Source organism: Aethalodelphis obliquidens, unplaced genomic scaffold, assembly GCF_003676395.1.
Source record: "Aethalodelphis obliquidens isolate GAN/ISIS:26980383/991018 unplaced genomic scaffold, ASM367639v1 scaffold11, whole genome shotgun sequence".
NCBI classification, from domain to species: Eukaryota; Metazoa; Chordata; class Mammalia; order Artiodactyla; family Delphinidae; genus Aethalodelphis; species Aethalodelphis obliquidens.
In genome coordinates this window covers 45,291,524-45,425,895 of record NW_020837955.1, presented here as the reverse complement: position 1 = coordinate 45,425,895, position 134,372 = coordinate 45,291,524, and the positions used below count along the sequence as shown (strand labels likewise).

Sequence of the window (134,372 nt, the reverse complement as noted above, 5' to 3'; positions counted from 1 at the left end):
CTCCAGCAGCCACCGCCAGCTTTGCACGAAGCCCCGGCTCTGCTGGATGCAGTCTGCCACGTTCTCCAGCGCGTTCCTGCCCGGTGTGAAGTCCCGCTCGTGCAGGCAGACCCTCAGCCCCGCATGGTCCGCCTCCAAGGGACTGAAGAGCCCGTGGGTCCACGTGGCGTCCACGCCGCTGTAACTCACAAACAGGTGGGACTTCTCGCTTGGCCTCAGTGGGGGTATGGCCAGGGCCACGCCTTCCTCCCTGGGACTGGAACCCACAGGCGCTGCCCTGAATCTGCCTCTGGTCCCTGTGGAGAAAACTGCCCTTAGGCTGAAAGAGACGAAGACAGACAGGCTGACTGTGCAGATGGACTACGGCCAACCATCTATAGAGGTGGAGCCGCAGTCACGACCAGCCGCTACCAGCCCCGGAAGCCGCAAACCACCCAAACCCACCAGGACGCGGCCAACGACTGTCACTCTTCCCCCTTCCAACTCGGGACCCACCAGAGAGAGTCACAACGCTCCCCTAACTAACCTCCAGGACCCAGCCTCCCGGGGGGCAGCCTGAGCCCCCTTCCCACTAGGAAGCCTCCTACTGCCCGGCCTGCCAAACCCCAGTGACCTGGACCCCACTCCAGTGCGCCCTGGGCAACCAGCCTCTGCTGTGCCCACCCGGGGGTCTCCGGCGATGTCCACAGGACATCTAGCTCCAAAAGGGTTGGGGCTTACAGTGGCCACACCTTCTAGTCACCTGTGGCTCATGTGTCAGTGGTCATGGGAGGTTGAATGTCTGTGTCCCCCCCAGACTTCTTGTGTTGAGATCCTAACCCCCAAGGTGATGGTCTAAGGAGGCGGGGCCTTTGGGAAGTGACGAGGTCACCAGGTGGAACCCCCATGATGGGGTCAGTGTCCTTATAAAAAAGACCCCAGAGAGCTCCCCCAGCCCACGTGAGGACCCAGTGTCCAGGAGCCAGCAAGCGGGCCTCAGGGAACCACACCACGTAGCCCCTGGTCTGCGGGGCCTCCAGCCTCTGGAGCGGTGGGACGTGACCGTGTGTTGTGTAAGCACCTCCTGCGGTGTGGTGCGGTGCAGCTGAGTGGACCGGGCCGGGTCCCACCCCACAGCATGCCCAGGAAGGGCAGCCACGCTGTGCAGGGCACTAGACCTCCTCTGCTCTGCACACACCCTCCCATCGAGATGCCGCTGCTCCAATTCAGTGAGCGGAGGGCTGAGCTTGAACTGCCTTTACTTGGGTCTGTCTGCTTGTCTCTAAGAGCGCCACCTCCCCAAGGCTCAATCGTGGGAGCTTTCTCACGTGCCCACGGCCAGCCATGGTGACCCCAGCAAGCGGCCCTCCCGCTGGAGCCCTGCAAACCCGCAGGCGCGAGGTGGGTTGTGACCTCCCTGCAGCCGGGGGCCCCCAGCTGAGACCCCTCCCCACTTGGGTGGGCAGGGTGGGGTCACGAGGGCTAGGCCAGCCCTGCAAGGCCTGTGCGGTCTAGCCAGCAGCTCCGGGAAACTGTCTCCCCACTCTCCCCTTCCACAGGGACCCCTGACACCGCCTGCCCTGCGGCAGGAAGACACCACACCTTCCTGGCTAGCAAGCCCTTGTGCCGCAGCCGTCCCCTCCTGGAGGTGGCAGCTGAGCGTCAGGGCAGGAGGCTCTGAGGGACACGGTGGGAGAGCCTGGCGCTCAGGGTCGTGTCCCCCGCCCGCCCCCCGGATCCTCTCACCTGCACTTCCAAGCGGGGAAGGGCGCTCCTTCCATAGCGTCCAGGCGTCCAGGAGGCGGAGGCCACCGCTGTGCTGTCCTGGGCACCAGCGGTCTGAATATTGCACTCACGCTGCCCACTTCCTCACCCCAGTCCTCCGAGGAGGCCTGGGGGCAGTCAGGGATGCTCCCCCAGACAGAAGGAAGTCTTCAGCCAACACTTTCTGAAGGCATCTCTGCTAAAACTAACAAACAGCGAGAAAATGAAAGAAGGAAGCAGGTTGAGGAAGGAGGGGTTGAGGCGCTGGGAAAAGGCACGGGCTGGACCCCGGACGGCAGGGAGGCAGGATGGCCAGGGTGCTCTCGAAATCCGTCTGATGGTGGTGCCAGGTGACCAGGGCGCCCTGGCGGAGCCCCGTGCTTTCCCGGGGCTGGGTCAGCCCCTCCGGCTGGAAGCAGCGACATGAAGGGCTGGAGTGACCGGTTTCAGGGGGACAGGCCTGGAGGGGTTCAGGGCTGGGAGTGCACCCTCGGTGCCCTGGGGCTGACTGCTCCTCCAAGGGAAGATCCCAGCTGCTGGGTGACCCCCCACAAACAGCCACACTCTCCTCCAGTAACTTCCCCGGCCCCTGGGGCCCAGGGGAGGGGGCAGCCGCACCTTCCTGCGGCTTCCGGAAGCCCACCTGGCCCCTTAGCAGTTCTGCTAAGTAACCCGGGGAGTGGCCATTGCTGTCTCTTGGGGCCCTGCCCCTTGATGATTCCCTCCCACCTGGGGAAGGTGGCCCTCAAAGGCTCCCATCAGGCCCATGTGATCACTTAAAAAATAGCTATTCAACCTCATACCGGACGAAGAAACACGTTAAATCAGTGTGGTACTCACTCTTTTATTCCCATAAAACCGCCAAACCCAGAACTGATGACGTAGCCCAGTGCCGGTCAGCTGCGGTGGCCAGACTTGTCCCCTCTGGTTTGGAACAGAACCGGTACTGTGATCCCGGAGGCCTGGAAAGAGGGCTCTGCCCTTTGAGGGCCAAATCCCGCAGGTGCTGTAACTGCGGCTGACTCGACTCTGTGCCTGGACTATGGGATCTCAAGGGACCTACGTTTCCAGCGTCGCCACCTTTCGAAGGATGAAAACGACTTTCACTACTCGTCCCTTCCTGGGGGTCCTGCTCCGTCCGCCGACTCAGGTGGACTCTTCCAGAGCAAGGGGGACAGGCCACCTGAGGCACCTGCACCCAAGGCGGGGAGGGGTCAGTTTCCTCGTCAGCTGGCTAGCAGGCCAGAAGGAGAGGGCAGGGGCGGGGACTCAGCCGATCCGTTACCTGTGCAGAGGGTGGGGTCCCCGGGGCAGAACTCCCAGGCGCCCGGGGCGGGGGCAGTGTCATTGGCCGGGGCAGTCCTCCAGGAAAGGTTGTGTGGGAGCCCCCTGACACCCCAACACCCACAGCTTTGGGGGCACCCAAGCCCCGGGGTCTGCGTGGGTCAATCCGCCAACCAGAGCCCTCCTGGCTGCACAGCCCCACCAGGCTCTGGGTTGAAGCACGAGGGAACCCCAGCTTCCTCCAGCCCCCCACCCCCGTATACCTCCCCACCTCCCCAAACCTCCCACATCTCTGTCTGGCTTTCACACTCACCAGGTCCACGGGGGTGGGGGTAGGGGTGAAGGATAGAGTGAGGGTTGGGGAGTGGGGACGGGGTGAGCAGAGCGGGGCCGGAAGCTGACCGCCGCCCCCCCCCTTGTCTTAACTCTGCTTGGCAGGTCACTGACCTCCGACTTCCAGTTTGGGGCTGGGTGGAGAGCATGGTCAGAGTACGGTGTAACCTGAAAAGAAACATCCACGCGACAGTTAAGGCCTGTAACAGCGAGGTCGCCCTGTGGCGGCCCCAGGGTTTGGGAGCTTGGGAGCCAGGCCGCTTGTCCCTGGCGCCCTCGTCCACCTGGGACTGGCTCTGGAATCCGGGGGGCTCGCCTGGAGCTCACAGCAGCGTCCTAAGCCCAGTGCCCTCAGCCCACTCACAGCGCCCCCAGCCCGACAGGCCCCCCGCGGCCACCCAGGAAGTGTCCGGTGGTCCTCAGGAGCTTCCTGGTGGGACTCTGTGCTCCCTCAGCGCCCGCTTTGCCTCCGGCCTTTGGTGGGTTCCCTCAGGGGCCCAGGAGGGGCAACACCTCTGGGCCCCATGATGCAGGGGGTAGGGCTGGAGCTCCCAGGGTCCCCAGGCTCTCCCCAGCTCAGGTGCCCCCACCTCCGTGGCTCATTTTTAACTGTGTTCGTTGAAAACCTGCCTCTCAATAGCTTCAGTGCCACGAATACAAATTTTGTTTTCTTTTAAAAACAGCTGCATGTGGGTCTCAGGGCCCATGTCCCACTGGAGACACGTCCAACTGCTAATGGCCTTGGAGAGAAGACCCCCTCCCCAACAGTGCAGCGGAAGGTTCCAGGGAGGGAGGAAACCCACAGGCCTGGGAGGTGCCTGGGTGGAAGTAAGGCAAAATTCATCGTGTACTCACAGCCGAAACTGGCACCAGGCTCGGTCACAGGAGAAAAGGCCTCCAGGACCCAGAGCTGCCCGCTGGGCTTACTGGCTGGCTGGACTTAGTCCTGGGCGGCCGCCTCGGGCTCTTCTTCCCTGAGAAGAGCAGAAGGCGCTTCAGAGGAAGAGAAAGGAAGTGGCCCAGGGGGCCCATCTGCTCTGAATGAAGGCGAGGGTCCAGGGCTGGGTGGGGGCTGGTGGGACACGGCGGGTGGGGGGGGACATGCGCCCGCCCTGTCCAAGTCAGCACCACCGCCCCCCCCCCACCGACAGCTGCACCTGCCTGCCGCCCCGCTCTCACCCAGAGGGAGGGCACCCCACTCTCTGCCCCTCCCCGCCTCTGGGGCCCCGCCTCTGGCGCTTTCTTGCTGCAGGGCATTAGCAAGCACTGCTCCGCTGGCTGGAAGGCCTCCTTCCAGGCGGCACAGGGGCAGGCCGTTCAGGACCTCTTGCCCTCCCAGCCAGGCCTGGCTCTGGGCCTCCCAAGAGGACTCCCAGGGCCACCAGCTTTGTGCGCCCTGACCCCTGTGCCATCCCTTTGGGGCCACCGCCTCTCCCAGCCGGGCAGGTAGTCAGGCCCAGTGCCCAGCTGTGGACTGCTTCTCAGCAAGGCCCAGGGCTGCAGGTGAGACAAGCTGGGACCTGGGACCGTTTGCAGCAGTGCTGCAGCAGTGCTTGCACCTGGACACACACCTCCTGGAGCAAGAAAATACAAAAAAACTGTGTGGGACTAAAAAGAACTGCGTGCATGGCAGTTGGGACAAATTCTGGACAAAAGATACAGAGAAACCAAAAAACCCAACTGCCACTTTTGAAGAGCCTGGAGCAAAAGCAGGGGCCCTGGAGCAAAAGCTGAGTACTGCACATGCCTCCTGCACACACCATCACGTAGGGGTGGGCAAACCACCTAAGCCACACCTCCGGCCCCACCCCTGGACACGCCCCTACCCTCACCCCATATAAGGAGCCAACTAGCCCCCTCTCTTCCCCGCCCCCGCCAGGGAGCCAGCAAGCAAGGGAACCTGTTGTTGGTTCTCACTGCCCGCTGCTGCAGCAGGGGCCCCAGTACAGCCTTGCCTGAATTTCTTTTTTTTTTTAATTATTTCTATTTCTTTTAATTGATTTATTTTATTTATTTGTTTTTGGGTGCATTGAGTCTTCGTGGACACGGCAGGCATCTCTGTGTCCAGGCTGCCAGGCAGCAGACGTATTTGGGAAGAGAGGGAGGGAGGGAGGGAGAACCGAGCTCCACCCATGTCACTCCACACATGACGGGCCCCTCTGCCACGGGTCAGCTGTGTCCACACCTGGACCACGCCACCCCCAGGTGCAGTTCCAGGCTCAGGGATCGCCCCCGGCCAGGGCCTGCCCCACGACCCCAGAAGGGGTTCTGGGCTTCAAAGGCCTCGAGGTGGGACGGCAGGCTTTCTCTAGTTGTGGCGAGCGGGGGTTACTTTTCGTTGCGGTGCGTGGGCTTCTCATTGCTGTGGCTTCTCTTGTCGCAGAGCACGGGCTCTGGGTGTGTGGGCTTCAGTAGCTGTGGCACGTGGGCTCAGTAGTTGTGGCTCGCAGGCTGTAGAGCGCAGGCTCAGTAGTTGTGGCGCACGGGCTTAGTTGCTCTGCGGCATGTGGGATTTTCCCAGACCAGGGCTCAAACCTGTGTCCCCTGAATTGGCAGGCAGATTCTTAACCACTGCGCCACCAGGGAAGCCCCGGCAGGCAGATTCTTAACCATTGTTCCAGAATTAGATCATTGTAACGGCTGCATAACTTTGTGAATACAATGAAAACCACTAAAGTGTACACTTTAAAATGGAAGACTTTGTGGTATGTGTATTACATCTCCATTTAAAAAACCAAGACGGCATATGGGCAAGATAGAGTTAAAGGAAGCTCACTGGTAACCAGAGCACTCAGAACACAGGAACGGGGCCTGCAAGCTCTGGACTCCCTTGGACGGCCCCAGCGGCAGTTCCACGTGACCACGGCTGTGACAAAAAGATGCTGACCATGCAGGGAGGAACTGCTTCCTGCCGGAGCCCAGTGCGCTGGTGCCTGTGGGGCTTGGCGTGTTTCCTTAGAGCAGAGCCCAGAGGGCTCCCGCCTCAACTGGGCTGGGTTCGTTTTCTGCTGTTACCCCAAGCCCTTGATGTGGAAAAACAGGGAGTGAGCTGACACCCCCATCCCCACTCCTGCTCTATCCTGTCCTCGTGCCCTGCTTGACCACACCCCCTGAGGCTGGTCTTTGCTCTCCTGGGACGCGGGAGGGCTGCCCGCCTCTTCCCTCGCATCAAGGCTGGACTGGATGACCTCGGCCCACTGCTGTCTGAGCCTCTGAACAGTGTCTGGACAGCCACGGGTGCTGCCTGGGGGGAGTGGGGCCTGCTGGCCTACGGGGTCCCCAGATCTGCTGTCCCCGAGCTCCCTTGGCCCCTTACCCTCCAAGCCCCTCAGTCCTAGCGCTCCGGCCACACCAAGCCTCCGTCCCCTCTGCCAGTCACGCCTTCCCTCTTTGCTTCCAGACCTCAGGTGGCACCTCTGAGTCAGGCCCCCACGGACTCGCACCCCTCCCCAGCAGCCCCCAGCACAGGCGCTGCGTCTGGACTCACTGGTCCCGCCTGGCAGGGCTCCATGAGGTGGACACGGCGGGCATCTCTGTGTCCGGGCTGCCAGGCAGCAGACATATTGGGGAAGGAAGGGAGGGAGGGAGGGAGAACCGAGCTCCACCCATGTCACTCCACACATGACGGGCCCCTCTGCCACGGGTTGGCTGTGTCCACACCTGGACCACGCCCAGCCCCAGGTACAGCTCCAGGCTCAGGGACCGCCCCTGGCCAGGGCCTGCCCCATGACCCCAGAAGGGGTTCTGGGCTTCAAAGTCCTTGAGGTAGGATGGCAGGAGAGCCCTGGGCCCTGCGAAGCCCACGCCAGGCGAGGGCAGGTGGAGAGGGGCCCCTGACCAGGGTCGGAGATGGTGCTGGGGGCCCGGCTTCCTGCTGAGCCGTGCCTGGAGCACAGGCCGGGCCCCTCCCAGACCCCAGAGGCAGGGAAGGCCCCCAACTGCGCACAGCAGGCTGCAGGGGGGCACGCGCCCCCACAGGAGGAGCCCTACTCCCACGTTCCAGACCCTGAGAGCCCTCGCTGCGGGCAGGCGGGCAGCCAGGGACTCACTTCTTCTCTGTTTTCAAGGCCACAGCAGGACGCTGGCCTAACCCCTCACCCATCTAGCATTTCCTATTGGGCAGCCAGTGGCCACTTCTCATGGTGTCAGCTTTCTACCAAGGCAGTGTGCTGAGGTCCTTTGGCACCTCGGGCGGGTGACCGGGCAGGAACACCACAGGTCAAGGTGGAGTCTGAATGCGATTTTAGAAAAGCCAAAGACAAAGGGCTAAGGACCCGGTAGCCCTGTCTGGACCGAGCTGCTGGGGGCCGCAGCTCCTCTTGGGCAGAGCAGTTACACGGAGGTGTCCACTGCAGACAGACTGTGAGGCCCAGTGTCCACTGCCCTGTGGTGGACCTGCCCTTCCCCAACGCCACCCACAGGGGACACATCCACTTTCTACGCAGCTGAACTCAGCCTGAGGCAGCACCACCTTCCCCGGGACAGAACCCCTCAGGGACAGCGCCCCCCCAGGGACAGCCCTCCCCAGGGACAGCACTCTCCAGGGACAGCCCCCGCCAGGGACAGCACTCCCCAGGGACAGCACCCCCTCAGGGACAGCACCCCCAGGGACAGCACCCCCAGGGACAGCCTCCTCAACTCCTCAACCACCCTGCAGAGTTCCACCACACCAGGCCACTGCCTGGCACCCCAGCCTATGTCTGGTCTGACCCCCACCATGTACCTCACTGTAAAGGTTGGGGCAACTCTGAAGCCTGGGGAAGCTGGGCCCTATCCCCACTCTGACTCAGCTGGCCGGCCATGTCCCCACAGGTCAGTGTCCCCAGAAGGGGGTGAGACCCCCGACTCCTGACCTGCAGCAAGACTGAGACCCCCCAGCTGCGTGCCCGCCGTCCTGGCAAGAAAGGGACTAAGCGCGGTGGCCCCTGGACAGCCCAGAGCCGGAGGACCTGCCCCTGGCAGCAGGGTGTGTGGCCTTCCGACGGGGGCAGGATTTGCAGGGGCGCGTCTGTGCACAGACAGGGCTGACCCCAAGCCTGGGGTGGACTCCGAGAGTCCAGCCACGCTGTGCTGTAGGCACTCAGCATTGTAAGCCTCGCGGCCTTTGTAACATTATTAATGTAACAGGCTATTGCCACAGATATTTTAAATAGATGTGCAGTAAATTGACTCTCACTTGAGCGAACGTGGACATTACAGGGTTGTCCACGTGGGCCGGTTGAGCCTGCGTCTACGGGGACATCTGGTAGCACTGGAGTGACCACCAGGCGTTGGGTGATGCCCCCACCCCCAGGCAGGCTCTGCTAGACAGGCATCACTGTACCTTCAGCCCCTCCCAGCAGGCTCTGGAGACTGGGAGGCTCCCCTAAAACAGCATGTCCAGTCTCTGAGCAGGGAAGGTCTCAGGGCCTGGGCAAGGCACCACAGAGCCCCCAGACCAGCCCTTCCAGGGGCCACTGCCAGCAGAGCCCCCAGTGGGGGAGCGACCTGACCCAGGACCCCAGGAGCCCCTGAGCCCTCCCCGTCTGAGGTCAGGAGGCCTCAGTGATGGTTTGCTGCACTCCAGACCCTGGGCCTGGTGGGAGCAGGCCAGGCCTGGTCACAAAGCCCCCCCCACCCCACTGCTGCCCGGCCCTAACCTGGGGGAGGGGAGACTCCATGGAAGGAAGGGCCTCATGGGGTGGGTCCAGCGGCCGTCAGCATCAGGAGCATATGGTGAGAAGCAGCCGGGGTGGCCAGGCAGCTGCCACGTGGCCCCCGAGGGAGGACAGAAGAGGGGTGGCGGGGTTGGCCCCCCACCGTACCCATGAGCACCCACGGAGACAGCTGTCAACCGCCCACCAGCCCAGTGACCACCACAGCGGGCTGGGAGGGGCACGGGGTGTGAAGGGGCTCGGAGCAGGCCACCCCAAAATATGCCAAGGTGGCATATTGACTATTTTGAATTAAAGTTACTTGAGAAACAGTCAGTACGCAAAGGACATTCTGACTCTCCTTTGTCTCCCTGAAAGCAGGAAACAAACTCCCACGAGAAGCATCCCCACAGGCAGGGGGATGGAGGGCATCCTCTGGGCCGGAGACAGGGAACTCAAGGCCAAGTTGCTGCATAATCAAACTTGTTACTTCTTCATTCATTTGCCACCCCAAGCAAAAATCCCTTTGTTGTGTCAAATCTTCACAAAGAATTGATTCTTTGTCTAAAAAGATATATAAACAGTCTGTTTTGATCACAGACTTAGGTCCACATGGAGCCTCCCACGTACAAAATCAGATTTGTTTGTTTTTCTCCTGTTTATCTGCCTTATGCCTATTTGATTATTAGACCAGCCAGAAGAACCGAGAAGGGTAGAGGAACGTTTCTCTCCCCCAACAGGAGGCAGTGCCCGGGCAGCCACCACCTCCAAGAGAGGCTGGGGCGGGGGTGTCCCTGGGGACGGGCACCTGCATCCTCTACCCCGTGGCTTCCCAGGGGTCTGGACGGAGAGCCCGCACCCCAAGCCCAGCCTGCTCTGGGCGCCCTCGGCCTACAACAAATTCAACAAATTCGTTCACCAACAGATGTTCACGGAGCACTTTCCAGATCCATGTACAGGACTCCCGCTGAGCACAGGAATGTCCCCTGTGGTAGGGCGGTGGGGAAAAGGAGAGGCATCATACCACTAGTGGTCTTACGGGCTGGGAAGGACGGGTGTGGCCACCAGGGCTGGTGGTCCAGGGAGGCCTCGCTGGGAAGGAGACATGGGGCAGGCCGTGCCCATGACAGGGCCCAGGAGGTATTGTGAGGGCTGTAGGGGACAGGAGAGCCCCTGCTTCTGGGTGTGGGCCTGGCATGTGAGGCAGGGGTGGTCCTGCTTCCCAGGGGTGCTGCCACGGAGGTGGGGGAGCCGGGAACCTGAGAACCACCGTCCCAGCTGAGGGGGGCAAGCACCCGTGGGGGGCAAGGGGGACGGTCGGCACTCGGTCTGGCCACGGCTGTCCCGCGCCTTCATCTGGTCAGCCTGAGGTTCAGCCACGGAGGCCTGTGGCCAGATAACGTCTCTGCATTCATGGTCCCAGATTTAGCAGAAGCCCCTCCTGGTGCGGTGCCTGGGACCCCTCACAAGGTAGAGGCTGCCACGCGACCCAAGGGCCACATCCTGAGAGGCACCTCCTGGGAGTCCTGTATGGGGGCCATCAGGCTGAGAGCTCCTACCCTGCACTGCAGGGTCCTCGGGCTCTGGGAGCTGCAGGTGTGCGGGGGGCTCTATGTGTATCTGTGCGTGTGTGTCTCTGTGTGCAAGAGGCTGTGTGGTGTGTGGAGGGGAAGCCATGCCCAAGAGGCCTCCCAGTGACCTGAAACGGTGTCCTGTGACGCTCGGCTGAAGGAGAGGGAGAGGAAGTAGCAAGGCCCGGGGCAGACGGGAGGTGGGAGATGGCGCTCCTGCAGGAGGGGACCGAGGCTTGTGTGTGGGCACCATGGCAGGCGCCAGGCCCGGGGAGAGGGCTCCACCCTGCAGGGCACCTCAGAAGCCCCCCGCCCCCTGCCCAGCTCTGGGAGGAAGGAGCAGGGGTAGCTTGGCCCGGGGCTCAGAGGCTGCAGGGAGGAGAGCAGGAAAGTGGGCAGGGGCGAGGCAGGCAGGGATTCTGGCTGGCCTGGGGGCACTCTCATTCTCTGGGCTGATAACAGGTGGCCATCCCCTGGGCCGGGAGCAGAGGTGATCCCTGCGGAATTCTGGTGGGCTATAGGCCTGGGGCCCGGACCCCACCCAGTACTGCGTGCACAGCTGGTCCCGGGTGCCGCCCCGCGCAGGGCCACACAGCCTGGATGTGCTCCTGGGCAAGGGACCTGGCCAGCAAGGACAGCATCCCCTGTGCCTGTCTGTGGTCGCCCTGCCCAGGGGAAGGGGAGCAAGGTGGCAGGTGAGGATGGGGCCTCACTAGGCTGAGGCCTGAGTCTGACCCTACCATCCTCTTCTCGCAGCCACACCTGTTAAGTCCTGCCCCACACCTGGGAGCCTCCAGGGACAGCCAGACCAGGCCTGCAGCCATCTCTGCCGGCGGGCAGTTCCCACCCCTCCCCTACCTTGAGCCACCAGCCGGCTCCTGTGACAAGCAGGACCCTTGCTCCCTGAGGCCTCAGGGCAGCGGGACGCCTCAGGGTCACCTCCCATCTTGACCCATCTCCTCCCTGCAGGGAAGCCAAACTTCCAGAGTACGAACAAATACATTTATCTTTACATGCAACCTTCGCAGGTGTCGGGTGTAGGAGAATCCAGGGAACCCTCTAAAACACCTTTGCAATATCCTGTGTATCTAAAACTACCCCCCAAATAAACGGTTTATAGAAACATCACACTTTGCAGTTTACCAACAAACCAGTGCCATGTTTTGTCTGATACGGGAAGCTCAGGGGATGCACTTCAGACAAGTGGCCGCTGGGCTTCACCTGCCTTCTGAACCGCCCACTCAGGCCTCGACCCGGGCCCGGAGGTGTCTAGTCCCGGGACAGCGGCGCCCGACCTCCAAGAGCCCCCGGGGAACTAACTCCCAACCCCACACCCCAAGGCCTGAAAACCCCGTATGCAGTCTGGGGCTGGGGGGAGGCGGGGCGCGACCTGGGGGCGTGGCCTGGGGCTGGGGGCGTGGCCTACGCTGGGGTCAGGGCCCCAAAGGGGTCTTCTCCAGAGTCACTTCCTGCTTCCCAAGGGCCAAGGACGACTCGGTCCCTCCCAGGGCTGCATTCCAGGGCCCGGCCACACCCGGCAGAAGCCCCACTGGTGTTTGTTCAGTGAACGGATGAGTGAATAAATGCAGTGATATTACACCACACGTTCTGCGCCCCAGGATGAAGAGCTGATCTGTTCCAGGCGGAGCACAGACTTCCCAGGAACGCGCACAAACAACAGGCGCCCCCCTCCAAGTCCCCACCCCCCATGTCTGCTGGCCAGGCCCTCACCCCTGAGGGCAGAGCTGGGGCTGGGGGGAACAGGGGCTGAACCCCAAGGACACCGCCTCCCAGCTCGAGCTCCCAGGGGCAGGACCGATGGGGTCCTTCGCACCCACCCGCTCCAGGTAGGCCCAGCACAGTCTCTGAGGCCTGAGGTCCCATGCAGGACGATTGGGGTGGGGGGCTTGGCGGCACTGTGCCCAAAATTCTCCGAATTTTCTCTCCTTCCCCGTCTCATTCTTTCAAAAAACACTAAAAGCAAAACAACCAGGAGGACCAGAGTCCTGGGAGAGTCCCTGGTCACCTTGGGGCCCCAGGACGGCTGGCCACGCAAGGTCCGGCAGAAGCAAGCTGGGCCCCGCCCCCACGCGCTGGCCCCGAGAGGCGGGGCAGGGTTCCCCCACCCCACCCCCGAGAGCGTAGGCCCCGCCCCCGCGGCCCCGGCCCCGCCCCCACGCGCCGGCTGCCCCGCTGGTTTTAATAAAGTTGAAAAGGAAAGGATGAAAAGAAGCTGAAACCTAGCGGCCGGACCGCAGCTCCGCGCGCGGGGTGGGAGCGCTCAGGGCGCCGCGACGCCGGCGGGGGCTTCAAAGGAGCAATTACCCCGGGCTGGCGGCGGGAGGCCGGGTAGGGGGAGGCGGGGAGGATGGAGCCCCGAGAGGCTGGGCGGCGAGATGGGGAGGGGGCACAGAGCGTGGAGGGGAGGCCAGCGGGAAAACGGGGCGTCTGGGAAGGGGGCGGGGAAGGGGGAGAGCGCCGGAGGACTGGGGGCTCGGCGCCCTCCACCCGGGACTGCCCGGCCTCCCCACGGAAGCGCACGGGCGGGGCGCGCTGAGTGGCGCGGCCTTTGTGCGGGCGCTGCGAGCGCGACCCGCCCCGAGCCCGCTCCGCGGTGACGTCTCAAAGAGCCTTTGACGGGAGCCCCTGGCAGGAGGGCTCACCTGCAGAGACGCTCTATAGCGCCTTTGAAAGCGCAGCAGCTGCCGGGGGCTGTCGGCCGGGCACCTAGGGGGACAAAGAATGGCGGACCGGGCCCTTTGAATGGGAGGCCACTGGGAAACAGCAGGCATGTGCCAAGCCCGCAGACTGGGAAACAAAGTGCTCTTCATCGGTGACTCCGTGTTGATGGGGACCCTTACTCAGCCTCGGCACCCTCATGTGCATGACAAAGGGGCCGCGGGGCCGACTGTCCCTGAGGGCGGCGCGCACTCGAGTGTGGCTGGTCCGACCCGGCCCCTCCGGCGCTTCTCCGGCCCCGACTCCTGGGCGCTTCTGCCGGGAAGCCAGGGGTCGTGGTTCCAGCCCTCCCTTGGGAAACCTGCCACCGACCAGTCCCCTGCCCGGTGCCTGCCCTGGGCTCACCACCCCGGTGTTTGCCGAAGCCAGAACTGCCTGTTCCGGAGTCAGGAAGGAGAATTTGAGGCGGGGGTGCCCTCGTGGCCACAGCATCCCTGAGTCAGGGAGCCTGGTTTTCCTTGGCCACTGCAGGAACCAGGGACGAGCAGCCAACCCCAGAGGCCAAAGGGAAGAATTCCCGCTGGTCTGCAACCTGGGGATCCGAGAGGGGCCCCGGGTCACTGCCTCCTCCTCCGGCAAGCTGACAGACTCAGGCGCAGGACCTTCGAGGACCTCCTCCGTCTGACGACAGCTCAGCGCTGGGTCCCTCCAGCCCCCATCTGGTGGAGGAGAAGCAGGACTGCTGTGGGGGGCCCTCTGGGGAGAGGCAGGGCGGTGAAAATGCTCCTCGCCACAGCGCCCTCACTGGGGATACCGGAGAGCGCCTCGGGCAGGAGCACAATCTCCACACCCAGGGACCTGGGAGCCAGCCTCGGCGGGCTGCCTGAGCCTGGCTCTGCCCCTCCTGGTCTGGTGGGCGCTCTTCAGGGTCCTGCGGACGTGGTGGTGCAGAAGGCGTGGCTGCCTGCCTACTGGGGCTCAGCCCACCTCACCGCCAAGAACCTGGGAAGCATTATCCTTCCTTGGGTCATGGGTGCGCACAGGCTGCCCAGCCCTGACCTGGCAGGGTGAGGAGGGCATGCTCGTCTTGGGTGACTGAGGGTCGCATGGCAGCGAGGGCCTGGGCCCTACGAGCCTTCAGGCCTGGGACATCCCGCAGCTTTGCCTCAGCCCCTTCTGAGCCCCGGCTGAGGGTCCTGCTGCTGCTCCAGACCCCCAGCAAGTCTCCCCACCCCTCAGAGCACAGGGAGCCCTCAGCCCTGCATGGCTCCCCGGCGACCTGGGCTCCTTGTTGCCGGCTCTGGGCTGGGCGAGCGCCTCCAGGATTTCACACGTGCCCCAGAGAAGGTCCAGTGCAGGGCTGAGGGGTGACAGCTTAATAGGCGCACACAGGATGGGAACCGCGCTCAGGCTTCGCAACCAAGGGAGTAAAGTACCATCCAGGTGCTAGTTCCGGTTAAGGCCCCGTCCTCGGCTGGCCCGACACACAGGCCCCGCGACAGCCAGGCACAAGTTGCGTGCAGGTCACACGTGTGAGTCGGGGTCTGAGACCAGGATGGCGGCCTGGGGCCTGGGGCCTGCGCCATCCCAGGGAAGGTGCTGCCCTTCATGCCAGCCTGGCAGTAGTGAGCTTCCCCCGCAGTGAGCCTGTCATCTGTCCCATCTGGAGTCTGGGAGCACCACGGTGTGCCCGACCCTCATTCCCCCCGACTGAAGCCCAGGGCCTAGACAGCCGCAGTCCTCCAGAGCCCGGCAGTCAGACCCACTGCCCAAGGGGTCACTCAGCTGCTCAGTCTTACATGAGCTTTCAGACCAGGATTAAATTAGATACTCGATTGTTATTTACCCTCTATAGGCTGTTTTCAAACATAACAAGCCTCGGGCCATGAATCGTCCGCAAATGCGCACAGTTCACACTGCCAGCCCTCTCTGATCAAGAGGAGGAATTCCACTGGCTCCCGTCAGGCCCTCATTGCCTGCCCACCCACCCTGCTGGAGGAATCTGTTAGGCGGGAATAGAGAGCTGCTGTAGCCCCTCTGATCTGAGCCTCTGAAGCTTCATGCCTGCCCCTGCCCCCTACCACCAAACTGGGTTTGAGAACCAAACCCAGAGTCCCCACCACAGGTTTGACGACCCAGGGTCCTCGTTCCCTCTCCCGCAGTGCAGGCTCTCGGCCTCGCCTCTTTCCCCACGGCGCTCCTGGCCTTAGAGTCTCCTCTCAGATCTCACTCTGGGTTTCCTTGACCAGGCCACCTAATCGTCCCTCTCCTGTGTCATGTGGCATCGTGGCTGTAGGGCTGTAGGAGGACGCATTAAGAGTGCCCTGTGTGACCTCCCGGCCCTTCGCTGCCCCTTATTCCCTCCGTCTCCCTGGAGAGGTCCAGGCGCTGCCCAGTGGCCACTGAGGGTGGACAGGGCCCAAGTGGTCTGAGGCCCCCCTTCCCCTTGAGCGGGCACAGCTGGGGCAGTGGGGGGCATGCTGGGGGGATGCCCTTTCTGGGGCTGGCCCCTTTGGTCCTCACCACAAGTTGGCCTCCAACTTGGCCATTTTCAGGAATGGAGGCCATCAGCTCAGAGAAGACTTCCCAAGGCATGTACTTCCCGAGCCAGGGTCCACGTTCAGTGCGAACAAAAACGCCAGAGCACCCTTAAAGGTCCCCAGTAGCTCCCATCCAAGGTGCTGGGGAGGCCCCGGCTCTGGTTTACTTTGGCCCTGGACCTGGACCGGGCTAGTTGCCTCTGCCTTCTGTGCGTGGCCTCGCCCAGGCCGAGGGGAGGCCACAGAGAGGCAGGCGAGGCCGGCACCTCCGCCTTTCAGCTTCTCACCTGTGCACGCAGGTCCTGGACCCAGAACCCAAGGGGAGGGTCTCAGGGCCGGAGGGGGCCACTCCCCCGGCCTGTCCCCAGGACCAGGATCTGCCGAGGCCACTGTGTGTGGCCTTCCTTCTGCCCGCAGGGATCTGAAGCAGGATTAGGTGGGATTACAACCCCAGAAGCCTCCCGCGGAGGCTCAGAGGATGAGCGGCCCACCCGTCCTGGTTGGGAGTGGTCCCTGCTGCACGGGGGTTGGGGAGGGCGGAGGGCATTTTGTCAGGACCCCCACTTCAGTGGACAGCCAGGGGCACCCTCCCACCTCAAGGCCCCGGGCATCTGGAGCGGGCCCCATCAGCCCTGAGGGCCCAGGACAGGACGGCCCCCCTTCCCTCCCCTGAGCAGCAGAACTCAGTAGCCCCTGCTTCTTCCGAAGGACCTGCTGCCCTCTGTTGCTGGTGACCTGCCCTTCCCCAGTGCCTCTGTGCCTGGCTGACCAGAGGGGCTGTAAGGGCAGTGGGTAGGGGCTTTGATGACCATGACTGAGGGAATTCTTTGTAAGTCTGCTTCAGCATATGTGGGGGAGACCGAACAGGAAACTGAGGCCCAGAGAGGTTAAGACACCAGGTCAGTGGCACAGCCCTTCAGCAGAGCCAAGACTAGAACCGGGCATGCGACTCCCAGCGCCCCTTCACCTCCCCGACCCCCCTTCCCACCCCCTGCAAGGCCCACCTGTAACTGGCACTCAGTACACGCCCCTTGTCCTCTGCCATGGGTCAGCTCCGAGTGCCAGGAGCGTGGGGTGACCGGTGACGACGCAGCACGGGGCCTGCAGGGTGGAGCTTAGGGTGGGTAGGGGTCTGAGATGTGGGCACGGTCTCCAACTCACGCCCACAGGCCTTGGCAGCTAGAACATTCCACCTAGCCCAAGTGCAAGGGGCTCGGCGGGCAGGTGGGTGGGTGGGCAGCTCTGAGCAGGGCCCCCAGGCCCCGCCCCCAACTCCAGGCTTCTTGCCGCATGTGACAACACTGCTATCGCTCATTACTGGGGACAAAGGAGAACTTCCCTTGCTGTGGAGGGAGAAGGAAACAGAAACCCTCTGAGGAAAGGAAACGTGCCCAGGTTAGGGCTGCTCTTGTCTCGGAACCACCTGGTTTCGGAAGCCCACGTACGAGCAGGAGGCGTCTCAGTCCCGGGCTGAGGGGTTTCTTTTCTCCCCATTTTGAGGGGTTGCACTCTGGTCCGCGTGTCTCACTACACAGGCCCACCCTACTGACACCGGCGCCCCTCAACACCCCTCACTGTCCTGAGACAGCCCCTCCCCCCGGGATTTGCAGGCCTTCCTCAAACCACTTCCAGCTTCTCTGGGCTTCTGGAAACCACGGAATCAGGGTCTCGGCTCTGAATTCCAGGCCCAAGTAGAAAATGACCCACAGGTCCTCGACCCGCGTGAAGATCCGAGTCGACTGCTCTTGGTGGCCCGTCTGTGGCGTGGCGCAGCATCCGGTCGCCCTGCAGCAGAGGAAGGGGTACCCCTGAGCACAGCCCGCCACCCACCAGGGCTCAGCCCGGCCCCCTGAGGCCTGCAGCCCCACCCGCATCATGAGGATAGACTGCGTTCCAGAACATGGTCTTTCAAGGCGTCCACAGAAGCTGGCCTTCCACAACTTCATAAAGATCTAAGGCCGAACACTGGGTCAGCCTGAAAGACGGGAGAAAACGTCACAAAACGTCGGGCGCTCTCGGCAGAGGCTCAGAAATCGGTTACACGTTCGTGACCCTGCATCTCAGAGATGATTCAGATCTTCCCTGCAGTCCCCCCCCCCGACATGCCCGCTGTGCCTGGACGTTCAGCCGTGAACGCAGAGCTGGCCAAGAGACAAGCAAGGTCGAGAGTGATCACGGGGGGCCTCTCGGGCAGGGCTGGCCCTGCTGACCTCCTCTGGAAGGAGTGGGGGTGGGGTGGTGTCCGGAGCCCAGTCCCAAGCCCCCAGCATCGTCCTCCTGGCGTGGCGCCCGCTGTGGGGAGGGGTCTGGTACTCAGTCCAAAAGCAGGGGAGGGCTCTGGAAATTGGGGGAGGCAGGAGAAAGGCGTCTGCTGTTTTGTTTTTCAAGCCTTCTCATTCCTGGGGTCCCCAGCTGTATTCAGAGCCCCTCTGAGGCCTGGGCTGCTTGGGGTCTTCTCGGGAGGAGGCCCAGACCCGGCCCGTGGCCTCTGCCGGGATGCAGGGATGCACTGGGCCCTCCTGACAAAGGAAATCAGTTCTGGGTTGTCCCAGCAGCTAAGTTGACTCCGCCGCCCCTGAAGCGATTTTCACAGCCGGGGAGGTGCAACTGTGTTTTCCAGCTCATTAACCCGCGGTGGCTATGGCACAAAGCACGCCGGCTGCACAGAGCAGAGCGCGGCAGCCGGAGGATTCCACAGGTCCCTGCCGCCTGGAGACTGGAGACCAAGCCGCCCGTTGTCCCCCAAATGCCCCACCTGTTCACTCAGGCCCTTTGAACACTCTTCCGCCTGGGGAGAGCCCAGCCTGGCTGGACGGTGCCAGGCCGTGATTAAAGGGGCCTGGCCAGGCGTTCAGGGCCGGGCAGGGAGAAGGCCTTTGGGAGGGGAGCACGTGGCCCAGCTGAACAGGACCCTCTCTAACTTCCCGGGGGTGGGGCTGGGCCCAGGAGGATCCCTCTGTCTCTCCCTAGGATGGGGTTCGGGTTGGCGGCCTTCCCCACCCATGCTACGAGCTGGCACCCCTCACCAGCACTTCTGTCCACAGTGCCCACGGCTCGTGAGAGGCCCCTTCCACAGTGGGATGGCTCATGGGGGGAAGAGCAAAAGGCTGCCTAGGGTGGGCCTGGGCAGCCCCCCACCCACCCGCATCACTCCATCCCCACCCAGACCCGGGACCACCTGTCACCCAGGAGAGCAGGGTACGGAGGGGAGGGGCCCCGAGCCAGTTCTTCCTGCAGCACCAAGAAAAGTAGTGAGGCCTTGAACCGGCAGGGCTCGCCGTTTGCTTCCCTCCCCTTCCCAGGGGTGGAGGCTGCCTTGGGGGTTCCAGGCTGTCACCATCCCTCGGCCCAGGTGCCACATGAACTTTTCCGTGGACTTCCCAGAGTCCTCGCAGTAGGCGGGCAGGTGACACAGAGACGACATGGGCCCCAGGGTGCCCGTCCCTCCATGCTTCCCGAGTAGGGCCCTGACCCCAGCCACACCCCAGCCCCAGAACCTGCCCTCTCGTCCCAGCGCCCACCTTCCCCTTACTCCCTGCACTCGAGCCACACAGGGCCTCCAGCTGCTCAGGGGCCTTTGCCTTTCCACCAGCCCCTCCTCGGTCAGAGGGTCCTGACAAAGGGTTCTCCCCCCAGAGACTCTGGGTGGGCCGTTTAACTCCCAGGAGAAGCAGTTGCAGACCCACTGCGGTTTCACTGCTCTGAACCCTGGGGCCCCTCCCCCATGAGTCCCATGGCCTCTCAGGCCCCATGGGTCCTGGAGCCCCTCCTCTGAGTGCTGTGGCCCTGGCCTCTGCCCCCAATGTCTCTCTCTGTTCCAGCTTCCCCTTCCCTCCTCCCAAGTCAAGGCCTGTACAAGGCTGCCCACGATGCTTGACCCCCCAGGATGGACCCTCCGCCTGCGCACAGGTGGGAGGGAGCATGTGCCTGGCTGGCCTCTGAGTGGTGCAGGTGAGAGCCAGATGCGGTCCCACCCAAGGAACTCAGCGCACGCACCCCAGGGTGGAGTTTCCCGGGACCTCCAGTGACTCTGCGAAGCGGAGATGTTTGTAATAAATCCTTGTGCCAAAAACATGACACACCAATCAAAACAAACATAAAATTACATCAAGGTCCGTTATAGCCAAATTGCTCAAAACCAATGATAAAGGCAATATCTTCTTTCAGAGAGAGAAGACATCTTGTGTGCACAGGAGCAAAGATGAGGACGATAGCAGAGCTCTCGTTGGGAACAGTGCACATGAGAAGACAGTGGAGCAATGTCTTCAAATACTAAAACCTGCTAACTTATAGTTGCACTATAAGAAATATTTTTAAAAGTCCTTACACAGTAGGAAAGTGATACCAGATGGAAATATGAATGTACCAAAAAAATGAAGAGCACCAATAACAGTAACTACATGGAGGAATACAAAAGGCTTTTTCTTATTATTTAAATCTCCTTAAAAGGTAACGGACCATTTAATCAGAATGTAGTGTGAGGCTTATAACACGTAGTGGTAAAACGTATGACAACCATAGCACAAGAGTCAGAAGGGAGAAATGGAGATACCAGACACTACTGTAAAGTTCTTATACTGTACACAAAGCAGGATGATATCACTAGAGGTACGTTGCGGTAAACTGAAGATGTATACTGTCAACCCTAGAGTAGCAAAAAATAATAATAATAATAATAAAAGTTATAGCTAGGGCTTCCCTGGTGGCACAGTGGTTGAGAGTCCACCCGCCGATGCAGGGGACACGGGTTCGTGCCCCGGTCCGGGAAGATACCACATGCCGCGGAGCGGCTAGGCCCGTGAACCATGGCTGCTGAGCCTGTGCATCCGGAGCCTGTGCTCCACAACGGGAGAGGCCATAACAGTGAGAGGCCCGTGTACCGCAAAAAAAAAAAAAGTTATAGCTAATAAGCCAACAAAGGAGATATGCCGGAATACTTTTTAAAATATTCAATTGATCAAAAAAAGAAACAGAACAAAGAACAGATGGGAAGTTATAAAATAATTAGTAAGATAATAGATTTAAACCTAACCTACCAGGACTTCCCTGGTGGTGCAGTGGTTAAGAATAAGCCTGACAATGCAGGGGACATGCGTTCAATCCTTGGTCTGGGAAGATCCCACATGCCGTGGACCAACTAACCCTGCGTGCCACAGCTACTGAGCCTGCGCTCTAGAGCCCGCGAGCCACAACTACTGAGCCTATGTGCTGCAGCTACTGAAGCCCATGTGCCTAGAACCCATGCTCCGCAACAGGAGAAGCTACCGTGATGAGAAGCCCACGCACCACAACAAAGAGTATCCCGTGCTCGCCACAACTAGAGAAAAGCCCGCATGCAGCAATGAAGACCCAAAACAGCCCCCCCACAAAAATGTAATTAAGCTATAAAAAAAATTAAAAATAAACCTAACCTATCAATAAGTACACCAAATGTAATTGGTCTAAATATCAAATTAAGAGTCAGAGGCTGTCAATGTGGATAAAAGAGCCAGACCCACATGCACAGAGCCTACACAAAGCACTCTTTAAAGATAAATACACAACTATGTTGAAAGTAAAAGCATGGAAAAGTGAAAAACATGCTAACACTAGTCAAAAAAAACCTGGAGTCTCCACGCTAACATTAGACAAAGTTGACTTTAGAGCCAAGAAATTACAGAAATGAAGATCATTTCAAATTGATAAAAGCATCAATTTGTCAAAGGCATGTAACAATCTTAAACATTTGTGGACCTAACAAGACAGCTTCAAAATAGGTGAAAACTGATAGAATCCCAAAGAGAAATAGACAAACTCACAATTACCATTGAAGTTTTCAATATCCCTTTCTCTATAATTGACCAAACAAGTAGGCAGAAAATGAGCCTATAACCCTACAGTACCAAACAATAAGTACAGTCGGTAGGTGCTTATCAACCAATTGACTCAATTGATATTTACTGACCACCCCACCCAGCAACAGAAGAATTCATATTCTTTTCAGGGACAACAGAAAATATTGACCAAGATAGACCATATTTGGGGCTGTAACACAAGTCTCAATAAATATAAAAGGACACATGTCAAAGTGTGTTCTACCAAACGAATATAAAATGAAAACCAATACAGAAACATCCCTAAAAAATCCTGAAATACTTGGAAACTCAGTAACACGCTGAGTGACCCTGGGTCAAAGAAGAAATCAAAAGGGAATTATTATTTTGAACTAAGATTGAAAACATATCAAAATTGCAGGATGCACCAAAGCAGTACTTAGAGGAAAATTCATAGCACTGAGGGCTATATTAGAAAAGAAGAAAGGTTTAAAAAAATCAATGACAGCTTCTACATTAAGAAACCTGAAAAAGTAGACCAAAGACAACCCAAACTAAGTAGAAGAAAGGAAACAATGAAGATCACAGTAGAAATCAATGAAATAGAAACCAGGAAACAATAAAGGCAATGAATCTGAGAGCTGGTTGCTAGATATCAGGGGCATTGGTAAGCCTCAGGCTGCCCAAAGAGCTGGCACCAGGGGACTCTTGTGGGCTTCTTAGTTCACTTCCGAGCCATGGTCCTACCCTGTCCAGCCTGCCCTAGAGCACAGGCCAGAAGCCCTGGGTCTAATTACTGTCCCGTCTGGGGCCTTGGAGCCGAGGGGCGTCAAGTTTGGAGTGGCTGCTTGGTTCCTCCTGTTTCTAAAACCATCCTACACTCATTCCCGTCTTCTCCTGCATGGTGTCGTTTCTCCCCCCATCCCCCGCCTGTTTTTCAAGCATCTCCAAAGAAAAGTTGTTAACCCTCAAAATAAAACAAATATTTACAACTCAATAATTCCAAAATAGCATCATCTCTGCGGAGCTTCATGGATTCTTCCAGCCGTCCTACACTCGGGCCCGCACCTGGGGCTGCACGGTGAGCCCTTCCTTAGGGCCCCACTGTTTCTGCACACGGTGGCTTCACTGGCCCACTGCTGTCCTGTGCCCACCGAGGCCCCCAGCTCTGCCTGTTCTCTGCAGTCAGATGCCCAACGGCCAGTTCCCCCAGGAGAGAGCGACACCCCCACCGCACACAGGCAGTCTGACTCTCAGCTCTGCCAGCAGAGGCAACTTGAGCACATCCCACCTGGGGGCTTGGAGATGGGCTGGGCAGGCAGAGCGAGGGAGGCAGCAAGGAGGCTTTAGGATGCGCCGGGGGGCCTGGGCTCTGGGAGAGCTGGTGCCAGAGCAAAGGTCCCAGGTGCCATGGAGCCCTGGCTCCCTGCTGCCTCTGACCCATGGAGAGCGCTAGGCCCACCACCCTAGGCAGAGCACGGACTTGAGAGTCACTCAGGGCTGGGTCCACCCTGCCCGACCCCCACTGCCAAGTCGTCTGTCTCTCTGAGCTATTTCCTCTCCCACCAAAGCTGGGGTGATAAGAGGTGCCTCAGAGGGGAGACCAGCTCCCTACTGTTGCCGTAACAACTGACTGTACACAGCCCAGATTTACTGCTGCACAGTTCTGGGGCCAGAGGCCCAAGTGGGTCTCCCTGGGCCAAATCAAGTGTCAGCGGCCTGGGCTGGTCCTGCTGGAGGCTCTGGGGGACCCCAGGCCTTAGAGGCCGCCCACTAAAGCCAGCTATGGCTAGCTCATTCCTTCCCACGCTGCCATGTCTCTGGGCCCTCGAGGACCCTGGTGATTAGATTGGGTCTACCTGGATGCGCCAGGATGGTCCATCCCAAGGGCAGTTGATGAACAATCTCAATCCTGCCTTTGCCACGTACACATTGCCAGGTCCCAGGGACTAGGCTGCAGACATCCTGTGGGGGGTGGGTCATTCTGTACCGGACAAAACTATATGCACCTATTGCTCTGGACAGAGAGGTCACTTAGTAAAGAAGGGCTTCTCCTCTGATTTCCCCCATCAGGAGGTTTGGCAAAGTTTCAAAGCCCTGGATGTAAAGAGTAAATGTGAAAGTAAATTGGCAGAGAAGATAGAGGTGAACAGGAGAAAAGAAGTGATGTGGGGAGGGACTTCCCTGCCTGTCCAGTATTTAAGACTCCACGCTTCCACTGCAGGGGGCACGGGTTCAATCCCTTGTCCGGGAAATAAGATCCCACATGCTGGGAGGTGCGGCCAAAAAAAACACGTGGGGAGACACTATGAAGTGATGGGGTCGCAGGATGAGTCCCAGGGCCTTCTTTCCTCAGCTCCCACTTTCATCTGAGCCTTCCCCATCTCATGGGCCTCATCTGACTGGGAGCAGTTCCTCTCCTGAGCGACGCCAAAGCATCCACCTGGGGAGGTAGACCTCACGTCCCACCTGGAGCACCTCACGTCCCACCTGGGGCACCTCACGTCCCACCTGGGGGACCTCACGTCCCACCTGGAGCACCTCACATCCCACCTGGGGGACCTCACATCCCACCTGGGGGACCTCACGTCCCACCTGGAGCACCTCACGTCCCACCTGGGGGACCTCACGTCCCACCTGGAGCACCTCACGTCCCACCTGGGGGACCTCACGTCCCACCTGGGGGACCTCACGTCCCACCTGCCTCTCTTTTAGGACAGCCACTAGCTGCTGGAGCTCATGTCACCTAGTCCCCCTCTGGCCAGAGTCATGGGTAAAGTACCACTTGTGTTTGGAGCAATTTTCCAATAAGTTGAGAAGGAAAAATTCAAAGGCTCCAACACAGATGCCTTTGAGGAGGGGAGTGGCCCCAGCCTTTCAGGATGAATAGGAGGCTCTCTGGGGCCTCAGCAATGACAGCAATGACATAGAGGATGAGGCATAAAGCGATGGTTTCTAACATGGTTCCCCTGGAGATTACACTGTCTGGGAAGTGCGGCCCTTTGGAAGGGGCCCTGAGGAGTGGGTGGCCCCGCCCTGGAGCAAGACCCAGGAGATGGGCCCGTCATGGTCCCTGGTGTGCAAACTGTGCTACCACCCTGTAGACGGCATCCAGGACGGGATGCCCACCATCCCTATACAAAAGGGGACCATCGCTTTCTTCAGTCACTAACGTATCACCTTCAATCCTGCGGCACCGTCTGGCGTGAGCTCTACGTGACCTCTCCTCCGCAGCATCAAACCCTCCCCTCCACCAGGTTTTAAGAGGAGGGAGAGCACTTGTTTGAGTCCTGCCCAGCACCAAACTTGCCCGGATAAATCCCACAAAACAAAATCCATTCTCAAGAATCACCTCGCTACACTGACTCCACTGAGGAGGCCCCTCAGGGCTTCCAATCCCCCCGTGTCTGTACTCGTCACTCATTTCTGGAAGCTAAGGATGTGTTCATTCCCCATGAATTCAGCACCAAAAGGAGGCAGAGAAACACAGGAAATAAAAGTGTCTGGGCCTTCGCTTGACCTCCTGTCCCCACACAGCTCAGAGCAAACTGCAGGGACAATGCCACTCGAACTGGGGGGACAGTGTCTGCCCCAGGGTGGATTGAGTGGGGCATTCTTTGGGGCTTTGCCGTCATTTCAGGGGCTCACCTGGGATGGGAAGGGTGCTCCTGTCCACACAGCATGCCTGGCTGGCCTGCTCCTGGGCCGCTGGGAAGCCGGGTCCCTGCAGGTGTCTTCATCCCTCCTGGTGGCCAGAGACGGTGCCCAGGCTCCCCTACACACGGGGTCCAGGGTTCTGCACCCAAAGCCCCCACGTTGACAGAAGTGGGATCCCTTACTTCTCACCGCCACCATCCCCTGCCCCATCTCCCATCCCAGGTCCCAGTGGGGCTGGAGATGACACTGTGCTGGAGGCCTGGTTGTGCTCAGTGTTGGGGTCTGGGTTTTGATATCCAAGCCCAGGGGCTCTCCCCCAGCCCCACATCCTCCCTCCCTCCTTCCTCTATGCCCCTGCTGGAGCCAGTGCCAGTCAGGGGCCTGGTCAGCACTGGCCCAGCCTTGCTGGGAACTAGAGACACCACTGGGAACTAGAGACACCAGTCCAACACCCTCAGGGAGCCGGTCCTGAAGGTCGGCCCCTGCGCCTGGCCCCATGGCCCCATCCCACCCCCAGGCTAGCCAGGCCGCAGCCAGGCCCCCACGTCATCCACCCAGAGGCCACCTCCGGAGTGTCCTGAGTGGACATGGGGCAGGCGGAGGCAGCTGGCTGTCATCCTCATTAAAATTCTTTTTCAAACGCTCCTGTGAGTGGCCTGCTAAAGATAAGCTATCAGGAGAGAGGCCTTCAAAGAAATTGCTCTAATGGTACAATTATCTTCAATCAACTCAGAACATCTTTATTACATTAGAAAGGGGCAATCCATCTTGGAATGCAGAAAGAACTGATCTAGCCACAGATGCAGGCCTGGCCTGGAGGAGTCTGAGGGCCCCTTTCAGTCATGCTTCTAAGTTTGCATGGAGAGAAACTTTCTAATTGAATTTTTCTAGCTGAACTGGATAAAGTGTCACCCAAAGCTAGATTTCATTAAACAACTTTGAGGGTTTCCCTGGTGGCGCAGTGGTTGAGAGTCCGCCTGCCGATGTAGGGGACGTGGGTTCGTGTCCCGGTCCAAGAAGATCCCACATGCCGCGGAGCGGCTGGGCCCGTGAGCCATGGCCGCTGAGCCTGCGCGTCCGGAGCCTGTGCTCCGCAACGGGAGAGGCCACAGCAGTGAGAGGCCTGAGTACCGCAAAAAAAAAAAAAAAAACCACTTTGGTTTTTCAAAAATAAACATGTACGGATTTAGGTTGCTGTTTCCGTGTTCTGGGATATTAATCGGACATAAAGGTGTTACCTGCAAAATAATCTCATGATTTATTCTAAAACACAGTCGGGGTTTCTTTCGTTCCGCGAGAGGCTGCAGAGCGGTGCCTCGTCTGCAGCACCCCAGAAGGTTTTTAAACCAAAGATTGGTTCAGTTTTGGAAAAATAATCCGAGTGAAGCGTAAATCTCTGTCGGGCCTTGGCTCCACCTTCTACGAGCCGTGTCGGGGATCCCTCTCCGCCTGATCCGCGGGGGCCCCGTTGACAGCCCGGCCCCGTCTGGCCGGGTCAGTCGGAAGCCCGCGCCGCGGGGCTTTTCCCAGGTCCCAGGTCCCGCGACTCCGGACGATTCGGCCAAGCAAGTGAGGAGCGGGAGAGGCTGACGGTGAATCCAACACCCAGCGACTGACCTCGCGCCCCAGCGGCCCGAGGCGCCCTGCCTGTGCCCCAAGCCCTGCGTCGCAGGCGGGTGAGAGGTCGGCCCCTCGGCCTTCTCCGCGGCTCCGGGCCCTGCCCGGGGACCTTCGACGTGCCCCGCCGGCCGTTCCTGGAGCCAGGCCGTGGGACGCCACGGAGAGCGTTCGGCAGCTACGGGTGCCTAAAAAGCCATTCAGGGTCAGGGCACCTGAGGCCCGACTACAAGGCGACAGAAGCAGGGTCCTCGGTGCGGGCGCAGGTTCAGTCAAAAGCAGCCCCCAGGGTTCGGAGGGAACGCCTGGGCCACAGCAGGCACGCGCCGAAGGCTCAGGCTCCGGACTGGGCGCAGCGGGAAGAGCAGCCGGCGAGCGACAGAGGGACAACACTACGGGAGGCGCCGGCGTCGCCTCTCTGACGGCGCCGAGCTCTCCGCGTCTCAGGATCCGCGCGCGGTCCCGACCTGTGCCCGGACCGCGGCTCAACCAGGTCGCGCCCACTGTGGGCTCCTGCGCGTGGGGAGGCTGGGGCCAGCGCCTCGTGCTCCCCGGGTGTACCAGCCACCTCCCAGCCGGGCCGCAGCGCTCCGGGAGAGGACAGCCGGGCTCAGGAAAGTCCACAGGGGAGCGCCAGGCAGGCCGGGGCTGGGGCGCTAGAGTCCCAGTCGGCCGTCCCGCCCTCCCGGGTCAGCGAAACCAATGGACGCCTGGGCCCACGCGGCAGCGACAGCGGCGATTGGACAGCTGGGCATGAAAGGGGCGCCGCCTTTTTATAGGGCTCTGAGGGCGGGGGCGCAGTGGAGCCCCCGGCAGTGTCGCGGCGCGCTGGCCCCACGTCGCGCCTGCTGAGCCCCGCCAGCCCCGCGCCCGCCGGCCAGCGCATGGCCCCGGCGTCGCTCGGCATGAACCCTGTTGGGCTCAGGACGTGCAGCAGGGACCGTGCGGGGTCCGGCCCGTTGCCCTTCAGCGTCAAGTCGCTGCTGCAGGCAGAGCACTGGCTGGGCGCGGAGCCCGCGGAGCCCCGGGAGGAGAGGCCGCGGGGCGCCGCGGAACCCCGGGCCTGGGTCCCGGCGGCCGCCCCCTTGTCCTCCCCACGTAAGTGCCCTGTCGCACGGTTCTGGGCTGCGAGAGGAGCCCGCCCGGCCCGGGCTCGGAGGACTAGGGCGGGAAGGACGCTGTCTCTCGTAACTTTGGAAAGTAACCAGCCACTAACGCGCCGGCCCGGGCGCAGAGAAAGAAACCAGCCCACGCGAGCCCACCCGACCCCTCCCGCGCGCGCGCGAACCCCACGGCGGCTCCCCGGCCCCACGCCAAACAGGCTTCTGCTCTACCCTGGGGCGGAGCCCGCAACCCAAGACCCGGGGCTTCTTGTCTCGGAGTCTCTTTGGCCGAGCACCCCTTTTGCTGCCGTCACTCCCCGCGATGGTTGACTTCTGCTTGGCCTCTGCGCTTCCCGCCCAAGTTTTTCGCTTTTCCAAGTGGGCAGAGTTCCCCTCCTCCCGAGGGACGCAAGGCCACCGATCTGGGGAGCAGAACCCGAGTCCACAACGGCCCCCCTCTCCGCGCGCCGTCTCCCCGGTGCCTCGCTTCTATTACCCCGGAGGTTTGGGGGTATCTTGTCTCAACTGAGGTCCGCGGTCTCGGCCGGGACACGCATCCGGAACCGTCCTTGGCGCGCACTGCTGGCGTTTGAGCGTCCGCTTTGTGCTCTTTCCCCCTAGGCGCCCCCAGCCCTCCACCCTGCACCCTCAGGAAACACAAGAACAACCGCAAGCCGCGGACGCCCTTCACCACCGCGCAGCTGCTGGCGCTGGAGGGCAAGTTCCGCCAGAAGCAGTACCTGTCCATCGCGGAGCGCGCCGAGTTCTCCAGCAGCCTGAGCCTCTCCGAGACGCAGGTCAAGATCTGGTTTCAGAACCGCCGGGCCAAGGCCAAGCGACTGCAGGAGGCCGAGCTGGAGAAGCTGAAGCTGGCGGCCAAGCCGCTGCTGCCCTCGTTCGCCCTGCCCTTCCCGCTGGGCGTCCACCTTCACGGCTCCCCGGCCGTGTACGGCAGCGCGGCGGGCTCCCTGCCGCAGGTGCCGGGACTCCTCGCCGCGCCCGTGGCCGCCTACGGCATGTATTACCTGTCCTAGGGCTGCAAGGCCGTGGGCCCTGGGGGCCCGCTGGGGAGGAAGGGCACGCGCGCAGGGGGTGTAGGGGGCGGGGTGTTGTCTTCCCAGGTCCGGAGACGGGTCCCCGCGGGCGAGCGGCGCCCCGGCCGGTTCCTTGCTCCTGGTGCGCAGCGGGCGTCTCGGGGTTCTCTTCTTGTCTCGTTTTTCAGGTTTTTGTTTTTGTTGTTGTTAATACTGTGTTAAACTGGATGCCGCAAGACTATCTGTGGGCATCTTACGGTTATTTTAAAAAAATGTTTTTATAAAGTTATGTTAGTGCAAACTTTCCTGAAAGACAGTGAACATAGTTTTATATTGTCCTCGAAATGGACAAAATAGGACTTTCCAATGTATACAAAGCAGCCAATAAAGTATTCTGAGGTTTCCTCTGTGGACCTGTCTCGGTAACCGCGGCGGCTCGGAAGAACTTAGTAGATTGTTTCTGGCTGCAGCGGCAGGAAACTGATTCGGAACAAAGAAACGACAGGAACAGTTTGGTGCCGGAATTGCTAAAGAGAAACTTACCAACTACTTTCGCTAACTAGGTTTCTCAGCGTTGTGTGCGAGTGGAGACTTTCACGCTTATTTTAGGGAATTTTTCCCGCGTTCATTTATGTATTTATGTATTTTACTAGAGAACGTCCGGGAGCCTGAGGCGAAGTGCTGTCTCTGTGGGATCATGTGCGTGAGGGTGCGTGCGGTGAGTGTGCGCGGGGCATCCACGCGTGGGCCCGGCGGCCTCGGAACCTCGGACTCGTGGAGCGCGGACCGCACCGCGGGCTGGCGCGGTCGCTTGGCTTCCGCGGGGACGGAGCTGGAGCGGGACAGCGGTCGGCGTTGTCCGGCGGAAAGAGAAGGAATGGCCGCGCGCCCGCAGCGGGACCGGCGGTGCCAGCGGCCAGCTGCGTCCTGCCGACTCGCCAGGGTGGCCGGTGGCCGGGGACCTGCTGCGCATCCTTCTGCTGCCTCTTGACAACGTGCTGACATAACTTAGGAACCGGGCGCCCAGGCGCCAAGCAAGAGGACGGTCCGACCCTCTCCCCTGTCCGAACGTCTGCCCTGCTGCCCCCAATGCTCCGACTCAGGGCTGGGGCCGTGGCGGGCGATCTTGGGGTTAGCTCACCTCCCCTCCCTCACCCGCCGGGCCGGAGGGGGCACCTGGGCAGCAGACCGCCTCTGCCGCGTGGGCATAGGGACACGCAGTGACCACGCGAGAGGCCAATTCCAGGCCCGTCTCTCCCTGTAATGACTGCAGGGCTGGGGTCCTGCCGCCTGCGAAGGCGAAGCACTGACTTTTACTGGGCAGGCAGCGGAGGTGCCGCTCCCCGGGAAGCAAGGATAATACTGCATTAATTTACATGTCGTAGCCATCATTCTCCCTCGGTTTCCTGGAAAAATGCAAACTCAGGATGAATTTGAAAGAGAAACTAAAGCAGTTCTTGAAGTGCAGCTGCTAAGAATGAAGGCCTGGTGATGGGAAGGGGGAGGAGGCCAGATGCGTCCAGTCCCTCCTGGGGTGTGGGCCAGCGAGTCCTGAACCTGTGCTGCTTAAGCTCAGAACCCAGCTCCAGTCACGATTTGCGAGGGGCCAGACCCGTCCGTGGTCTGGAAAGTGCCAGAGAAGGCAGGTGGGGGCCGCTGCACCAAGGGAGCTGGACGAGGGGCCCAGGGGCCCTGAGAGCGACCACCCGCCTTCTGTGTGCCCAGGCACCTGCAGGACCACATCTGCGGCTTTTTAAGGCCCGTCAATACTTTGATCCTCTTCTCCACACCCCAGAGCGCTGGGCAGCCCGGGGCTGGCAGAGGGATCGGCTGCATCAATTTGCTACGGGTCTGCATGACCGGTTCTGACCAAGACACCTCCCCAGGGAGCCTCTCCTCTCAGGACCCCACGGAGCAGCTCGACCATCCTTTGTCTGACTCAGGGCTTGGCACCCAGACCACTGGAGGGTGAGCAAGGCTCTGTGGAGGCCCAGAGCCCACCAGCTGGGTGCCCTTGCTGGGAAAGGCTGAAGCAAACTTATCAAGACCAAGACTTTCCCATTGTTCTAGACCAGGCTCCCGCCCAGGGGAGAGCACTGTGGACTTCTACTGCCTGTCCACCGTCTCATGGACAACTCGGGCCCCTGAATGCCCTGGGCCAGGTCCTGGGGCCAGGGGACACTGCCGGCCGTCTCCTCAGCCACTGTGTCTCCAAGGCCTTAAGGCTGCCCAGCTGGCCGGAGCCAACGCGGGAGGACTCACCCATCAGGACCCTGCACGGAGGGGTCCGAGCTCCAGAGTCCGGCTTCCCCCCCAGCCCCGCTGGTTCCCAGTCACCTGCCTCATGCCCGGCTGCTGGATTTGGAGACAGCAGCCCTGCCCTTGGGAGACCACCTGGACAGGGGGACAGGAGAGCAGTTCAGGGCAGAGCACGCCTCTCTGGAGGTGCAGGGGCCACCTGATCTGGGGACAAGGAGTGGGCCAAGTTATGCAAAGGTGTGGACTGCGGTGACCCCAGTAGTGCCAGAGTGGGGAAGATGGGACTAGGGAGGACGCTAAACAGTGACCCACCCAGCATGCCTGGGTCTCAGGGTCTCAGGAAGACTGCCCTGAGGCTCCCACGTCAGGGTCGCCTCTGGTTCCTGGGTGGGGACCAGGGTCCCTTCCTGGCATCCAGTCAGCTCTATGGTCCCTGCTGGCCCCCGAGCCAACCTGGCCTACTCTGTGCCAGGCATGGACCCCAGGCCGCAGGTCTTGCGCCTGTGGACCACTCAGAGGGTTGGGCCAGGTCAGTTCTGCTTCAGCACTTCTGGGGGAGGGACTCCCGCAATCTGACCATAGGTCTTGAACGATCTTAAAGAAGCAGTGCCGGGAGGGTAGAGGCCCTCTCATGGGACTCCTATAAGTAAACACTGGGTACTTCTTAAGCTGGGTTGTGGGGCTGTGGTATCTACTGTCCTTGCCAGGACGTGTGATTTTATTTTTTATTTTTATAAATGTATGTATTTATTTATTTATTATTTTTGGCTGCATTGGGTCCTCGTTGCTGCGCGTGGCTTTCTCTAGTTGTGGCGAGCAGGGGCTACTCTTCGTTGCAGTGTGCAGGCTTCTTATTGCGGTGGCTTCTCTTGTTGTGGAGCACGGGCTCTAGGCGCACAGGCTTCAGTAGTTGTGGCTCGCGGGCTCAGTAGTTGTGGCTTGCGGGCTCTAGAGCACAGGCTCTGTAGTTGTGGCGCACGGGCTTAGTTGCTCCGTGGCATGTGGGATCTTCCCGGACCAGGGCTCGAACCCGTGTCCCCTGCATTGGCAGGCGGATTCTTAACCACTGCGCCACCAGGGAAGCCCAGACGTGTGATTTTACATTTGCTTTTGTGCGTTTAAAACATTTCATAACAAGAAAACACTACTTAGGCAGTACTTCCTCCCAACAGACTGTAAAGACCTTGCCATGATTGGCATGTTAAGAAAAATGCCATTTCTGCATCGCCAGAGATGCCATGCCTCATGGACACAGCCAGGGGCAGGCAAAGGGCAGGGTTCTCTGCTGGCCTCGCTGGTCCCAAATCTGTGCACGCCCTCAGGAAGTATTTCTGAATCACTGTGCTTCACCGTGTTTCCCTGGTGTGATAACGCATAATGCTATCCAGATGGCCTAAAGCTCTGCTACTTTCATTTGACTTTTAAAAAAGTGTTCCCTCATTAGCTAAACATACACAGTTCTTGCTATTTCTGATATTCCATACATTATGCTGCGTTTCCACTGATTAGACCATTAAGAAAAATACCCATATAGCAAATTAACCAACATGGCCATGATGATAAGATGCTAAATTTCAGGGGCAGTAAAATGTGGGCAGGAAATGTCTCAGCATGTTAAGAAGCACGTGTTTTTAAAAACCACACCAAACAGCTGCATTGTCCTGTACGCATCCAAGGGGTGTTACCGTTCTTCCAGGTTGACTTTGAAAATCTGCAGAACGAGGAACCATGTACTCACCCCTACCCTCGGCGAGCCCGTTTCCACAACTTGGGGTGGTGAATGCTGCACTCAGAGGCCCAGAGGCAGCGCCCCTGGACCCTGCAGGAGGCTGGGGAGGCCTCAGGGGCCAGAGAGGATTGCGTTCCTACCCGTGTAAGCAATTGTTTGGGTTTTCTGTTAAATGGAACTGAAACAAAGCACAGTGGTACCCATCTCTTACCTCTTTCTCCTGTCTTACTGGGCCGGCTAGAGCCTGCAGTGTGAGTGTGGCTAGAAGTTTCCAGAAGGGGCATTTTGTCTTATTCTTGCTTTTTAAAGGAAATACTTTTAACATTTCACCATAAGCATGATATGTGCAGGGGGGGTTTCAAAATACCTTTTCCAGGTGACCTACATTTCCTTCTGCAACTAGTTAATAGGACGTTTTATCATCAGTGAGTGCTGTACTTTATCAAATGCTTTTGCTGCATATATTGAGATGATCAGTTGATTCCCCCATTCAATCTGTTAATGTGGTAAATTATAGTGGAAAGTTCGATTTCTCCATATTCTTTCCAACACTTGCTATTATCTGGTATTTTGATTCCAGCCAGCCTAGTGGGTGTGAAGTCTCAGGCTTTAATCTGTGTTTCCCCGATGGCTAGAGATACTGACTGTCTTCTCCTGTGCTCATTGGCTATTTATGTATCTTCTTCAGAGAAACATCTATTTAAGTCCTTTGCCCATTTTTTAGCTGGGTTGTCGTTTGTGTTGAGTTGTAGGAGTTCTTTGTACATTCAGGATATTAAATCCTCGTCAGACACAGGATTTGCAAATATCTTCTTCCGTTACGCGGGTTGTCTTTCCACTTTCTTGATTGTGTCATTTGAAGCACAGACTATTTTAATTTTGATGAAATACAATTTATCTGTTTTCAATTTTGTCGCTCATGCTTTTGGTGTCATACCTAAGAACCCTTTGCCAAATCCAAGATCATTAAGATTCACTCTGTGCTTTTTTCCGAAGTGTTTTATAGTTTCGTCTCGTCCATTTAGGTCTTTGATGCATTTTGAGATAATTTTTGAATATTTTGTGAGGTAAGGGTCCAACTTGATTCTTTCCCGCGTGGTTATCCAGTTATCCCACACCATCTGTTGAAAGACTACTCTTTCCCCATTGGATGGTCTTCGTGTGCTGTCAAATATCACTCGACCATAGGGGTATGGGTTTCTTTCTGGGCCCTCAGTTCTATTCCATTGGTCAATATATCTGTCCTCCTGCCAGTACCACAGTGTCTTGACTACTGTTGCTTTGTAGTAAGTTTTGAAACCTTCTTTTGTTCTTCTTTCAAGAATGTTTTGGCTCTTCTGGGTTCCTTGCAGTTCCATATTAGAATTAGGTTGTCAGTTTCCACAAAGACGTCCACCGGGATTCTGACAGAGATTTTGCATCGAATCTGTAGATTAGGGACTGTTTCGGGAAATATTGACATTTTAACAATGTTAAGTCTTCCAGTCACGAGCGTGAGATGTTTTTCCAATTATTTAGATCCTCTTTAATTTCTTTGAACAATGTTCTGTAGCTTTCAGGGTATAAGTTTTGCATTTTTTTGGTTAAATTTATTCCTAAGCATTTTATTCTTTTTGATACTATTGCAATTGGAATTGTTTTCTTAAGTGCATTTTTGGATTGTTCATTGCAAGGGTATAGAGAGATAATTGATTTTGTACACTGATCTTTTATCCTGCCACCCTGCTGAGTTCTTTTATCCGTTCTCATCATTTTTCAGTGAGCTCCTTAGGATTGTCTACATACAACATCATGTCATCTGTGAATAGAACTAGTTTTACTTCTTCCTTTACAATCTGGATGCTCTTCCTTCCTTTCTTTCTTTCTTTCCTTTCTTTTTCTTTTTTGCCTAATTGCTCTGGCCAGAACCTCCAGTACAATGTTGGATAGAAGTGACCAGACAGGTATCCTTGCCTTGTTCCTGAAAGCATCCAGTCTTTCACCATTGAGTATGATGTGAGCTGTGGGGTTACCGTAGATGCCATTATCAGATTAAAGAAGTTCCCTTTTATCCTTAGTTGGATTTTGTCAAATGACTTTTCTGCATCAATTGAGATGATCATGTGGTTTTTGTTTTTGTTTTTTTTGTGTGTGTGTGGTACGCGGGCCTCTCACTGCCGTGGCCTCTCCCGCCACGGAGCACAGGCTCCGGACACATAGGCTCAGTGGCCACGGCTAACGGACGCAGCCGCTCCGCGGCACGTGGGATCCTCCCGGACCGGGGCACGAACCCGTGCCCCCCGCATCGGCAGGCAGACCCCCAACCACTGTGCCACCAGGGAAGCCCTGTTTTTTATTCTATTGATATGATGTATTACACTAAATGTTTTTCTGATGTTAAACCAACCTAGCATTCCTGGGATAAATCCCACTTAGTCATGGTGTATAATTCTTTTCTTTTTTTAATATTTATTTATTTATTTGGTTTCACCGGGTCTTAGTTGCAGCAGGTGGGCTCCTCTTAGTTGCGGCTCACAGGCTCCTTAGTTTCGGCAAGTGGGCTCCTTAGTTGTGGCATGTGAACTCTTAGTTGCGGCATGTGGGATCTAGTTCCCTGACCAGGGATCGAGCCTGGGCTCCCGCATTGGGAGCATGGAGTCTTAACCACTGCACCACCAGGGAAATCCCATGGTGTATAATTCTTTTTATATGTTGCTGGATTTGGTTTGTTAAAGTTTGTTGAGGATTTTTGCATCATAGTCACAAGAGATATTGGACTATGCCCTCCTTGTGATGTCTTTGGTTCTGGTAACATACTAATCCTGGACTATAAAAGGAGTTGGAAAGTGTTCCCTCCTCTTCTGTTTTTAGGAAGTTTTTGAAAAATTTGTATTAATTCTTCTTTAACTATTTGGTAGAACTCGTGAACCTATCTGGTCCTAAACTTTTCTTTAGGGGTAGTTTTGTGTGTGTGTGTGTGTGTGTGTGTGTGTGTGTGTGTGTGTGTGTGTGTGTTTTAACTAATTTAATGTTTTCAGCTGTTATAGGTCTATTCAGATTGTCTGTTTCTTCTCGAGTCAGTTTTATGCCTCTGTGTCTTTCTAGAAATGTGCCCATTTCATCTAAGTTGTCTAATTTGTTGGGATACAATTGTTTCATAATATTGCTTCATAGTCTTTTGTATATCTGTATGGTACGTGGTGCTGCCTCCACTTTCATTCTGATTACTGGATGTAGGATTCTTGACAATTTTTTTTTTTTGGCTGCGCCTCAAGGCACGTGGGACCTTAGTTCCCCCACCAGGGGTGACCCATGCTCCCTGCATTGGAAGTGTGGAGTCTTAACCACAGAACTGCCAGGGAAGTCCCCTTGACAGTTTTTTAATAGCATAAGAGCACTTTGAATATGTTATCTCACTTCTTTCTGGCGTTTGTTATTTCTGATGAGAAGTCAGCTGCTACTTTTATTGTCTCTGGACTCCCTTTGCATTTATCCTACTTGGAATTCATTGAGATTCCTGGATGTATAGGTTATTTGTTTTTCAATAAATTTGGGAAGCTTTCAGCCATTATTTCTTCAAGTTTTTTTGCTCTTTTCTCTGTCTTCTCCCCCTGGTACTCCCATCACATGCATGTTGGTGTTCTTAATGGTATCTCAAGTTTCACTGAGGCTCTCTTCATTATTTTTTCTCGGTGTTTTTTGGCTTACATAATCTCAATCAATCTTCAAGCTCATTATTCTTTCTTCTGCTAGTTCAGCTCTACTGTTAGGTCCCTCTAGTGAGTTTTTAGAATTTTTCAGTGTTTGTACTTTTCAACTCCAGAATTTCCATTTTGTTCTCTTTAAAAAAATAATTTCTATCTCTTTATCGATAGTCTCTATTAGATGAGACATTGTCATCGACCCTTCTTTTCATTCTTTAATCATAGTTTCCTTTAGTCCTGTGAACATGTTTATAACATGCTTATAATGGCTACCTTGGAGTCTTTTCTGATAGATCTGACATCCTGTAATGCTCACAGGCAGTCTCTGTTGCTTTGCTTTTGCAGATATAAGGGTTATACATTCCTGTTTCTTTGCATGCCTCATAATTTTTTGTTGGAGATTGGACATTATAGATAGTATGTTGTAGCAACTCTGGGTACTGGTCCCTCTCCTCTGGGGCTTATTATTATTTGCTTGTGCATTGTTTTTGTGACCGGCTGGGTTATTTGGTTATTTCCGTGAAGAGTATCTGCTGCCCCACGCCCACACCGAGTGTTAAGCCTCTGATGTCCTGAGGGAGATGCGCCTCTGGGTACATGCACAGTCACCTGGGACCACACCCAGCTGTTAAACTCCAGTAATTGCCTGATGATTGCTCTACAGTTTTCAACAAGCCCCTGGGCATAAATTCCTCTACAAAGTAATCCAGTCAAGGTCTCTGACACAGTCTTTTCCAAGTCAGGCCTTTCCTGTTTGTTTCCACCCCAGTTTTCTTATCACTTGTTTCCCTCCTGTGAACCAGCTTCCAACTTAGCCTGTACTCGACACTCCTCCGGAGTGCCCCCCACCACCTCACTGTTCCTGAGAACTTGGGCTTCAACTTCTCCACAGTCTGTTGCAAACAGAGTCAGCTCCTTTGGGAAGAAATTAGGAGAGATCTGTTTTCCCGACTTGCTCATCACCCCCCCCATCCCCCCAATCTCTGAGCCATGGCTCTGGAACTGGGGTGAGGACAAGGGCAGACTTCTCTCTGTGTGACGCCCTGCTCCAGGAGCTCCACGGGAGGGGCACTAGCCTGGTGTCCTCTCAGCCGCCTCTCCTGGTGAGAACCACTGCCCCACAGCCAGGGAAGGTGCCCAGGGCCTCAGCACCCTCAGTGGTGCCAAGGTAGAGCCTCCACTCCAAGAGCTGGGCTGGGCAGGAGGGAGGCCCTGCTCTCAACCGGCCTCACCCACACTTGCCTCAGCAGCAGGCACTGGGCAGGTACAAACACCTAGGCCTGCAGCTCAGGGAAGGAAGCCCTTCCACGCGGAGCCGGGGGACAGGAAGCCTTCTGTTCTCAACTGCAGCCTCTGGCGCAGGGTCCCTGCGTCCCCGAGCTGAGTGGGGAGGAGGGAGTGGTCTTGGGTCAGATACCCCACTCTCCTTTCTTACCAAATTTTCCTAGATTTTCTTGGATAGATGCTTCTCTATTTGCTGCTTGCCTGCAGGACCATTCCCAGAGGTTGTAGGTATTGTTGTCTTTTTGTTTTTGCTGTTATAGTTCTCACCAGTTTCACTGGGAATGGGTTGTGGAGCGCCTCACACTGCCTTCATGTAAGTTACCCCGCAGGTAGTCTTGGTTTGGTTTTTTCAGTTTATTTGAACCTGGATCTCACTAAGGTCCACACACTGCCGTTGACTGCTGTGTGTCTTAGGGATTTGGTGTCTGGGTCTTGCTCCCTGCATCCTGGGTGTGGTTCACGTGTTCTGTGTCTGGAAGCTTGACCAAGGCCCTGGTGCCTCTGTGCCCGCCTCACATCTCTCAGGCTACCTGAGAAATGAGCAACAACTCCTCCCAAGATGCCTGGGCCTGCCGACAGCATCTCCCACCGGCCGCTCCGAGGCTCCCCGCCCTGCGGCTTCTCTGACCACACTGACCCTTCACACCACAGACTTGGACGCGTGAGGGAGTGAGTTCATGCCCATGGGGACGCCGGTGGACAAATCCTCTGCTCTCGGGTCTCCAGTGGGACGGAGCCTCAATTGCCCACAGTGGGAACCACTCCAATAATGCCCCCCTAGGGTGGGCTTTCCCTCTTCCCTTGTTTCACCCTCCCAGCCCCCCACTCCTGTCCCTTAGGATCATCTCTCAAAATAAACCACCTCCATGCAACCCCTTACCTCAGGCTCTGCCTTGATGTTTTGGCAAGACTATGTAATAGGTTGTGTGGTGAACGTCTATCAGGAAACAGCCAGTGTCTGGTTCACCCTTTTTGTCATGTCTGCAGACGCTGACATCAACACCTCGTTACCCAGAGGTGTAGTCCTTTCAGGAAAGGTAGGAGAAGTCCTTGACTTCCCCTTGATTTACCAGTTTTCAGAAGATGTCAATTCCTGACATCCTCCCAACGGTAGTCAATGAGGTTTTATTTTTAAAGAATGCCATGAGCTCATGGATGTCCATGTATTTCATGCGCTTCATTCATTGTAGTCCTTGTTCTCGGCGCCACTCAAGCGGTCCTGTTCGTGGCCAGCAGGACCTTCCTGAGGTGGCTCGTGACTCCCAGCTTGGCATCCTCAGTAACTTCCTTGATTTCAAAAACTAGTCCAGGCTTTCAGTAAAGTTATTGATTTAATAAATATGGTATGTACATTATGGGTTTATAGCAATACTTCTAATTCAAATTCAGGACTATGGGGTTTTAATTAACTTCAGTGATCCTAAACCTGTATCTTCTTTTCCCCAAGCCAAAAATTTTCAGTTCTCAACACTACTCAGATCATTTGGTACTTGGGACATTTGAGCTGTTCTCAGTAATTGGCTATTAAAAATTTCACTGAATAGTGAAACACCTTTAGGGTATTTTGAATTTTTGCCAATGTGAGTTCAGGATATATCCCCAGAAGTAGGACTGCTAGGTCAAAGGGTAACTGCAGAAGTGATCTTGTTAGGCATTGGTAAACTCCACTTCGTAGGTGGCTGCAGCGTTCAGCACCCCACTTACAACGTGTGAGAGCGTAAGCTACGTGTCCCCCACCCCCTGCAACAGGCTGTGCCGTCAAACCTTTGGGCTTTTGTCAACTGCACATGTAAGAAAGGGTCTGTGCATTTTTTTTTTTTTTTTTTTTTTGCGGTACGCGGGCCTCTCACTGTTGTGGCCTCTCCTGTTGCGGAGCACAGGCTCCGGATGCGCAGGCTCAGCGGCCATGGCTCACGGGCCCAGCCGCTCCGCGGCATGTGGGATCTTCCCGGACCGGGACACGAACCTGTGTCCCCTACATCGGCAGACGGACTCTCAACCACTGCGCCACCAGGGAAGCCGGGTCTGTGTATATTTATTTCTACTTCTCTTGCTATAAGGGCAATGAGGGGTCTGTTTCTGTTACTCAGATGTTCTGCTTTGGCTAAGGTTGTGTCAAGGCAACACAGAAAAGGCATTTGCGGAAAAGTGAACTGGGGGTGAAAACTCATACCTAATAATTTTTTATTTTTATAAATTTATTTTATTTACTTATTTTTGGCTGCATTGGGTCTTCATTGTTGTACGTGGGTTTCCTCTAGTTGCAGCGAGTGGGGGCTACTGTGTGTTGTGGTGCGGTGGCTTCTCTTGTTGCGGAGCACGGGCTCTAGGCATGTGGGCTTCAGTAGTTGTGGCACACAGGCTCAGTAGCTGTGGCTCCCGGGCTCTAGAGCGCAGGCTCAGTAGTTGTGGCGCATGGGCTTAGCTGCACCGTGGCATGTGGGATCTTCCCAGGCCAGGGCTTGAACCCGTGTCCCCTGCATTGGCAGGCAAATTCTTAACCACTGTGCCACCAGGGAAGCCCATTTTTTTATTTTAAATTTTATTTTATTTTTTGGCTGTGTCGGGTCTTAGCTGCGGCATTTGGGGTCTTCACTGAGGCACGTGGGACCTTTCCGTTGAGGTGCAGAGGCTCTTCGTTGTGATGCGCAGGCTTTTCTCTGGTTGTAGTGTGGGGGTTTTTTTTCCTCTCTACTTAAGGCACATGGGCTCCAGGGCGTGTGGGCTCCGTAGTTTGTGGTGCACAAGCTCAGTAGTTGTGGCATGTGGGCTTAGTTGCCCCACAGCATGTGGGATCTTAGTTCCCCGACCAGGAATTGAACCCACATCCCCTGCACTGGAAGGCGGATTCTTTACCACTGGACCACTAGGGAAGTCCCTCTTTTTTTCCTAATAATTTATTTTAAAGTTAAAGTGGTCCTAGATCATAGCTCCCCAGTCACATGACAGAAGCAAATACTAATTTTTTCAGGAAGAACCCAGACATGTTAGAGAAACTCCAGAGGTAAAATTCCAAGAAATACAAACTCACAGCCAAAAATCACAGAATTCATCAGGAAACAAGGCACCATGAGTGAGTCAACAGAAAAAATTGACAGAAAAATCAGACCCACAGAGTCTTCAAACATTGATATTAGCAATCAGAGAACGTACAATAAGTTTAACATGTTAAAAAAGAAAAGAATGAGTTGAAAACGTGATAAACAAAAGTTATAAAGTCCAGCAAATTAGAAAAACAACATAGAACTTAAAGAATTGAAAATTGTAACTATGGAAATTAAACACTGAATGAGTTCAACAGCACATTTGATACAGCTGATCAGAAAATTAGTGAACTGAAAAGTGGATCTTAAGAAATTATCCAGAATGTATCAAAGACAGATAAGGAACGGGAAATACGGAAGGGCTGTTAGAAGACGGAGGGCGTCTGACGTACATTTGGTTGGGGTTTTAGAAGGAGAAGGAACAGAGATTGGAGTAAAGACAATATTTGAAAAGATAAAATCCAGATTCAAAACATTCAACAATGAGCAGGTAGGGTGATGAGTACCTTCCCCTGACATCTTAGTGGAACCACAACAGACAAAGAGGAGACAAGTAATCTTCCAAAGAACAACTTCAAACTGACACCCACCAGCCCCGACCCGTGTCTGCAGAGCTGTGCGCAGGGCTTGGCGGGGGCGGTCGCAGGCCGGCAACCGCTGCTGCCACCAGACTGGAGCCCAGAGTGGGAGCAGCCGGGCGAGATGGGCCGAGCGGGGCCTCGGGCGGGCACGGCAGCACCGGGCACCGCAGGGGGACAGCTGGCTGGTGCGTCCCCACTCCCCAGGTCCAGCCCGGGGGGCCCTGATGTCATCAAATCGGAGCTAAGCCAGCTGCCGGCCTAGGTCTGCGCTCCGCCCTCCCCGGCCCGGGTCCCTCCCAGCTCCCCAGCCCCACCCGAGGCTTCTGCTCACCTTGCCAAGCGCGGGAGCGAGGACCACAGGCATCTCCCTTGAAGCCCTGATGAGCTGCGCAAGCCAGTCACCCCCTCTGAGAAGCGGCCGCTGGAAACAAAGTCCTCACCAGTAACTGCTGCTATCTCCCTCCCCCCAACACAGAACGTCGACCAGAGACCGTTAATGATAACCATTTACTCCACGTGTTTCACAAGGACGTTGGGGGACGGGGGCTGCTCCCCACACCCCAGTCACCGCACGAGAGGGCCCTTCCCGGAATCCGCGGCTCCCCCACCGCTTCCCACATAGCCACCGGCCTCGTTCAGTCGGTCACAGGCCCGCGACATGGAGGGTGGCACGGGCCAGGGTCCTGGGGCCCCCGTGGCGGGGAGGAAAAGCCCGGCAACACCGCCACAGGGCCGCAGAGGAACCGCCGTTACTGGTGCTTATTTCTCTTCTTGGTCCGTTTAAATCCTCGTGAGGCACCTTGACCAAAACAGATGGTAGATGGTATCCTGAAATGAAAGACACCTTCACGCTAAACTGCTATGCTTTTGCTCACAAACAACCCAATTCATGCTGGCAGTCTCGTGGGCTCGCGGGGGTCTGATTCTTGCTCTGGACACTCCCTCTTCCCCCGCGAACCGTGCAGGGTGTCCGCTGGCTCTCACCCGGACTCTCCCCTCCCCGGCTGCAGCAGGCCAGCTGCTCCAAACCTGCTTCCGGTGGGAGACGCTCCCCGCCACTGACTACCTGCCGCCGACCACCTACTGCCAACCACCCACCCCGGAGAATGTGTCCGGGCTCCAGCTCAGGCTCCCTGTGACCCGCCCTCCAGGTGGCACCTGGGACTCACTCTCAGGCCAAATTCTGGGCAACTGTGCGAGGGCAGCTGAAGGACACGAGTTCATCTCCCTGTCGGTTTGAATTTATGGGCGATTTCTTCCATTTCTCCAACATTTACCCCCAAATTAGATTTGAAATCAACTTTATCCCCTATAAAAGCACAGTTAACACTAGAAACACAGCCTCGTAGCTTGTAACTCGAGCAATCACACCCTGGGTCTCTCCACCCCAGCTTAGGCCGTGGTCAAAGGGGCCAGTGCTTTGCAGTCCTGTGCTGCTGGGGCCCCAGGTCGTCCGAGGGCAGCAGGATGGTTGGCTTTCACCTCCCGCTGAAGTCAACGCTCCAACCCAGGGGCGGTTTCTCTCAGCGGGAACTGGGCCGGCCCAGAGTCAAACCCAGAATTCTCCAGGAGAAGCACAGATTCAGAACCTGCTTCAGAAAGGTGCCCGGGTACTGACCTGTGGCTGTAGGCCCGCCTCTCTCCCGCGGGTGCTGGTGGGGGCTCCACGTGTTCAGAGCAGACTTCCATGGCGTCGCCTTCCGACGGCACCCCGTCATCCCCCAGGGCTTCTGCCAACACCTGCTCAGCGGCACCGGGCATGACTGGGCTGGGGAAGACAGGTGGTGAGGACGCTCCCGGGTGTCAGTGCCTGCAGCCCCCGCTTCCCCCAGGACTGAATTCGCAAAGCTATTTTATGACTGTTTTATCAGAGAGTAATTTTCAGGCTGCCAGAATGTGGAGAAGTGAATGTTCATATGACGTAAGCCATATTCTATGAATTTAGGTATGATGGTCACACTCCGTCTTTTAAAAATAGTATTTTTATGGTGTCACACGGTAAATGACTACCAACGGTACCAAACGTCTTTCCATTACAATTACTGAGAAATTTACTAAAAGCAACCATACAATACTGAGCGTCTCCTTCTTAACACCAGTGTCTCAATCCAGCATCGTAGGGTTTTTCTCCTTCAAACGATTCCTTGGAAAGGAAGGAGCTACCTTATACTCAAGGCCTTATAAAAATCTCCCATATTGAAGTCAGTTCTCCCGATTATTCTACTGTCAACAGTAAAGTTCTCTCTGGGGACAACAATTTAGTCTGAAACGACTTCAATCAATGCAACTTTTAGATGGTGATGAAGCTTCACCTGAGGAAATCGGTTAATGAAAAGGCAAAGTAACGTAACACGCACTTACGGGCTACTCCCAGAGGTACTTCCCACAGTGCGTTCTGAACAGTAACATGTAACATGTGGCTGTGCCGTCAAGTTTGTAAACACATACTGACGGGAAAAGGGAAAAACCGACGGCCCCACGTGAGGTGAGGGGCTCACGGCCTGGGACAAATTCCCCAAGGCCCACATGAGGATGGAAGGGAGGTGATGAGCGGGGTGGAGATGAAACGTGAATGTAGAGGGGCGTGGTGGTGTTCCTGCACGCCCGGCAGACCCCAAGATGGTACCCCAGCCACTCCCAGCACAGGCCCGGGGAAGGCAGGCTCTCCCCTTCCCGTCCTCCCTGCAGCCGGCGGGGCCACACACAGAACCACCCCATCTGCTTAACCCCTCTCGGTTAAGGACTCCCGATTTGTCAGGGCTTCTGTAACCTGCAGCTAAATGTAACGTTGGCGGCAGGGATACTGAACGAGGGCATCTGCACCCTCAAAGTCTATGCACGCAAAGGCTTTCTAGGCTCGGGAGGCGGCTCCGCGGCGCACCGCCACGCACCCTCTGCTTTTCCTTGGTTTATCGAAGCGGAAGTCCGCAGGGTAGAGATGACGCATCACCAGGTGCTCCTTCCGGTCTCTGCTGGTTCTGAACTTCTCTGTGCAGCCCTCCACCAGGCACTGATACTGAAATGGAAACAGCATCACCCCACCCTGACCCCAGGGCTGCCCATCTCACCGCGCTCTGACCCCAGGCTCTGGCACCACGAGGCACACGGCTCAGGGACGAGCCCCTGTGATGCCTGCCCTTGGCCTCAGCGGGCGAGCCGTCACCCACCATGTCCTGCCGCTCGGCCAGAATCTGGAAGAGGGAGTCGTGCCACTCCAGGATGTGGGTGTCCAGCAGGTGTCCAGAAGGGAAGGCCCGCTTGCAGAAGGAGCAGACGTTTCTGTGCAGAGTGTGGTAGTGGTGCTCGTAATCCTCCAGGGCGTCGAACACCTGGCAGCAGCCGGCCACCTGACACGTGAACTCAGGTACCCTGGCAGAGGAACGCCTGGTGGGGATGCCATTCCACAGCGGACAGAACGTCGGGCTCCCTGTCACCACTCCCCTTTAAGTGGACTGATAAAGCTTCGGATTTTCTCTTGCAAGCCCAAATCCTACTTTCACAACAATTACATTTTTACAGACAAGCTAGGCGGTGGTGAGGCCAGACACGCAGGCTTCCGTGGTGGTACAGGCAGAGTAGCGGGGCGGGCACCAGGGGCGGGGCGGGCAGAGGGAGGGGCCCGGAGAGGGCAAGAAGGGCCCCTTACTGGGCCACAGCACTAACCTGGGCCTCTCGGGCGCCCCGCCCACCTGCGTGAGCACATCCTGGAGGTAGAGGTGCCGCTGCACGTCCCCTTCCTGCGGGAGACAGCGTCCTGGGTTCTGACCCGGCTCCACCCCGGGCCCCGCCCCTAGGACCCCGGCCCCACCCAGAGCCTCAGCCCCGCCCACCGGGAGTCTGCCCCCGCCCCACCCAGGCCCGGCCCACCCAGGCCCCGCCCCAAGCATTTCCCCCCGCCCCATCCAAGCCCTGCCCCCAGGGCGCCGGCTCCGCCCCCACCCACAACCGCTCTCTCCTTCCTCGGGTCACGCACCTCAAAGAAGTCGTGCTCCCGTGGGAAGCGCACCGGGCGCGGCGCGAAGCGGAAGGGCGCGGTCCTGGCCGCGGGGTCCCGCTCCACGGGTAGAGGCTCGGCCGACCCGGGTGCCCCCGCCAGGCGTGCGTGCAGCGCGGGTGGCAGCTGCATCGCCCTGAGCGCCAGCGGCGCCACGGCCTGTCGGCCACCGTCCGCCAGCCGGCCGGGGCGGGGCCGGACGTGACGTAGAGCGCCACTTCCGCCGCCGGCGGGGCTGCCCTGCGGGCTTGACGGGCTTGGCGGGCTCGGGCCGGGCGCGCCCCTGCGGTGAGTCCCGGGGCGGCTTCTATGCGGAGCTGGCCTCGCGCGTCCAGCCGATGGTTTGGGTCCCTTTCCCGGCCCCGAGCAGCACAGGCTCCTGGCTGTAGAGGCTCCCTCCCTCCCTCCTCCCTCCCGTCCTCGTTGCGATCACCCTCGGCCCCCCTCCCACACACACCCGCCTTGTCTCCCACCTGAAGGGCTACCGCGGCCTCTGGACCATCCTTGTCTCCAGACCAGTTCGCAGACTGGAGCCCGAGTGGTCTTTGGGAAATTCGCGATTTGTTGTGCCGGTCCCGCGGCCCACGGCAGCTCACACTCAATCACCGGGGTCTGTGGGCCCGTTGGTGGCGACCAGTAGGGTGAAACCCAAGGGAGCATTAAAAAGATCAGCCGAGCTGGGGAGGTGCTACCTGCAGGTGAGAGCCACAGATCTTGCAGGAATGGTTCCCCACATCCGCGTGGAACAGCAGGCTCCTTGTAGTATTAATACTTGTGATGTGGAATGTCTGCGCTTGTTTCTACCACAGATGTCAAGGTTCACGAAGATAGTTTCTAAATAAGCATTTACTTAAATGATCTTTCTTCTGAAGAGCCCTGTCCACCCACTTGTGACTGGTGGAGAGATGGCAAATGCAGTGTCCATGCCGCCTAGGTGGCCAAAGTGGTCCTCAGTCCAGCTGTTAGAGAACACCCCGCGGTCCTTGGAAACCTCGTAGAATGTGGGTAAAAGCAGTTGCCCTTGGAATGGAAGAGGCCATCAGTGGGAGAGCTCCGTGCTGTCTTTTCTGTTTGTAGTTCGCAGTGCCTCATTCAGCCGCTCTGTGACTAATTAGAAGGTGATAGTTGAGGATGCTGGCAGTGGTTCAGTTCCAGTTTTCCATTTCTCGGGTAACAGCGGGTGTTTCCAGGTGGTTGGCCACGTGTAGCAATAGCAAAGTTTGTTTCTGCTTTTCTGATAACAACAGTGCAGGCCCTTAGGTGCTATATTTAATCTCCACAACAGCTTCGTGGGCAGGGTCTAGTACTCGCCCCTTTTCAGAGAAAGCTTACAGAGGACAGGTTCCTTGTCCAGGGCCCTACAGCCTGGAAGCACCAAGTCAGGGCTCAGGCTGCCTGGGATCCCGCAGCCCAGGCCCCGTGCCCATGACTGTGGTCACCGTGAGCGCCTCCTGGTGTAAAATGTGTGCATGCTGGCGAGTTCCACACCAGCTCACACTTAACTGTTCTGCTTTCGTGTTTGGAGACACCCTGCCTCTGGCCGGTATTTGACGTTTACGTAGGTGACTGTGATATTTGTATGTGGGGAACTTGTTTTCCATCACTCAGGATTAGAGTCTCTGGATGTAGAGGTACAAATTAATATCCACTTTGTGGGCGTGTGTGCCAAACCTTCCCCACCTGCTATTAACTCATGGCTTGTCTTCACTGGAGCTGTTGACACAGCCGTTCTAAGCTTTTTAGGGTCACAGCCTTTGAGAATCTGTTGAAAGACCCTTTCCTCAGAAAAATCACATACAGAAATGACTTTGCCTGTAATTTCCAAGTCTTTTGTTGTTCATGATCCCAAATTATGAACCCTGCGTAGCCACGTTGAAACGTTTATGTGAAGCGTGTAAAGTTTGCTCGTGTTTATTTGTTGAATCTATGACTAATTGCCCGTGTTTGTCTGTCTTACTCTTAATAATAATGGCTAATTGGACCAGTCATCAGTGGGAGAACAGAAGTCCCCCTGCAGGCCACTACTGTCCCTTTGGGGACATCTGCATAGAGGTCCCCTTGCAGGCTACCACTGTCTTCTTGATGGGATCTCATTTATGGTTTTGACCATAAATGAGATCCAGTGGGGAGACCCTAGAACATCTGATGGACAGGGCAGATTGAGCTGAAGGGGAAGCCCACCCAGCTCAAGTACATAGGAGATGTGTAGCAGTCTTAGCAAAGCCCAGCCTGGGTGAGAAAAGGCAGCATCCTGGTTACCAGAGTGCACAGAGAACACACAGCTGGAGGCAGCTGGAGCTGTAGGTGTGGACCTCACAGGGGGAGCCGCAAGGGGCGGTGGCTTAGGCCTGTGCAGAGCTCCCTGTATAGATCGGGGTCCCTGGAGGGCTGGGATCACTGTATCTGCACAGCTGGGACTAGAAAGTGCTGTCTGCCACCTGAGGGGAGCAGCTCCCTGCTGGCCCAGGGCCACGTGTGGTTGGGGTCACCCAGGAGGAATGGGGGCCCGGGCCTTAGGGCCACGTCCACTCTGTGTGCACGTGCCAGCCCCCCCGAGCTGAGGAGTGAGCCTGGAACCTGGCTGGAGCTGCTGGGGCTCACCACTGATTCCCATGGGAGCTGCCCACTGAGACAGCGCCCAGTGAGAATGACAGACCCCAGCAGCGGGCGAGGAGGGCGAGTCTCCCCAGGAAGGGGCCCCACATGCTGGTCGGAGCAGGCTGTGGTGGTGTCTTCATGGGGAACCTTCAGGCCAGGATGGGCTCTGTGACAATTTGGCTTCTCAAAGACCTGACATTGGCCAATTCAATTGCTTTAAAACTTTTTAACTTATAGCCTCTTGATTTATAAAGGGCTCTCCTCTTACCTTTAGGAGAACACAGAGCCAAAATCATGAGTGAATTTCGAATTCACCACGATGTCAATGAGCTGCTCAGCCTGCTGCGAGTGCACGGAGGGGACGGGGCCGAGGTCTACATCGACCTGCTGCAGAAGAATAGGACCCCGTATGTCACAACCACTGTGTCTGCACACAGTGCCAAAGTGAGTGCCTGTCCCCGGTGCTGCACTGGGCACAAAGTTCACCTTCTGACGAGCAGCCACAGCGGTGCCGGTACGCTGGCAGACAACACTGTCAGATGCTTTTCATGGGCCACGTTCTCTGCTCCGCTCTGCTTCCGTTGGTTTCTCCCCATCACCCGTTGCACAGATGAGTAAATGAAGGCTCGGGGAGAGTGTTGGACTGGCAGCCTGACCTGGGAACCCAGACTCTCAGCCACGCCCTCCCTGTGCCCCATAAGGAGGGAGGCCCAGATGGTCCTGATTTCTGTTCACATCGTGACACAGATTCTCCTATGGGTGAAAAAGGAAGCTCCTGGCGTTAGCCACAGTGAAATCCCTTCAAAGTGGATTTTTTTAAATTCAAATAATGTAAAATTCAAAGTTATAGGTTTTCAGTAAAAGACAATTTAGAAGTCTATTTTAAAAACACATTATGAGGCTTCATTTATTTTAACAGCTTAATGATGGCACAAGGATAATTCAGAAAACTTACTGAGCAGAATAGAGAGTTTAGGATACGTAGTTATGTCCAATTTATTTTAAGGGGAGCATTTTAATCAGTGAGAAAACGTAGCCCCTGAATGTGTGTGTAATAATGATTCCAGAAGGAAAAGAGTTAAGTGCATGGAAAGAATGCATATACACTATTAGGAAAAACATAGGTGGTTATGGTCTGACCTAAGGCTTAGGAAGTATAACGTGGAAGAAACCACAGAAGAGAATATGGGTGAGTTTAACAAAGCATCCTGATGAGTTTTCTTCGTTTTAGGTTAGAGACACGTGACTATTCCATCTGCCTAACTTCACTCTTCTTTTGGGTTTAGTTTTTGCAAGGCTTTTTAAAGTTCCTAGTTATCGTCTCTAAATCATTCTGTCTGTGCTTTTGAGGTTAAAATAGCAGAATTTTCTCGTACTCCTGAGGACTTTCTGAAGAAATATGATGAGCTGAAATCTAAGAACACGAGGAACCTTGACCCCCTGGTGTACCTGCTGTCGAAGCTCACAGAGGACAGGGAGGTGGGTGCCGGGCTCGGGGGTGGCTGTGTGAGGAGGAGAGCCTCTCTGCGTCTGCGGGGATGATGGACGGCTGTCCCGCCTGGCGGCCCCCCGTTAACCACCCCGGCTTCACACCTGTAGCACTGAGGTGCACGCCCCCGAACGGAAGCAACGTGGTGGAGATGAGCACAGCGCTAGCAGCGGCCTCTGGGGCAGAGGGCCTTTGACCTTCATTGTCCAGGCCGTGCTCTTGTCTGTGCTAAACTGAGCCTGTGTTATCTGTGATACTGAGGGAAGTGCGTGCCATCTGAGGAGCCCCGGCCCAGGGCATCCAGGGCTGGTTGGCGCTTCCTTTTGCATCACGAGGCCCAGGGTCCGTTCAGCGGGGAAGCATGTGGCCGGGCGCGTGGTGGCCACCGCGCCGGGACAGATAAAGGGGCGTGGTCTCGAGCAGCAAGGGAGGCCGGTCTCGTGGAGAAAAGGCTGAGCCACTGGGAACAGGGTCTGGGATCCCGACCTGCCGTGATCTTGGGGCATGGTGCCTCGTGGCGGGCAGCGTCGGGAGAGCAGGCTGCCGCTCCAGGACGAGCGGGGCCTCTACTCTCGGCCTCCGCGTGGAGGCTGCAGCTGGGGTCAGTGGGGCGGGGCGGCAGTGCCTGGCGGAGGGCCCGAGCGTGAGGCCCGTGTGACGCCGGGGCCGTGTGCTTCCAGACCCTGCAGTATTTACAGCAGAATGCCAAGGACAGAGCGGAGCTCGTGGCCGGCGCCCCCGCCGCAGCCTCCAGGATCTCCGTGCAGGAGCTGGAGGAGCTGAGGAAGCAGCTGGGCAGCGTGGCCACGGGCCCCACGTGGCAGCAGGTACCGTGTGGCAGAGGCGTCTGGGTGTGGATTCTGGCCCGGCAGGGGCCTGGCTCTGGGACACGAGCTCCGGGCGCCGGGCGGGGGGTTCTGACTCACCGGGGGTCAGCTCCTGCTGCCTGCCTGTTCTGTAGGCTTGGCCGGTGCAAGTCCCGGCTCCCCTCACTGACGCCGGGCAATTGGTTTGAGGTGATGCTTTATCTCCCTCACCTGCCGCTCTTCTTGCCTTTGACTTTGCGTCCAGCCCTGGTCTCCTGCCGTCCTTCTGTGTTCCCACAGTCTTGCCTCTGGCTCTCGAGCCACTCAGAGCTGCCTCCTGAGGTCTGAGCTGCAGGCCGGTGTGGGTTGGACATGTCCTGTGTCCCCACCTCATGTGGTCCTTCCACCACTGCCCCCTCCTCGACGCCCCCTCGCCCCCTGCCAGTGCTCTGAAAGCTGGGCACCCGTGGGGACCACGGCTCCCTGCCCGAGCCAGAGTGGCCATCTCCCTCTGTCCCTCAGCCCCGAGGGGCTCGGGTAGGGGCGCCCCTTATCCGGCCAACTCTCACTGGGCCTTCCTTTCAGCTGGCAGCTCGGGCCTAGACCTCGTGCCACCGGGAAAAGCGGTGAGCTGTGCCCGGAGGTCCCGGGAGTGGGCCTGCTCCGTGCGAGAGCTCCAGCTTTACCTGTGGGCCCCGTGCAGTCCAGACCCTGATGAGGGGCTGGGCCCCGTCTGCCTTGTCCCCGGCCCCTTGCACTGCGATGGGCTCAGACACGTGTGTTTCCGTTCACACGTGTGCTCAGGGATCTGCTTTTTCGTACCGCGGATGTGTCGGTTTTAAGTGTTTGTACTGAAGGCGTATCTTTCTTTTTTGTTTCTAAAAACCTCCCCACCAGTCTCTGGAACTCACGAGAAAGATGCTTCGAGACAAGCAGAACAAAAAAAACTTGGGCCAGCGCCTCCCTGTCTTCCCAGCGTGGGTGTACGAAAGGCCCATGCTGCTCGGGGACTTCCTGACGGGCTCAGGCGCGAGCATGGACGCGGCTGTGCCCATCGGTAGGTGACGCACCGACTTCTGACCGCAGGGGCCTCGCCGCGGCAGGGAGGGCTGAGCCCTGTGGAGACGGCGGGCCGGTGTTGTGCCATCACCCGGGCCCTCTGCTGCCCTTGGCCATGCGGCAAGGAGCAGTGCCCGCCGGACACCGTCCTTCATGTTCCCATCCCCGGTCAGCAGTGGGTGGTGGTGTGCCAATGTCTGGGCTGGCTCTTGCCCGGCTTTCAGGAGCGCCTGCGTCCCGGGGCTCGGGCAGCCCTGGGACGGCAGGATCACCGGGTCGGCCTTCCCAACAGTGAGTCATGCCGCTGTAGATTCTGCTACACGGGTGACACGGCCTTGGCCACACCGGCCTATGTGTGTCGCATTCAGATGGACTGTGGGGCATCTGGGGACGTGGGTTTGACCACCGTCTTGCCTTCTGGCTCCCGGGGCACACGGGAAGCAGGGGCAGCAGGGAACACTCGGTGCTCACAGAGAGGCACCCGCGGAGCCCGCCTGGGGAGGGGAGTGTGGCCGCGCCCGCTCTGTGGCCATCAGAGGAGCTTGGGCCCCGGGGCCACGTCCAAGGGCGAGAAGCAGGGCAGGCGGGGGCCCCGGTCTGCAGGCCTGGAGCCTGGCATTCCCAGGGTCTGGCTGGGCAGGCAGATGAGACGCCTCGGGCTCCGCTGCACATGCGGCAGAATCTGGAGGACTTTGGAGTCTGTTCCCCGCGGTCGTGGCGTCTCCGTGTTGCGCGTGCAGGCTTGGACCAGTTAGAAGCCACGGAGGCTCCAGGCCCGCATGAGGCGCCTTCGGGGGAGGCTCGGCCAGAGCGGAGGCGGCCAGGCGCTGGCTCTCCAGGGCAGGACGCACTTACGGTTTGGACGTGCAAGGTTTCCCGTGTAGGTTTCCTGTGTGGCTGCTCGCACACAGCAGCCACGGCGGGCGGGCCTCGCACGGGGGTGGCTCCGAGGCTGCCTTGAGTGACGCCATTCCCGCGGAGAACTCTGTACGGATGGGCAGCCTGGCCCACGTCCCTTCTGCAGCCGCACCCCGTGGGCTCCGGAGGCGGGATTGACGCCCATCCCACAGGCCTCTTGTCGCCCTACTGCCCTCTGTCACCCCCTGGCCCAGTGCCTCAGGCCCTGATGCAGCCTCCACGGCCCCCTGGCCCCGTCTATGCTCAGGTGCCTTGGCCTCCCCCTGGCAGAGCCTCACCCAGGAGGGACCTGCCTCCTCAGGTGATGTGCAGCGGCCCTGTGGGACACCCCCACCACCCGCGCGGTGTCCCCCCCACCAGCCGTCCCTAGTCGTCTTGCCGTCTGAGTCCCTGTTGAGGCAGGTCCCCCCCAACCCACTTGCCCGCCACCCACCCACAGCTGGGCTGACCCTCCTCGCGCCGGCCTGCAGCTCCGTGTGCCCGCCTGGGCCAGCCCATCCACGGCCCCACGGCGTGGCGCCTCCCGCCCTCACGGGTCCTGCCCTGACCCAGGGCCTCGTCCCCAAGGTCACGAGCGCGGGCGTCTTCTAGCCGCGCGTGCAGCTCCCGTGCAGCAGCCTCTGATGGGGCCCCGAGCCTCGGGCTCAGGTCTTGCGGACGCAGGCGCTTTTCTGGACGTTTGGGCGGCACAGGTGCCGTCCTGCGCCACAGACCCCGGCCCCCAGGGACCCCTCCCCCCACCTCGTCTCGCATCCTCAGGCCGTGCTCCTGGCTCTCGCCAAATGTCCCCTTCCCGGGTGACCACATCAGTTTGAAGGAATCCGGCGTCCCCAGTGTGACCCCAGCTCTGTCCCTGACGCCGCTCTCCTGAAGTCCGGGAGAATCTGTGTGTTGAGCGTGTCTACAACGGGCTCCGACCTTCCCCAGCGTCTCTTGCTCGCTGTGTGGTGTTTGCGTCCCTCCCGCTGCGCCAGCCTGGCCCCAGCCCCACCTCCACCTGCCCTTTCAGCCTGAGGGCATTTGTCCATTCCCAACAGCTGGGGTCTCAGCATGTCCCACAGAACTTTCTGTCTCGTCCAGTGCATATACCGGCCACATGCAGCTGGTGGGCATTGGATGGCTGGCGTGGCTGAGAACTGGATTTTTGGTTTTCTTTAACTTGACCTTGGTGGCCAGTGGCCCTACACGAGGGTACAGACCTGAGCCCTGCCCTGCCCGGCCCCAGTGCTCGTCTCCGTCGTCCCAGAGCCGGCTTCGCGTGTCCGGCCTGTGGCCTGCACCCCAGTGAGTTGTAGAGACCCTGGCGGCTTGTGCAGCCTCCCATCCCAGCCCCTGCACTGTGTCCCTCAGAGCTAGGCCTCAAGCTGGCCGTGCCTCCCGAAGGTCCTGTACATAGTCTCTTGGTCCGGCTCACAGTAACGCAGCCTGCGACACTCTGCTCTACCCGCTGGCGGGGAGAGGGGTTGGGGCCTGGGTGGCGTCTGCCCCGGGGCCTGCAGCCCGAGAGCCTCAGCCGGGCCTTGGCCAGGGAGATGCCAAGGTTGGCGGTAAGCAGTGCAGAGGTCAGCAGCCCTGCACTTGGGGGTCAGGCAGCCGGACCTGCCTCCCTCAGGGGTCCTGAGGTCGTAGTCAGACCTGCCAGAGCCGTGGAGGAAAACCACCTGAAGTTCAGGGGCGGCTCTGAGTCCAGAGTGATCCGTGTGCCTGGACAGGGGGCCACTGGCTCAGACCCATCCTGCTTCCACCGGCAGGTGTGCACCCGCGGATGTGCAAGGCCAGCGGGGCTTCTGTAAGCGTGGGCGTGTGGTGCGCCCCATCCCAAGCTGCCAGGCCCCAGTTCTGGGTGCCCTGGGGCTGACACAGGCGCCCAGAGGGCGCCAGCGATCTCTTGGACGCCTCTTTCCTGGTTCTGCCTCTGGCCTAGCAGTGTCAGGAGGGTGCCGAGGGCCATCTGGGCTGAGAACCAAGAAGTGGGGAGCCGCTGGGGCTGTGAGGCATTTGGGGGGCAGCCCTGGTCCGTGGCCTGTGACTGTCCTGAGTCCATCGGGGTCAAAGGGAACCATCTCGCACTGTGAGAGAGAAATCATCAGCGTTTTAGAGCTTCAGAGGAAACCTTTTTCTCCCTGAGTGACGCAGGCTCACCCGGCTGTAGTGAGTGTCACGAGCGCGACACATGTCAGAAGCTCTGTCGTTCCCGACTTCATCCTTTTGAGTGCACGCGGGTTATGTCCGTGTGGAGGGTTTTACTTGCTTTAAGGCTCTAATAGGCCGGTCCGGGCTGTGTAATCTCAGCCTGTGGCGCCCCGACGGGATCAGCTAAGCCGAGGGATCGCCTTGGCTTTCAGGTCCACCAGCGCTGGAGGGAGTCACCCAGGGGCGGCGGAGGGGGGTCTGGGGGAGGCGAGGCCAGCTGGCGTCTGTGCCCACAGGCACACTGCCCCTGGCCGCCCAGGAGGCAGCCGTCGTGGAGGACCTGCTGTACGTGCTGGTGGGTGTGGACGGCAGGTACGTCACCGCCCAGCCCCTCACGGGGAGGCAGAGCCGCACCTTCCTCGTGGACCCCAGCCTGGACCTGTCCATCCGGGAGCTGGTGAGCAGGGTCCTCCCGGCAGCCTCCAGCTACTCCACCGTGACCAGGTAGGCACCGAGCAAAGCGCACTCAGCCCCTTGCGGGGACAGTTGCAGCCTCACTCCTGGGCCTGGAAGAGGGAGGGAGGCGTTGCCCACGGTGCCCTCTGGGGTTGGGGAAGAGGCTCCGACCATCCCTTCTGAGACACAGCTCTCACCCGCCCGGTGCTCTGGGCTGCTTTCCTTGCAGGTTCGTCGAGGAAAAGTCCTCCTTCGAGTACGGGCAGGTGAACCACGCCTTGGCGGCCGCCATGAGAACACTGGTAAAAGAGTACCTGATCCTGGTCACGCAGCTGGAGCAGCTGCAGAGGCAGGGCCTCCTGTCCCTGCAGAAGCTCTGGTTCCACATCCAGCCGGCCATGCGTACCGTGGACATCCTGGCTTCCCTGGGTGCGCGGGCCTGGCGGGAGGGACACCCTGGGCCAGGGCACTCGTCCTCCGATTCTTACTTTGTGAGGCGAAAGCCGCGCAGCTTTGTGTTTTATTAGTTTGCGGGAGGAAGACTCCGGGAGCGTCCAAAAACCACAGCTTTATAGTTGGAGTTTATCCCAAAAGGAAGGCCTGTCCCCTGAGGAGGGGCTCTAGCCCGTGGTGGCCCAGTGGCCCTCTCAGCACTGAGCGCCGTCCTCTCCCCTGGCAGCCACCTCGGTGGACAAAGGCGAGTGTGTCGGGGGGTCGACCCTGAGCCTCCTGCACGACCGCAGCTTCAGCTACACGGGCGACAGCCAGGCTCAGGAGCTGTGTCTGTACCTCACCACGGCCGCCAGCGTGCCCTACTTCGAGATCCTGGAGAAGTGGATCTACAGGGGCATCATCGACGACCCGTACAGGTAGGGGCCGCGGAGGCAGCGGGGTGAGGTGGGGGCCTGCGGGCCCTTCTCAGCTGGCGCCACGCTCGGCGCACAACGTGAAGCGCGTCAGCTCACGGAGGGTTCTATGCTGACGTGTATCTGTTGTACACGTCGGAACATTAAAAAAATGAGCCTGTTGTCTAGACATAATTTACTAACGACCCAGATGACAAAATCTAGCATGAGGGCCTGGCAAGGAAGCCCTTCCACGGTAAGCGTAGGTGGCGTCAGGGTGTCTGGCTCTGCTGGTGACAGGAACATGGGCCCCGATGGGAGTGTCGTCTTGTTGCCCGCGTTCGAGATGGAAGAACACGCGAGGTTCCCGTAGGGGGGGGGCGGGTGGAGTAAAGTGGAGTCAGCATCCTGTCCAGCTCTGCAGACCTCAGTCCCCTCTGCGCCCGGTAATGAGCACCTCGCCCCATGGGCGTCGGTGGGTGTATCTTCACTCGCGGCTGAGAATGAAGGGCGGCGAGGCTGTCCGTGGCCCCCGTGGACTCCCGTTGTTTGCGGCGGCCTGTGTGGCGAGATCTGCCCGTCACCGGCGCCCATGCCTTTCAGCGAGTTCATGGTGGAGGAGCGAGAGCTGCGCAAGGAGAAGATCCAGGAGGACTACAACGACAGGTACTGGGAGCAGCGCTACACCGTGGTGCAGCGGCAGATCCCGTCCTTCCTGCAGAAGATGGCGGGCAAGGTGCTCAGCACAGGTGACCGTGGGGGCGGGGCCTGGCGGGCTGTCTCGTGTCCCCACCTGCCCAGGGTAGGCGCCCGCAGTGCCGGCGGCGCCCGGTGGACTCACTCTGTCCCCCACCCGAGCTGGACTTGCCGTCCTTTTGTGATTCTTAAAGCTCTGTGGCCACTGAAAGGAAGACTGTTTTCTGCTCCCAGCGCTTCTGACCGCAGGTGTGCGGGTTTCCGCACAACAGCCAGTTCTCCGCTCCCCGTGGACACCAGCTGGGTGTTCCCCCATTTAACTCAGTTCTGGCACTATGTGCCATGGTCAGTGCAGGCCCCACAGGGTCAGGGCTCCGTCCCTCGAGGCTGCCCCCACCAGGCGCCGGTCACAAGTGTCGGGTCCCCAGGCCACTGCACTCCTTGCAGTGTGGCCATGAATCGGGTTCCCACCACCCCCTCCTCAGGTTCGATGTTTGCCATGACAGCTCCCAGACTCAGGAAAACGCTTGACTTAACTAGATCGCTGGTCTGTTACAGAGGATGTTGTAAAGGATGCAGATGAGCAGCCCGATGAGGGGGTCCATGGGGCAGGTGTGGAAGGGTCCCGAGCACGGGAGAGTCTGTCCCCGTGGAGCTGGGGTGTGCCGGGCACCACCCTCCTGGCAGGTGGACACGTTCACCAGCCCAGAAGCTCTCCAAACCCCTTCCCGCAGGGTTTCCCTGCAGGTTCCGGGACAGGGCACGGCTGATCGGCTCGCGGGCTGTTGGGAATTAACTCAGCCTCCAGCCCCTCCCCCCGCCCCAGATGTCGGGATGGGGCTGAGGGTTTCACTCTCCCATCATGTGGTTGGTTCCTCCGGCTGCCAGCCCCCATCCTGAAGCTCTGTAGGGATGGCCAGGAGTCACCTTGCGAGTGTAAACTCAGGTGTGGGTGAAAGGGGCTTGTGAACCACCAAATCCCAAGGGTTGTAGGAGCTCAGTGCCAGGAACCAAGAACAAAGACCAGAGGTATGTGTCTTATTTCTCAGTATCACAGGCTAGCACAGGAAAAGCAGTAAAGGACACGTGCCCCGCTGGGCTGGCAGGGTTTTTAGTCATCTCCTTGCGGTCAGGAACGTGACTGAGAGACACATGTGGGATGAGTTACCTGGAGACATGCTCCAGCCAGGGCCTCACACTTTGGTTCTGAGATCGGGGCTGGGAGGTGGTGTAGCATCTGGTTCCCGTGAGGCTCTCTGAGGTTATTCCTGTGCCCTTGATGAGGCAAGTGCAGGTATGAAGTCACAGGAGGTTGCAGCCCTTTGTGGCGACAGCTGTGCTGCTCTGCTCTGGGCGAGGGGTTAGGGACTGTGCTCAGCTGGTTGGTTCTCTTGCCCGCCTCTGGCCGGCACTGGGGCTGCGATGTCTGGGGTTCAGGCCTGTGAGTTATCACGTATACAGCAAGCATGGTAATCTGACTGTTTCCATCCCTTTCCAGGAAAATATCTGAATGTGGTCAGAGAGTGTGGCCGTGACGTCACCTGCCCTGTGGCCAAAGAGGTCATCTACACGCTGAAGGAGCGCGCGTACGTGGAGCAGATCGAGAAGGCCTTCAGCTACGCCAGCAAGGTGCTGCTGGACTTCCTCACGGAGGAGAAGGAGCTCGTGGCCCGCCTGAGGTGCGCCCGCCCCCAGGGGCCGACAGAGGGCTGTGTGTGCCCACGTCCCCTCGTCTGCGGTGGCACAGCTCCCTCCTTGCGGCCGCCAGCCCCCTCCTTGGCCCCCTGCCCTCCCAGGGACCTGTCTGCGGTCCCCAGTGCCTTTCTGGCAGCATGTCCTGCACAGTGCTGTGACCCCACTGTTCATTTCAGCACATTTGGAGCTGACCCCTGCTCCCCCCGTAAATGTATTTCTTGGCGTGGGCACCCGTGGACTCGGGGCACCTGTGGGCATGGGAACCTCCTCCCAGTCTCCGCCCAGCTCCCCCCATCACCCCTCGTAGGGAGCACTCTGCGGGTCTGGGCCATCCTCGTGTCCACGGCCTCTCACCTCTCCTGCCCGCAGGTCCATCAAGCGCTACTTCCTGATGGACCAGGGCGACTTTTTCGTGCACTTCATGGACCTCACGGAGGAGGAGCTGAAGAAGCCGGTGGACGACATCACGCCCACCCGTCTGGAGGCGCTGCTGGAGCTGGCCCTGCGCATGAGCACCGCCAACACCGACCCCTTCAAAGACGACCTCAAGGTGAGCAGGCACCTCCCAGGGACCTTGGAGAGAGAAACAGCAGAAGCCAGCCCTTGAGGAGTGCTTTTCCTGCCTCGGTTGAAATGCTCACAGGGTCTTCCTTGGCTCTGTTAGGGACATGTCTCGGGGTCGTGGTATGTGAGCCTCTCCATGGGCTGCTGAACTGGGGGGTCGGGGTCTCTGGGGGACTCTGCATCCGTTTCTGGCAGGGATGTTGGCTTTAGTCTTCTGTAGCATCTCTGGCCTCGTACACTGATCTGGAAGGGTTCCTGCTTCCGGATTTCTGGAAGAGTTTCGAGAGGGTTGGTATCAGCTCTTCCTGGAGTGTTTGGTAGAATTCACCAGTGAAGCTTTCTTTGTTGTGAAGGTTTCGTTGTTTCTTCCGTCTCCTCTCCGGTTACAGGTCTGTTCCAATTTTCTGTTTCTTCTTGAGTCAGTTTTGGTAGTTTGTGTGTGCTTAGGAATTTGTGTAGGAATTAGTTCTCATAATCCTGTTTATTTCTGTAAGGTTGACGGTAATGTCCCCACTTCCATTTGTGATTTTAGTAATATGAGTCTTCTGTCTTTTTTTTAGTCAAACATAACTAAAAGCTTATCAAGTTTGCTGATCTTTCAGAGAGCTAACTTGGTTTCATCCATTTTCTCTGTTGTTTCTCTGTTCTGTGTTTTGTTTATTTCTTCTCTAATCTTCGTTATCTTCCTCTTTCTGCTGACTTCGGGTTTAGTTTTCTGTTTTTTTAGTTTCTTAAGTTGTAAAGTTAGATTGTTGACTTGAGATTGTTCTCTTTTTCTTTGCGGTACGCGGGCCTCTCACTGCTGTGGCCTCTCCCGTTGCGCAGCGCAGGCTCCGGACGCACAGGCTCAGCGGCCATGGCTCACGGGCCCAGCCGCTCCGCGGCATGTGGGATCCTCCCAGACCGGGGCACGAACCCGTGTCCCCTGCCTCGGCAGGCAGACTCTCAACCACTGCGCCACCAGGGAAGCCCTAGATTGTTCTTTTTTAACGTGGGCATCTGCTGCTGTGAGTTTCTTTCTGAGCTCTGCTTTTACTGCATCCCATCAGTTTTGGTTATAGTGTTTTCATTTCCCTTGGTATCAAGATGTTTTTGAATTTCTCTTGTGATTCTTCCTTGACCCATTTGTTTTTAAGAGCATATTTTATTTTCACTATTTGTGAATTTTCTCACTTTATCCTCTTACTGATTTCTAACTTCATCCTGTTGTAATCAGAGGGCGTGGCATGATATCAGTTTTGTTAACCTTACTGAGTCTTGCTTTGTGGCCTCACACGTGGTCTGTCCTGGGGAGTGTTCTGTGTGCACTAGCTGCTTGGGGCCGTGTCCCATGGGGGGCAGTCAGCTCACTGTGCTCACGTCCCGTCTCTGACCTGCCTGGTCGTCTCTGTTGCTGACAGCAGGGTGTCAGGCCTCCCACTGTCATCGTAGACCCTTCTCAGTTCTGGCAGCTCGCTCTTCATGTGTTTTGGGGTCTCTTGTGAGGTATTGGAGTGTTCTTGTAGGATAAGATCTGGGAAGTCAGATTCTTGGGTCAAAGCACACGGCCAGCGCTCCACTGGACTGACATCTCTGATGCTCAGTCCCCGGGCCTGGGCTGCCCGCTGAGTCGGCCGCGGCCCTGGTGGGAGGGAGCACAGCCATTCAGGGTCCACTTCTGCAGCAGGTGACGTGAGTTCTCATCTGTGGATTCCTGTTCATTCCTTCATCCTTCCTTGTTTGTCTTTCATTGTGGTTCTGTCATTCTCTATCCTCCCAGTTTCTTATCAGTTTACAGGAATTGTCCCACGTCTCTGGCACATAGGTGGCACCGTGTAAGGGTGTGAATGAGGCAGTGTGTGGACCACATTCCCTGCCCAGAACCGCTGTGCCGTCCTCACCATGTGCTCCCTCCGCCTGGCCTGTGCAGGTGGTGGAGAAGGGCTGAGTCTCGCAGGATTCAGGGTTTCTCACTTGCCCTTGTTTCTCCTTGATACCATCAGGGATGCTTTTAAAGTAATTTCTCTGTACCCTTCTTTTTCTGTTTTGACTCAAAGCAGTTTTGTTTTTTAATTAAGGTGTATCAGTAGATGTTTGGTGTTTTAAGCCAGCCTCCCAGACTTAGAATCCATGTCTGGAGGAGATTCCTCGGCCCTGGACTCGCTTTTCCATTTCGTGATGTAGGGGCGGGGTGGGGTTGGGACCTGATGCTTTTTTGTTTCTCTTTCCCCAGATCGACCTGATGCCTCACGACCTCATCACCCAGCTTCTGCGTGTCCTCGCCATTGAGACCAAGCAGGAGAAGGCGATGGTCCACGCTGACCCCACCGAACTCACGCTGAGCGGCCTGGAGGCCTTCTCCTTCGACTACGTGGTGAAGTGGCCCCTGTCTCTGATCATTAACAGGTAAGCATCAGGCTCTCGCGCCTGCTTAGGCCACTGGGGGTTACTGGCTGCTCAGGTCACGCTCCGCCCCGTGAGCCTCGCCTTTGACGTCTGGTGCCGGCAACAACCCCCAGGCGTCCGTCGGAATCCGCTTTGTTCCTTCTTCGCAGGAAAGCCCTGACCCGCTATCAGATGCTCTTCAGACACATGTTCTACTGCAAGCACGTGGAACGGCAGCTCTGCAACGTCTGGATCAGCAACAAGACTGCCAAGCAGTACTCCCTGCACTCGGCCAAGTGGTACGTCCTCCGGGGCTCCTGTGCAGCAGGGTGGTTCCTCTCCACACCCCGAAAACGGAGACCCAGGAGCTGGCCTGTGCAGCCTCCACGTCTCTGATGTTCCATGCTACCGTTAGACTGTGGGATGGTGGGGCGTGTCTGAGCCAGAGCCCTTCGTGGACCTCCGGCTCCTCCAGGGTTGGGAGCGCCTGCAGGCCCAGGGGTGCTCGGCACTTCGCGAGTGCTGGGGGCCCGCGGGCGCCCTGTGTATCTGACGCCTTCGCCTGGCGCAGGTTCGCGGGCGCTTTCACCCTGCGGCAGCGGATGCTCAACTTCGTCCAGAACATCCAGTACTACATGATGTTTGAGGTGCTGGAGCCGACCTGGCACGTCCTGGAGAAGAGCCTGAGATCTGTGAGTTTAGCCCGGCTGGTCACGACGCCTGGTCAGAGGTCAGGGAGGCGGAGGTGGGGCACGGACCCGACAGCTCCCCCGATGGCTCCCCCGACGCCGCCAGAGCCGTGTTAGCAGTGGAGGGCAGGGCACGCAGGACCGCGTGGCCCAGGCTCAGGCTGCCAGAAGAGTGTGCAGTTCCTTCGGAGCCTCGGCTCTGGGTCAGCGCCCCATCCAGGCCCATCCCAGGGCCGCTGGGGGCCGTCAGCCAAAAAGTTCATGTCACCAAATTCTAGGAGCAGAAAGTGCAAGCGGGCAGTGTTTCCTCCTTGTTTTCTGTCTTTAAGAACGAAAGCCTTGGACCTTTTGGGGCACATTCAGTGTGTCCTTTTAGCGATATTTTGAAGTTTTCCCCCAAAAGACCACAGGATTGTTTAAAACATGGAAACAACACAGAGCGTACAAAGCAGCCCAGTCAGGGCCTCGGTGCGGTCGTCTCAGCAGAGCGGCTCTGACAGTGTCTCCCGCCCAGGCCTCCAACATCGATGACGTGCTGGGACACCACACCAGCTTCCTGGACAGCTGCCTGAAGGACTGCATGCTGACCAACCCCGAACTGCTGCGTGTCTTCTCCAAGCTCATGTCCGTGTGCGTCATGTTCACCAACTGCATGCAGGTGCGCCCCCGGGGCTCTGGGCGGCGGCGCCAGTCCTGCAGACCGTCCCAGCCCCGCGGGGGCTGCGCTTCCTCGAGTGGGCTGCTCGTGGCTGATGCGCATTTCCTCCCGACCCCCAGAGGTTCACGCAGAGCATGAAACTGGATAGCGAGCTGGGCCACCCGACACTGGAGCACGGCACGATGCGGGGGCCGCCCACGGAGGCCGAGCGGGCCGAGGAGCGTGCCCGCAAGGAGCTTGCCCGCAAGGTGGGTGGGTGGCCAAGCGGGCGTCCCCGAGGCCCTCCTTTGTCCCGCTGGGATTGGACACAGCATTAGGGTCACAGCGCTGCTACAGCCCGCCATTCCTGTCTTCCCTTTGGTTGATAAAAAGGCTCTTAAATGTATGTTCCAAATACAAGCCGCGGAGAATCTCCCTTCCCGACTTCCCACAGTGAGGCTGCGTCGTTCAGGGGGTGTGTGGTAAGCCCGAGCCATGGGGATACCCGCAGGGGCCTGCGGTCACTGCGATTAAAGTCTGTCCGTAACCGGAAGGGCCAGGTGGTTCGGCGGGTGCAGGTGTGTGTCCTGTAGGGTGGGGTGCGGCGGGGCAGGGTGAGCCCGGGCAGGCACTCCCAGGTCCCCCACTTGCTGAGCGGCGGTCAAGAGAAAACAGTGTCAGCTGGAAGATCTGAGCCACACGCGGAAACCCTGAGGTTCACGTCCTTCCTGGCTCCGTGTGGTGGGGCCGCAGGGCCGGCTGCCTGGAGCGTCTCTAGGTCCTGCCATCTCAGGGGTTTTCACAGTGCCTAACGTTTTACCTTTCTTCACGTGAAGAATTGCCGAGACACATTTTTCTATTTAAAAAAGAAGAGAGAAGGGGGTTGAGCTGCTGGCGGGCGGCCGAGTCACGACAGCCATGTCTTGCAGTGCCTGGCCGAGCACGTGGATGCTCCGCAGCTGGCCTCCAGCTTCGAGGCCACCATCAGTAAGTTCGATAAGAATTTCTCAGCCCACCTGCTCGACCTCCTGGCCCGGCTGAGCATCTACAGCACCAGCGACTGCGAGCATGGCATGGCCAGCGTCATCTCCAGGTGGGTGCACCGGCCCCCGCCGGCGCCCTGCCCCGCCACGCCCTCCCACCGGCGCACGCGCCCTCCCGCCACTCGGCGCAGGTGTGACTGAGGCCGCGTGTGTTCAGCCGAGGCTCCCTTGGCCTCCGTGTGCCGCCGCTGGCCGCTTGCTGGAGGAGTGGCCTCTGGGCGTTCACGTGTGCGGGTGTTCGTGTGCATGCTCACCTGCGTGCCCGTGTTGACTGGTATACGTCAGGCCGCCCCATCAGCCCTCTCCCCGTTTCTCTGTGTTCCGAGGGCCAGGCCTGGGTCAGCTGCACTGGCCGCTGTGCCCCAAGCCAGGACCCAGGACACTGGAAGGGCCCTTTGGCCCCAGCCGCGGGCCGTCGCACTGTCTCCAGGTGAGCAGTGAGGAGGCGCTGCCTTCCCGCTGGCGGCTGGTCAGGAGACCCCGGGGAACGCATGGAAGGTCAGGGCCGCGCTCGCCCAGCCTGCCGCGCCTCGAGGGCCACGTTGGTGCCCCCCTGGGGTCCACCTCCCGTGACCCTGGGAGCGGCGAGCGTGCAGGGCTGACGCGAGCAGGAGTCCGCGGAATCTGGGGGGCCGTGGGGAGGACCGTGCATCAGCGAGGACGGGTGCGCGGGGCCCGAGGGCCGGTCGGTGGGGCCTGCAGACCTGGGGCTGGCGTTTTCCTGCTCCTCAGAGGGGGCGTGGCGGGCCTGCTCCCTTCGGGGGCGGGTTCAGGTGAGGAGGGGGCTGTCCCTGCCCTGGGAAGCCTCCTGTTGGGTAGCCTCCGGCTCAGCCAAACATTGGGCTGCCCTGTTCTGCCCACAGGCATTCCAATGTCCTGGGCTCCGGGGTTCAGAGAGCCCCAGTGTCCAGGGGCTGGAGACGTTTGTCTCACTTCACCCGTGTCTTTTTTTTTTTTTGTGGCTGCGTTGGGTCCTCGTTGCTACGTGCGGGCTTTTTCTAGTTGCGGCGAGCAGGGGCTACTCTTCATTGCGGTGTGCGGGCTTCTCATCGCGGTGGCTTCTCTTGTTGTGGAGCACGGGCTCTAGGCACGCGGGCTTCAGTAGTTGTGGCACACGGGCTTCAGTAGTTGTGGCTCGCGGGCTCTAGACCGCAGGCTCAGTAGTTGTGGTGCACGGGCTCAGTAGTTGTGGCTCGCGGGCTCTAGAGCACAGGCTCAGTAGTTGTGGCACACGGGCTTAGTTGCTCCACGGCATGTGGGATCTTCCCAGGCCAGGGCTCAAACCCATGTCCCCTGCATTGGCAGGCGGATTCTTAACCACTGTGCCACCAGGGAAGCCCTCACCTGTGTCTTTAAGCTTTATTCTCAGTATCGCCTGGGTCCTGTATGTGTGTCTGAGTGCACGTGTGCTGGAGACTTGAGTGCCTCCCATGCCCTTCACCGTGGGGTGGTAAGGGGATCGCCAGTGTGGCCACGGAGGCATCTGCAGGGACCCTGCCCACTTCCCTTGCAGGCTCGACTTCAACGGCTTCTACACAGAGCGGCTGGAGCGCCTGTCTGCAGAGAGGAGCCAGAAGGCGGCCCCCCCAGTGCCCAACCCGCGGGGGCCCCCAGCTCCAGCGCCCAGGGTCGCTGTCACTGCGCAGTGAGGCCAGCCGCTCCTGCCACAGCTGAAGGCTCAGGTGGATGAGTTCAGAGGTTTCTCACCACATGTTTCCAGAACGCTTGTGCTGTGTGTGTCCTGTTTAAACATAAAGTTGAATTGTCTGCACTCAGCTCCTCTTGTTTCTTGGGGCTCGTGCACTCAGACCAGAGAGGGTCTGCTTGTCTGCGCGCTTTCCTGAAGCGAGCAGAGTCCCTTTAAAGAGTTTTTTGGTTTCAAGTCAGACAAAGTGAGAACACATGGCCTCTGAACAACATCAGGACAGTCACCAAGGTGCCAGGTGGGGGCGAGGTCTGGGCCTGATGTCCACACCTGTCCCTGTGAAGTGGGGCTGGGCTCCCTGGGGTCAGCAGGAACCCCTCACGGCAGGCAGGGCATTGCTCCAGGCAGCAGGGGGCAGCACAGCCCCTTGTCCCGAGGCTGGAGCAGCTTGGGGGGGTGAGTCACCGACACGCCCACTGAGGATGGAAGAGCTGCCTGGGGCGGCGGCTGAGGCTGTGGCCTCTGTCCTGTTAGGCCCAGCCTTGTCCGGCCCCTCCCGATGGGCAGTGGGTGGCACGGCCAGCCCCAGGTGTGGCCTGCGGTGAATACCTTTGTGCTGCTCTGCCCCCCTCCCAGCCACCCTACCCTTTCCCTGCAGAATTCCACGTGGGTCGTTTTCAAAATTCAGTTCGGACCGCCTGCTCCAGGTGTTCCCCGCCCACCCACCCCCACCCCGCTCTGGCAGATGAGGAACGACAGGGTTCCCCTAGGGGCAGGGGTCGGGCAGCTCCCAACCCCGCTGTTGCCCTGCGGAGGGGGCACCCTGAGCTGGGGGCCTGGACTCAAGCCACAAACTGCTTCCTCTTCTAAGCTGCAGTGCGTGCGGGTGCACCCAAAATGCCACAGTCCGGGCTTCTGCAGCACAGGCTCTGGGCAGAGGCGCCCACTGGCCCCCCACCTGGCCCGAGGCCCAGAAGCCCTGCGTCCCTGTCCTGGGCTCTGGCCATTGGGCTTTCCTGCAGGAGACACCTCCGGGTTGCAGGCGTTGACAGCGGGAGGGGAGCGCCCTGTGGGCTTGGGGAGGGGTTCTCTGGGGTAGGGGGCTCTGCGGGCCCACGTTGGTCCTGTAGGTGGGGTGGGGGAGGGGTTCTCTGTGGCGGGGGCTCTGCGGGCCCACGTTGGTCCTGTAGGTGGGGTGGGGGTGCCGGTGCTGAGCCCCTGCTGCCGAGTTCCCTGTTGAGGTCTGGGCAGCAGAGCGTGTAGTCCCAGCAGCTGGGGTTTTTGCCCAAATAGGGACATGTAGCCTTTGAACTTCTGCTATCAGATAACACGCAATATCAAAAAAGGGAAGTAAAATGGCCAGGAGGATTTGGGGTGGTTCACACGCATCGTTGTGTGAAACACGGTCACGTATGGGCTCAGGGACACAAGCTGCCTGTGCCCCTTGCTCACTGTGGCCCTGGGGGCTTCTGTCACCCACGCCTGAGATACCCCAAAGTGTGTGCAAAGCCCTCCTGCCTTGTTTTCCTTTTTCTGCTGTTCACTTTGGGGGAAATCATGGTCCTTTGAACTTTGACCTCTGGTCTGGACCCACTGAGGGCACCACACCCTTTCACCTGAGGCCTTGACACGCTCTGATGTCCTGCCTTCCCAGGGGCACGTTCAGAGTGAGGCTGGGGTGCCACCGGCCAGCTCAGCTGCAAGAAGCCTGGATCCCCAGGTACCAGGCCAGAGTGGAGTGGTCCCAGCCTGCAGGGCAGGGCAGGGCGGGCAGAAACTGGGGGCTGGGGGCAGCAGCGGGCAGGCAGCTGCAGACTTTGGCCCATAGCGACCGCATCCCAGGGCTGTCCACTGGGCCTCCACATCCGCCCTCTCCACAGAGCAGGGTCTGCTCCCTGAGCCAGGTGGCTGCCCGGCACCTGGCCAGCGGCCCCACCTGTGTGCTCCCCTTGCCCAGTCTCCCCAGTGAGGCCTCAGGAGCCTGGGAGCAGGGCTGCTGGAGCTTGCGCACGCCTCACACGCAGCAGGGCCTCCACTCCCACCCCCACCCCCGGCGGGGCCCCCCCGGGCAGCCCCAGCCTGTTTCCTCACCTGCATGGGGGATGCAATTGCAGGAGTGGCCCAGGTTAGTCTGTCCACCTGCCCTGCTTAATTCAGTCCACGTTGACAAAACTGTGTGCTGAACACTGGATACGGGACACTGTCCAGGAGCCCCAGGGGACCAGAAGGAGACCGGGGAGGCGGGGTGGGGGCGGGACCGCGCCCTCAGGTGCCCAGGCCCGGCCCTTCCCGGCCCCGAGGGGCTGATTGGCCGCGCGCAGGGGGCTGGTCGCTGGGGCAGGGCGGGGCGCAAGGGCAAGAGCCTCAGAGGCGAGGGCAGGACCAGAGCCAGCCTGAGCACGGAGCACCTTCTCCCCAGCCCCCCGGAACCGTGGGTTCGGATCCGGACCCCGCCCGCACCGCCCGCCATGCACGGCCTCGGGCTCCTGCTGCTTGCTGCGCTGTGGCTACAGGGTGAGTGCTGGGCGTCTGGCTCTAGCTGGTCCGGTCGCCTGGCCCCCTGCTCCCTGCGCGGGGCTCTGGGCTGGTCTCTGGGATTCGGCGGCGCACAGGTGGCCCGTCGGTGGGGAGGCCCTGGGCGGTGCACACACGGAAACTTCAGAAGGGAAGTGCGTGGGGAAACGGCCACCTGGGCGTTTTCTGCGTTGGAGGTGGGGACCGGCTGGGACAGAACAGGGTGGAGGACCTGGCTGCTTCGGCCCCATTCCGGGGCTTCGGGAGGATTGCCCACCTCCACGGGGAGCCCCCAGCTTGGCAGGGAGGGGAGGACCGAGGAGCAGTGGCCTGGAGCCGAGGGGTTGGGGGCACCCCAGGGGGTTGTTTTGCCACATGGGGACCTGCCTCTCCTCTGGGGGAACTGACTGTGCTGCTGGCCTTGGCCCCCACCCTAGCTCCTGAGAGCCTCCTGGGGTTCGGGGGGGAGGGCACTTACGGGGCAGGCCCTCTGCACGTCACTCCGGGAGGTTTGCCAGATAGCCGTTACGGAGACACAACCATTAACACCTTGAAAGAAGGAGAAAAGAATCACCTGGGGAGTAGGTCTCCATCTCTGGGCCTGGGCTGGGTCCCTGCTGTCTGTTGCTGGATACGGGGCAGCTTCTAGATCTGGGCTGGGTGAACCCTGCGGAACAGGGCTGCCAGTTCCCTGTTAGATGCGGTCACGTGATTAGTTGGGATGAAAAATAGCTCTAAGCGCTGGACGGGCAGACTGGCCCCCCCCCCGCACCCTCCACCCCTCCCCCCGCGTCCCCCACCCCTCCCCCCGCCCAGGGCCTGTGTGTGTCCTCGTTCTGAGGGGGAGGGGCATCCGGGTCACCCCAGGGTCTGGGAGGCAGCCTGGTGGGCTCCTGGAAGGGCAGGCGCTGGGTGGGGTCTCCGTGCACTGCCAGGCGCAAGTCTGCCCGACCCCACCCAGGGCAGGGGTCCTGCGGCCTCTTTCACGCAGAACCCCACTTGGGCTGGGCAGCCAGGGCTCAGAGTCTGCGGTCCCCACGCTGTCGGGCGATTCCCCAAGAGGAGGTGCCGGCGCACAGCAGGCTGGGAAGGGACCCCCAGGGCGGGAGGGTGCCCTGTGCGCCTGCTGACCCCCCTCTCCTGCAGAGGTTGCCCCCAGGGCCACCCTGCCCCACGTGGAGCAGTACGAGGTGGTGAGGCCCCAGCGCCTGCCAGCACCCCGCACCCGCCGAGCCCTGCCCTTCCACTTGGTAAGCCTGGGCGGGAGGCTGGCCTGGGGGTCCCTCCCTGGCCCCTCAGAGCCCGTTTCTGTCTGTGAGCAGGGTGATAGCTCCCCGTGTGCCCAGCGAGCTGTGAGGGGCCGCCTTCCTCCCTCCCCGCCCCCCCCCCCCCCCGGGCCTCACCTTCTTCTTCCATCCTGCCCACCCTTGGGCAGGGCCACAGCCGCCCCGCCTCGGGGTGGGGGGTGCCGGCCGGGCCGCCCTGTCTTCCTTTCAGGAGCTCCGCCGGCCGTGGCCACTCCCCAGTTTCACTCCAGCGATTAGTCAGACTCCTCCAAGACTGGAGGGGATGGCTCAGCAGGGCGCTAGCTTACGCCTCTCGGGCATTTGGGGCTGGGCTGGGAGACTCCCCGGGGCGCCTGGGGGCACTCCTGAGACCTGAAGCGTGTGCGCCTGCACGTGCCCAAGTGTGTGTTGAGGACAGCCCCGTCCTGACCTCAGGGTGCGGGCACAGCGCACGGTGTCCTAGGGGTCAGCTGCGGCTGGGGGCGCCCAGCCAGTCGGGCCCTGGGCTGGAAGGGGCGGGGCCTCGCAGGGGCGGGTCACCTCTGCCGCCTGGGTTCTAAGGCTGCCTGTCAGGGGCTGTGTCCCCCCTCCCCTTGCTTCCCGGTAAGGGGCATTCTTCTTCTCCCCGTGTGGACTTGTGAGGAAACCACCGAGGCCTGAGGCACCCGAGGCGGTTCTGGGTGGAGCTCCCCACCTGCCCACTGCCTCCGGTTCGACCCGAGGCCCCACCTCCCCCTACTGGCCCTGTGCTACCCACCCCCAGGTTTGAGGTGGGCGTGGCTGGGGCAGGGCCCCTCTCTCTGGACCCCTCCCTTTTCTCCCGGCTCAGGGCCTGTACCCGGAGAGTGTGAGCTACGTCCTGGGGGCCCGAGGGCACACCTTCACCCTGCACCTTCGGAAGAACAGGTGAGCAGGGGCCTAAGCCTGCAGCCTGCTCCCATCCCTGCCCCTGACACACCTGTGTCCTGGGCATACAGCTCCCTGGCCCAGCCTCTCCTCCACACCAAAGGTGGCTTCTGGGGCAGGCAGGCGGGGCCCAGAGCATCACGGGGGCTCTTTTCCAGGGACCTGGTGGGCTCGGGCTACGTGGAGACCTACACGGCTGCCGATGGCTCCCAGGTGACAGAGCGGCTACTGAGGCAGGTGTGGCCCCCGAGTGACCCCCCCCCAAGGCTGGCCGTGGCGGTGTGGGGAGCGCGGGCACTGGCGGCGGAGCCCTCACACCCTCCTCCCACAGGACCACTGCTTCTACCAGGGCAACGTGGAGGGGCACCAGGGATCCGCTGCCAGCCTCAGCACCTGTGCCGGCCTCAGGTGGGTGCTGCCGACCAGGCGGGGTGCATCAGGACATCAGGGCCCAGCACTGTCTCACTCTCCAGCGAAGTGAACTGAGGCCAAGAACGGAGGGATGGGCCGGGGGCACCTGCTGCCCTGGGGTCCCTCGCTAACTCAGAGCCATGGGCTTCCCTCTGCCTCAGGGGCTTCTTCCAGGCCGGCTCCACCATCCACCTGATCGAGCCCCTGGATGGGGGCGGGGAAGAGGGGCAACACGCACTGTACCAGGCACAGCACCTGCAGCAGAAGGCCGGCACCTGCGGGGTCAACGACAGCAGCCTGGAGACCATCCTGGGGCCGCGGGTCTCGGCGGCCCTCAGGCCCCGGGTGAGGGGAGGCCCTGCCCGCTGCTTCCGCGTCCGCTTGGCCCCATGCATCCCCAGACTCCTGAATGCCCCGCGAAGCGGGGGTGCTGCCTGCCGCCCCCGTGGCTGGGGTGGGCCTGGGCCTGGCTGCGCGCTGGCCGCAGAGCCAGCTCTTTAGTCTGCGCCAGAGCCCCCCCCAGCTCCCACCAAGGCTCCCCCAGCGCTGTGGGGCCAGCTCCGGGGCCTGGAGATGCTCCGTGTGCGCAGGCGGGCTGTGGCTGGGTGGTTGACCGGCTTCTTGTCCCTACTCCTCAGAACTGGCCAGTGCCCCGAGAGACCCGCTACGTGGAGCTGTTCGTGGTCACGGACAGCACAGAGGTACCGGGGGCGGGGGCGGGGGGTGGGGTGGGTGCAGGTGGGCCGAAAGGCTGCAGCTGAGGGTCTACTGTCCTCCAGTTCCAGCGGTTGGGGAGCAGAGAGGCTGTGCGCCAGCGGATGCTGGAGGTGGTCAACCACGTGGACAAGGTGGGGGCCGCTTCGCTCTGGGGGCTTCCTCTCAGCAGGGGCTGCTGGGACCCCGCGGCAGCACACACCCAGCCCAACAGAAACCCTGGTTGTAGAGGCCTGTTGGGGCACCTGGAGAGGAGGAGAGTGCTGGCCATGGGGGGCGCCCGGCTGCCAGTAGAACCATCTGCCAGGTGATGGGGGGGGCTAGGACTCTGCCCTCGTGACCTGTCCCATCGCAGCGGACGCTGGGGGGACCTCTGGCCGTTGACTGGCCTCACCGTTGGAACCTGACCCTCGGGGCTCCCTGCCCTCTGGCAGCTTTATCAGGAGCTCAATTTCCGCGTGGTGCTCGTGGGCCTGGAGATGTGGAACGGTGGGGACAAGATTCACGTCAGCACCGAGGCCGACACCACACTGAACAACTTCCTGTCCTGGCGGGTGCGAGACCTGGCGGGGCGGCACCTGCACGACAACGCGCAGCTCATCACGTGAGTGGGCGGAGGGCCACGCTGTCGCCAGGACGAGGGAGCCCCCAGGGGAGGCGGGTTCTGAGTGTCCACGTGCAGACACTGCTCTCTTTCCCAGCGGGGTCGACTTCGCAGGGACCACCGTGGGACTGGCCAGGGTGTCCACCATGTGCTCCCAGGGCTCGGGGGCTGTGAACCAGGTGCGGGGGATCCAGCTGGGTTTGCTGGACAGAGGCTGGAGCTGGCCACTGGGGGTGGGGGGGAAGGGAGTGGGGATCAGAGCTTGAGCTGGGGCCTGCGAGGGGGGGCCTCAGGACTCAGGTCCACCTGCTGGTCCCTACGCTGCCCCGGACACCTGAGCAGCTGCCTCTTCCGAAGGATGCACTGACGCTTTAGGTTTGAAGAAGTGATGCTGGCAGGAGGCACCGCCGAGCCCCTCAGCCTGCTGGGGGCGGGCGGGGGACTGGCCACCAGAGTGACCCCAGCCAGCATGGCCCCTCCTGTAGGACCACAGCCCGAACCCTGTCGGCGTGGCGAGCACCATGGCCCACGAGATGGGCCACAACCTGGGCATGGACCACGACGAGAACATCCAGGACTGCTACTGCGCAGTGCCACGGAGCGGCGGCGGCTGCGTGATGGCGGCCAGCATCGGGTGAGGCTTGGCCCCAGCCAGCCCACCCGAGGGCCTCCCGCCCAGCAGGGGTGTCCCAGGGCACGGGCGGCTGCCCCCCCCTTCTGATGACAGGGACTCCCCTCCCCGCAGCTCCAGCTTCCCCAGAAAGTTCAGCCACTGCAGCCGGGCTGACCTGGAGACGTTCGTGGAGAAGCCCCAGACGGCCTGCCTGGTAGACGCCCCGGACCCCGACCGGCTGGTGGGCGGCCCCGTGTGTGGGAACCGGTTCCTGGAGCGTGGGGAGCAGTGCGACTGCGGCGCCCCCCAGGTACAGGGCCGGGCCCCGCCACCACCCTCTGCTTTCTGCCCGCTGCCCACATGGGGGGCTGGTCCCCATCCACAGGCTGGGGCGACCGTTCCTGACCCCCTGGCGCCCTGCGCACGCACAGCGACACCTCCTGTCCTCTGGTACCAAAACGACTGGCAGGGCTCGTGGCGGGGAGTGACCAGACCACCCGAGGGAAGGGCCTGGGGCCAGCCCAGCGTGCAGCCCGCTCAGACCTTCGCTGTTGCCCCCGCCCCCAGGACTGTCAGAACCGCTGCTGCAATGCCAGCACCTGCCTGCTGGCCAAGGGGGCTGAGTGTGCCCACGGCAGCTGCTGCCACGAGTGCAGGGTGAGCCTGGGGTTCTGGGGCACAGCAGCAGGCGTGGGTGTTCGGGCGCCTCCTGTTCCCTGGGTGAGCTCGGCTCTGCTGAACCAGGTGAAGCCGGCCGGAGAGCCGTGCCGCCCTGCAAAGGACCAGTGTGACCTCGGGGAGTACTGCGACGGCCGGCAGCCCATGTGTCCCGAGGACGCCTTCTGGGAGAACGGCACGCCCTGCCCGGGGGGCTACTGCTACAACGGGGCCTGCCCCACGGTGGCCCAGAGGTGCCGGGACTTGTGGGGGCCAGGTGAGGCAGGCATGGGCCCTGGTCATGGGCCCCTCAGGACTGCCAGGGTGGCTGCTGGTCCTGAGTCGGAGCGCTGACCTGCTCCTGCCCCGCAGGCGCTCGGGTTGCCACGGAGACGTGCTACAGCTACAGCATCTCCACAGGCTGCAAGGGCAGTATCCCCCTGGACTTTGGCAGGTGAGCGTCCTCCCGTGGCCCGACTTCCCTGGGTCCAGGGCACGGAATGTTTCCACCAAGAGAGTCCTCTGCACAAAGGAGTCCGGGAGCTGAGTCAGGAGCCTCTCCGGGGGCCTACCTGGCCCTGCAGGACCCCCAGGCCAGAGCATGCTGCCCTTTGGGAGAGTGGGTCACTGTGGCTGGGCCGTGGACCCCTGCGGGTGGACCCAGGGCCTCACCCACAGCTCCTGGTGCGCTGAGCACGGTTGTGAGCACCGCGCAGGGGTCCCCGCGGAGCTGGCTCCACGCACGTCCCTCTGTCCTCAGGGTCAACAGGTGTGGCACTCTGTTCTGTGAGGGGGGGCAGAAGCCCCCGGAGCGGAGTTCCTGCACCCTCACCTCCTCCTCGGGTGCTTGCCAGGCTCTCGTCCAGGACAGCAGCAGCGCGTACGAGCCAGTGCCGGAAGGCACCAAGTGTGGCGAGGAGCAGGTGGGCCGGACGCGCCTCGGTTGGGCTGCTGGACCCCAGGGCGAGCTGCTGGGGCCCAGAGCAGGGCAGTGGCGGCTGGAGGAGGGCTCTGTTCTGGGGAGAAACTCGGAAGGCGCATGGTGGGTGCGGGAGAAGACCCTTCTCAGTTAATGGGTTTGAAGACTATTTGTCCTGCAAGCCCTCTGGGGATGGGCGGGGCCAGTCCTCTGTGGCCCTGGTGGCAGCAGAAGGCTGGCCGGGCAGTGCCTCTCCCCGTGGCCAAGGCCGGCCAGTAGATGGGCTGCGCGCGAGGCCACCGGGGGTGTGAAGGCTGTGGCCTGCCCCTCCGAAGCCCAGACGCAGGTTTTGGGTCCGCTCTGGTTGATGGCGGAGAGCTGGGGTGCTTCAAGCAGGAGTCTAGACTGGCTGCCTGCGGGGACCCCCACTGCCCTCCAGGTTTGCTGGAAAGGCTTCTGCCAGGACCTCCGTGTCTACAGATCCAGAAACTGCTCTGCCCGGTGCAGCAACCGTGGGGTACGTGGGTCCAGGGGGTGGCCTGCCACCAGCCCTTTGGGCTTGAAAGACGCTCAGGCTGTGCTGAGGATAGCCCAGACAAGCAGAGGGCAGAGGCTGGTGCCCTGGGGCTGTGCCAGGAGCCTGCTGAGGCCTCCTGAGGCTGGGACTGACAGGGATCTGGGCGTCCCGTGTAGACACGGAAGCCCAGGTTAGTCACAGTGCTGGTGGACACGTGGGCCAGGCCGGTCTGATGTGAAGTGTCCTACTCTGAGCTCTTAGTAACCTGTGCTGTGACGCTGGGGAGGTCAGAGCTCTGAGGGCTTGAAACCGGGGGGCCTGGGGCAGTGCCCTCCCGTGTCCCCGTCTCAGGAGGACAGCCTACCCCAAAGTTGTCCTGCCCGTCCTGCGGCGATGCCTGCTTTGCTCAGAAAGTCCGCAGCGTCCCGTCAGAGCCATCCTCCCTCACCCGGGGAGGGGCTGCTGCCGTCAGCACATCTGACGAAACCTGGGTGGTGGCAGTCCTGGACCCCTAGCTTGTCCTCTGTCAGTAGGGGCCCCAGCAGAGCAGACGGCGCCTCAGTGGGCACTGGGCGGTGCGGCAGGTGGGGGTCTGGAGACTCTGATGCCTTGGTCGTCCCCCAGGTGTGCAACCACAAGGACCAGTGCCACTGCCACCCGGGCTGGGCCCCGCCCTACTGCGCAGAGCTGCTGTCCACCGTGCGCACAGGTAGGCAGGGCCCGCCCCGCCCTGCGCCTTCACACACCTTCGCAAGCCCAGGGGATCTGGCTGCGGTCCTGCCTTTTCTCAGGCCACCTGGGGGGGGCCGAGAAGGAGGCCGTGTGCCCCTAACCCGTGAGGGGCATGTTGAAGATGTGGCCTTGCAGCCCCCGCATCTGGACCCCAGGATCCCGAGTCCCCACCTCGGCCCTACAGGAGAAGGGGGGCCCGTCCCAGAGGGAGGGCTGCAGGGGCAACGAGGGACAGCACCAGCTCCTTGCTGGGTGCTCAGCCCCGTCCTGGGCCCGGGAACCTCGGGGCCTCCCACCCCCACAAGTGTCTTCCTCCCCAGCGGTCAGGCCTACAGGGCCTGGCCTGGCCGCACCCACATCACTGAGGGCCTGGGGCTGCCCACCACCAAGCCCTCCAGCTGGTCCCCTGAGAGCCCAGAGTGCTGGCGTCATGTACCGGTTCTCAGGGCCAAGGATCCTCAGGTGGCCCTGGCCTTCGCAGGGGGCCCAGGGCTCAGGGCTGTTGGCGTGGCCAAGGAGGGGGCGCCTTCCTCAGGCCCCTCCTTGGCCCCAGGCTGGCCTGGACATGCGCTAAGCTGCCCACGGGCCCTCCCAGCCCCTGCTGCCTCGAGGCACATCTGGCCCTGGTGGCACCTGGCCTCCTGTGTCCCCACAGCGTCCCGGAGACGCCTGGTGGGCGTGCTGGTGCCTGTGGCGCTCCTGGTGCCTGTGGCGCTGACCCTGGCAGGCGTGGTCATCTACCGCAAAGCCCGGCGCCCCGTCCGAAGGAGGTGAGCAAGCTCTGGGCTTGCAGGGCATCAGCGTGTGTGCACAGAGCGAGTCGCCTGCTCGCACTGCTGGAGGGGGAGAACGCGCTCTGGGCCCCCTGCCTTCGCTGACACGGGAGCAGGTGTGGGTCATGGTGACAGGTTAGTGATATGGAAACTCAGAGAGGACCCCGTCTCCCCCTTGCACCCCACCGCCCTCGGTGGACAGCGCGCTCTGAGTCTGCCCTGGGCTCTGGGTGTCCTCGGTGCCCACTCTGGGGGGACCTCGACCCCCACGCTGGCCGCAGCAGGACACACTTGCCCAGTGGCCTCCAAGTACCTCCTGCGGGCCCACCTGGACCCCAGAGTCAATGGGGCCAGGACACGTGAGGCTGCCTCTCCCTCTGCGCACAGCTGTCACTGGTGCACCCCAACGGGCAGCTGTAGCTGAGTGGGCCTCTGGCCAGGCCAGGGTTCCCACACCCAGGAGCCCCAAGTCCCTGGGCTGAATCCTGAGGCCAGGAAGCACTGACCCATCTTATTTCTCCCCAGGAATGTGGCGCCCAAGACGGCCATGGGGCTCTCCAACCCCCTGTTCCACGAGGGGCACAGGACACCGGTGAAGGGCAGGGCCCCGGCTCCCACCAGGGGGCCCCCAGAGCCGGGCCTTTCCTCCCACCCCAGCCAGCCACCCAAACCCACGGCTTCCGCGGTGACCCCTAAGTGGCCACCTCCTGCTGTAAGCACTAGGCATCCCCAACGGGTTCCCCAGGCCACCCCCAAAGCTCAGGCCAGGATGCAGTACCCAGTGGCTTAGAGTGGCCACCACACCCGCCATTTAGAGGCAGAACGAGGCTTTAGGACGAGTGGTCTGAGGACCCGCAGGAGCTGGTGACAGAATTGAATCTGAGGCTCGAGGCCTCTGCAAAGTCCACCTCGGGGCGATTTTGAGGCCCAGACGCCCTTGCTGCCATGCAGCACCTCTGTGCGTCCCCAGGGCTGTGGGAAGGGAGCATAACTCAGGGCCCGGCCCAGTGGTGGGGCAGGATGGCGCCCCCTGTGCACACACGGGCCTGTGTTCTTCCCACTCTGGGAGGGGCCGGAACCTTGGGTCCTCATCTGGGTGGGGGCAGCTCCGAAGCCAGGGCTCCCTGGAGGTGGCTGCCCTGAGACCCAGGCTCACGGCCGGCTTCCTGCAGCCTCCAGCCGCTATGTCCAGCCCACCGTCCCCAGTTCCTGTGTATACCCAGCAGGTCCCAGGCCAGGTGAGTGGGGGGCTGGCAGAGGGGCCGTCGAGGTGGCATAGAGCAGATCCTGGGAGGCGGAGGGTCTGGGGCTGGCTTTGGTGGGCCAGGGACCCTCGGGTGGTGGCCACTGCACCCTCAGGGGCCGACATGAACTGAACCCAGGGGAACTGGGGTCCTGACCTCTCCTCCCCTCCCAGCAGCTCAGACCTGCTCCCCCCACCAAGCCCCTCCCGGGGCTGAAGGCCAAGCAGGTGAGAGGACCCCCGGGGGAGGGGCACAGGGGTGTGTGGGGCTGTGGGCTCCATCGTTGTGCTCCCTTTGGTTTGAGGCTTCAGGGGTTTGGGAAGGGTCTCTCCCAAATGTGAGTCACTGCCGCCCCAGCAAGCCCCCTGCCTTTGGGCTCACTCGGGAGGCCCTCCCGCCTGTCCTGAGGTCTGGCCCTGGCGGGTCCCGTTCTTTGCTGGGAGCCCCGTGGGTACTGCCGAGGGTCCTGCGCACCTCTGGACAGGCACACGCACCGCCCGGCAGGCGGGGAGGTCACCTGCTCTGGCGAATTGTGAGGCAGGGAGACCCAGGCTCCTCTCTCCGCCCACCAGGAGCCTGGGGGGCCCGAGGCAGCCTGTCCGCCGCCAGTGTGGAGTCATCACTGGGTTGCATGGTGTCCGCAGGGCTCTAAATCTCAGTAGGGCCCGTCTTCCCTTAGCGGTTAATGTCGTGGGGGTGCTTGGAGCAACGCCCGGCTGGTTACTTCCTAAACTGACCCGCGGTGCCTCTGTGGGTGGATCTCACCTACCACAGCCATTACTGTGGCGTTTGCTTAACGGAGATTCTCTCCTTTTTGCTTTTTATTTTGAATTAATTTTAGAGTTACAACGAAGTTACAAAAATAGTCCGTAAAAAAGTCTTAGGAGGGGTTTTGACAGGCCAGACAGGGAAGGGGGTGGGCAGAGAGATTTCTGGTCACGGAACTGGTGGCAGCCAGGGAATTGTGCTGGGGGAGAAAAGTGCAGGTGACTCCTGCCCCTCTGCTCAGCAGGGACCTTCTCGGTGTGCTGGGCCCACCCTGTCCCTCTGGCGCTGGAATGAGCTGCCTGGGCTGAGCAGGGCCTCTGCTGGAGGCCTTCCGTCTCCACTCGAGCCCTGGCCCGGGAAAGCTGAGATGCAAACAAATGCAAATTCTAGTAGTGGATCCTTGGCTTTAGAGTTTCTGAAGACCCCCACTCTGGCAATTTAAGAGCTTTTCCTGGGTCGTGTTGGGGGAGGGGGGAGGGGGGAGTTGAGGGAAGAGGGCAGGGCAGTGAGATAAGCCGATGGGCCCAGGAATGGGGGCCTGCCACATCTGGGTTTCATTCGGGGCAATGGCAGCTGTGGGTGGGGAGGGGGTTGGGGGCACTTTTCTGTAGAGAGCTCAGCGAAGAGAAACATGCAGGCCGGTCTGGAGCAGAGCAGAGCACCCAGGGAACTTTCTAGAAGGAGCTGGGAAGCTGGCGCCCTGGCCCAGCTGGCTATCAGCTGTGTCTGCCTCCTTCCAGGTCGTCAAGCCAACCTGCACTCCACCGATGCCACCCATCAAGCCCAGGGCCGGAGGGGCCCAGCCTGGACCCACTCAGGTGAGGCCCTCACACACAGGGCAGTGCCCAGCTGGCTGCCTGGGGCACGGCCCTGAGAGGGTGTAACATCCGCCCTCTACTCTGCCAGAGGACTTTTCAGTGCTTGCCGCTTCTTCCAGCTGTTGCTGTGTCTTTTTCTCCACTAGTGTTAAGTACAGAAGTCTATTCTTGATAAAGCATCAGCTGTTAATACCCGGGCTGTCTCCACTCGGCTCTGAGTTCTGAGCACAGTCATATCGTTGGATGAACTGAGGATCCAAATTTTAAGAAAAGCAAATGGAAATTAGATTCAATTGTGCTCTTTGTAGCAGATGGTTTTTAATGTCAGTTCTTTCTTCCTTTTCCAAGGGAGTTGTTGCCCCAAAGGTTGCTCTGAAACCCCCCGCCCAGAGGAGGTGATGGGGCCCGAGCTCAAAGCACCCTGGGGGGCATCTGTGCACCTGTCTGGACGTTACCTGTGATCATGTGACCTCGCCACCAGCACCGACAGACCAGCTGCCTGGCCCCAGGCCCTCCGTCCCCCTCCCTGAGGGCTGGGTCCACTGTGAAAAGTTCTAGTGGAAGAGCCAACTCCTCATGGCTAAGGTCACTCTTCAGCACCCCACGGTCACAGCCCAGGCCCTCTCCGCCCAGGACTCCGTGGTCGGGCCCTCGGCTGCTGTCCTGACCTCAGGAACGGGGGCCAGGCCAGTGCCTCCTCACCCACGTGTGTCTCCCTACTGCCCCTGGTGTCTTGTCTGGGTCTCTGGAAACCTCAGATGCACATTCAGTAGGGCTGAAAACTTTAATGAAGTTTTTGTGTTCTACGATTAAATTATTGATCAAATTCTAAATGACGGGAGATGGGTGGAAAATGTTGCATGCGAAACAATGTGGAATTTATAAGATTTAAGAGTCCAATGCTTGTTAAAATAAAACTTTCCCCTTCTTTTCTTCTGAGACTTTATCGTAAGCCCTCCTCTGCTTAAACTAAGCAGCTCGGTCCGCCCGCGCGGAGCGGGCCGCCAGCACCCAAGGTGGCCGGCGCCCCTCCCCTTCCGACCCCGCTCCGGTCTCCCGGCAACGGCCCCGCCCTTCCGCCGCCGTCTCCCGGCTCCACGGTGGGCGCCGGCACGCTGGGCGCCGCCAGGCCGAGCCACCCCGGCCGCCGCTGCTGCCCGGCGCCCTCCGTGGCCTCAGAGACGCCTGGCTGGACGCACTGCCGCTCAGCCGCCGCAAAGCGCCACGTGGCCCGGGACTTCAGCGACGGCGGTGAGGGCGGGGCGGCGGCCACGACGGGGCCGGGGGCCGGGGTGACCGCCGGTTGTCCAGGCCGCAGGGCCGCCGCCCGTCAGGCGGTTCCTGGCGCTCTCTGCTCAGGGGAAGAGCGCAGCGGTCATCCCTCCCGGCCAGCAGGAGCCCCGAAGGAGATGTGCCGCTAGTCGGGACGGCCAGGCAAGGGCCGCGGCCCCAGAAGGGTCCCCGCTCTCCGGACTCCCTGCAAAATGCAGACGACCCCAGAGGCAGGGCGTGAGGGACCTCTGGAAGGAGTGGGCAGGACGTGGGAGGGGCGCTGCCTCGATGGCCCCAGAAGGAGGAGGAATGCGGCAAAGCCAGCGGCCAGTTCTGTGTTCAACCTGGCCACGGGAATTCCTCCTGTCCCCGGACCCCGCGTTCCCCGGGGGAGGATGCAGCAGACTGGGGTCCTCCTAGCAGCTCCTCTCACACCACGGGCTCTCACAGCCCCCTCCCCTGGGGCGCCCACACCCTGCGGGTGCTCCCTGGAACTTCTCTCCGTCCTCATCCACCTCGGAGGCCCTGGATGGCTGATGATTTAAGGAATCCAAGGGCTCTTAGCTCACCTCGCGCCCCTGCCCGCTCTGCCCCAGTGATGCTGGCTGACACTGTGAAGCTCTCCCACCCCCGGCTTGTGGACCTGCACGACTATATCCCCGCCTGCAACGCGGACCAGCAGCTCGGCAGCTGGAGCATTCTCAACAGGCGGGGCTTCGCGCAGGCTTTCCGCCCCCGCCTTTTCTGCTGGGGCCCCACTCCTCACTCTGCAAGGCCGTCCTGGACGGCAGCCTCCCCACAGCCCCTCCCAGCCCCTGGGACAACTCTTCAGGCTGTGTCCCTGCTGTGGGTCTCCCTGACACTGTCCAGTCCAACCTGGGGCTCCTGGGGGCCCCCCGCCAAGAGGACAGCACTGGTCAGCTCGACACCCGCTTACGGGGCACCAGCCTTGCCCTCTGACTGCGTGACCACAGCTCTCGCTCAGCCGCCCACCCGCCAACAGTTCTGGGTGACAGGCTCTGCTCAGGCCCAGCAGACACAGCAGTACGTGGGCCCCTGCCTTCGTGGGGCTGTACGTCTGTGGGGAAGACAGATAAATGAAGAGATGGGACCAGTGTCAGCTGTGACAAGTCACATGAGGGACAACAAGGCAGAACCCATGAGGCAGTGACAGTGAACAGAGTGGGGCTGCAGTGGGGAGGGGATGTCACCGAGGGTCTTCGGAGCACACTGCCCTTGGGGGGGGGGACTTATTCTGAGGAGAGAGGGGACTTTGGGGGAGGGGGAGGAGGGGTGGGCTGCCCCCGCCCCCAGAGGCGAGAGGACGGCAGCTGCAGGCGGACGTGGGGAGAGGCCAGGCTCTGAGCACTTTGGAGGTGAGCTAGGAGGACTTCCGCCCAGAACAGAGGAGACTCAGGCAAGAGGATGCGTCCTCCGCAGAGTCCCTGGGACACTTATCGGGGAGGTGGTGGCCCAGGCTGGGACTCACCTGGCCTGAAGGCACAGGGCACCATGTGTCCTGTGACCCCTGGTGGGGTGGCCGGGAACGAGACGGCCACGGGTCTCTGTGGGTCCCGGGCCCTCTGCACGGAGGCGAGCCAGCCCTGCCGCCCAGCTCTGCAGGGCGGTCTGCTCTGAGGGCTGTACCCTGCTTCCTCTGCGGGAGAGTCCTCCACAAGCTGGGTTTCTGTGTCTCGGAGGAGGAGATCCGCAAGGTGGTGGCCACCACGCCTGGGGCCATCGAGCCAGTCTTGTGTGCAGTGAGGGGTAAGGTGGAGGCGGGTGAGGACCCGCCCGGCAGGGCTGGACGTGTGGGTGCCGTCGTACAGCCTTGGAACTGGCTGAGAGTAAAACCAGGAACTGGGTGGGGATGAAGCCCCGGGTCCCCACGGGTCCCCACGGCCCCTTCCAGCCTGACCTGTCTGCTTCCCTTTTCAGAAGCGCTCAGGCCCAGCGTCCCCCAGCGAGCCCCTCCCTGCTCCCTGTCTGTGACTGGGAGACCCAGGCAGGCCTCCTGTCGGCGACAGGAGCAGAGTCAGCCCCTCCTGCCGGTCTCCCTGCACAAGGTTTGAACCCTCTACAGGACCCAGGAGCCTCCAGTGGCGACACTGACAGACCACGGGTGGGGCTCACCGCCTCTGCACACTCTGGTAATGGCCAACCGCCCCCCCCCAACAAGTGGGCACCCCCGGGCCCTGTCCACTGGCCGTGCGGGGTGGCCGTTGTTCAATGGTCACCTCTCCAAACGGGGAAGCCGTTCAGAGGCACCGAGGGCTGCACCTGGGCACCACGTTAGGCCTGACTGTGCCCCCGTGGCGCTGTGTGGGCTGAGCCCACCACCCCACCACGCCCCTGTGTGCCCCTCGCCCAGCCGGAGGCCCTGAGCTGGCGGTCAGCTTATCTCGCAGGCCTGCCGAGCCCCTCAGCGCCCTCCGGGGCGGAGACCCTTGGGAGTCAGAGGGCTCCAGAGGAGACGGGCTGCTGGGCACACAGAGGGTGGGCCCCATCTCGAGCCCTCTGCGCCCCCAGAGGCCGAAGGCCCCGGGTTTGCCTTTCAGTCGGGGCCCAGCTGGCGAGCCCTGGCAGCTCCTGGACCCTGGGCTGCAGCAGCTGCTGGAGGAGGAGCAGCAGGTGCTGGGCGTGCTGCAGGAGGCAGTCAAGGTACAGGCCTGGGCGCCCCCAAGCAGCCCGGACTGGTGTGCGGCGAGGCGGCGGGGGGCAGGCAGGGCCCCTGACCGGGACCCACGTTTAGGTGGGTTATTTAAATACAGGACGTTCCGAAGATACCTAGAAGCCCCCCATCCCCACGGACTGACCACCCAGCTTCACCAGTTATCAAAGCCTGGGGCCCACGAGCCAGGGGCTGCAGACTCACGGGCGATGCCACCGGATGTGCTGGACAGCAGCCCAGGGGCCATGGGGCCAGGTCAGGGAGCAGAGGCACATCCCTAAGGTGCACACCTGGTTCTGGGACGCAGCCTGGCTCTGGGGGCGCAGACTCTTCCCCTCTCTCTCACCAAGGGTCTCCAGCATTCCTGGGTTCAGGAGGTGCTCAGGTCCCTTCACTGCCACACAGCGACCACTGCGTGCTCCCCCAGCACCCTGGGAGCACAGGCTGCATCTTTGGACCCAAGACAGTGGGGGGTGGGGTGGCTGTGCAGGCTGAACATGTCGGGCCTCAGGGTCCGAGGGGTTGTCAGGAATTGTGATGACAGCACGGTTCCCGAGGGCTGCGCGGATCTCCACTCAGTTTTCTTAAGGAAGCAGGAAAGTGGTGTCATCGCGTGGTTTGCGTGTGTTGGAGAGCAGAGAGGAAGCCATGGTAGGGACGAAGCTGCTCTCTCGCGCCCATGGCCGTGGCTCTGGCCCCTGGGCTAACACAGGGGGCCCTGGCCTCCGTGGGCCCTTGAATAACATGGGTTTGAATGGCGTGTGTGTTTTTCAGTAGATATGCACCACGGCGCTGCGCTGTGTGTGCTGCAGACCCGGGGTGCGGGACTGAACGTAAAGCTGTAGGCGGGTTATTGGCTGTGCGGGGGGGTGCTGTTTGGCACCTCTAACATCCCGCTGCCACTCCTCGCCGCGTTGTTCAGCTGCCAACTGTGTTTTATTTTATGAAACCCAGAGGGGAAAACAGTTCACCTGCCACTTAAGATAGTGACACAGTTAAGTGCCCTTCCCGTGACTGTCACTGATGTAAGACAAAGCAAGCGGGGGGAGGGCCGTGGGGGGGCCTGGATGTGCCAGGCCGGAGCCTCCCGCGTGGACTGAAATTAGAACTGGACACGCTCAGTCGGCATGCTGCCTCGGGACGCTCCTGGCCTTCGCAGCTTGTCACTGGGGAGAGGTGTGGCCAGGCCGCATGGGGCGGGGGCACACTGGGCCTGCTGGTGCACCCTGTCCAGGGTCCTCGGAGGGGTCTGTCTGCTGAGAGGCCGACGCCCTGCCTCGGCCAGCTGGAGCCATCTGTCCTTGGACACAGCATCTAGGGGGCAGATGAGCTTTTCGAAATATTCTTTTTCACCTGCTTGAGGGAGGCGGGCTCTGTGTTCCCAGCAAGGGAGGCTTGCGCCGTGGCCTCCCTTGGAAGGAGGCTCAGCAGGGCCAGCGGCTGCACTGGAGGCAGGACCGCTGAGCAGGGGCGCTGGGCGGTCCCTCCCGACCATCGGTCTTCACGGGAGTGTCTTCTTGGCTGTTTCCCTTCAGAAGTGAGCCCTGCACATGGCGCTGCACCATCAGCAGGCATGCTCCAAGGACCTGCCCGGGGCCGGGCAGGGGCTGCAGAGCGGATAGGCCGGGAGGCTCCCAGTCTCAGCCCGTGGCTGGCAGGACCCAGGAGTAGGCTGGACGGGATGGGGGAGGGAAGCCAGCCCGTCCCTCTCGTGTCCTGCCCTCCATCACCCTGGGTCCCTCAGGCTCATTTCGGGGACCCACATCATCTCCGTCCAGGGTGCCCCACTCGAGGGCCTTTGGTCTGACCACTGGCTGTGTGGCCTTGTAGCCCAGGGCTGAAGCTGCCCAGCTCCAGAGGGTGGACACGTGTCCCTCAGGGACGTGTGTTTTCCTGCAGGTCCTGCAGATGAAGGCGGCCAGACTGGAGCACCTGCTGAAGCTGAAGGACCAGCGAATTGGAGCTCGTGCAAGAGACCAGCCCCGGTGACGGAGGGACGCCCAGGGCCAGAGGGGCCCCGCTCCCCGTCCACCAGACTCGGACTTTGAACCCACACGGAATCCCCCCAGACCAGGTGCTTCCGAGTGTGGCCGCACACCGTCCAGCAGGCTCAGAGCGCCGCGGGGGCCCGAGCGAGTGTGTCCACGAGCATGAGGCCTGGGCCTGTCCCGGCTGCGCGTCTCAGGGCTCCCGGCCGGTGTGGCTCCCCTGCGCCCGAGACTGGTTTGGACGTGAAGACTTGGGTCCGATTCCCCGGAGGCCCTAAGCTGTCCCGTCATCACTGTGTCTGTGAATGTGGAGGGTCTGCGGTGTGCTGTGTGCCGTGGGGGCCCGGGGGCGGCAGCGTTACTTGTCAGCTCACCTGAAGTCCCCGAGGACCCCGGAGAAAAGGCTCGCTGGGAGGTCGTGTGCCCTGAAGAGAGCCTGTGGGGCTCGGCAGAGGCTCGTGGTAATCGCCACGTCTGCTCTGGAGGCCGGGGGGTCAGAGCGGAGCCAGGACCTGTGCGACGGGCCTCACCCAGGCCACGTGGGGCCCCTGGCCCTGGACAGGGACTTCAGGGCGGTGGGTGGGTGTGGCTAGGTGCCCCAGACGCTGAGGGGGGCTGGGGGTGGGGACAGGGGCTGTATCCTGCTGGCTTCCGTGTCCTGGCATCCAGGCTGGGGGGCTGGGGGGCACCCCAGAGCCTTGCTTCTGCTTCCTGCCCGCTGACTCACATCCTGGGCCCCTGCAGGGTTTCAGGAAGTGGCGTCAGAGCTGAAAACCTCTGTCAGGGTTTCAGGGCTGCTTCCAGCTGAGTCAGCCTGCATCCTCCCTGAGTCAGACTGCGCGGCCGCGGCCCCATGGCCCAGGTCAGGGCCGTGGCGCTCCGAGGGCGGGCTCCGAGGCCCTTGCGGGGAGAATCAGGGCTTGAGCTCCCTAGAAGCACAGCTGAGGCCGAGGACCTGCTCCCTCCGGGAGGGGCCCTGCCTCCGGGAGAGCCTGGATGGGGCCATCTCTGAGGGTTGCCCTGGATACAGCCTCAGGGGGCAGCACGTTGCGGTGGGGGTAGCAGCCCTGCCTGTGGAGCCAGGACCGCAGGATCCGTGTGCTGGGTCTTCCAGACTGCCGGCCGCGGGGTTCCGGGCCACAAGCAGCCCCTACTGATTCCTAGTGTCAGGAGCTGGCAGGCCAACGGAGATGAGCTCCCGCAGCCCGGAGCTCACGGTGTCTTGCCAGCTGGGCAGGAGTCTGGGTGTGGTGCGGGCTCCCGCAGCCTCCCTCCACCTCAGGGTACAGCAAGGGGCTGCCACTGTGTTCCAGGGCCAGACACCCAGACGCGCACACACAGGAGGCTGGCTGGCCCTTTGTTGAAGCAGGAGCCTGCAGTGGGCATCGCACATGTGCCTGTGTCAGGGAGTGCCCATGTGCTCGCTCACCAGCGGAGGTGGCCATGGGGCTGGCCCGGAGGCTGGGCTTTGGAGACAGAGGGTGGAGCTTGGGAAACATAGCCCAGGGCACAGGGCTGCCCTGACAGGGACCCTGGGAGCAGGTGCTGAGCTGCAGGGGCCAGAGGTGGGCCCCGGATCGCTGGCCTGCAGACGAGCCCACAGGTGGCCCCTGCAGGGGTCCCAGCCAGAGCACCCGCCCTACTCCAGCTTCGAGGGGCCTTAAGCCCAGGGCTGGGGCTGGGGGCAGGCAGGGGACTCACTGTGGGGCACGAGGCGGGGAGAGCTCAGAAGGGGCTGGGCCACCAGCAGGGGCAGGAATGCAGAGGAGCAGCCCAAGTAGGGTCGGGCTCGGGGCGCATCGGCAGGGCCTGATTCGGGGGCCCTGGAGGGAGGCCCCTGACCTGGCTGGTGGGCCTGGGGGACATGTGACGGCAGTGGATCTGAGTCCTGCTGGGTCACAGGCAGAGCTGGCTCAGGCCTGGGTCCCGGGGGAGAAGCAGAGGCGGGGCTCTCTCTGGAAGAACATGAGAAGGCCGCCCGCTGGTCTATCCCTTGGGCGCCGCCGTTGTGCTCTCACCGTTGCCGGCTGTGGACTCAAGGCAGCTCTCTGGTTCGGTCACTCCAGCTTTCTCCGGCTGTGAACTGTGCGGCGCAGGGACTGCCGGGCAGTTAGCAGGGAGGTAAGGCCAGGCTGCCCTCCCCCAGCCCAGGAAGCAGACCCCAAGCCCCGGGAAGTGTCTCCGCGCGCAAGGTGGGCGCTTGGGCGCTTGGTGCGCCGTCTGACAGAGCTTTGTGCACGTGTTAAGTACTTCATAATTTAAAAAACATTTTTAAGGGGAAAACCTTAGGAGGCACAGAGGTGTAAATGAGGTCCTGAGGGCCCAGCAGTGACACTATCTGCCCAGGGTGGGTCGAGGTCAGTGGGCAGCCTGGGCTTCCCCAACCTTTGTGAAATGGGAAAGTGGAGGTGCCCGGGACAGCCGCGCCCACACTGCCCAGGAGCGGCGCCAGGCTGGCCCGAGGGCGACTCCGCGTGGCCGGGACAGAAATTGCGCCTTCCCGACCCTCCTTTAAAAGCAGTAACACGCCGAGTCCTGCAAGGAACCACCACCCTCTCCTGTGCGCGCTGTCTAGCAGCCGAGAGCCAGAGAGCGGGATGGAGCAGGGAAATGTGAGGCCTGGGGTGGGGGCGGGGTGCGCCCCCCAGAAATAGAGCCGGGTGGGGAGATGAAAACAGAGCCTGACGTGTGGGAGCGGGGGCCACGGAAGCCCACCACACCTGACTCCCGAGTAAAGGCGTGAAGAAAATGAGGGGCTGGCGGCTCAGGCAGAGGAGCAGCCAATACAAGGGCATCTCGAGCAGGGCTCCGTGCTGGGGCTGCGGGGCGGGGAGGGCAGAGGGGCTGAGGCTGAGAGGCGGAGGCTGGCGCTGTTCAGGCAGGGCCACCGTGGCCACCGGGCAGCAGGAGTCACCTGACAGCCCTGGGGGGCAAAGCCCTGAGAAGTCAGGTTCTGGGGGGAGCCTGGGAGGCAGAGCTGGTGGGCCCGACGTCGCGGGCATCACTAACGCGGCACGTTTAGAGAGTTTCAGAAGATGGGAGGGCGGGTGCTCAACCAAAGGGCCCCAGAGCCATCACGCGGGGTTGGTGGGGGCCGAACCCCGGGCTCTCGGCTCCCCCGGGGCATCAAGGCTGAGCGAGCTCGCCAGGCTGTGTTTCCGAGCTGTGAGGTAGGGCAGCCGGCCTGACGTTGCGCGTGCATTAAACGTGCTGTGACGCCTAGAAAACACCTTTCAGGGAAAAACGCCCTAGACACGCAAAACGTACAAGTGACCGGTGACGGGGAGCTTCCAGAGACTGACCTAGAGGTTCAGCCAGAACACGGCTTGCTTAGCTCAAGGTTGTGATTAAATCCAGGTAGTAAATTAAGCAGAGCGGAGTGCAATCGACTGAGATTAGAAATGAAGGCACGGAGAAGACGCAGGAAGGGACGCGTGAGCATGTTGGGGCAATGGCCGCTGCCCCGAGGGCCACCAGGCCCTCAGCACCCACAGGCCTGGGGCTCCAGGCCCCTCTGGCGGCCCCGCCGCTGCCACGGGATTGCGGGGGGAGGTGGGGGAAGCTGCCCTGGAAGGGACGTGGCTCACGCGTAGAAAGTGATAAAAAGATGCCCAGAGAACAGGCTGGCGGAAACCCGCACGATTCACAGCGATGGCCCCCGGGGGGCAGAATGGTCGCTTCTGTATTGTCGACAGTCTCGGCAACATGTTGTTCTGTAATGGGAAAAAAATGAGAATAATGGCTCTAACAAGCTCGCCTGAGAGACAGGCCTGCTGCTGCGCCCCATGTACGCTTGACATCCATCCCCTCATAAACCCTGAAAATGACACACTTGTTAAGAGAGAGAAGCTCCCTCAGAACCAGCCAGCAGAGTGGCCGAGGGCCTGGTCCGTCTCTTGGCCTTCAGCCCTGCTGGGCCTCACCCACCAGCGAAAATGGGACCGTCCAGGAGAGGGTTGTTGGGAGTCCAGGGGCCAGAGCAGCCCTGGCCTCACCCCAGGGGAGGCGTGAGGACCCCAGGCTCTGATCCCACCGCCGCCCCCCAGGTGTTCTGGGGGGGGGTGTCTTTGTTCCCGCAGTGTAACAGGCCACATGGTGCGATGAAGTGGTACCTGCCCTCTGTGACCCCCACTCCACCCATCAAGTCAGCTGAGTGGCCATCCAGGCAGAGGGCATGCCCACAGGGCAAGGAGGGTGGGCAGGGGCCGTGCAGGGCTGGGTGGGGGTGTGGCATGTCTGGACACCTTTACTGCCAGTCACCTGGGCTGCCACCGCCCCCCCCCCGACCCCTGGCCCCGGATGACAGCATGCCGCCCACCCTGCTCGCTGGGTGCAGCCACACACGGGCAGCTGGCTGGTGGGTGTCGAGCCCTCTCTGGGCTCCCAGAGGAAAGCCCAGCCTCACAGGCCAGGCCCTGGGAGAGACCAAGCATTCCTCACCGGCCCCCGCAGCCCCTTCACCACTGCGAGGTCACAGCCCCAAACCCACAGGCCCTCACACACATGCTCACACATATGTGCGTGCACACTCAGCCCCCGGGGCTCCCCCTCTATTCCCACCGCCTGTGGCCCTGGCTCTGACCTTCCGGGCTGGGCGCTCCTCTGTGACCCACGGCTGCCTGAAGCAGGGGGTCTCGGGACGCCCCCCCAAGTGTGGCCCTTAGCCTGGCAGCTAGGATAGGTCAGCCCCAGCCCAGCCCCCTCCCAGGTCAGGGGCAGCGAGTCCACGGGGTCGGCTCAGCTGGAGGCTCCCACCCGCCCAGCCCAGCCCAGCAGCTTCTCCATCCAGGATTGTGGGAAGGGGCCCCTGGGAGTCGCCTGGAGCCGAGAGGATGTTGGTTCCAGCTTAGGCTGCCCTTGTCCTTGGGAAGCAAGGCTCCCCCGCTGGTCTGGGCCTCGGTTTCCTCCTCAGCCGCGGGGGCCAGCGCTGAGGGAAGCAGGAGGTGCCCAGTCTCAGGCTGTGCCCTCACCCGCAGCGCTCCCCACCCCTCACTGACCCCCAGGCCTCTACTAAGGGGCCCTCGGTACCTGCGGGGACCCAGAGGGGCCTTGGGTCAGGGACGCTGAGCTGGCCTGAGGAGCGCTGTCTGCCTGTGGGTCAGCCAGCTGGGGGCCCAGGAGACTGCCACGGGCAGCAGCCGCCACTGAAGGTGACAGGTCCCTCCCCAAACCTGGAGCCCAGCCCCGTGAGAAAGAGACCCCCGGCCCCTGGGTCATGGACAGCAGTGACCGTGTGGGGGCCGGGGGCTGGGGACCTGGGCCGAGCCTGGGGTCCGGGCCCAGGGCTGGTGGGCAGGGCTGAGTGTGCGTGCGAGCCTGTGTGACAAGCCCAGTGGCCCAGGCTCTGGGCCGGTGGCCGGGGATGGGGCTGTCAGGTCAGCAGTCTGGAAAAGGCGGCCCCAATCCTCCCTCGGGTTGGGGGTCCTGGGAAGGCCAAGGGTGCCCTGGGAAGGGCCGTCTATGCCGCGGCCTTGAAGGGGGGAGGGCAGTTCCCATGGCCGGGCAAGTGTTCCGGATCCGCCCCGGAGAGGGGAGAGAAAATAACCAGAAGCCGAGATTATCTCCCCAGCAAGGGAGCTGCTCAGACACAACCTTGAAACCCCGACAGGAGGCTGGGGGGGGCCCGGGTCCAGGCTTAACTCCTTGTCTTCCGTCCCGGCCCTTCCTCAGAGCCTCCAGGCCCAGCCTGGCCCACGCATGGGTCCCGCCTGGGGACCCAGCGCCCACAGGGGCTTCCCACAGGTGCCCAGGGCCACTGGGGCCTCTGACCGCGGTCACGCTGGCCGCACGGCCCTCCCAACCGGGCCGGGCTCAGGCTCTCGGCGCCAGAAGCCCCGAGCCCAGGAGGCCCCGGAAGCCACAGGAGTCTCGGCCCGGACCTGGTTTCCCGTCCCCCGCCCCCCTCCAGGCCCACGTCCTCTCCACAAACAGGGTGTAGGGACACCAGATTGAGCAAATAAAAATTCAGGGCACCCAGTTAAAGTCCAGTTTCAGACCAACAACGCGTAATTCTCCCTGTGGCCACGCTCCCCATGTTACCACGTGTTCTCCACCACGAGGACCTCAGGCCACCGGGATTTGCACCCCCTGCTCTTCGAGGGGCCTTGGAGAGGTTTCCAGTCTGAGGACACTGCCGTTCCAGTCCATCTGGGGCAGTCCCTCTTGGGTGGACAGACACCGGGGAGTGGAATTGCCACATCACAGGGTGGACACCGCTTCAACCTGCTGTCTCTGGACGGGTTGGCCATTTTCAGAGCCTCCTTTGATGGGTGGGGAAACTGAGGCCAGGAGAGGCGGCCTGCACAGCACGTGTGAGCTGCCACCAGGCCTCGGCCGCGCCCTGGGGAGGGGCTGCTGACCTTGCCTTGCCTGCCCCTTGGGGTGGGGAGCGCCAGTGGAGAATAACCCAGGGAATGCAGGTCAGGTTGGGGCACAGGGCAGGATTGGGGTGCAGGACAGCTTGGGGTACAGGGCAGAGGCCGAGGTCTCTCTGTTCCACAGGCCACCCTCTCTGGGAACCCACCAAGGGTTAATGTAGGCTACCTCCTGGTGGCTGGAAACTTTGGCTTGAGCTAGCAGACAGCTGTGGGGACCCCCCCCCCCAGGAATGGAGCAACGGGAGGGAGTGAGCAGTCCTGAAGGACACCCCTTATCACCAGTCAATTCCATGCCAAGCACGTCCTCCAGGGCCGGCAAGGATTCTGTCTTGTGGGCAAACGGCGGGCCGGGCCCAGCATGTTTTGTGTTCCAGGGGCCGCTTGTGGTGCCTCTGCACCCAGGGTTTGGCTGGACCCAGCAGGGGGCCCTGCCCCAGGTGACAGGGACCACGATGCAGCGCCCGGGGTTGTGTGGACGCCAGAGCGGGCAAACAGGAAGGCTTCCCGCAGTGGGGTCTGGCCAGCAGCTGCAGAAGTGAGGGGCAGGACCCTGTGTCCCTTGTCCAGCCGCCCTGGAATCCAGCTGCTGTGTCTGCCCAGGGGGACCGTCCTCACCACTTAGGGAGGGGGCTGGACCTGGCAGGCATTGCTCCACTTGGCTCCTACAAAAATCTGACGCGGGCGGGGGGGTGGTCCCTGGACGGGTCTGCGGCCAGAGCGCAGGAAGGGGCAGCCCGGGGGCCTGTGTTCCTGCTCTGGGCTTGGGTCCCACTGAAAACCCTGAGGGGCCGCACAGCGCCTCGAGGCAGGGCGAGCACTTGGGATGCACCCGCTGGGCAGCGAGCCGGCCTCAGCGCCCTCTGGCTGGGGCCTTCCTGCCCTTGGCCGTGCAGGAAGCTGGCCCTGAGTCCCCTCCTTCACCTTCAGAAGCCACAGAGCAAGCCCTCCAGGGGCTGAGACCCCAAGGGTCTGGGCCCTCCAGGGGTCCAGGTGGGCTGGATGGGACTGAAACCTGCCGTGGAAGGCAGGCCCAGCCCCTCAGCCGCCCCCTCCCTGTGCCTAGCTCTACGTGGCAGCCTGAGGGGGGCTCCTGGACACACAGTCTACTCCCTGCCACCCTTGGGGAAACACAGACAGTGGGTCCAGCCCCCTCACCCCAGCTGGCCTCCCACCCGAGCCCCCCAGGCTCCCGCTGGTAGAGGGGCAGCTACCCCCACTGCCGGAGAGAAAGTGGAAGTAGGGGCCTAAGGGGGTGACGGGAGCAGGGCCAGCGGCACAGCAGCAGATGGCTCGGGGTCCACACACCGGAGACGCTGGGCAGGGACCACAAGACTCAGGCTGCTGTCCCCGCCCCGCTTCTCTTTGCCTTTGTGGATGCAAACAATGGTTTGTAATTAGCAAGCACTGATTTTATAATCAGGACCGTAAGATTAAGACAAGGGAAGGCCTCCGAGGTGCTTCAGAGCAGCAGGGCCTCCCGCACCCATCCCTCCTCCAACTCCCTGTCTCTGTCTCTATCAATCTGCCTCTCACCTCCTCTCCTGCAGGCCCATCGCCCACCCACCTGAGGAGCCCAAGGTCAAGGGTGCAAGTGTTTCCCAAGAGCCGAGGGCGGCAGCTTCGAGGGGGGAGGGTCAAGGGCGATGGAGGCTCCGGACGGAGGAGGCCCCGGGGTGGGGGAGCAGGACCCCAAGTGGTTCTCCAGAGAACAGGGGCCTGAGCAGATGGTCCCAGAGCCACCACTCGAGGTGGGGGTTCACCCATCAGCCTGAGACTCAGCAGACGGCCCCCATCGGGCCTCTGAGCTCCCGGAGCGGGGGGGAGGGGGGGGTCTTCCTCTACCAAGGGCCCCTCCCCTGCCCAGCAGAGGTCGGGGTCTGACACCCACTTTGTGGCCCCATACAGCCCAGAGGTCGGCCCGGCCCCTCCCGCCCGCCCAGGAGAGCCGTGAGCAACTGCTCACTGGCGTCTTCTGACCCTGCGTCCACTGGCAGGCTGCACGGCCCCCAGAGGCCCTGGACTGCGGACAGTCTCCCAGCAGCGGTACCCGCCGCTTCCACGCAGCCCAGGGTCTGCAGATTCTCAGCCACACTGCTCGGCCAGGACGGGTCCAGGCCACGGTGGGCATGTGTCAGGAGGGACTGACACGTCCACGGGCGTGGGTGGCTGCTCTCCCACCTGGCTTCCCTCACACGCCCACCTGTGCCCTCCGCCTGCCTGTGCCACCCAGGAGCCCCTCAGCTGGGGTCTGGTGCAACAGTCCCGAGGCTCCACTGGTCGGCTGAGAGCCCGAGGGGCTGCTGCACACACACCACACATGCATGCAGACACACACACACCAGAGCTGGTCTCGGGGCAAAGTGAGTGCAGGGGGGATCCTGTCTGGACCCTTAGGCAGGTTGGGGGACTATCCCTGGTCCTGGAGGCGCGGACCACCCCAGGGGCAGAGGGGGAGTAGAGGCTGGGTGCTGCAAAGGAGGGGCCCCTGGGACCCAGGGGATAGGTGGGGGACGTGATGGCCAGTCAGTTTCAGACTCAGGCCACCACTTCTGCTGTTCCCCACAGGTCAGGAATGTTCGTGAGCAGAGTGGGGACACTTGCCTGTGTGGAGCCAGCTGCCCCCCGCCACAGGTACTGACTGCGCCCGCGCCCACACACAGTGGGAGGCTGAGCTGCCCTCCTGGGGCCCCTGGGCCTGGGAAAGGGGTGGCGCACCTGTGTGTGTCTCTGGGTGAGAAGCCCTGGATCTTCAATCAGCTGTCCCCTGGGTGCCGCTCCCTCGCCTGTCCCTACAGTGTCCCCCCAAGACTGCAGAGCCCCTGCCCTTTTCCAGACAGCCTGGGGCCCTGGGGCAGAGCTGAACACACGGCGGGCAGGTGTGCGGCCAGGCAGAGCTCCCCCACCGGATCCTCTGGACTCCGGGCAGCCCCAGTCCCAGGCAGCCTCCTGAGGCAGGGGTCCTGGGGCTCCGTGGCCAGGGCAGGAGGCTGGGAGGCCGGGAGGGGAGGGGAGAGGTGCCACCTCCCTGGAGGCTCTCTCTCCCCTGTGTGTTCTGGGCCGTGACGCAAGCAGAGGCTCGTGGGGAGATAAGGTCCGGAGGAGGCTGCCGGCCAGGGCTGGCCCGGTCCCAGGTCCTGGCCAGCAGCCCCCGGCTCCGTGGGCCTCACCGCCCGCATGCCGAGACTGGGCGCTCTGCTCAGAGCGGGTCTTTGTGCCCCAATCTCGCAGGTGCGGGGGCGGGCGGGGTCCTTGGCACAGAGCAGCCCGTGACCGCACGTGATGGCCGCTGCTCCGGGCGCTGCCCGCCAAGGTCTCCGCCTCGCATAAAGGGGCGCCCGGCGGCCGCAGCGGCAGAGCCCGCAATCAGCAAGCGGCTCTCCTCCTCGCTCCCGGCCCCGCTCGCCCGCAGAGACCGCGGACCCGAGGCTGACCAGGTAAGGCTCAGCCGGCCTCCCTGCCTCCGCCTCAGCCCACCAGCCCATCCCGCTCACTCGCACCCACAGGACGCCTGCAGCCGCCCAGCCGAGCCCGCAGCTCGTCCCCGCGCCTCACCTGACCCAGGTCGGACCCTCCTGGACCCGCGCCCGTGCCGGCCATGCTGCTCGCTGTTCCTTTTTCCTATGCATATACTTCTTTGAGGGTCTGGCCTAAAGAGGTGTAGGGCATGGGAAAATGGGGCGCCGAGGTCCTGCCGCGCTGCAGAGCCCATTCCCCGCCACGCACCTGCCTCTGGACCTGCTTCCACGTCCTGCACGCTGGATCGGGGATGGCTCCGGATGACGGGGCCAGGGGGTCCTTGCCCTCCTCCATCAGGACGATGTATGGGGGGCGGTGGGGGCAGGGAGAGGGAGGGGTCGCCCGTCCTAGGACAAGAAGATCGGGTAATCTTCGCTTCTGTGCGTGCCCTAGAGCTGCGGACGGTGTGGTCCAGGCCCTGCCCCTGCAGGCGCGTGGGAGAGGGGCTGAGCAGGCCCCTGCTCCACGGTGACTGTCACTGGGGCTGCCCTGAAAAGTTATAGAAGGTGCCGGAACAGGAGCGGGGGCAGCCCGTTTGGGGCCACTGCGGGGTCTGGGTCTGGGACCAGGGGGCTCGGATGTGCAGAGAAGCGGGGCGGGGGGAGGGCGTCAGCGGGGGCTGCCGCAGGGATGCTGTCTCCACCTTCATCACACTTGTAACGAGTGTGAGTGTATTTTCCCGTCGGAAATGTCAATAAAGGTGACTTCTTGTAAAGTTCAGTGTGGAAAAGCTTTGACCGTTGAAGCGCTGAAAGCAAAGCTCCCTCTGTCGTGTTTCTTCTCGTCCATGCTGGTGGGGGCAGGGGGGGCACATCAGTAAGAATGAGTGGTCTTGAGGGAACCTGATAAAAAAATACGTCAACATGAGGGAATGAAACGACTCCCAGACACATCAGCTGGTGGGGGGGCAGTGGGGTGGGGGGCTTTCTGATAACCAGGGTCACGGGGGCAGGACACTCCCCGGGCCTGGCGGCGCCAGGTGGGCGGGCCAGGACTCCCAGGGATGGAGTGTGCACAGCCTGCCCCCCAGCACTGCCTGGGGCACCGGCTCGCTGGTCCAGGTGGGAACTCCCTGGCTCTGGAGCCTGTTGGCCTTAACATCCTGCGGCAGGAAAAGGGACAGAGGGAGCCCAGTGAACTGAGAGCTTCAACAGTGACGCTCAGGCTTATCTTATCGGCTGATCAGCCCAGCGAACGGAGCTCCCTGCCCCCACAGTGCCACTCTCCATCTGGCCCATCGTCACCAGGGGGCTGGGGGCTGGCTCTGCTGGTGAGGCTCCCCCCGGACCACTGAGAGTATTGAAGGGAAGCAGGTATATACAATACCCTGAGTGCACGAGGAACAGTGGCCGGATCCAGACACCTGTTTCCTGTGATGGGGAGAGAGGTGGGTTGCAGGCACGGCTGGATCCAGGCAGCCAGTGGCTCTGCCTTGCTCTCTACCATCATCCTCCTGTCAGCAGCTGCAGGGTATGGCTCCTGGGCCCAGGGAGGGAAACCCTTCAGAGTCACTGCAGCTGGCCGCGCATACCCTCCCCTTGGGCCCTGACTTGCCCCAGCCGCAGGGTGGGGTCCCTTGTGGGCGGCTCCCTCGGCAGGGAGATGGGCCAGGAGTCCCCACCAGGAGGTCGAGCAGAGCAGGCCAGTGTGTCCTGTATCAGCTCTGGTTCAGCTGGGGAGCACAGAGAACAGCCTGGGGCCAGGCAGCCCTCGGAAAAGCCAGGTGACGCCCCTACAGGCCGCCAGTCGCAGGGGCCCCTGCCCCGTAAATGGTGGGGTGGGGCTCACAGAGGCACTGGGTGAATGATCCTACCCCACAAAGCTCAGCATGGCTTCCCTGGGGAGGGGTTTGCCTCCACCTGTCCCCTTGTCTCTTGCAATCACCACCACAGCTGGGAATGAGGATCTTACCGGCCTGGGAAGGGGGCAACACGGAGCCCTCCAGCTGCAGAGGCCTGGCTGGTCCTGCCGCCCTGCCGTGCGGCCCGGGTGGTCCTGACCCCTGGACAGCAATGGTCTCGGATGTGCCAGGTCCTCTGCCACCAGGGGCCACTGAAGCGGGAGGAGGACCGAGAATCTGTGCGGTCATGGGGGGGGAGATGCTCCCACACCCTTAAGGGGGCTTGGCAGTGCCGCGTCTGTTCTGCAAGCCCCTCTGCTATGGGGCCTGTGCGGGTGGCCTGGCTGAGAGGACCCATTCTTGACCCACAACCAGGCGTCACTGCCTGGGCGCCAAGAACTGGGTGGCTCAGAACTGGGTGGGGAGGGCGGAGGGATGTGCCTGGCCCTAGGAAGGGGAGGGGCCGACACCCTAGCAGCCCCGCCCAGCACCTCCTATGACAACCGCAGACAGAAAAGTTTAGAGCAAGACAGACAGCCCGTGGACCCCGCCAGCTGGTTCCGCTCTATGTACCTTATCGTGTGGGTTTGGCACCTTCTGTATGTAAGTTTCAGGCATGAGGCCCTGCAGACTGTCACCAGGTCTGGCTCCCAAACCAGAGGAGGTGGACCTGGCAGAGCTGTGGGCTCTCCCGTTTCCACCCGGTTCCTGCTCAAGGCCGGCTGCCCCCGCCAGTGTCCACTGCAAAGTCCCCGTTTCCCTAAACTGGGATTTAGACTGTTCTGCCCAGTCCCTGCCAGCGGGTGAGGCTCTAACGCGCCTGTCTGAGCAGCAGGACGGAAGCAGGGCTTGGGAAGCCTGGTCCCACCAGTCACTGCTGGTCATGACAACCGTGGGTTAGAGAGCACCAGGTAAGGGGGCACCGCTGCCCAGAAGTGGGTGGAGGTTGCAGACAAGTGACACCCAAAGCCCTGGGAGCGGAGGCGACAGCACTCAGGCAAAAGACACACAGACACAGGGACATACGCAGACACAGAGACACACACACATCACGGGACACACACACAGAGGCGCACACACACACATCACGGGACACAGACGTTGAGGATCGCTCAGCTTCCCCTGAACCACTGGGTAGCTTGGAAGGAACGAGACAAGCTAGACTCTGGCTAAGATTTTAGGGTCGAGAGAGAATCCAGGCAGAGGCTTAGGCTCTTCTGAACCAAAGGTTAGAACAGCTGAAACCACACGGACCTGTACCTGTTTAAGCGAATCCTGACCCACAGGAAACCCTGAACAAGCGGCTCCACACAGCTGTACAAGCCCCACCTCTGGAAAGAAAGCCACAACCGCAGTGCGGTACCAAGGCCCACACCGCGCTGCTGCGGAACTCGGTCAAATCCCAAAGGCGCCAAGCGGCCGTCGGCAGCCGCCCCCACACTGGCCCGGCTCTATCCTCCGACACCCAGGCTTCTGCTTCTCGCACGGCGGCTTTCTGCTCGGAACCCACCCTCCACAGCGAGCAGGAGGTCTCAGGGTATCTGCCCCTCGTTGCCTTCCTGCCTGGCAGGCCCCAGGGCGCACCTTCACCCACCCAGCTGTGCCCCGCTGCCCTTCCCCGATCACCTGCCTCTTCCTCAATCCCTCCTACTCTTCCCCAAAGCACTCCTGTACTGAATACCCAGGTCCTCTATGAACTGGCCCTTCACTGCGGTATCCGGGCATCACCCCCACGCCCCGGCTCGCCCACTGTCACCCATGCGGCGCAGACACCCTTTGAGTGCCGTGTCAGAACCCTCCGGAAAGTTTGCACCCCCGGCTCTTTCCTCCAGTGGTGAGGCGGCTTCCAGGCGCGCCTCGGGCAGGGAGGGGCCCTCTCTCTCCTGCTGCGGGGCACAGCCCTGCAGGCGAGGACAGAGGACAGCTCGGGGGGGCGCAGGCCAGATGCTGCGTGGGTCCTTCCTCAGCAAAGGGAGGCGCAGGGCAGCGCAGGGGGCAGCCCCTGGCTCACACGCGCTCACCGTCAGTTCCCTTCCTGTTTCCAGCTTTGGGGTCATGGTTAACGTGGAATTCAAACGCCAAAAGGTGAGAATCACGTTCACTTCCTCCCAATCCTGCCGGTTTCCATTTTCATGCACAAAGTCTGGAAGCACATAGCATAAGAATTCGACTTCATTTACCCTAACTGGAAACCTTCTATTGAATAAGTTACCTTCAACGAAGGGTAACGTTACCCCCGTGTGTGAGGGCGTAAGAGCCCGGCGCAACACAGTCCACTTTGGCCTTTGACTGTTTGCTGACCCATCACTTCCTAGACCAACCCTTTGGCAACTTTCAGGTATGAAGTGGCTCTGAAACGCCTTCGACTGCAAACCCTCCACAGTCCTAAGGCCGGAAGGTTCCAGGTGCCACCGGTCTCAGGCCCACACAGGGGATCACCGCGTCTCTGCAGGTAGATGCCAGACACAGCTCTGCACGGAGGCCCAGTGTCTGACAGGCCTCAGCTGCGGGCTTCTGGGCAGCCACACATCCTTAAAAGACATCCTGGGTCTCCGGCAGGGCGCACACGTGCCAGGCTCCCCAGGGCAAAGCTGGGCTCAGCGTGTGCACCGGGCTCCCGGCGTCTGGGGGGCTGCCTGCCACACGAGGCCCACGCGGAAGCCAGGGAGGCTGGTTCCGCTCGGCAGGGACCCCAGAAGGAGCCCAGAGGCTGGGCCAGAGCTGGGGGCCCAGGCAAGGATGCCCATGGGCACAGCAGTTGCAGGCCGCACACAGCCCAGGGCAGAGGGTGGGGGGGTCAGAGCGCCAGGTGCGCACGGAGTGCTGTGGGGAAGGGCGCGCTCAGCTGCGAGTCCTGCAGATGGCGTTTGTGTTTCACGCGGCGATTCTAAAACCGGGTGAGCAGGGCAACGACGGGCCACCCCCCTCACCTGCACTTCGGAGAGCTGCATCTCCCGGGCCAGCAGTGGGCCCCGGTAGCGGCGGTGCCGGAATGAGCACACCAGGGCACGGACCTGCTCCGCTGTGGAGGCTGTGCGCACACGGGGAGTCCGAGCGCCCTCTGCCTCCTGGCTCAGCCCTGAGGGAGGACGGGAGGGCACCCAGTCCGTGTGGCTGAAAGTGCTGCCTGGTGGGGACAGGGCCCCCCACCCCGGGAGGTGCCACCAGCTGTGACCGCAGAAGGTGCCGGCGGCGGGGCCTCAGGAGAGCAGCCCGCCCTCCAGCCTCCCGCTGGGCCAAGGCGACACCCCTCCTCGCCTTCAGCTTGAGTGTGGAGGGGGTCCAGAGGCGTGGATGTCGAAGAGGACGATGGAGTGGACAGCAATCCCGGCCCCTCACCGCTGCCCAATGCTCCCTTCCAGAAACCAGTTTCTTTCACCCGCAGACAAGGAACTCTGACTCACGGGGCGGGGGGTGCAATGGGGGCTGGCGGAGCCCACCCTCGGCAAAGGCCTGCGGTCTGGGGAAGCCCTCCCGTGGACTCCCCGTGTACCCAGGCTCTGTCTCCTGCACGTCTGTTCTCTGATTTCTAATTATGAGATAGGGCAGCACTAAGAACCCCCATGAGGTGAAGATGTGTCCATGGTCATTATTAAAACTTTTTAAAAAATGCAAACTTACAGATAATACCAGCCCCACTTTTGGCCACGTAGGACTTGACACCTAAGAGCAGTGATTAAGTCACAAAGACTAAAAGACAGACGAAGAAAGCCCCCTCCACCAACGACAAAGCGTTCCGTCAAGTCTGGAAACCACGGGAAGCTCACAAGGACAGAAGCACGGTGGGCTCCGGGCCGTGCTGTCCCTAAGCAGCCCTGCAGGACTCCAGGTGGCCGGCGAACAGGCCGCAGTCCGGATGCCGAACGAAGGCACCCGGCTTCGCAGGAGGAGCCGTGGTGGGCCCTCCGAACTGAGCAGTTTCGTGACCTGCGAGACGCACTTACCTGTGACCCTCTTGCAGAAGTGGGCCCCAGGGACTTAGAGCTTGAAGGCCATGTGTACCGAGTGTAAGGTGGGCATCCTGGCTCAGAGAGGGTGGGGGCAGCCCCTCCAGGGCGGGGGGGGGGGAAGAGAAGTTCCAAGGGGTCTGAGCAGGGAAGACCGCCACTGTGGTTTCTGCTTCCGAGAAGGGTTCACCGGCTGGAGGGGTCCGGCACAACCCGCAAGCCCCAGCCCTGCAAAGAATGCCCCACCTGTGGCCGGAGTACACAGATGTGTGACCCTGCTCCAGAAACCCCCCCGGCTCCCTTCCCAGCCTGGGAAGGGAGGCCCCCCAATCCCCACACCTACCAGGTGTGGGCGTCCCTGGCGCACACTCCTGAGGACTTCACCTCCTCCTTGCCCACGGTCTGGGGGTGGTCCCCTCTGCTGCACACCTGGGCTGGGACAGACAGGCTCCCCTGGGAGACTTTGGCGGGCCTGGCGGTGTGCGCTGGCCCCGCACAGCTTCTCTGGGAGACCCGGTCCCCTGAGCCAAAGCTGGAGGCTGGCTCGCAGGCACCAGGAAAGGCGGAGGAGGGAGGCTTTGTTGGGTGGTGCGGCCACACTCAGGATCCGCCTCTGGACAGACGGTGGGGGCTGGGACCGGGGTGCCCCGGCCGCGCAGGAGGGCCAGGAGGAGCACAGGGTCCGCCTCAGTCTTGGCAGGGCTGGGCTGCACTTATAAGCTCAGGAGGAGCGGGGTGGGTGGGAGGTGGGTTTGCAAAGAGGACCCAAATGCCCCCCACAGATAAGTAGCACCTAATTGCCTTCAATTCAGAGGCACAAAGGAGGCCATTCACACCTCCCCCGGCTTCAAGATGTCTGGGGGAGGGGCGGGTCTGTGTCCCCGGTGAAGGGAGAGGTGGTAACTGAGGACCTGTTACAGCCTTTCATCTCCCCCCCCACCCCCACCCGGCTGGCCTGGGCTGCCGGAAGGCGAGGACGGCCCCTTCCCACCCAGCACCCCGGCTGGGAGCCTGTCCTGTGGAGTGCCGAGCTATCTCCTCTGTCCAACTTGCCCCCAAGGGTCTGCAGTGCCAGAGGTGACAGGTGTGCACACCGAGGGGGTCAGGGGTCCACATCACTACTCCCAGCAACAGGGTGGGCTTGGACAGGGTGTCTGCTGCAGCCTGCTGTCCTGCTTGGTAGGAATGTGGGCGGGCAACTAGCCAGACAGGGTGGGGAGGGGCTGGTCAGAGAGGCTCCCTCGGGCTCCGCTGGCCCTTCTCTCTCTCCACCCCCCAGCCCCTGCCCAGACCCTCTGCTGGGTTTCACTCTGGTGCCACAGGAGCTGTCTCCAGATTCGGGTGACAGGAAGAAAGGGGGTCTGCTGGCTCAGGACGTGGATGACTCCACGTCTGGCTCCCACGAGGAACCGAGCAGGAAGGACAGGCGAGCCACCGTGCTCCGCTGTGGGTCCCCGACCGCTTCGGGCTCTGCTGTGCTGCTGCCTGGCTCCATCCCGTGGTGGCCAGGAGGGCGCAGGGTTCCTGCGAACTGAGAAGCCCAGGCCGCACGGGCTAGCCTAGGGACAGTCACCCTGTCCGAGTCCCCTGTGCCGCCAGCGCCTCACTACTCACTGGCCCCGTCCGTGTCCCTGGCCCCAAGCTGGCCTCGGGGAAGGGGGCGGCGAGTTCTGGGGCGCCCGTGCTCCGTGGGGTGGCGGCGGGGTCAGCGGGACCTCTCCTCTAACCTTGGCCGGACCGCGTCTGTCTCCTTCACGCCACCAGGCAGACGAACACGTGGCGCGCTGTAGACGACCGCAGGGCGCTGCTGCGGGGACCCGCCGGCGGGAGCTGCGCCCCCCGGAGCGCGGGCTCTGAGTCGGCGCGGCGCCCCCGGCGGCCGAACTCGGCCCCCAGCCCGCCGCAGGGCTTCAGAGCGGTCGGGTCGAGCCCGCAGCCTGGACTCCCAGGGGCGCCAGTTTGGGTGGGGCATCGAGGCCGCCCCCGAGCCCGCCCCGCGGACATCAAAGGCCCCACGGGCTTCGCCTGGGGATTAACACCCCAACCCCGCCCTCGAGCCCCTCCGTCTGGGGAGGGGTCGGTGAGGTGTGAGCCGGGCGCACCGGGGAGGAGCCGGGTCGCGGACCCCGCGTCTCCCTCCCGCCCCCGGGCCAGCCCAGGTCGGTCACCGGACCCTGAGGGGTGAGGCTGGGGAATTAACTCACTCGCCGTGTGTCGCGCGGGGTGTCTTGTGAGATTACTGCACGGCGTCCTGGAAATCGCGTGTCCCCAGGGCTGGTCCAAGGACGCCGGGGGCAGGCTTCTAAGTGCCGCCGCGACAGTGTCTTCTCCGCTACCAGCGACAGCGGCCGAGCTGGGGGGGCGGGTACGCGGAGCCCCTCCGGGTGGAGGCGGGGCGGTGCCTCCCCAGCGCGGCAAAGAGAAGTAAACCCCCGCCCCACGACTGCTGCAGCGGCACAGAACGAGCGGGACAGGCGCCCTCTAGGTAACAGGGAACATTTGTTGGGAATTACTGCATTTTGTGCTCAAAAGCGGTGATTTATGAAATGTCAGGCATTAACAGGTACCAAGCCTTTTAAACCCCAGTTTTAGCATCTCTTCCTTTCTAATCTTTCAGGGCCGGCCCCTCGGTCTTTTGTCCCCACACGAGCACCATCCTCCGCGCCCGCCACCCAGTTCTGCTGGGCGACCCCCTCCCTAATCCGGAACCCTCCTCTAATGGCCGTGCCACCTCGACTTTCCCAGCCCCTACCTGAAGCTCCCCTTCCTGAGTCCTAAGGTGACCTCACCTCCGCAGGTCAGACGGCCCCCCGCCCCGAGTCCCCCGCCAGCTCCCGGCTACTGCCTGGGGTGGCCCCTCTCTTCCTTAAGCACTGCCGCGGGCACAGGCCCGCTCTCTCCCGACCTGGCTGCCTCGTGTCCCCTGGGGTCTCCCCTCCCTCTAACCCTGGCTGCTCCAGTGACAGCTGTGTCACCCACGTCTGGCCTCAGCTTCCTCCCTTGGCTTGGAAGCAGCGTCCGGGGGTGCTAGGCCCTGCCCCTCTCCTGGCTCTGGGACCCACCTCCCGGGTTTGCTGCCCCTCTGCAACCCCGCTGCTGCCTTCTTCGGAGACTCGGTGATTAGGCGGAGGCGTGGCCTTGGCTCCAGGCAGCCGGCCTCGCACCGAATCCCGCGCATGCGCGCCACGAAGAGTCGCGTCCCTGCTGCGCCAGGTAGTGCGGGCTGGTGGAGGCGAGCGGTGAGCGGCGGCCCAACGTTCTCGAGTCCCGTCTACACTCGGAGGCCCTGCGGCCCGACCCAACCCGCGACCAAAGTCAACTCCCCCCCTTGCAAACGGGCTCTTTCAGCAGCCCTAGCCCTGCGTCCTGGCACCTGGTCCTGGGGGTTCAGTTACCTAAATCCTTAGACCCGCCGAGTTCTCGCCATCACGGCCTCGACTAGTCCAGGCCACCACCACCGACAGCGGGGACGACCACGCCGAGGGAGGCCCCGCCCCTCCCAAGACCCCTTGTCCACGCCCACCCCCACCAAGAGGTGAGGCTGGTCCTGTGTGACCGCATCACTGCACCTCTGTTCCATCTCTCTCCAACGCCCCGTGGTCTCGCGAGGATCTCAGAGAGCCAGGGCCTCGGCTGTCCCCCCTCCCCCTCCCTCGCAGGTCGGCCCCTCCCCTGTCGCCACGCCCCTCCCCTAACCTCCCTCGTTGAAGCCCAGAGGGCGAGTTTGTGCTTCCGGTGGCGAGAACAGAGGTGTGAGTGTGGGGACGTGGTGGGCATGACCCTACCCCAGCTGGACGGTAGTCTGGGAGAGCACCCGGTGGGTGGGTGGTATCCGATCCCCAGGTTGCAGGTGTGATGAGGTAGAGCTCCGCACACCCTCCCCTAGTTTGGGAAGGGGCTGCTCATGGGACCCCATCACATCTGTCTGGGTCTCCCTGTCGGGCGGGTGGGCGCCTCTCCTATGCCCCTTCCTTCCTAGGGGGCCAGGTAGGAGAGCTTCCTGCTGCTGCCCAAGGAACCTCAGCCCTGGACCTTGCCTCCCCCTGCCCCCCTCCATCCTGCCCTCAGAGGCTGCAGCAGGGCAGGCCGAGTGGACAGGCAGAGGCAGGGTGCACCTCCCACCCCCCAGCCCTCACCTCCCGTCCTCAAAACCACCGCCCTGAGGCTGGTGCTGTAGAGAGCATGGGGGCTGCAGCCCCCTCTGCTCACACCCTCCCCTCTGCAGCCCCCTCTGCTCACCGCCCCCCACCCCTCGTCAGGCCTCACCTTCCCTGCTCTGGTCAGCTGCCTCAGAAGCGATCCCAGCACCGGCTGATTCCCATCATGTCTCCCTTGGCAGGTGGGGGCTCCGCCATCCTCTGGTCCCGGGAAGGCCTCTGGCAGGAGGCGCTGGGCCACGCTGGGGTGTGGCCTCATGCGGGCAAGGTCCTCCGAAAGAAGACAGACTGAATGTCACTGCCCGCAGCCAGGCCCTGTGGTCTTGCATCTGTCCCCCAGAGACACGGGTCCGAGTGGTAAGGGGGCGGGTTCAGGCTGCATTTGGTAAGTCCGCCGTAAGTCTGAGACTCAGAAAGGGGCCTGCGCTGACCCTGTTGACTCCAGGGCTTTGTCTTTGGTGAAAGGAATGGGATTTTGCTGCTGATAAATGTAAATTTCAAGGTGAGATTCTGAAGATAGGAAGCTGAAACCAGTGGCACTAGAATAAAACAGAATTTTACCTAAGGACTGAATGTGGAACTCTGAGGCATATGTGGCGACATAAATTAATTTAGATTAAAAAATTAAGTTCCAGGACTTCCCTGGTGGTCCAGTGGGTAAGACTCTGTGCTCCCAATGCAGGGGCCCGGGTTCGATCCCTGGCCGGAGAACTTGATCCCACATGCATGCTGCAGCTAAGACCTGGCGCAGCCAAAATAAAGAAAAATAAATAAACACCTATTAAAAAATTCAGTTCCTCTGCTGCACTGGCCGTGTTTCAGGAGCTCAGTGACCACATGTGGCTGGTGGCTGTCGAATTGGACAGTGTTGTTCTAGAACATTCCCAGCACCCCAGAGAGTTCTTTTGCTTGGTGCTGTTATTAGAAACAGCAATGAACCAAGACAAGTCAGACAGGCACCTGCTCATACACATGACGAGGCACTGACCCCGGGGGTCTTCAGGAAAGGACCCCCTTACGGGAGATTCTGGTGACAAAGATGACAGGCATTGCAGACGGCAGCAGCCACGGTGACTAACGCCATCTGTGATGACACGAAATGGGACAGGCTGCTCCACAGAGCTGCGCGTGAGCAGGGCTGAGTCACGTGGGGTCAGGGGTCACAGACAGGATGGGGAGAAGTGGTGCAGCGCTCTAAAAGCTGTGGTGACTCCGACACGGTGGGGAGGGCAGGTGGCAGCCTGGCGAGGGACACAGGACCTTCTGCTCTGTTGACAAAGGCGGGCTTTTGGGAGAGAATGGTGTGGGTGTGGTGACAAACGTTAGTGAAACATCTGGTAGAAGACAAAACCATAAAATGCAGGCGGATTAATCATGGCCCAATTGACACAGTGAAGAGTAAGACTTACCACCCATCAGCCAGGAAGCTGACCTTTCTTGGAGGCCAGGAGGGCCCTTGAAGGAACGGATCAGAGCCAAGCACTCAGAAAATGAAGGTAGGAAGGGGATGCCCACGGGGGTCGTGAAGGGAAAGGAACTGGGTTAGACCCACAATGGGCAGAGAAACTGGACCAGAAAGGACAGTGGCTCTCACATGGAGAAACGGCCAACAGAGATGGGCCCCAGAGACTCCCCACTGACCGCTGATGGAGGCTGCGCAGGGGCTGCATCCCACTGTGAGGCCCAGGAAGAGGACCAGGACGGGTCACACACAGGATCCATGCCGGGGACGCCGCAGGGCCTGGATCTGGGCCAGGTGAGGGGGAGGCAAGCCCCACCTGGAGTAGCCGTTTCTGTTTAAAAACTGCAGATTGTAAGTGAGGACAGTTCTGGGAGAGGCCAACCAGCACGTGGGCAGGAGGGCTGGGCAGATTGCAGCATGTTGGAACAGACGGAGCACTGAACCCGGAATGCACGTGTGTAGACTGGCAGTGGTGTCCCGTCTGCTCTTGCTGCTGTGACAGAGCACCACAGACTGGGGGCTTCAGCAGCAAATGCTGGCTGCTTGCTTGCTGTGGCCTCGCCCGGCAGGGAGCAGGACCGAAAGCAAGCTCTCTCATTTCATTTCTTACAAAGGCACTAATTCCAACTATGAGGCCCCACCCTCATGACATAATCACCTCCCAACACCCCCACCGCGCCCCCCACCCCACCAACACCTCCACACTGGGGGTTGATTTCAACATAGGAATTTGGGGACACATTCAGTACATGACACAGAGCAGTGTGGTTTTTGGCAGACAAATAAGTTTAGCAGCAGAACCAGGATGAGAGGGAAACATTGCTATTGTGCCTGTTGGCACAGTTGCCCAGGGGGCACAAAAGTGGGGAAGAAATCACAGACAGGGTTGATGTCCTGTAAGAGAAGGGGGTAATTAGGCAGACCAAAAGCATGGAGGAGGGCTTCCCTGGTGGCACAGTGGTTGAGAGTCCGCCTGCCGATGCAGGGGACACAGGTTCGTGCCCCGGTCCGGGAAGATCCCACATGCAACGGAGCAGCTGGGCCCGTGAGCCATGGCCGCTGAGCCTGCGCGTCTGGAGCCTGTGCTCCACAACGGGAGAGGCCACAATAGTGAGGCCTGCATACCGCAAAAAAAAGAAAAAAAAAAAAAGCATGGAGGAAATACTAGAGGGAGCCATGCTTGTCTCACTATAAATCACAGAAACGTACATTTACCAAATCTTAGGGATTTCTTCTTTGCAAAAACAGTAGATCGATATCCTCAGGCCCCATCTGCACTGACTTGAAAAATGATGCGGATTCAGAGCCTGCCCCCGAGTCCAAGCACCCCACAGACTCCCCGGTTTGAGACTGTTCCGAATACTAAGCTCTCTGACAGTGGAGCGTTGTATAGATGGTGTGATTAGAGGAACAGGTACAGAAGAGACTAATTTGGAAGATGAACAACAAGAATCAAGAAGCCGGGCAATTCTGAAACATGAGGTTGTACAGGAAACTTACTTCAGTTAAATTTTTAGGGACAGGGCTTCCCTGGTGGCGCAGTGGTTGAGAATCTGCCTGCCAAGGGGACACGGGTTCGAGCCCTTGTCTGGGAAGATCCCACATAACGCGGAGCAACTGGGCCCGTGAGCCACAATTACTGAGCCTGCGCGTCTGCAGCCTGTGCTCTGCAACAAGAGAGGCCGCGATAGTGAGAGGCCCGCGCACCGCGATGAAGAGTGGCCCCCGCTTGCCACAGCTAGAGAAAGCCTTCACACAGAAACGAAGACCCAACACAGCCATAAATAAGTAAGTAAGTAAGTAAATAAATAAATAAAGTTCATTCTGCAAGTATTAAAAAAAAAAAATTTAGGGACAGTCTGGACATGGGAGGGAGCACAGGCAGCAGAACTAATTAGAGATAAAGAGTGTAGCCCTATCCGGGGGTAAAGAAGCCCCCAAGCTGACAGGGTTAAATGCCTCTTTGGGGAAAATACATCTAACATTACGTGTTCCCTTATAACCAGTGTATCGCTCATTGGAAATAGCTGCTTTTCTAGGTCCCTACAGCACTGATCCTTGACGGATGAACATGCTGTGAAAACGAATTCTCTCTGGTCCCAGCCTGGGAGGAAATGGAATTTGGGTGGAAGGACGAGGGCGCTGAATGAGGCGGGAACTGGATTCCAGCCTACTGGCTGCCCACACGGAAACAAAACCAGCCCCAGGAGCGAGCCTTGGCTACCACCCTGAGTTATGGGGGCCGACAGGATGAGGGCCCAGGGCTGGTCCTGCACACACAACAGGGCAGCACTAAGAGGACGTGAGGTAAAGGGAAAAAGCAAAGCCAGCCCCAGGGCCCTGAAGCTGTGGGGGGCAGGGCCCCATGGCAGGGAGCGGAGGACCCACGGTCACTGCTGAGGTCATCCGAGCTAGTGCGGGCACAGGCACCCTGTTCACGGGGCTCAGTGCACCGCAGAACAGAACGGGCGTGCAGTTGAATTCACGTGGTACGAACACAGGGAACAGCTGGTGGAAATACCAGCTAGATGGGTCCACCAAGCAGCTGGACAGGCGAGCATCAGCTGGTCACCTGCAGCACTGCTATGATTCCACATGCTGTGACACACTTGCTAGGATGGCCGAGATAAAAAAACAAAATCAAAACAGAACATAAGTGTGGACGAGGATGTGGACAAATTGGAACACTTGTGCACTGTTGGTGGGAATGTACAATGGGGCAGCGGCTGGAAAACAGCTTGGAGGTTCCCCCTCAAAACTAAAGAGGGAACTACCATGTGATCCATTAATTCCACTTCTGCATATAAACCCAAAAGAACTGAAAGCAGGGTCTTGAAGAGATATTCGCACACCCCTATTCATGGCAGCATTATTCACAATAGCTAAAACGTGGAAGCAACCTAAGTGTCCACCAACAGATCAATGGAGAAGCAAACTGTGGTCCATCCAGACAATGGAAGATCATTCAGTCTTAAAAAGGAAGGAAATTCTGCAATATGCTGTGACTTGGATGAACCTGGTGGACATTATTCTAGGTGAAATAAGCCAGACACAGAGAGACAAATAATGTCTGATCCCACTTACATGAGGTCCCTACAGCAGTTTAATCCACAGAGACAGAAAGTAGGTGCTGGGTGCCAGGGGCTGGGAGAGGGGGCTGCAGAGTTAGTGTTTAATGATTCAGTTTGGGAAGATGAAGTTCTGGAGCTGACGGTGGTGACAGCTGCACAAAAGTGAATATACCTAATGCCATTGAGCTGCACTCTTGAAATGGGTAAGATGGTAAACTTAATGTTATGTGTATTCTACCACAATAAAATAAAAAGGGTGAATCTGCTGGCCAAGGGGCCACTGATGAGACGAGATGGGCACTAACCTGAGGACTGGTCCTAGGAGACCCTGCTGGGTCGCTGCCCTGCACTTGGGGTCTGGCACAAGGAAAGATGTTCTCATGGCCGGGACACCATCCCACTGGGGTGTGTCCACCGCACAGGTGCAGAGCCAAACCCAGGATGCCCGGCTTAAGACACACGTGTCACAGAGCGGGACAGGGACACACCTCACCCCACAGGCCCACGAGAGAGCCACAGCCAAAGGGAGTCACGGCAGGGCCAGAAGAAGGGATTTGAGAATTTCCTCGCATCAGGAATGGCTGAAGGTTAAAACTAAAGCCGCTAGCCAAGGAGTTGGGGTGAGACACGCTCTCTCCCCTCACCAGGCTGGAAGACGTTAGCGATGCCCGGGGTAGGGGTGTTCAGAGTCACTACTGCAACATAGAGCCCCAAGGAGAAAGCCATGGGATGTGGCGTCCCGGGCCCCAGGCAACGTGGGCAGTAAGGCAGATGGGTTCTCCTTGGTGCCCCCAAATATCTCAGACTCGGAGACTTACACGGATTTCAAGCCCCCGAACAGCCTTTCTCCAGAGCAGAGGGTCGGCTGACGTCGTCCCCACCCCTGGGGGATTGGCATATTTGCTGGGATGTGTCCCAAGGCTCAGACCCCGCCAGCCCGTGGCTCTTGCCTTCCGGGGGCGTGTGGGGGTGGGGAGGGGTGTTTACAAGCTCGAATCAGCCCACCCCAGGTTTTTGGTGGCTTCCGGACTCACAGGGACCAGGGCACAAACAGCCTCGTGGAGCAGAGGCCAGTGTGTCTTACTTAAATGAAGATCTGGGATTTTCACGCGGAGCCCCCAGGCCCTGCCATCAGTGCGCGGCTGAAGGATAGGCGCAGCCTTGGTCTGCCCGGCGTCCCTGCAGGCAGAGGGCCCTACTGGGGCCTCCTGGAAGACGGCTCCAGGAAAGGGCTGGGGGAGGGGCTGATGCCAGAGGGCAAGGACCGTAGGGCCCGTGGGGACACCCTTCCCTCTTTTACCTTTGTGGCCCAGAGCGATCACTTAAGTCTCTGAATGAGCCCCTAGTCGCCGAGAAGCTGCCCCGCATTCAGCCGGAGCCTGCATTGTTATGCTGGCCAACCCCTCGGGCCACTTCCTCCTTCCCACCGGCTGTGAGCACCTCCGGCCCCGCCCTGTCCCCACTGGGTCTGATCCACCGGCCCGGGGTGGGGCCCTCAGGTACTATTTGGAAAATGCTCCTCGGGCGATTTTGATAAAGTCCTCCTGAAACTGCAGGGACCCGGGCCTCTGCCAAGGTCGAAGATCTCAGACCCCCAGCTCCAGCTGCCCCCCACCCAGTCACCTTGGCGACGAAAGGAGCGCCTTCCCTGGGCGTGCGTTAGCTCTCCTGCCCCCTCCGCCCCGCACCTCCTTGCCTGACCCAACCCAGCCAAGAGCCTCAGACGCTTCCCTGGGCGGCCGGCGGTGAGCGCTGGAGACCGATCATACCTCCCCCCACCGCCTCCGCCGAGCCCGGCCGTCGCCATTTCCCTGGACCCTCCCTCCTCCTCCTCCCCGCCCGGCCGCGCTCACCCACCATGGCTGGTCTGCCTGGTGGGAAGTCCCGGGGGCAGGGGCAGGAGACCTGGAGAAGCTGGCGTGCAGTGAGGGCCCCGACCTCGGGTTCCACGTGCCCACAGCCCCCTCCCCACTGGAGACTGGCCTGCCAGGGTAGGTAGGACCGGGCAGCATCCCAAGGGGGCCCCAGCCCACCCCAGCCCTCCTGGCCCCTCCCCGGGATGCCGAGGCCATTTTAACCTCGCCCTGACCTCCAGCCCTACATTCCTACCCAGTGCGGGGCCCGCACACACTCACAGGATTAAGTCGGAAAAAGCAATCTTTTTATTTAACCCATACCTAGGTTAGCGGTGGGGGAGGGCCGCAGGAGGGGTCAGGGCCGAGGGGCGGCCCTGCAGAGAGGACCGAGGCGGCCGGGCCTCACTGGCGCGGGTCGGCCAGGACGCCTCGCTCGGCGGCGGCGCTGCCCAGAATGAAGCCCACGGCCAGGGACACGGTCTGGTCGAAGGAGCCGCGCAGCTGCTCCACGTGCTGGTTCAGGGTCAGCAGCTGGTCACGCAGCGGGCCCAGGATGGACACGATGTCGCCCAGGTGCCCCAGGGTCTGCAGAAGGGCGGCGTTCAGCGACGGCGGCGTGGGCTGCGGGGGCACGTGGTCCTCCGGGCGACCAGGCGGCGAGTCGGGATCTTCCCGGGTGGGGCCGGGGGACGACGGCAGCGGCGGCGAGGCGGGGGCGCGGAAGGGCTCGGGGTCCTCGGGGCGGCCGGGCGCGGGGGTGAATGTGGAAACGGCCGTCGGGGAGCCGGGGGCGCGGGGCGCGTCCGCAGACTTGGGCGGGGACGGGCTGAACCTGAGCGTCCAGGCGGGGTCCGCGTCGGGTTCTCGGGCGGCGGGCAGCGGTGGGGCGCCTGGAACGCAGAGCGGGTGGTCGCGTGAGGCGCGCCCGCCCCTCCCCCCGGCCCGCAGTCCACTTCCCCCGGTCCGAGGCGCCCCGCCCCTCCCCCACCCCAGCCCACCTACCCGGCTCAGCGGGCGCGGCGGGGGCTGGCCGGCGGCCGCGCGGGGGGCGCCCGGGCCCGGGGGAGCGGCGGCGGCCGCGTCTGCGCCCGCTGTCGCCCAGCAGCCCCATGAGCTGCCGGATCTGCGCGTCGAAGGGCCCGGGCGGCTGACCGTGCGCGTCGCGGACCTTGTCCTTGAGGAACTTGTAGCGGCGGCGGCACTGCGCGGGCGTGCGCCGCACCTGCTGGCGGGCCAGCGCGGCCGACACGCGGCGGTAGGTGGGCAGCGCCTGGCGGCGGTCTAGCAACAGCGCTCGCCACACGGCCGGCTGCAGCAGCGTGCCTAGCAGCAGCTCCGTCTCGCGCGCGCTCCAGGGCGTGCGCTGCGCCGAGCCCGGGGATACGGGCGACCCGGGGGATGCGGGCGACCCGGGGGGCGCGGGCGCCGCCAGCGCGCCGGGCGAGGCGGGCCTCCCGGGCGGGGTCCCGGGGACGCCCCCCGCCAGCCGCTGCTCGGAGTCCGGGCTGGCGGGGGACGGCGGGGCGGGCGGGGGCGGCCGCCGGGGCCGGAGCAGCATCCCGGGGCCGGCGGGCGCGCGGGGGTCGGGGCCGAGGCCCGGGAGAAGCCGCCCACACGCGCTCGGTGGGCCCTGCGCGTCCGCCTTCGGTAGGAGCGGGCGCCGGAGCCCAGCCGGGTCTAGGCGGCCCTCCCACCGCTCCGCCCCGCCCCGCCCCGCCTCTGCGCGCGCTAAGTTCAACTTGCCTGCTCCGGCGCCTGGGTCTCCCGGCCAGTCTTTGGGCCTCTAGGCCTTGAGCGCCTGGAGCAAAGTTCTGCCCCCGCCCGCCCAGCGGGGAAGAACCTTCCCAACCGCCGTTTGTACTTCTTAATCTTCTCAGTTGAGGTACAAACAAATATGGCTACGTGCATTGGGTGCGCAATGTTTGATTCGTCATTACGCATGTGCCATGACCTTTCACCACTGCGCGGATGAAGCCATGGAACATTCCAGTTCCAGAGGCTTCCTCGCACCTTCTCCTTTTTCCTCTGGTGCACCCTAGATGTTGTTTGTAACCGTAATTGTGTTCCGGGTCTGCGCCCCGCCCCTCTTCCTCGTGTGCTCTTAGTCTGTGCAGGAGGTAGAGTTCATCACTGCCCGCTGGCAGCTTTCTGCTGGATCTGATAAAGAGCCAGGCCAGTGGTCAGACGTAGTGTCATAACTCACACGCACACTTCACAGAAAGAAACTTCTTTATTCTGATAAAGAATGGCTACAGTTACCATTGTGGTTAATACAGAGCATTGAGCCTCTACACCCCTGAGAGATTGGGAATGAGACAAGGATGCCCAACGTTATGGCTTCTGCTCAACCTTATTCTGTAAGTCTTAGCCAGAGCAATAAGACAAGAAAAAGGAGTAGGAAGTATAGAGATAGCAAAGGAAGAAGGCAAGCAGCTGCCACTTGCAAGTGAGTTGTTTGTATATGTGGAAAGTACAAAACCTACAAGCACATTATTAGAATTAATAAATGAGCTTAGCAAGGTCATTGAATACAAAAATAAGCAAAAGTCAATTGTATTTCTGTATACTAGCTACAGTAGTTTTATAAAACTCCTTAGTTTGGGATAATTCTGTGTCCGAGTGGCACAGACAGCACAGAGTCCCTAACATCTTACTTGTCCGTGGAACTTTGGCAGAGCTAAGAAGTTAACGTTGACGAAACCGCAGACTTACTGGGTTGTGCCAGGTTTTCTGCTGATGCCCCTTTTCTGTCCCAGGATCCTACCCCTGTGCTGAGCTGCATTTAGTCATCCTGTCCCTTCAGTCTCCCCTGGGCCGTGGCTGTTTCTAAACCTTGTTTTCCACGTCCTTGACAGTTTGAGGAGACGGGTCAGGTGTTTTGTGGTGTGTCCCTCAGTTTGGGTTTGTCTGCTGTCTTCTCAGGGTTAGAGTGGGGCTCTGGGTTCTGGGACGAGACCCGAGAGGTGATGTGTCATCTTATTAGTTCGTGTTAGGATGCGTGACGTCGGCAGACTTGGGGCCATGATGCTGAGCCCCACCCGGTTAATCTGGTGCCTGCCTCTCCCCACCGTCAGGTCACCCTCTTCCTGTCCTGCCCTGCAGTGGGGGCCGGTCACCAGGTCCCCTGCCGCCCACACTCGAGGGGGTAACAAACCACACCTCCACACCTTTGGATTTCTCCCAGTTCCTCCCGTTTATTTATTCATTCAGTTGTCCGTTTACTCCAGTGTGGACTCATGGACGTTTGTCCTGTTCCTGGGTCACTGCCCATCACTGTCGTACGTGGGGGCTCAGACAGCCCGGCTCTGGCTGTGGGGAGTCTTCGCAGCTCTTTCCCTTTCGTCCGTGTCCTTTTGATGTGATCTGCCCTCCCACCCCAAGCCCTGCTTTAGCACTGCCAGCTCCTGGCTCATCTGGCACTTTCCCCACTCAAGCCCTGGAGTCAGCCATTTCCTTTTCTCGGAGACTTGAATGGCATCTGGAAACCAAGATTTGGGCACAGGATGCAGCTGCTGCTATTGGGGCATCACTGCTTCTGGGCCCGTGGCTCTGGGGGCAGTTTTGCTCCCCAGGGGACATTTGGCGATGTCTGGACAGTTGTTGGTTGTCACAGCTGGGGGCAGGGGGCGGTGCTGCTGGCATCTAGAGGGTAGAGATCAGAGATGCCACGAAACATCCTGCAGGCTCAGGAGAGCCCCACCGCAGAGAGCCATCCCCTGACACGTCAGCGAAGCTGCGACAGATCGTGCGGTGGCAGCTGGGAAGTGGATTGCGCGCAACCTGTCTCTCGGGTCCCTGACCGCCTCGCACCTTGGGCTCCGTGAGATCCTGTCTTGGATGGTAGGAGGCCTGGTGCCCTCGTCTCCAACTGTCTACTCGCGTCCCACCCCACAGCGAGTGCGCAGAGGAGCCTCGGAAGGCTGGCCTGGTGCCTGAGAAGCTGCTCCCAACCGGGGTGCGGTCCTCACTGCAGTTCTTTTGTCTTCAGCGCAGTCTCCCTTCAGAACAGCGTTTCCCACGGTCACTGAGGTCCACCCCCTGGGGAGCGGGAGAGGCAGTGAGGAGATGGGGCTGCAGGAAAGTGGCAGCTCAAGCCGTCCCGTCCCAGGAGAAGTCCCGCCGTCCTTGCAGCGGGTGTCGGACAGCAGGCGGAAGGACACAAGCCGCAGGGAGGGGTGTGGCCGGCGCCCAGCCAGCCCCTCGGCCACTTACCCCAGCACCACCGGCCACTCCGAGCCCGTGTCCCAGGCGATAGCCTGGCTGCTGGGGTCCCACTGGCCTTCTCCGGGTGGCGGGTGCTGGTGCCGGCCCGGGGGCTGCCTCGGGCTTGATCACAGCCTGCTGGGCGCGGGGGAGTGGGACCCCTTTTGTGGAGGGGGCTTCCCCAGAGCCTGGGTGCACAGGGCTGGGCTCCATTCAGCGTAGGAGGGGCTGCATGGGGTTGGGGGTTGCTGGCTGGGGTGCTGGCTGGCAGTTCTCAGAAAAACGTGTTGATGTGATAAGAGCCGATGTAGCGAAGGGAGAGCCGGGCTTCCTGGTGCTTTAGTCGTGTCTCGGGAGGAAGAGGGACCAGGGTCTGGTGGTTCTAAGGTGGCTGAGGACACCCCGCCCCGGCCCAGACTCCAGAGCCACGTGACCACGGCAGCTCCTGTCCACAGTAACACGACCCCACCATCTCCCCGTCTTTGTTGGTGTCCACCAGCCCTCAGCTCTTCCACTGGGACCCTTTGGTGGTGACCAAGCCCTGGGAACGCCCCAGCCTGCCCCCGGTGACGATGAGCCTGCTGCTTGGCCTGTGGGCTGCGGACGAGGCCTGCGTGGCCGGACGCCAGGATGGGCAGGGCTTGTGGCAGACAGGCGCGGGCCGTGGTGCCCGGAGGCCTCGGCAGGTCAGCGACTGTGGGAGGTTGGCTGTCTCCTCCTCCAGCGGCAGGTACGTCCCGGGCAGTGGGGTGTCTGCCTGCTCACGGGCCCCGGGTGGTGGGGTTTGGCCCTCTGCGCACCGTCGGAGGACATCGCGGTGGCCTGAGCCTCCTCGGTCCCTCGTCCCCTCCCGCCTTCACGAGCAGCCCTGAAGACGTCTTCGTCTGGCTCGAAGAAGCCACGCTGACCCACGAAGCAGGTAAACACCAGGAACCCGCGAAGGCGGTCTTGGTAGAAACGACTTTATTTAGAAACGTAAACCGCGCGTGAGGGCGACATGCAGACAGTCGTGCTGGAGCCGAAGCCTGGCCGCGCCCCCAGATGAACCGTTACAGTTGGAATGTTCATTTGCACTGGACGCTCACTTCATTTCAGGCTTTGTGGCGCTTCGTTGAATTCAAATCCTGAAAAGGTAGGAGCTGATCTGCAGAACCAAATTCTCATATAAAAGCCACGTTTGCAGGGCCCGGAGTGCCTCTCACGAAAGCGGGACGTAGATGTTGCAAATGAATATATGTGGGAAAACACGTCTTGACAACAGTGTTTGATCACAGGTAGTGGTTTTCCTAGAAATAGCATGAGCTGGCTGCGCTGAAGAGTCACTAATTCTAAAACTGAAAAGAACAGTCTTGGGTCTTGCAGCGATTGGCGACGTAAAAACGCTGGTGCCTGGGGTGGTGCCAGGGCTCTGGCCTCCCTGCTGTGGAGGTGTGACGTGCTGTCCTGGTCCCATGCCCCTGGCCGAGCGCAGTTTGGAAACGGCCCTGGGGAAGAGCTTGGTACCACCGAGGCAGCAGACTTCGTTTCCTCGTCAGAAAGCGCTGGTGACGGCCAGCCTTGGGAGCTAGGCGTGGGTGTGTGCATCACATGCATGGCTGCTGAAGAAGGGGGGGACCCGGCCACGGCCCTACAGCCCCCAGGCCCCCAGGTAGGGCAGAGGGAAGCTCTCAGGGCCCCTGAGGCTGTGTCTCTGCTTTGGAGCGGCTGTCTGAGTCCTGCATGCTTTGGAAGCAGAGCCTCGGCCCAGGTGTACCTGCCCCAGCAGGAAGTGCTCTCGGTGGTGGGGCGGTGGGCACAGGGGCCACGGGGCACTTGGGAGCGGCCAGTGTGGAGCATGAGGCGCTCTCCGGCAGCAGGAGGCCGGGCTGGGACGGAGGCAAGGCCGGGCCTCTTGGCGGGAAGGGCTGCGAGGCTCTGGCACCCGCACCTGGGCCTGGGTGGGCAGCCAGGGGTTGGGGCTGGAGGAGGGGGAGGCCCGGCAGGGAGGAAGCCCAGGGTGGGGAGCCTCAGGGCCCCGAGAAGGTTCCAGAGCCCCTGGAATCTGTGGCCGTCAGGGGGTCAGAGGACAGTCTTGGCCCTTCGTTGGTGAGCAGACGCACACCAGACCCGTGGGAACACCGCTCAGTGGGCGCCTGGGTTTAAAGCCTGAGCTGGGTGCTGGGGTGTGGGGTTTCTGGGGCTGAACGGCCAGAGAACTGGGTGAAAGCTGTTTATCTTTGAGAAATATAAATGGGTACTCGGTTCCTGGGGAGCTTACCTATCCTATTTTGGTTTAAATATTTTAAAATTCCCTTAGAAACCCCCCTCAGCCTCTCCTGGCACCATCTCTTGGGTCTGGGTCTGAGCCCGTGCTCCCGCCCCGGTGCCCCTCCTGGGCCATGGGGGTCCCTGTCTGACACAGCAGGCACGGCCCCTTCCACCCCAGGCCTGTCCTCGGTGTGGGCTGCACACCCAGCCCGCTGTCCTGCGCTACTGGAACGTGGCTTTCATTCTCCGCAGCTTGTCCTGAATCTTCTTGGAGTGCTTCTCGCTGGCCACCTGGTGGGCGCCAGCCCTGCTGTCCTCGGCCAGGATGGAGATGTCCGCCCCGCTGAATCGGGCGATCCTCTGCTTGAGGTGGGACTGCAGCTTGGGGTCGGGGGCGAACGTGTAGGGGTTCTCCTGGAACGCGTGGACCTGGCTCGCCACCTTGGCGATGTTTCTTTGTTGGGGGAAGAAACGAAACGTGAGTTTGCACAAGTCACGGGGGCAGCGTCTGCAGCTGGTGGGTTCCCAGCCTGCTGTCAGGCACTGTCCCAACCAGGCCGCGTCAAAGTCCAGACTCAGAGGGACCAGTCCGCCCTGGACCCTGAGGAGGCCTGACCGGTCTCCACCTGACTGCCGTGTGGCTGATGAAGTGGGGGGAGAGGATAGAGTGGGGTGAAAGGTCATGGGGGGAGGGTCTCCCTGGAGACAGGGCGGCACTGTCCTGAAGGGCAGTGCGGGCCTGGGGCGCTGCGGGGGGCCGTGGGCCTGGAGCTCCTAAGGAGCGGCCGGCCCCAGGGTGGGCTTCCGAGGCCAAAAGGAGCCGCGATCGCCTTTGGCTGGGAGTGTCTGAGTCCCTGGCAGGGTCGTGGTGGTGGTCGCCACCGACAGCTCCCCAGTCTGCTCCTCCCAGGTGGGTCCGCAGGTGTGCCGGGCAGTTGAACGGTGGGGACTGACTGAATCCTCCGGACAGCTTTACGGAGGGGCCCCGAGGGGGACAGCAGAGGCAGGGAGAGAAGGCAGATGTGGCTCGGGGGGTCAGGGAGGGTGGTCGCACAGAGGTGGCGTTCTGGGTGCACCTGGATCTCCCAGGAGGAAGGGAGGTCACGGCAACCTTGGGGCCGCGTTTGGGGCCGTGGACGCTGGACTGTGCGAATTGTGTACCCCTTGTCTGTGGAGAAGGAGGCGGCTGGAAGTCACCTGGGGAGAGGGTGTGGAGGCCTGGGCTGGGTGAGGGCTGCGTGAGGGGCAAGGCGGCCCAGGTCTCAGAGGAACAGGAGAGATGGGGGCAGCCCCTCACCTGGCTCGCTCACCTGTGGGCCCCTTACCTGGCTTGTTCTAGCTGTTGGGTCCCCCACCTGGCTTGTTGCAACTGTGGGCCCTTCACCTGGCTTATTCACCTGTGGATCCCTCACCTGGTTTGTTTTACCTGTGGGCCCCTCACCTGAGCTTGCTCCACCTGTGGGCCCCGTTGGTCATGGTGAAGCCCCCTGTCTCCAGCTGCTGGATGTGCATGGCCAGGAGGTGGGCTGAGGGCAGGGTGGGCTGGGCCCTGAAGCGCCGTCCTTCCATCAGACACAGGCTGTCGCTCTTCAGGAAGACCTGGGGCGCAGCCAGGGGCGTGGGCGGGGGGTGGGGGGACGGACAGGTGAGAGGTCAGCCCAGGTGCCCAGCAGTGCTGCACGGGGGCTGCGGCACCCCGGTTTATCAGCCAGCCCAAAGTGTGCCTTGGCTCTGGGGCTGGGGAGAGCGCTTGCGGACACGGGAGGAACGCTGACCCCCCCCAGAAAGCCGCGCGCTTCCTGCTGCTGGCGGCAAACTCCCTCCAGAAGAGAGCCAGGCGACCCCACTGCCCAAGTTAGACTGGGAGCCTGGCTGGCCGGCCGCAGAGACCCCTGGGTGTGGTGGCAACCGAGGACACACAACAGTCCCCCCACCGGCGCGCGCTGCGTCTGGGGCCGGCTGCAGGCCGCCCCTGCCTCCTCAGTCTGGGAAACGCCCCTCATCCCGAGGGCGTGTCCTCGTTTAGGATCTCATGAGGGGCGGCCAGGAGGCAGGTAGGTCGGCCAAACTCAGGCAGGGCCTCAGGGCACCTGCACCCCAGGCTGGAATCACGGCCCTGGAGCAACCCTGCCACCTCTGCCCAGGTGAGCGGCTGAGGCCCCAGGGGAGATGATGGGGGGGCCGTGAGGAGGGCGCCACGATGCAGGATCTGCTGGGCGATCCCCCCCTCCCCCGGGACGTGAGCTGCCCAGGACCTCACGCAAAGGGGTACCTCCACGGCTTTCAGTTCCTCCATGACCTCTGCTATCTTTGCGGGTAGAATTCTCCAGGCCTAAAATAAAAGCACAGGTGAAACTCCTACAGCCCTGTCTGTGCCCACTGCGTGGCTGCAGCCAGGCCCCCCCGGGTGACTCACAGGGGACTGTCGCACGGCCGGGTGCTCCAGGCCGCCCAGGATCTGCATGGCTGTTGCGAAGTTCCTCTGCTCGTAGCAAGACTTCGCGATCAGCAGAAATTTGGAGAGCAGGTTCACCTGCAGCTGAAACCAGAGAACAAGACGCTCAGCGTCCTCCGTCTCAGACGAGGGACCGGGGCACAGGGGCCAGCGTCAGGGTGCAGGGCGGTGCGCCCACCTCCGTGCAGGGGAGGGCGTCGGGGGCCAGAAAACCAAGGCACAAAGGTGTGCCAAGTCCATCTCACTTCTCTCCCGGGACAAATCTCTGCTCAGGACAATGGGGGGAGCGGGAAGGGCACCCCCGCTCGGGGAGATGGAGCTGAGGTGTCCAGAGGCAAATGGGGAGCCGATTTCAGCTTGTCGTCCGCCCAGCCGAGTCCACGGTGGGACGGGGTTGCAGCGCCTCAGGGGCTGCTGGTCGGCAGGGCAGATTCACCGGATTTGATGGGAACACCCCACGGCAGCCCCTGCTACCCCAGTGGGATTCTCCTCTCCGAGCAGACCTGAGGGGCCTGGCTCACGGCCCCACAGTTAGCGTGTGGATTTTACACAGTTCCAGCAACTTCCAGAAGGTTCTGGAGAATTCAGCTGACCCCTCATTTCAGAGCTGCCTCACCCTGTGGACTGTCGCCATGGCCAGGGACATCCTTCAGGTGGGAACATCGCCTGCGGGTCCCAACCAGACACCCTTCTCCTGGGCTTGACCCTTGTCTGGGTCACAGGACGGGCCGTGGGGTCACTCAGCACCGTTGCCTCCCAGCTGTCTGGCTCGAGTGCCTCTTAAAGGATCTTGAAAAACATCTACCCACTCCTGCTTCTTACGTTGACACCTCGTCATTTTCCTCACAGGTTCAGATGGATGCGAAGTAGGTGATTTCCAGCCCGTCCAGGCAGAGCTGTCCGCTCACGGCTGAGCCTTGTACCGGTCAGGTCAGGTCACACGGTGGGTCTGCTCTTGTGACCGGCGTCCCGCCCTCCGGGCTCAGCCGTCGTGGCCTGTGTCCCCATCTGGTTCCCTCGTGGGGCTGAATGTTTTCACAGGGTGGTGATGCCCCACGTTGTTCATCCGTTCGTGCGTCGACGGATATGAGGTTGCCTCCTGCTCTTGGCTGTCGTGTTCCGTCACTTTCACACCTGTCTGATGAAGCCAGGTCCCACCATTATTCATCTACAAAAAGGGAAGCTTTTCTTGAAGGTGAGAAACTTTACACGGTTTCCTTTTCTCCTTGACCTTGTGTTTGCACTGTCTCGCCTCACCCCGCCACCCCGGGATGTGATCTGGAAGGAATGCACTGTTACCACTGAGGGCTTTTACTAGTCTTCCGTTACATTCTCCGGCTCAAAATTTGAGTTTTGACAAATTTTTCTGAGAGCAGAGTTTACGAATGTAGAAGTCAGCCTCCGGGTTGTGCCGACAGCATGGTGAGGGGCCCAATGCGTGGAACAGCGCGTCAGAACTTGATCAGCGTGTTCGCCGAAGGTGCCCGCGTGGCTTCCTGAGAACTCCTGGCGCTTTCTCCGCTCGGCCCCTGCGCTCTCCTGTCCCTGCTGAGGCGGAACTGCCCCGTGAACAGTCCTCCCTCCGACCTCTGCTCGCAGGGACGGGGGAGCCGTTCACGCAATGGGGAGAGTTTCGTCACTGCAACAGTGGTTCCTTCCCACCAGGCGCTGACCCTGGGTGCGTCCCAGGTGGGTCTGAAGACCGTTCCGTCCTGTGGCCTGGGGACGCTGGCGCCCCTTCGTGGTGCCCTGTGGGCGGGGCAGCTGCAGAGGCTCTGGGGTGAGGACTCCCTGGCAGCCGGGGTCCCCTGGGAAGCCCGAGCACCCAGGCCTCGTGTGACGCCCTTGATCGGAAGCTGCACTTTGATGTCTCTCATGATAACGTCGTGGATTGGAACAAACCGGGTCGGGGAGGGGGCCAGGCCACATCCTGGCAGAAGTGAGGACGGGTCAGTCTGTCAGCTGCTAAACCCTTAAAGAAAATTCTCCCGAAAAGGGGAAAGAGTGGAAAACTCGGCATTTGTTCATGGGCCTTGGGGTTGCCCCTAGGGGCTTGGGGGACACAGAGGAAACTAGAAAAGGAAAGAGTGCAGAGGCTCCTAATGCCAGAACGGGCACGTCCGGGCTTCACCGTCTCTCGGGGAGTTGGTGGCCACGGTGGGCTCTGGGGCAGCTCCTGGGACAGAACAGGGTCCCCCACCCCGAGCTCCCCCTTCGTGCTCAGCCCACTCCAGCGGCTCCTGCCCGGGGAGCTGATGCTTTGGGCCTGGGAGGCGGTGGGCGTGCACTCGCGGGAAGGGGCCGGGTGACACAGCAGGAGCCCCGTGGTCCCCACCGGTTCTTCCACGTGGCCACGTCCTACAGGCAGGACCCTGTGACCCTCGCCTGCGTCTGGCCTCCGGCGGAAGGACGTCCGAGGCCCTGACAGCGGTGTGCTCGCTGGGCGCACTGTGGGGCGCTAGGCCCAGCTGCTGCCCCTCCTGCCTGGGTGGGACCTGAGGGAGGTGCTGGCCCTGAAGCAGGGGGGTCGGTCCAGGCCGAGGCCTGTGGGACCAGAGGAGCCTCACCTTGATGGGACCACTGACTAGTGTTTCATTTGTTCCACAAACTGGCCGAGGACACACATGCACCCGTGCTGTTGTGACAGTGGCCACGAGAGCTCAGGCCAGCGGGCCAGTTCCCGGCCCTGGGTCGCGACCGAGGCAGGAGGAGTGTGGGAGCACGCGGGGGCCGCGTTAGTGTGTGTGTGACGCTGCGTCCAGCTGTGAGCGGGGGTGTGCCTGCGTGAGGTCTGCGTGTCCGCGCCGCGGGGACAGGCCTGGGTGGGCCTGGAGCCCCCGTGCACCCCCAGCAGGGGGGGGGTCTCCCAGGGAGGTGCCCTTGCTGCCAGCAGCCCCGACTCTGTGCTGGGGCCAGAGCTGAGGGCACCGACCTTGGAGGTGTGGCTGGTCACGATCTCGGCGGCCACCCAGGTGCTGACGTCGTCTGCGCTTCTCAGAAGCTGTAACAGGTACGTGTCCTGGACGTAGCTGGGCAGAAATAAGCTGCAGGTTTCGGCCGACAGAGACCCAGAGGAGCTGACTCTGCAAGAGACGCAGGCGCACGTCCCAGCCAGGCCCCGGGTGGCGCCCGGCCCAGGAGGCTGGCGGGACGGGCCCTGCGAGGCGGGGGGCCAGCCGCGCACCGCAGGTGTCGCCCTTGCGCTGGGCGTGTCCAGGAGACGCTTGGGTGAGGCCCCAAGGCCCTCCGGCCAGCCCTGCATCCCAGGCTTCTCTGACAGCCACGCCGGACACTCACTTGGGGACGGCCACACTTTTGTCCGTGACGCCCAGGGCCCGAGAGTTTAAGAAGTGGACGGGGTGGCACTTGTGAAACAACTCCTGCCGGGGACAAGGACGCAGAGGTCAGGCAGAGCCGGGGCCCGAGGGGGGACGGGGGGCACGGGAGTCACAGGGCTGGGCCCCCAGGGACTCTGCACGGCCACCCAGACAACAGTGGCGGGGGGGGGGGGGGGGGGGGGGGCGGGGTGCTGGCCCTGCTGTCGCCTGGCCCCCGGGGGGGGGCCCGGCGGCCCCCCGGGAGAGGGGGGGGGGGGGGGGGGGAGGAGGGGTCGCTGGGTTCCTGTCCCTGCTGTCACCTGCCAAGTGATGGGGGCCCAGGATGCCTGGGGGCCTGGGAAGGGGCAGCTGGGGGCTGGGCACCCAGTTCCAGGAGGGAGGGCCTAGCACACGCGGCTCCCCGCCCGGCCCGCAGGGCAGGGCGCCCTCCAGCACGTGGGGTGTGTGTGTGTGCCCTGTGGGACCTCGTGGGGCCTGTGCACCTGGCGCTCTCTTGCTGAGGGCCTTCAGCGCCCACCCTTACCCGCTGCCTCAGCGTCAGCCCCCCCCTCACCTGCTGCAACAATGTCAGCCCCCCCCTCACCTGCTGCAACAGCGTCAGCTGGCTGAAGAGCTGGTGGGTGCTGTACTCGGTCAGGAAGTAGGGCCCCTTCTCGCTGGCCCTGGCATAGGGGCCATAGAAGTCCTCGAAGAAGCAGGGCTTGGGCAGGGCGGATGCGATGCTGTACTGGCGCTCCTTGTGGTGGGGCAGCGCCAGCCCGTTGCCCCGGGACAGCCGCCAGGGGAAGCTCTGCAGGGCAGGAAGACCAAGCCCCAGAGGGTCCCGTCCAGGTTAGGGCGGGGTGGGGGGGTGGGCCCAGGCCCAGGACCTCGCAGCCTGGCTCAGCTAGAGCCACGTGGCAAATCCCTCCCGCCCACAGCCGTGCCGGGTCGAGGACGCCTGTCCTGGTCATTTCATGGATGGGGCTGTCTGCACGCATCACGGTGAGGTTCCCTCAACCCTGCTCCCGTACCAGGCCGTTTCCCGGCCCCGCCTTGGCCCCAGAGTCAGGGAGGCGGGGTGCTCTGAGCCCCTGGCTGGCCCTCTGCTGTCCTTGTCCAGGGCCAGAGGGCTGGTGCCCAGGGCCGGCAACACGGGGGGCGCGTGCCTGTTTGTGCATGTGTGCCTGTCCGTGTGTGTGTGTACCAGGGCACGTGTGTGTGCACATGAGCACAGGAGTGTGTGTGCCTGCGTAGGCGGTGTCCCCACGCCGGCTCCCCGGGAAAGGCCGCACCTTCCGGGAGATGCCGTCCTCTGAGAGCCTCTTCCACAGGGCGTTGAGGGGCCTGGCGGTGTCCTCCGCCTCCTTGGGGTCCTGCAGGTCTGTGCTGCGTGGGGCACCCTCAGCCCGCCGCTCGGTGCCCACCTCCAGGAGGCTCAACAGGGGCTCTGCGGAGCCGTCCAAGGGCAGGATCTGGGCAGAAGCACGCGGGGTCGCCCGCTGCTCCAGAGGGGCGGTGGCCCCGCTCCCCGAGCCGCGCCCTCACCTGGGAGGCGAGGTAGTCCTGGAGCCTCCCCAGGAGCCCGGCGTCCCTCCTGAAGTCCACGGCGTAGCAGTCCTCCAGCCAGGCCTGCAGGAGGCAGAAGCTGCGCCTGTAGATCTTGGAGGAGGTGGAGGTGGGATCCTGGTGGGCCCTGGGGACAGATGGAGGCCTGAGCCGCGCAGGTCACCCGCGCCCGCCTGGCGTCGCACCCACACCAGTGTGTGCATGGGGGTCTGAGCCCGCCCACCTGGTGCCCGTCCTGGAGCCCCTGCCACCCTCACAGACGGCACCCAGGGGCTGGAAAGCGTCCCGAGAGGCAGGGCGGGAGCCCTGCTCCGCGTGTGGGGAAGCAGGGGGCTGGGGTCTCCCGTGAGTCCCTCCCCTCCCAGGGCTCCTGGCCTGGGCTTGTGCGGAGTGTGGGGGGCAAGGACAGGCCAGCTCAGAGGGCCAGAGCGCGTCCAGCACTGCCTACCACCCCTTCCCTTGTTGACCCCACCTGCCGGCTGAGGCCTGCGGGACCCTCCCTGCCCCCCAGCTGCCCTCCCCCAGCCCACGGGCCTGGTGCTCACCGTCTTCCCACGTGTCCCAGCCCCCGCCCTCCGCCTCCCCCCTCCCCAGCCGCCGGCCCCTCCTGACACTCCTGCCCCTTTCCCGTGGCCCGTCTGCGCCCCGCTCCCCTCCTCTGCCCTCGCCTGGGCCTTCCGGGCGGCTCTGGCTCTGGCCTCGTCCTCGTCAGGGTCGGCGGGTACCTGGACAAGGTGCTGCTGATGCGGTCCAGCAGGAAGTGCAGGAAGTCGTGGGGGCTGCAGAAGTACCGGAAGGTGTACAGGAACTGCTGCACGTAGCCCTCCAGGAAGGCGTCGCTGCGGGGAGGGGGCAGTCAGCCGCCAGGACGCGGCCCGGCTCCCCCAGCCCCGCGGTCCCGGGGTGGGCGCACACGGGCGCGTGTGCGCGTGAGCCCCTTGCCAGGAAGGAGGCCAGCAGGAGCGCCGCTCAGAAGTAAGTGGGGGGAGCAGTGGTCACGTTAGAAATCCCTGGATGTTGCGAGTCCGAGGACTTCGGTAACATCCGTCTTTAAGGCCTCACTGTGTCTTTTAGAAACGATTCAGAAAGCTGAGCCGGAGCAGTGGCCCAGCCCCAGCCAGAAATCGCTGGGTTAGGAGACAGGCCGCTGAGGGCGGGAGGGCCCCCCATCTCTGGGTGCACCAGGGAGCCAGGGCAGCGAGAAAGAGGTGGGGATCCAGGAACGAGGGAGCCTCTGCCTGGGACATTGCAGCCTGGCTCAGGCTGGAGACTAGGCAGCCCGGGTTCAGCATCCCGCAGAGGGGACACCCGCGGGGTCTGCAGGGATGAGCCCACGCCCCCTCGGAGATGCCATGCTCGCACAGGACGCGCGGCACGCCCTGTGATACCGGTGCGCACGCACGCGTGCGCTCTCATCTCCTGGAAAGCACAGTGCCTGTGGCGGCGTGTGACAGCCCACATTGCAGAGGAGGCCGGAGTCTGAGGGGTAGCCCGGAGCCCCGCGAGCAGGAGCCCCAGTCAGCCCACCTCGGGGGAACGGGCCGGGGAGCAGGGAGAGTCAGCTGCCCCGGGAGGGTCCCCGCTGGCTGCCAAGAGCCAGCAGTCTGGGGTCACCACAGCCTGCAGCCCAAAGACCCCAGGGGCTCCGACGTGGGGTCATGAGTCCCTAAAAGTCAACACTGGGGTGAGGTCTGTACCCAGCCCTGATGGGGGCCGGGCCCTGGAGGAGGCCGCCCTGTGCCCAACAACCAGGTGGAGCTGGCGGGACAGACGGAGGGATGGCAGGGTTGGGTGTGGCCCGGGGGCCCCTGTGACCCTGGACGGAGGGGCCTGGCCCTTCCCGCGGTAGGTGAGCCCGCGCACCTGCATTATTAGGGGATCCCGCGAGCCTAAGCCCTGCTGATGCCCAGAAACGCTGCAGAGAGCTGGCTGGGGCCAACCTCACCACAGCCCCGGGGAGCCCAACGTTAACTATGGGTGTCTGACTTAGGAAAGCGGATGGGGTCCAGGTGCCCCTGAGGCTCCCGGCTGCGTTCAGGTTCAGAAGCCCACCGGGCTGTTAGTCACGGTGGCCGCACACCTGACCCAGACGCCCAGGCCCACAGGTGCGGGTCCAGTAGGGCCCGTGGCCCTGAAGCCACTCGGCCAAGGACCTGGAGGCCAGTGGGAGCCGACACAGGCGACTTAGAGGGAACTTTCTAGATAAAAGTGCAAACCCGTCTCAGATGAGGGCAGGCGAGAGTTCTCACCTCCTTCACCCCCTGCCCCGCACCGCGGGGCCTATTTGTTTCCTCCCTGCTTTTGTCTCCGAAGGCCTGGGGGGCACAGAGACGCCCTCCCTCCCCGCTGCACCTGGAATAGAGGTAGGCCATGAGCCCCAGCGGCGTGCCAGCCTGCAGGACGCGGGCCTTCCTCTGCCGGCCGCCACGCGGGCGCTTGCTGGCGTTGTAGAAGATGAGGGAAGAAGACTCGTCCAGGGGGCTGAAGTCCAGTGTGTCGCAGGGGGCGGCCGCAATGTTCACGATCACGGGCAGGGCGCAGGGCTCCAGGCCCCACCGCTCCGCGTACATGACCTGGGGCGCGAGTCAGCATTGTCGGGTTGACCTGCTGCCAGGTCACCCCGCCCCTGACCCAGGGGGCGGGGTGGCCTCTCGGCAGGGGGGGTGTATGTTTTCACAGGGACCGATTTCCAAGGTTTTAGCGGGAGGAGCCCTGTGAGCGTCAGGCCTCTGGAGGGAGGGGAGTGGGGACCTTGCCTGTAGGTACTTCTTGACCAGCCCGAGGAACTGCACCTTGGACCTCATCTCTTCCAGCTGCCCCTTCAGTTTGGACAACATGGTCTTCACCTCGGAGCCTGCGGGCGGGCAGAGTCAGCCCAAAGCGGCCCCCAACCCCGTCCCCGGCCCACGTCCAGCGAGGCTACCTTTGTTCCGCTTCTCCTTCTGTAAGAGCTTCTGGTAGAACTTGAGGGTTTTCCGGAAGTTTCTCTTCTCTATCATGAGCTGCTGCTCCAGCTCCTGGAGAGGAAAGAGCCATGAGCCCCAGGCGCCCACCCCTCGGTAGTTCAGGGGAAGCAGGTTTGCACGCAGGACCCCGACGCTGGCCGTCGGGCGAGAGAAGGGATATCTGCGTCTGGTCAATGGAACCGGACATCCAGACAGGTTAGCAAATGTCTCAGTAAACTAATTGGGAAGAACCAGATGCGATGGACTCGCTTAAAAAACGAGGCCAAATGTGTGAGGCAGCGGTGTCAGCCTCTCCTAACACCTCCAGGTGACCTGCCCCCACCAGCCACCCAGGAAGAAAGGTGGGCAGAGCGGGGTGGGGCGCGTCCACTGCCGGTGGGTCCGGGCCACGGAGGGCCTGCCTTCCAGTGAGATATGCAGGCAGCACGCCCACTGTTGGGGGCTGGGGGGCCTAGGTCCATGCCTCCTGTGCTTTCTCTGGCCCTGGGGACTGGCCTCCGGTGGGTTCTTCAGGGCAAGTCCACACAGCAGGCGGTGGCTGTCCTCACGGGCACGAGTGGTCCTGAGGCCTCTCTGTGGTCCCAGGCACACCCCCTGAGGTCCCCACCCCACGCTCGGCCTCTGCCCCTCAGGACCCCCATTGCGGTGCAGCCCGAGCCTACCCCTGTGGGCCAGGGTGCCTCCCGAGCCCCCCATGCGCTCGGCCGCCCTGCTTTGAACATGAGGTTGGGACACGCCCAGCGTCGCAGACCCCACTTGACCCATCAAGACCGTCCCCCCCGAGCCCACCGTGTAGGCCCCCTTGAGCCCCCGCGGTGCTTCCGTCCAGAAACCCAAAGACAGTGGGGGCTTCAGCCAGTCCAGGTCTCCACAAGGGAAGCGAGACCAAGACTTGCAGGCTGCAGGGGAGCCAAGGGCGCCCCAGTTCTGCTTCGTGTGCCCAGCACGGCGGGTCCCAGCCCCTTGCTGCAGGGTCTGCGTGTTCTCCTCTCACGTGGGGGGAGGGAAGCCCTGGGGGCCGGACTGCCCCCTTCAGGGGTGGGAGAGGAGCCCGTGATTCTGGGGCAGGAGTGGGCTCTGGGAAGCCTTGGGGGTGCCTGTGAGCTGGCCCCTGGGTTCTGGTGGGTCTTCTGCTGGGGACCTTGAGGCGGACAGGCCACAGACAGGGGCTGGGCTGGGGGCAGAGGCCAGGGGCTCGCTCAGACCCCTGGGGAGACCACTTGCTGTTAGCACGAGGGTCAAGGTGACCCCCCAGGTCCTGAGTTGGCCGTGCTTGGAGAAGCTCTACCCTGACAGCCGAGCATCTGGGCATTCGTTCTGGGGAGTCTGATCACACGCAGTCCAGACAAGGTTCCCCCATGCCATCGTCCCACAGCGATGGACTTAGCTTTGTCGAGAGCGTCTATTTCTGGACAGTTCTGTGGCACTTTTACTTAAACACCCGAATCCCTTCTGTCTGGTGGTTTCACTGAAAACCGGTGGTTCACGTGGTCGTCCTTGTCCACGTGCTAGTGTTTTAACGACGGTCGTAGGCAGCCCCACGGGGCGGGGGGGGCCTCCAGGCCAGGGCAGCTGGGGGGCAGGGGCCGTGCCTCGGGGCTCGGCAGTAGGCGAGGTGGCCCCGTGCCATCACCCTCTGCTGCCGGGCCTTGTCTCGGCGAGGCCCAAGGGTCTGCACGGCTCCCCCTCCCCCATGCCTGCTACGTGGTGGCCCTGGCTTCCCGAGGACGGTGGCGGGGACCCCGGCCTGTGTTCCAGGGCACAGCTCAGGTCCAGCCCTTCACACCCGGGCCGCTGCCCAGATGCTGACTTGAGAAAAGTCCCCAGCAGGGGCTTGCGGGCATGGCGGGGGCCGCCGTCAGCGCCTCCGTCACCTTGGTGTATAAAGTGTGAAGTCGGTCAGGGCCACTTCTCTCATCACTCAACTGCAGACTCTCAGAAAAGGACCGTTTTGACTGATTTTAAGGATAAATCTACACGAACCAAGATTCACAGGGCGTTGGTGTTAGCTGGTGTCACCGTCATGGCCACAGCCCGGCAGGCCCACAGGCAGGCGTGGCCCCCAGGCCGAGGCAGACTGGTGGGTCTAAATGAAATACTCAGAATCGGTTTGGTTTAGGTATTTCCTCCCGGCCTAACCCGACCAAGGGTTGTTCTCATAGAATTAGAAGAGCATCAGTTCACTGGACAAACAGATGAGGATGATCTGAGGCACAGTTTGGGCCCAGCGGCTACTGGACTTAACGTGGCCCTGAGGCGGACAAATATGAAGAAGTAAACAAATAAAACAGGAAGGAAGTTGGAAGACGAGACGTCAGAGACCGAAAGAGGAAAGAACAGACATCAGTGCCATCCGCCTGAACGCTGGGGGCAAAGCCCGTGTGAGCTACAAGGCGAGCCGGGTGCTCTGACTGGCTCCCTTGGCCTGGGGGATGCCCACAGCGCCGGACACACAAAATCACGGCCAGGGCCATGGCTGCGCCCACACGCACAGTGGTGCCGGGTGGACAGACGCTGCTGTGTGGTCAGCGATGGGAGGAGCCGCCCGCTTGCCCTCCAGCTGCCCCACCCACCCCAGCGCCTGGCCTGTTGTACGCACACTCTCTTTTTGGGCAGCAAATGTGAAACATGTCCACTAGGTGTTTTATGCCTTTTGTGTTTTCTTGAGGCCCCTGTTTGAAAGAGACACAGCGGGTCTCAGAGTGTGGAACTGTGGCCGGGGTCACCCAACCCACCCGCGAGGCAGGGGAGGGCACAGGGCACTCACCTGCATGCACTCAGGTTCCAGGAGACACGCCTTCCCAGGTGAGCAGGAGAAAGGGAGAAACGTGGTCACTGGACACCCTCCGGCGTTTCCCAGCCCACCTCACCCCCTCCGGATTGTCCCCCACGTGAGCCGCCCGCAGAGTGACGGTGGGACCCAGTGTGGGAGCCTTGTCCCAACCACGGGATCACGAGCAAATAAGAACAGATGCTGGCCCAGCAGATCTGGGACCTGAGCTGGTCTCAGCGTCCACCTTCAAGGACGATCGACGTGCGATGCGGGGGGGGGCACCCAGGGCTCACCTGTGGGCATGTCTCCCTCCAGGGAGCAGCCACCCCAGGAGAGCATGGGATCGAGGACAGGCCCCTCGGCCCTAACCAGGCACCTGCACAGTGGACCCACTGGCACCACCGTCCACGGCCCTGAACACGACACAGGCTGATGATGGGGCTGCCTGTCCACAGGGGTCCGCAAGGATGTGATGCTGCCAGCGAGCGTGACCTGTGACATCAGAGGTTGTGACCTGTGATGCCAGAGGATGTAACTTTTGATGTCACAGGACATGACCCGTGCCGTCAGAGGACACACAGGGACCAGCCCCCCACCCCGCCCAGCACTGTCGAGAGGAGGCTGTGGGCAAGTCCGCGTGGAGCTGCCTCTGAAGGGGCCCCGTCCTCCCTGGGGCTGGTGGCTGCTCCGGGGGTATGTGGGCTCCCAGCCCTGCCACTCGCCAGCCCTGGTCAGCAGGGGTCCCGTCTTGTGGTCCAGCTGAGGTCAGGGTGACAACACAGTGCTTCTGGTGGGACGCTGTGGACACCTGGGCTCGGAGTTGGGGGGGGAGCACAGGAAGCCCACCAGGGATCGGGGACCCCCAGCGTCCCTTCCTTATTTAGATTCAGCTCCAGTGACGTCTGCAAGTTCATTTCACCCTCAAGTCCCCAGTGCTCACCCCTCCCTACTTTTTTGTTCCCGACTCATTAAAAATGTTTTTATTTTGAAATTTCTTAATCGTGACAAAATATACATAACATAAAATTTGCCATTGAACCATTTCTCATCGTGCAGCTCAGTGGCATCAGGTATGTTCATTCACACCGCTGTGCAGCCATCGCCACCACCATCTCCGGACGTTTTTCATCTTCCCAAACTGACACTCTGTCCCCGTTAAGCATCAGCTCCCCAGCCCCTGGTTGACTATTCCAGGGACCTCCTGTAAGTGGAACCGTGTAGTATTTGTCCTTTCGAACTGGCTCATTTCCCTTAGAATAATGTGCTTGAGGTTTGTTGCTGCTGCAGCAAGCGCCCGAGTTTCCTTCTGCTTTAAGGCTGAACGATATCCTTGGTGTGGATGGACGGCACGTTGCTAATCCATTCTTCCATTCATGCACACTTGGGGTGTTTCCACCTTTTGGCTGTTGTGAATAACGCTGCTATGAACACAGGTGCACAAATATCTATTTGAGTCCCTGCTTTCAATTCTTTTGGGTGTATATTCAGACGCTGAACGGCGGGCTTACGTGGGAATTCTATGTTTAAATTTTTTGAGGCGTTGCCACACTTTCCCACAGTGGCTGCACTATTTTACATTCCCACCAACGTGCACAAAGATTCTGATTTCTCCAAATCCTCACCGATGGCTGTTGTTTTCTGCTTTTTAAAAAAATCTTTTATTAATAGCCATCTTTTTTTTTTTTTTTTGCGGTACGCAGGCCTCTCACTTGTGGCCTCTCCCGTTGCGGAGCACAGGCTCCGGACGCGCAGGCTCAGCGGCCATGGCTCACGGGCCCAGCCGCTCCGCGGCACGTGGGAACTTCCCGGACCGGGGCACGAACCCGTGTCCCCTGCATCGGCAGGCGGACTCTCAACCACTGCGCCACCAGGGAAGCCCAACAGCCCTCCTAATGGGTGTAAAGTGGTAGCTCATTGCGGTTCTGATTTGCTTTTCCCTGATGACCAATGGCGTTGAGCGTCTTTTCATGTGTTTTTTGGCCATTTGTATATTTTCTTTGTACAAATCTATTCAAGTCCTTCACTTGTGTTTTAATCAAGTTGTTTGTTTTGTTATTGTTGAGTTCATCAGTTCTTCAAATATTCTTGATACTAGCCTCTTATCAGATAGTTGGTTTACAAGTATTTTCTTCCATTCCATAGGCTGCCTTTTCACTCTGTGGATGGAGTCCTTTGATGCACAGAAGGCTTTAACTTTGAAGCCAATTTGTGTTTTACTTTTGTTGCCTGCACTTTTGGCATCATATCCAAGAAAGCATTGCTAAACCCAATGTCATGAAGCTTTCCCTTATGTTTTCTTCCAAGAGTTTTATAGTTTTAGCTCTCATGTTTGGGTCTTTGGGTTTTTAGTTAATTTTTGTATATGGTGTAAGGTGCAGGTCCTGGTTCGGTGTTTTGCATGGGTTATCCGGCTTTCCCCGCATCATTTATTGAAAAGACTGTCCTTCCTTGTTGAATGGTCACGGCACCCTTATGTGTGATAGTTTGTTCCTGGGCCCTCTGTTCTATTTCACTGGTCTATACGTCTGTCTCTGTGCCCGTCCCACACTGCTTTGGTTACAGTAGCTTTGCAATAAGTTTTGAAATCAGAAGTGTGACTCCTCCAGCTTCGTTCCTTTTCACGATTATTTTGGCTGTTGGGGTCCCTTGGGACCCTGTATGAATCTTTAGGTGGGATTTCCTCTCTGTAAACAGGGCCGTCTCTCCCTCTTTCATTCGGCCGTCCGCATCGGCGTGGACACGTGGATGTGTGGACGCGTGGACGCACGGACGCGTGGACACACGGACGCACGGACGCCCCACGCTGTGAGCCAGAGTCCAGTGCTGTGTTCTTGCTTTTACAGCTCCCGCCGCGGCCCCTGTGACGGCTGACACACCCTCTTCATTGTCTCGATCATTTCCTTAACTTTCCGGCACCAGAAATGCTCCCGGCTCCTTTTTTTTTTTTTTTTTTTGGTCCCAGTCCCAAGATCAGCCACTTCTCCAAGGAGCCCTGGTTCCTTTGATTGAGAACGGTATTAGAAACCAAGAACCAGGCACTAGGTGTACTCACTGCTGCTGGGGTGTCACTGCTTCCGGGCTCTCTTGGCTGACAGAACTAGGAGCTCTATGGGGGCACACTAGGCTGTCCCCCACCTCTTGTAACCACCTCACAGCAAACGCTGTGCCCATGGACCCCTTCATGCCAGCCGAGACCCCAGGCTCCTCAGAAGCCTTCAGTGTCAGAGCGGCTCCATTTGGGGAGGACCTGCTCCATACTCAGTTACGAGGGCTGCACTTGTTTTGGGGTTGTCGTGAGCGCTGCCCCGTCGCTGATGCTGCATTCTGGCCTCTCATCAGTCTTGCGAGTCCCTTAACCGCCCCCCCCCGCCCCCCGCCTCCCCCGCCTCCTCCTCTGTGACGGCAGGCGGAGCAGTAGCACCCTGCCGCACTGGCACTCTCTGTGGAAGGCCGCTGGGGACGGGACCACGACACTTAGTAACTTCGAGTGAGCTGCACTGTGCACAAATGCACAGCAAAGAAAGGGCACTGGAGTGGGAGGAAGGAGACCGGGGCTCATGGGTCGGTAAGGGGGCCGGGGGCCACCCTCTCCTGGTCAGAGCTCTGGACTCCGACACAGAGGCATCGGGCTTCCCCAACCTGGATACTGCACTGGTGGGCCAGGGTGTCTGGTGGACGTCTGCCGTGCCAGCTGTCCTCACCAGTCCCCATGGGAGGCCTGAGTCCTTGCAGCCCCCCCCACTCCCCTAGTGCACGACGCCAAGCACATTCGGGGCCCGGCTTTAAGGAAACCCGGAGGGGGCAGCACGATTCCCAAGCACATGGGCCCATGCCCGGTGCTCCAGGCCTGAGGCATGCAGGTCTCTTTCTAGCTTGGGACTGAGTAACCCAGCGAGAAGGTTCGGACGGTGCTGACATGAGTGGAGATGCAGCTCCTGGGGCTCACGGCTCGGAGGCTGCAGATGGTGCGGGTGGGGGCAGGAGTGGGACG

The 134,372-nt window shown here is 61.1% G+C and overlaps 6 protein-coding genes and 1 long non-coding RNA gene across 20 annotated transcripts in view; 3 read left to right on the top strand and 4 right to left on the bottom strand.

Moving 5' to 3' along the window:
• The first annotated feature begins 27,347 nt into the window (after window positions 1-27,347).
• On the top strand, window positions 27,348-29,417 carry VENTX (VENT homeobox). The gene is made up of 2 exons (XM_027113047.1): window positions 27,348-27,968; window positions 28,595-29,417. Exons 1-2 carry the CDS (start codon window positions 27,755-27,757, stop codon window positions 29,005-29,007), a joined length of 627 nt encoding a protein of 208 aa, XP_026968848.1. The 5' UTR covers window positions 27,348-27,754; the 3' UTR covers window positions 29,008-29,417.
• Window positions 29,418-42,075: 12,658 nt separating this feature from the next.
• On the bottom strand, window positions 42,076-45,775 carry ZNF511 (zinc finger protein 511). 4 transcript variants are annotated; one of them, XM_027113043.1, is made up of 7 exons: window positions 45,561-45,775; window positions 45,251-45,324; window positions 44,755-44,956; window positions 44,479-44,603; window positions 43,206-43,355; window positions 42,757-42,815; window positions 42,076-42,415 (listed from the first exon to the last, which is right to left on the bottom strand). In XM_027113043.1, the coding sequence occupies exons 1-7, from the start codon at window positions 45,711-45,713 to the stop codon at window positions 42,231-42,233; spliced, it is 948 nt and encodes a 315-aa protein (XP_026968844.1). In that variant the 5' UTR covers window positions 45,714-45,775; the 3' UTR covers window positions 42,076-42,230. The 4 variants fall into 4 exon arrangements, with proteins under 4 accessions (XP_026968844.1, XP_026968845.1, XP_026968846.1 ...); XM_027113044.1 differs by having other exon boundaries at window positions 42,076-42,386; XM_027113045.1 differs by lacking the exon at window positions 42,757-42,815.
• On the top strand, window positions 45,757-65,348 carry TUBGCP2 (tubulin gamma complex component 2). Of its 5 annotated transcripts, XM_027113042.1 has the most exons (21): window positions 45,765-45,869; window positions 48,454-48,623; window positions 49,530-49,658; window positions 50,349-50,495; window positions 51,372-51,531; window positions 52,822-52,831; window positions 53,489-53,525; window positions 54,507-54,522; window positions 54,857-55,088; window positions 55,270-55,469; window positions 55,720-55,909; window positions 56,489-56,634; window positions 58,080-58,260; window positions 58,646-58,826; window positions 61,053-61,225; window positions 61,375-61,503; window positions 61,776-61,896; window positions 62,408-62,551; window positions 62,671-62,799; window positions 63,460-63,623; window positions 65,087-65,348. In XM_027113042.1, exons 2-21 carry the CDS (start codon window positions 48,474-48,476, stop codon window positions 65,220-65,222), a joined length of 2,775 nt encoding a protein of 924 aa, XP_026968843.1. In that variant the 5' UTR covers window positions 45,765-45,869; window positions 48,454-48,473; the 3' UTR covers window positions 65,223-65,348. The 5 variants fall into 5 exon arrangements, with proteins under 5 accessions (XP_026968840.1, XP_026968843.1, XP_026968842.1 ...); XM_027113039.1 differs by lacking the exons at window positions 52,822-52,831; window positions 53,489-53,525; window positions 54,507-54,522 and adding an exon at window positions 46,061-46,279 and having other exon boundaries at window positions 45,757-45,869; window positions 54,881-55,088; window positions 65,087-65,222; XM_027113041.1 differs by lacking the exons at window positions 52,822-52,831; window positions 53,489-53,525; window positions 54,507-54,522 and having other exon boundaries at window positions 49,563-49,658; window positions 54,881-55,088; window positions 65,087-65,222.
• Window positions 65,349-65,948: 600 nt separating this feature from the next.
• Window positions 65,949-79,635, top strand: ADAM8 (ADAM metallopeptidase domain 8). 7 transcript variants are annotated; one of them, XM_027113035.1, is made up of 26 exons: window positions 65,949-66,253; window positions 66,873-66,938; window positions 67,638-67,732; window positions 68,879-68,982; window positions 69,848-69,924; window positions 70,083-70,161; window positions 70,256-70,332; window positions 70,497-70,680; window positions 70,974-71,036; window positions 71,115-71,183; window positions 71,484-71,653; window positions 71,751-71,832; window positions 72,139-72,287; window positions 72,399-72,576; window positions 72,834-72,923; window positions 73,011-73,200; window positions 73,296-73,377; window positions 73,684-73,846; window positions 74,282-74,359; window positions 74,984-75,068; window positions 75,747-75,861; window positions 76,390-76,576; window positions 77,037-77,102; window positions 77,282-77,335; window positions 78,617-78,694; window positions 79,043-79,635. In XM_027113035.1, the coding sequence occupies exons 1-26, from the start codon at window positions 65,964-65,966 to the stop codon at window positions 79,091-79,093; spliced, it is 2,922 nt and encodes a 973-aa protein (XP_026968836.1). In that variant the 5' UTR covers window positions 65,949-65,963; the 3' UTR covers window positions 79,094-79,635. The 7 variants fall into 7 exon arrangements, 5 of the variants coding, with proteins under 5 accessions (XP_026968836.1, XP_026968835.1, XP_026968834.1 ...); XM_027113034.1 differs by having other exon boundaries at window positions 75,687-75,861; XM_027113033.1 differs by having other exon boundaries at window positions 75,645-75,861; window positions 77,285-77,335.
• LOC113623567 (uncharacterized) lies at window positions 67,684-69,223 on the bottom strand. Its single transcript, XR_003433993.1, has 3 exons — window positions 69,136-69,223; window positions 68,211-68,281; window positions 67,684-67,852 (listed from the first exon to the last, which is right to left on the bottom strand). It is a non-coding gene; the product is annotated as an uncharacterized LOC113623567 (long non-coding RNA).
• A 31,618-nt stretch (window positions 79,636-111,253) lies between the features above and the next one.
• On the bottom strand, window positions 111,254-112,409 carry UTF1 (undifferentiated embryonic cell transcription factor 1). Its single transcript, XM_027113147.1, has 2 exons — window positions 111,854-112,409; window positions 111,254-111,741 (listed from the first exon to the last, which is right to left on the bottom strand). The coding sequence occupies exons 1-2, from the start codon at window positions 112,407-112,409 to the stop codon at window positions 111,254-111,256; spliced, it is 1,044 nt and encodes a 347-aa protein (XP_026968948.1).
• Window positions 112,410-114,209: 1,800 nt separating this feature from the next.
• Window positions 114,210-134,372, bottom strand: part of KNDC1 (kinase non-catalytic C-lobe domain containing 1) — a 59,670-nt gene continuing 39,507 nt past the window's right edge. Inside the window, exons 18-30 of the mRNA XM_027111782.1 lie at window positions 127,566-127,659; window positions 127,399-127,496; window positions 126,995-127,215; window positions 125,368-125,481; window positions 124,622-124,769; window positions 124,369-124,548; window positions 123,678-123,884; window positions 123,054-123,136; window positions 122,689-122,839; window positions 119,718-119,840; window positions 119,574-119,633; window positions 118,743-118,900; window positions 114,210-117,755 (exon numbers count right to left, since the gene is read on the bottom strand). Coding sequence (XP_026967583.1) covers window positions 117,524-117,755; window positions 118,743-118,900; window positions 119,574-119,633; window positions 119,718-119,840; window positions 122,689-122,839; window positions 123,054-123,136; window positions 123,678-123,884; window positions 124,369-124,548; window positions 124,622-124,769; window positions 125,368-125,481; window positions 126,995-127,215; window positions 127,399-127,496; window positions 127,566-127,659 — 1,869 coding nt within the window. The 3' untranslated portion in view covers window positions 114,210-117,523. The remainder of the gene's footprint in view (window positions 117,756-118,742; window positions 118,901-119,573; window positions 119,634-119,717; window positions 119,841-122,688; window positions 122,840-123,053; window positions 123,137-123,677; window positions 123,885-124,368; window positions 124,549-124,621; window positions 124,770-125,367; window positions 125,482-126,994; window positions 127,216-127,398; window positions 127,497-127,565; window positions 127,660-134,372) is intronic.

Excerpts from the sequence above, each read along its gene's own strand:
- TUBGCP2 (XM_027113042.1), top strand. The coding sequence starts at position 48,474 with ATGAGTGAATTTCGAATTCACCACGATGTCAATGAGCTGCTCAGCCTG. Across the intron at positions 58,827-61,052 it reads CCTTCAAAGACGACCTCAAG|ATCGACCTGATGCCTCACGA; the intron begins GTGAGCAGGCAC and ends CTCTTTCCCCAG. Across the intron at positions 63,624-65,086 it reads ATGGCCAGCGTCATCTCCAG|GCTCGACTTCAACGGCTTCT; the intron begins GTGGGTGCACCG and ends CTTCCCTTGCAG.
- UTF1 (XM_027113147.1), bottom strand. The coding sequence starts at position 112,409 with ATGCTGCTCCGGCCCCGGCGGCCGCCCCCGCCCGCCCCGCCGTCCCCC. Across the intron at positions 111,742-111,853 it reads CGCCGCGCCCGCTGAGCCGG|GCGCCCCACCGCTGCCCGCC; the intron begins GTAGGTGGGCTG and ends TCTGCGTTCCAG.
- ZNF511 (XM_027113043.1), bottom strand. The coding sequence starts at position 45,713 with ATGCAGCTGCCACCCGCGCTGCACGCACGCCTGGCGGGGGCACCCGGG. Across the intron at positions 44,604-44,754 it reads TGGCCGAGCGGCAGGACATG|TATCAGTGCCTGGTGGAGGG; the intron begins GTGGGTGACGGC and ends TTTCCATTTCAG. Across the intron at positions 43,356-44,478 it reads AAACCAAGGAAAAGCAGAGG|CCCAGTCATGCCCGGTGCCG; the intron begins GTGCGTGGCGGT and ends TGTCTTCCCCAG.
- ADAM8 (XM_027113032.1), top strand. The coding sequence starts at position 65,964 with ATGAGGAACGACAGGGTTCCCCTAGGGGCAGGGGTCGGGCAGCTCCCA. Across the intron at positions 72,577-72,833 it reads GCGACTGCGGCGCCCCCCAG|GACTGTCAGAACCGCTGCTG; the intron begins GTACAGGGCCGG and ends CCCCGCCCCCAG. Across the intron at positions 78,695-79,042 it reads CCCAGCCTGGACCCACTCAG|GGAGTTGTTGCCCCAAAGGT; the intron begins GTGAGGCCCTCA and ends TCCTTTTCCAAG.
- VENTX (XM_027113047.1), top strand. The coding sequence starts at position 27,755 with ATGGCCCCGGCGTCGCTCGGCATGAACCCTGTTGGGCTCAGGACGTGC. Across the intron at positions 27,969-28,594 it reads CGCCCCCTTGTCCTCCCCAC|GCGCCCCCAGCCCTCCACCC; the intron begins GTAAGTGCCCTG and ends CTTTCCCCCTAG.